Raw genomic sequence first — 144,179 nt, 5'->3', positions numbered from 1 at the left:
TCTTCAGAGTCGTGATGTCAGGAAGGAGTTTAACTGCTGAGGTGTATCTGAGCACATACACAGAGGGCAGCATATGTATACATTTCTCACCATTACCAGCTTCAAAAGAACAATAGTATTACACAGAACGTACTAGATCTCCATCAGTCTTTTGACTTGTCGCCAGGACAAAATTAAATCCCCCTTCTCCACTGTCAAGGTTAGTCTTCAGCCATGTTTCCTTCTCATAGGGGACAGACAGCCCTTCATATTGCCCATTTTAATCTCGCTGTGCTGCTATTTCATTTCCTGCCTTGCTCATTGAATCAATGTGAGCATGCTATTCAATCATCGTGGGGGGACAGCAGGCAGACACATTTTCGTGTCACCTGCAAACGTAATAATTTCTGACAGAACACCACCTGTAGTAAAAGACATGTCATCATCCACATATTCAAAAACGAAAAGAAATTCAGCCATGTTTTCTCCAAGAAACTCGTCCTGAGATACAGAATCGAGGAAAACTGGAAATTAGCTAGTGGAAATAATTGAGCAAGGTTTAGTGTGGCGGTTTTGAAATAATAGATAAGACAGGATACATTTAAAGCAGAATAACTTTGCAAGATTGTGTCTGGATCTGATAACTTTATTTAAATTAATTGAGAACAAATAGTTCCAAAAGGGAAAGAAATGCAGTCAGATTATCCACAAAAAAAATGTTCAACCTGCTGAATTCAAAAGAGCATTAAAGTCACAAATGACAACAACTTGCTCTGTAAAGATAGCAGTGTAATGTATACATGAGCTGAGAATGAAATGTGTCGTAATGAGTTTCTCTAAACTTTTTGGGTACATTGTCCGTCCGCTATTGTGTGCATTTTCTTTACCTGAGTGCAGTCATCACAGAAGAGAGTGATGCATACTTTGGAGAGTACCTTAATGGATGAACCCAATGATTGGAGCAACACAAATAAAACCTGGGGTTGTGATAACCTGTAATTTCACTTTAAGGATATATAGATTTCAAAACTTTGAGGTTTTAATGTTCTGGCCCAATAGCCCATTCATACCCTGCAAATACACTATGTGGAGGTGTACAGTGTTACTTTAATGCATGTCAAGTACATGTAAATGTATATAGAGCAACTAAAATAGGCCACAAATGGCATACAGTATGTATTTTCTTGCGCTCTGTATTTTGTGTGCAGAACAATTTGCTCAGTGACTGTGGTGTGTGCCCGAGGCTGCTATGCAGTGTTTAGTAACCATCAGATGGGGTGGCTCGTCTCCGTCAGTGCAGCTCTATGAGCCTTACATGTTGAGAGAGAAGGAAAGAAAAAGAAAGTCCCCTCTGGATAGGCTTAAGAGAAGACAACACATGGGCGAAGATGTACTGGCGTGTTCAAAATGGCCACAGGGAAGCCATTTCCCACATTGCTCCAATTCCCCTGGCTCCTTGGTGTCGATCTGTCCTTTGTGAGCCAAAGTGTCTGAGACACATTGCGGTCACCATGGGCTGGAGGAGATATGACAAATACAAAGGACGGCCCCTGCTTTGCGTCTCTCCCATGAGAGAAGACTGTGCGGCTCAATGGTAATGCATGAGCTTAGCTCTCAAAGACACTCCTGGTCTCTTTGGTGAGCTGCCAAACTCATTAGTTACACAAAACTAGCAGACATCTAATTCAACTGTATGCAAATAGTTACTGTATTTGCAGTGCGGCAAGTCTTGCTTTAATAATAAGGAACAGTGAAACAATAGCTGCCTGTGATAACAGGATACATTTAAAAGTAGTTTACATGTCAGCTAATTTAGATTAAAATGTCAACCTTAAATTAAGACTAACTCACGTACTGTGACAAAACATGAGGCCTTTATGTACATTTCAAAACGTAAAAAGATAGATGATTAATTAGAGTTATCTTGCCCCAATCCACTCTGGCACTGACATTTAACACAGATTTTTCTTTAACAGCAGCAATGTGCCTCAGTGATGGCTTTATTTCTCCCTCACAATATCTTCCAATTGAGATCATCCATTGTCACATTTACAGGTCACATTTCACCAGCAGAGATCATTTCATTGTCGAAAGGAAGAGTGTGTTTTTGGAAAATACAATGTCCCAAAAAAGCCAATTGAGCGCAGGCCGAGTTTGTCACCCCAATGTGCAGAGACATGTACCCTTTTCATCCTTGTTTTTCTCCAGCGTCTCAGCGGCTGTACACTTCACCGGGACCAAACTAGATAAAAAGGTTTGATATATCTAAAAGAAAAGCTGTTTTTTCCCCTGACACCATCCAAGGGCACCCGTTTCCTCCAGAGCCCTTTATAAAAATTGTCTTATTATAGTTATTCTTTTGTGATGAAACTTGTGACGTACATGTACACTACTTTCTTTGAGTCATACATTATGAATGTCTTCATACTGGGACCCCATTGGTAAAGCAGAGAGACTGTTTCTGCAACAATCCTCATATCTGCCCAAGAAGTTGTTTTTTTATGTCAGATTGTTTGTTTGCATGACATCTTAAAAAACGTGCCGAGACATTTATTGAAAAGTTATAATAATACCATTGTGTTGTTTTGCACCTCTGGAGTTGGCATTGATGTCCAGAGGATGCTGTGAATAGAGCAACCAATTTTCAAAAATGTGTTTAGCCATGCGGTTATAAAGAAACGACAACCCAGGGGGTCTAAGCCACAGCCACAACAAAATAACCCACATTTAAAAACTATTGTCATGTGATACCCAGCAGCTCCTTGTATTAAAAAGAAACAAAACAAACTCCCAACAATAAAATGAAGCAGCAACACGGACCAATGTTCATATACAATCATTTCTACATGATTTCCTATCTGACAAAGCACAACACAGTTGGAAAACAAACATCTGTCCAATTAAGGTGTGTCTTGTGAGCGATTGTACAAACCCTGATTTGCTTGAAATGAGCCAAACACAAAAGCTCAATCGAATATAAACTGCTGCTGAACTGCAGTGCATTCTTAATACTTGGAAAAACAAACGTATAACATAACTACTTGACGATTGAGTGCCAGATAACTTGTGAGAAGAGGGAGGAAAAAAAAAGACCCACAGCCCCAACCTACTACTGTTTGCTGGCAGGAAGATACAAACAGTCTCATGTTGCAAAGGTGACAGAGAAGATGGTAGACATCATAACAGGATCAAATCTGCCACATTGTAATATATTCCTCGCAATATATTGGACAGGCAAGCTCCTGAAACTGCTCGTAGAAGAGCTTATGGTGACTCATCGCGGTGCCCGAGCCCAGAGCACTTTCAAACCGAGTCAATGTCAATACTAAGCAGCATTTGTTTGGCGTAGCACCATCGGTAGGCTAAAACATCCGAGTTTGGGGAAATGTAATACTGTTTGAGTGGGTGGCTATGGTTTTGTGTAGGTGTGAGGTAAAAGCTGTGGGTTTAATCCCCACTTCCACTCTTCCGGGAGTGTGGGTGGTGCTTTTGTTTCCCTCTTGGGGGATTACGCTATGGTGTGGTAAATATTCAAAGACAAGAAGAAGGCCACTCTTACTACATGAAGAACAAAGATGTGGCACATTCAGAAAATTAGCACACAAAAAAAAAAACAGTCTTCCTCAAGGTATAATTTTCTTCTTCACCTAATCAACTAAGAAGCTTATGCTTGATCTAACAGTGCCAACTAAACTCTTTCAAATACAAATTGATATTGTTTTTAGCAGGCTTTTCTCATTACAGCACGAGGAGCTATACCAACAAAAATTATTGTGAATGATGTAGACCTCACACAAAATCCATTCTTATTTTACCCATGTGATTAAGAACAAGAGTTTAAAGGTTGCAGAAAAACTGTTCTTGAAATGTATTTATATAATGTAACACCCATAGTCATTTTAACCCAATCTTTTCCTAAACCCAACTAAGTAGATGTTTGGCCTTCTCCTGCCTGCTTTGGATTGGACCACGAATGGCTTGATAGGCCGATTCTGGAGCAATTTAGTTGCCTCTCATCGTCACTGCGCTCCATGCCCATCGCTCTTCCTCAGTGATATAATGACAGACGCCGAGGCTAGCGTAATTGTGCTGAATTGTGTGTTTAGCTAACTTAATCTGGCAGGGAAATATTTGAACAGACCACAGGGGTGAACTCAATCACACTGATGATGTCTGTTCAGCTCGTGACTTTGCAAACACGAGCTTGCATGGCCAAAAACTTAGTAAGACAAGTTTTAGGCATGTGTTTTCTGATTTCACCGCTTTCTCTCCATCTTATTCATGATGAGCTTCTCTTAAGTGTTTGCTTCCCACAAAAGCTGTTTCTTTTCACGCAGATGATGATAATTACTTTGATATTTTGCCAAATGGTTTAATTGATTATTTACTCAAGCACGACATTATTTAGAAAAGCACAGATAGACATGGCCTCTTATTTTTGCTCTCAAAATGCACCAGATTGATGCATTACATGTCTTAAATATGAGCTACAAAAATGTCAAAAGTAATTTAGTAGAAATGTTCTCATATTGACTAAAAGAAGCAACCCTTTGTCTGGCTAAAGGTGATGGAGCAGCATCTCACCCCAGGCCAGTGGTTCCCAACCAGTTTGTCTCATGACCACTTAAAAAGCATGGACTATTTTTCCTCCAGATATTTGAATGCTTTTCTTAAATCATGGCGATGTAAAATTAGCAATAAGTTTGGTGGTAAGGACCCAGACGCAATACGACAGAGAGGAAAGCAAGGATTTATTCTTACCTCTGAGGACACAGATGGGGAAGAAGGCAGGAATCTCGGGGTCGGGGACAGAAAACGACGATGGTTACCAGAGCAGAGACGAGGTGGAAAGGTCCAAACAGGCAGGATCGTGCCGGGGTCATAGGCAAGGGGAAACCAGTCTGAAGAGAAAAGTGCTGGATGGTCTGGCATAACACAGGGAAAAATCTGACAGTGAGTATGTGTGAAGCTACTGAAGTGAGGAGGCAGCAGGGTGAGCAGGTGAGAGTGATTGAGCTAACGAGGTGGGTGTGACCAACAGGTGCACTGAATAAACTGATTAGGTGAGCGAGTGAACGGCATGAACTGTGAGGTAAGACGTTATTTTGAGGTTTATTTGAAGGTTTCTAACAATAATCCTGAAAAACAACTGTGCAGTTTGGTGTGAATTAATTCCATTCATTCCCAATCAAAACATCTAGTGCTAGGACTTTAAATGTCAGTGTAAAATTCAACATAAAAACTATTTAATTTACTTGTTACTAAATGTTCCTAACCATTTTATTTTCATTTTAAAAAGTAACAGAAAAGCAAAAATTAGAAAAAGTTTAGGAAGGTTTTGCCTACAAGTTGTTTTTGACCTTTTATTATTCTGTTTTTTAAGAGACCGAGAACATTGAATCTTAATATCATTATAGTCTATTCTTTCCTGTACTGTATGTCTCGTTTAAAGTTCCACAACCAACACTTCAATGATTGGAAGCTATCACAGCACCATGCATTGATTGAAGTAATGAAGTTGTCCCCCAGAAAGGAATAAAGAAGTTTGATTTTACACATGAGGTCGCGTCTCTGTGCTCAGCCACAGAAAGGAAAATGAATTTCTCCGCTTAGCAGTTGGCAACCTGAGCCAAAACACCCAGATGCTTGTTTAATGCTGCTCTGGCGCACAGTCGGTTGTAAATTGAACATGGAAGTATAATTCTAGGTGTCTGTTTGTTGTGTTCAAACACCGGTAAACCGTCTGCCTGCGTGTCTTCATCAACGCTCCCCCACTTTAGAGAGCGTTTGTAATTCCTCCCTCCTGTGCCCGACGCCGTTGTTCCCGTAAAGGATGTTGTGTCGGTCTATCTTCTGTGCGCTCTCTGTTGGGACTGTGTTACTCTATTTGGTTAACGAGTAACTTCGCCGTCGGCACTGCATCAAAGTAGGCTTACGTTGGAGTTGCTAGGTAACGAAACGCCTCCCAAGACTGTGCTGTTATTTCTGAAAACCACGTCAGGTTTTTTCGCTCCTCCAAGAATAAACGCCGTGCTCACAAGCGATTTTTTTGTTAGACCGATAAAATGAGGAATGTTGCTCAAGTAAAGCAAACATATCTACACCTCCAAGTTATACAGGAAAGCAGAATTACTTTAATTGATCCTCAAACATGCTGAAGAATGTCCATCTAGAAACAAATCTTCTGTAGATTTCAGCAACAAAACGGATATGAAACTCTAAAATTGGATCCAATTCATATATTTCTCGTCTGCAGCCCTGTGAGTGTAGTAAATGTCTGCAAGATGCTAATACTTTTAACCCAAAGACTAAATGACACATGCACCGTAATTTCAAAAAAGTCACCAAAGCCGACTGTCCGATTACAGTAATCTAATCGTCACAGTGGGAGTCAACTTGACACAAGTCTTAGTGCTTTCAGACTCGCTCTTTCTGCTGATCCCAAACTTTCTTTTTCTTTTCAACCCCACTTAAGTAATCATAAAAAAAAGAAAAATTACAGCATTTACAGATTTATTTTTTTTCCCAAGTTTCCAAACACACCATGTCCCCCGTGCACTTAAAGATGAAAACGCAGCGGGCGTCTTTCAGGGCATCTACTCTTGGTAATAGCAGTGAGGCAGCAGGAGCAAATGAAAGCCCAGTTGGGCCCACAAAGGTAAGGGAGAGTAGCCGGAGTCAATGGACCCCCCTTTGCCCTTAGATTCAGGCTCTTTACAGGCCGAGACCCGCTTTGATCATCGGCTGGAAAGCCCACGCTGGAGAGGTGAATTAAAGGCACTGGGGTGGCAATCTTTTCATGATGCTGGAGCATTAGCCTTCAATTTGTGGCCTCGATGCATTAAAAAAGATGAATGGAGTCCATATTTTTGATATTTGGAGAAGCTTTCCGCATGAAATATGAGCTTTGAAAACCCTTACTGCCGGTATCTCTGTGATTTTTCTTCGGGATGATTTAATGCAACTATTCTCGCGGGTTTGTGATCATAACATACATTTTAAATACTGAAAGACAGAAAATGAAAGATGCTGTTATGACGGTGTGTAATTTATATATTTTTTTCAGCCCATGAAAATTCTGGCGACGATTACAACCCTCCATGTTTTGAAAAATAAGTATCAAAGGGAAGAAGTAGGGATAGACAGCAGTTTCGCTGAGTCAGCAAATGCATTTAGCCACCTCAGCCCCCCCCCCCTCTGTCCCAGTTTAGTTAGCCTGCCCTTCCGAGCACATAACCATGGATGCAGTTCATACAGCGCAGACACACCTGCCATCACATTAACATGCTGCTGCAGTAAAAGCGGAGGAAGGTAGTGTACATGATGACTTTGGACGGTCATCAGGACATCTTTAATCACATTAAAGCGTAGCGGGCTGCAACAGAACTCGCACTACACGGCTGTTCAGACATGATGTACAGTGTGTGTGAAGGTCAGTAAAGCTTCATTTATGCTGCGCCTTTCAGGCATTTGCAATGTAGAAGGCTTTATGTTGAAAGAGCAAAACATCCTTTTGTGTGGCTTTACATTCAGGTTATAATATTATAGTTAGGTTTTACCCATTGTTTCACTTGTTTTGCAGAAATGCCTCTTCTGAGCCTTCACCTCCGCTACTTTACTGTATGTGTATATATTTACAAATATAAATAGCTGAGAAATCAGCCTGACACTTTGGTTATAACATACGTTTTGAAAGGATGATGGTCAAGGATTTCTAACATTCTTTTGAGTGACTTCTGTTGGCAGCAAATGGTAGAAAAGTGGTACAATTATGCAACGAAACTCACTTTAAATGTAATTTCATGTACATGACATGCTTTCACTTTATTTTCCAGTTTAATCTCTGCATGTTTGATGTGGAGTTTCTCTGTATTCTTGTAGAGCCACTGCATATCTCGAGTGCAGGTCCTGTTTATCCAGGCTCTTCTTGTATTATATATATCCAGGTCTCTACTCACACACTGGCCCTTCAGGGTGACTGGCTACTGTGCAATGCTTCAAGGCATGAATAACAATCATCTCACATCCGGTAGCTGTACGAGTATGGCCTCCAGTGGATGGATAAACCATTGTGGGACATTACAGAGCTTGAGATAGGAATCAGCCATCCTCAGTCAAGATGGAGCCCACTCTCAAATGGCGGTCTGCCAACCAAGCGCACCTCTATCTCTCTTGTTCCAGCAGTCGCACAGCTGACCGGACGCATGTCAACATCCATCATGATCACACGTGACCTCGACTGGTACGGTCGATGGCCGATGCTTATTTAGAGCGAGCACTGCAGATGTAGGAACACTGTAAACATTGCTTGACCGAGCATCGGCATGTATAGTGGCATGTACATGGGAATATTCACTGGTTTGAGAAACAGGATCATTGGTGCTTTGATTATCTGTCGCAGCTTCAGACGGAAACCTTTTGAAGTTGTTGTATTGAGGATTACGAGATGTTTAGCCATATATTGTCTATTTGGAAGACACCACTTTTGCCATGCTTTCTATGTAATGTATGGTTACAGCTAGGCATGAACGTAGTTTATTTTGACTCAATCCCATACAAACCCATTGTCATAAAATCTCTATACATTGTTACGGCTGTCCTTTAGCACATGTGCATAACGTTAAGCAAAAAATATCCTCCTTGTTGCACTAATTTCAAATCTATTGCTGCACTGCGTGACCGTTAATCACCTCACTGGTGTCACGTGATACACATTGGCGTATGCTTCTAGTTGGCGGCGGGAATGATGAAGAACGAGCGACTGAAGTTAGCGCGAACCAGCGGTTTGATTATCTGCAGATTCCTATGAAGTGTAAAACAAGCAAATGTAAAACATATGCTGAAATTTTGACCCTTTGACCTTGCATACATACTTGAAAAACAACAAGAGCTTTCATCATTCTTGTTTTGGTCCAGCGCCTGTCAACAACGTCTTTCTTTTTTTACATATGCTTCTCTATTCACACATGACTGAAATTAGTTCAAAACAAAGGCACTATTTCCAGTAATTTGAGAACAGGGTGTACACAAACTCTGAATCTGATACCTGAGAGCTGCATCTCATCTCCAAACTTTCTCTTCCTCACTGACAGTGAGTCACCCCTAAAGTACCTTGACACAAGGAGTAAACAAGCCTGCCTCTGTTCATCAGCGTAATCTTGTTTGCTCAGAGGGCAGCGTCTGTGCAGGACAGCACACTGCCACAGGAATAAAGCCACACGTTGGAGATATTGTGATCCCTGTTTTCGTGTCTTTAGAGCCGGGGTGTATTGGCCCTGCTGCTGGGCATGTGTGCACACAAATCTGTGTAACATCACTGGAGATGAAGGATGACCTGGAAAGATGCAGCACAGCGAAACGGCATAGGCCGAAGCTATAAAAATAACTTCTTTTTTTTAACGTTTTCCTTCAAAGAGGCCTACAATTCAGTCTCTGGCAGCTTTAAAGTGGCCTACAGCTTGAACAGACTAAAGTTTGCGTATTTCTAAGGATTCAACTTTTGGTCAAAACTAACCCCTGCCTGCTGTAGTCTGAAACGACTGCCTCCACATGTAGGGGGTTTAACATTCAAAGTGATCTCTGGGGTTCATAATTACTCTCCCAGTGAGCAGCCATCAAAAGCAGAAGGAGAGGATTGCAATTGTGTCATGACAGAATAACTCATCCACCAACGCCACAGCTGCTACAGTCTGCCTTCTTTTACCCAGGTGCAGCCTTTCTTCCCCAAAAGACTTGATTCAAACTCTTTGGTGTGAAGAACAGCAGATGGGGTGTTGGGATGGTGGGGTAAGAGTCACAGGGAAGTTTTTCTTTCAAGAATAGAACCGTAAGAATGATTAAAACAAAATAGTCAGTGCCAGGTGACAGCTTTACTCTTTCTCGTGTTGTTTTTCATTTATTATTCGCTTCTTCCGTCGGTAACATGCTTCACTGTCCCTCAGCAAACCAAGCGTAACTTTGTTATGGATAACAGAAGAATGTTTCTTGGGCGAAGGGTGAAAGGTCGCATATGACGAAAAGACACGAGGAAGATGAAAATGGAACGACAGCATGCAGGGTGTCGGTGTCAGACGTCTCATTTCACAACATTATATCCCACCCCAACTGTGAACTTCTCTCACTGGGTTTTTGTTCCAGGTTCACTTTAAGAGAGAAGAAGGATGCAGCAAAACAGCAGTAATGATACATGGAGACATACTGTACACCAGCAGCGCTCACTGCTTGACCAGTGGAAGTGTCGTGCTTGGAGCAGATGGTAGGCCCGGTCACTTGGTGGAGGTTGACGCCGCAGATCCCGTTTTTGTTTGAGATCCCTGGGACTGCGTGTTAGGCTCTTGTTGTTTCTGAATCGGCGCTAAAACGCTTGTGTGCACGGAGATGATTTCGTTTAAGAAAGGCATCAGAGTGGATGTCGTCTCGGTCTTAGAAGTCGTTAGGCTTTAATGACCTTGGCTTTGCACAGTCTGCAATCAATGCTGCAGCCTTGCTGCAGGTTTTGAATCATGAGTAAAACAATATTTTATATATCCTTTCGATTATAGTATGCATATTCTGCCCCCCTATACAGCACAGACATATGAGACATATTGTTGAGCTGCGCATCTTAATCGGATTTCTTTCTGCCAGGAGGAAACAGAAATCTCAAAAGTTGCTGTAGACACGAAATATTGAAAATAGTTAACATATTTCTTCGCTTTATTAAAGTTTTGTCTTGTTTCTAACGTGGGAAACCCATTATAAGTAGCGTCACCTTTCAAGTCTGTTACTGCTGTTTGGCCACGCTGGCAGTGTTGTTTGGGGGTTGTGTGTTTTTTGTGTTTGAGTAACGGATTAATGTATTAAAAAGCTGATCAGATGCCCAAACATGGCACTACTGTTTGTTATACTCGCAGACCGGATTTTACAACACAGTGGCTACTATTTCATTAGCTCATGAGGTTTAGCATCGCAGCCTCCGCCATCAAACCACAGGCTGGCGCAAAGCATGCGCGCGCATTATGCAAAGCACATTTCGGTGTTCTAAATCTTGCAGAGTTCAGTGTGGAAAGTGGCGCACATATTTTTGTGTCTCCACATCATTTATACATCACGACCCAGCTGACATATCTGGGGCTTTGCGTTCTGCCTCGTTGCCTGTCAGAGAGGAGAAACACACTTTTGATTGGCAGGTTAAACTCTTCAAGGTCAGCTTGCTCCACAGCTCACCCTCTGATTGTAGATTACTGTGGTAATATCTCTCCTGTGGAGTGTCTCCAATCCCCCCATGCCCCCTTCCCCATGCCCCTCGACTGGTTCTCAGTCCACACTCGTATCTAAAGATTGTGTCCTTGCCTCCTCATCTTGTCGTTACATAAGCTACTGCACAGGTTGTTGGGCATGGAGATTGTCCTGTATGTTGCATTTACCATATCTAGAAGGCTGTGAGAGAAATTAATGTAATTTCTGCGAGTGATATGGGTTGGGGGACGGGGGAATGAGATGTGGTTGCATGATTGCAACCTGCCCAACATTTTGGTTGGGATTAATATTCTTCACTTGAAATGCATCTTTTAAGTTGTTCTTAACCCAAAATCTATTTAAATAATTCATACCTGAAGCCAATAAATGATTGAAACTACATGGAAAAATGGTAAATCTACTGAAAAAGTACGTCAGTACGACGCTATTGTTTGGGGGATGGAGACGCGAGCTATAGTTGGGTGCATCCATCCAATCAGGTAAATGTAACGGGGAGGTTGATTAATACCTTCCAAACAGAGAGATGTTACCATTATGAATCCCAGTGTTTTGTGTCATAAAGTGGTAAAAAGCGATGAGCAGAAGGATTGGAGGAGAAAATGTGAAAACACAGCAGGAAACAGGAACTGTGTTCTATGAAGCCTCACAAAAGGACTTGTGCAGATGGCTGCTCAAAGCCACAAAGGCAAATACTGAGCTGCTCGCGACTAATATCACAATGACATGCTCATTGTGTTCCGATCATGCTATTTGTTATGCATGCATATTCAGCAGCTCACTTCAAATGATGACGCATCATTGATTTGTGCACACGCTCGTAATGGAACTTGCTATCAGAGCATCCTGCACTCCCCGCATGCGATTTACATGTGAGAGCAGCTGGAAAGTGTGAAAGGGTCGAGAGCATCCATCAGTGCCCCGTGGGATACAATATACAAATAGAACTAATTCATGACATTATTAGGAAAAATAGAAAGGGCTGGCTCTTGTGGCTCTTATTCCTCTGTAAAACATTTCAATGCAACTGGAGTAATGCAGATATTAAGTGACATAGATGTATCCTAAAGTACCACATATATCATAATAATGGCAATAATTTTACACTAATATTATGACGTGACTGTCCACAATGCATTATATACACAGAAATAAATGTCTCTAGTGCTATATTAAATGGAATGTATTCACCTTTTCACTTTCCATCATAATTTGTACAATCTGATAAGGTATAAAGTGCAGTGAAATAAGAACCAATGCACTCTCTCCAAATCCTAGAGGTAATGGCTGTTATTAATCTTTGCATCAGTTGGCAGGTAAATACACTTTTCACACTATGAGGGGGAGATGAATGACAATGAACCACCTTCACACAACTTCACTGCAGAATGTAGTTGTGGGTCCATAAAAACAAGGATGTTGATAGATTTGGTTGAACATTCATGGCCCCCAGAGGATGTTTCAGAAGGACTGTGTGATTTATTGACCTTTGAACTCAAGCCACTAGTATAAGCCATAGATTACCAATGACCAACAATGGACACATTGCTATTGTTTGGGTTATTCATAAACCTTAGATGATGATCTATGGATTTTTGTACATTGTGTCGAGCGATGCATTGCGTCATAAGTTACCCAGTGCAGACATTTACATCTCTTAACAAGGTATCTTGAAAACCAACAGCCCATTTTTCAGTAAATGTGATGTGGAAATTCATTGTCTACAGTGGACGGTTGATGATAATTTGGGTCGCTTGCTAACCTTTCTCACACCACAATCAGTTCCACTTTAACAAAATACATCTAACGGACAGATTGCTATGAAATTTACTTTGCTATCCCGTCCATGCTAATTCCCTCAGGTCAAACGGTCAACTTATGACAAACTAATGGCTGGATAAGCGATGGACTTTCAGAACATGCTGTTCACCCAAACTTTCATTGTCTTTCCAGACAGAGTTGATAATGTGCTATTTCGTCTGCCCGGAGTCAGAAAGTAATTGTCCGAGTTGTATTTATTTCTTGTTTGAATCCATTTAATTGAGTACAAGTTAAAGCATTAAGTTTGTTGATCGACAATGTCTGTTTTTCAGTCCTATAATAAATCCTCACATTTGAGATGATGTCAACTCATCAATTATTTGACAACACATTTAAGCTCTAAACCTGTGAAATTTGACCCCATTTAAAAGACCCATTCTCGCTTTATCAGCCTTGTGAAAGCATTGTACAGCAGCGCTGGTGAGTAGACAGCACCCAGACCCCCAACATTACTCACCAGGGCTGTACTGGAAATCTTCCCACACCTCCACAACAGGCAGCATCTGTTGGGAGGAGATCCCCAGCTGCTCTCCGCACTGTTTTTTTTTTCCCAACACATGGCTGGACTGTCCTGGCAGTTCCCTGAATATGGCCAATTGTCTGTGAAAACAGTCCATTGATAATGGATATCTGCCACCTGACCACTGACATGCACAGATGACTGAGCTGATGGAACAATCAACAGGGGCCAAAGATGTTGGCATATTTATCGCTCTCCGGATACAGCTGGTTGAGCCCATTGTGCACTCTTGATTATTCCAACATTTCAAATGCAAAGGGAGGTGTATTGTCTTAGGACATGTATGCCCGATTTTCTTCTGAGGAATCCCTGAAAGTATCTTACTGTGCTTGCTGTGAGAGCTAGTATAAGATAGATTGTTGTTTTATATTCATATGTACAAACATTTTTCATTCATTTTTCATCTCTAGATCTAAGTGACTACCGGTGAGAGCGGAGGACGCATTTAAAGAGACAGTGCAGTTGTTAAAGGTGAGTCTCTGTTCCTTCTAACCACCAGAAACACAAAGCACTAAACATCTGTTTTTACTGAAATGTATACAGTGGTAGGACTCCCATTCAAGCGAAACAAATGAAGTAATTCGTTGTACTTTACTTTCTCATTCATACATATCTTTGCTGAAATTTTCAGTCTTTTTCGTGATAAAATGTGAGTTATAGTAATCTATTATTCAGATGATTGCAGTGGGTATGGAAGATGATCTGCCAGAATAATTTACTCACATTACACTTGGATACAAATGCAACATCATGTGTTTGGAAAAGGTGATTCGCCCCGTGTGGACTCACTTAAAGCTGCTTACTTGCATATTTTGCTGGTTAGATTAAAGCTTATTTGACTGGAACATCCTCAGCCCAAACTCCAAGTACACAGAAGGAGGCTGACGCTTTGAATATATGAATAGAAAATTAGTAAGTCTGCTTTGACCCTCGAGGACAATACTGCTGCTTGGTGGACCAATTATGGATGTGCCCACTGTTTGGATGCAGCGTGCGGAAAACCAGCGAGCTGTCTGTTATGAAGATTACTCTCTGGCAAACATAGCCGTGTCGATGGATTACTAATGGGTCCAATACTTTTGTTGAATAATATCTTATTGATTTTACCTCATCTCAGAGTTGAAAATAATCAGAAGCAGACTGTACACTCACCCACCTGTCACCGGTACGAGCCATTTTACCAGAACGTATGGAAAAACAGGAAGCATCATTTGTCGTCCGGGAATCTGATGCCAATTGTTTGTCATACTGAATGCTAAGTACAGAGGAAGACTCAGGGCTTTGTTGTTCAGATCTGCACATGCCCACATCAATATTAATATGGAAATGTGTTGAAGTCACATGTACAGTGTTGGAACAAGTGGCCCTCTTCCGTTCCTGTATTTACTGCCAATGAGTTGTATTAATGAGTGATTTATAACAGTAAAACACGTTTTTAATTATTTACCACACATTCCCAAAAGTACAAAACCACTTAAGATGCAGTACAGACTATTGTAGAGTGAGACATTTTGTGATTAATATAATTTTTTTGGTCTAGTCGGCAACGTCTCGCTCTGAAAAGTTTAGTCAATGCCGAAGTGCCTTAAACTTGCATTCACTCAAATGGCCACAAGGGCATGACTCCTCTAAGTGTAAAAAGAAGTCTGATTGTATAGAAGTGTATGAGAAAATGACCTATTCCTCATTTCATTCATTACTTACATTCATACCATCCATATGGGTTTCTATTTCACCTGATTGGTTCAGTTGTATTTGATAGAGGATTCAAATCGTTAAGACCCTTCCTGCCCTGTCAACCCCCATCCTCACACACCTCTCTTCTATGTTAAAGTCTGTATTCAACCGCGCCTATGCTGGTTCAGGCAGGGTTCAGTGGCTATTTACTGAAGCATTGTGAGTGATTCTGGCCTTGTTAAATCCTATTTTGTTTGGTGAGCGTGGAGCTCAGCCTCCTCCAGGCCCGTGAAGGTGGAGGACGAAGCCGCCATCGCCGACTGGGGACCCAAAGAACAGGCCAATTTTTCATCCTTATTGCCCGTGACATATCCAAAGTGGCGGAGTGCCGTCCACGGAGAGACAGAGGAAGGGAGAGAGAGGGAGAAAAAGTGAGAGGCATGTTTAGATGGACTGGATGGAGTGCATCTCCACTTCCGCCTTCTGTCGTCCTGAGCAGGGCCCCAATTTTCTTTGCTTAAACAACACAATTCACCAGCGTTCACCAGGGCAGTCAAGGTTAAACTTTAGAGTCCCAGGGTTTCTCTCTCTCTCTCTCTCTCTCTCTCTCTCTCTCTCTCTCTCTCTCTCTCTCTCTCTCTCTCTCTCTCTCTCTCTCTCTCTCTCTCCTCCGCCTCCAGGCTTGTTAGTTTAGCCAGAGAACAAATGCAGCTTTTGAAGAACAAAGAGTGTATTAGTGTCTGACTTACTCCATGACACGGACTAAATGAAGACGTTAAACACACCTTCCACCCCCATCTTTTACCACTAATTATTCCTGTAAATGTCATATTTGTTGAAACCATCATTTTATTAACATGTGTATCATTTATTTCAGTAGGCGTGTAGTTAAAAAAAAAAAAGTTCCAGTGCAAATTGTATTTTGATTAAGACAGATTCGTGTTGAAAGAAAATTCGCACCAATCAAGTGTCTTAATTTTAGCTTGATTTTAGTTTTTTGGTGTGATTACTTCTTCTTCTTCTTCTTCTACTCTCCTAATTTCATGCCATAATTCACATCCTGTGTGGATGTGATCAGGCGAAATCATGATTCACATCATTTCGGCAGAAGAGAAGAGTGCGTTTTCTTGCTGTGATTCTGCATTGATTAAACAAGACTGAGGTCTGTTCTGCAGTGTGTTGATGGAGGGCCATGAAGGACGATGTCAAGGTGACTCCTCTGGGTTTCAAATAGGGGGTGGGGGCTATTTTGAGGGGGTGTGACTTAAGAGAGCCTACGTAACTGGGGCATTGTCATCACAGAGATCCCCCTCCCCTCCCCCCCTTCCACACCTTTCATTCTCACGGGTTGAGATCAGGATCTCTTGTTGTAATTATAGCTGTGTGAGGCGGCCTAATTCTGCCAAGTCGATAGCATCACGCCCGACGGGTGTCGTAGAAGGTATCTGCCAGCAGCTTCTCTTGTCCTCATGTCCTCTACATGTTCCAGTGGGCTGCAGGAGACGGTAACAGCAACGACATGTGATATGTGTCTGTTGGTGGGTTTGCTTCTGGAGAGCTTCCAATCCCACCGTTTCCCTTTGCTCCTCCCTCCTGCCCGGTCATCGCAGGAAGTGGAAAAGATGATGGAAAAAATAAAAAAGGACAACCCCAGGGTGTCCGGGATCTTTAACACCTGATGTACAATAACGGCATCAATCATCCGCTGCAGTCCCAGGAAACATATGGCCGGCCGCCTGTCCCCGCCCCAAACATAGGTGCTTTGAAAGACGGCGTCAATTCTGCTTAATGAGCAATTGTTCTGCCGTGTGCTATAATATCTGGCAGGGATCTAACCACCAGACTGCTTTCAGTATGCAGAAAAGTTGGGCAAAAAGACAGTTTCTCTGTGTAACACCCAGTTAGACTTTAAGGAGCGAGAGACAGGGATTATATTAAAAAAAAAATCTATAGCAGAAAAAGATTCTTGCCTCTTAAATTTGAAGATTTGCTGGTATTACATTACAGTAACACTACACGTTACTATTCATTCTGTCTGTCTGTGGACAGATATTACCTCAATAATAGCGTCACAACTGTACAAGATGCGGTCACGACGGACGTTTTTTTTAGATCAAAATGAGGGTTGTGTTCAAAGATGGGTGTGGTCCGACCAAAGGCGCTAAAAGTAAAGGCGTAAGAAGTGAAGAAATTACATGTTGGAATGTGTTTCAGTGAGGCTGCTCTCCCCGGCTAACAATGTAGGTCTGTGTTTGAGGATGATGTGATTTAGTTGAGAGTGTGTCGGTGAATCCACAGTCACATGTCAGGATGCATTTGCATTTTGCGCGGACGCTTGTGCAGAACGTAGACTGAGCTTTGAAATGTAACGTCCCTGCTGAACTCGCAGCGATGCAACTTAACGATGGGAGACTGTCACGCTGCACGAGTTAAGAAATGAATCCATTTCAAATATCAATCCCTCACTACGCTTCCGCAGAAGAGCTTTAATGGTTATTGTAACGGGTGATTTGTATTTTCTTAACTCAGACATTATGTGCAGTGGAGGTGAGAGTACACTTGGGAGTTGTTGTTTATGTCAGATTGAGCAGAAGAGCTTGAGGCTGTCGTGACTTTCCTGCCCGTGTGGGAGCTGCTGCTCCTCCCACACATCTTTCTCTCTTTCTCTGTGCCTCTTACGTCTCTCCCTCCCAAATCAGCTGGTCTTTAACCTCGACGCTTTTCTCACTTAACCACAAATCGACTCACACGGACACATCTCGCATCCATAAAAGGGCTCGGGAGTTAGCCGCGCGATTGATCGCCAACGGAAGTTCCACGTCAGGGGACGTTCATCTTAATCGCGCCACTTCAAATCCGCGCGGCTGTCTGGGATAGCGGCATGCTAACAACCCGCTGTGACGTAATGTACGCCTTCTCCCATCATGCACTCACACAGTCATGCCATGAAGAAGGTCCAAACATGCGGTCCGATGATGTCGTGTGACTAAAGTCTCATTTTCACCTTCGAACATGATGCAATCCGTTTGATACCCGCTCAGGTGCCAAAATGATGCATATTCTGACATGTCATTCTCGCTGACCTTGGAGGCTCTGTGTGTCTGGGCAGTAACGGGGTTGCGAAGGTAATTTAATTACCACGCCCTCCACGGGGCAATGGTGATTACTGCTCCCCAAATCCCCACTAATCCTCCTTCTGAGTCGCCTACAAAGACTCGGCCGCTCTAACAGGCGGCGCCAAGTCCTCCATCCCGCCCCAAAACAGGGGCCCCTCCAAAAAACCACAACAACAACAACACACTGTCCCCTTTCTACACAAATAGCTGCTCCTTGCTGGTGATTTGCGGAAGATGTGCACCCTTCATACCGCGCTGCGAGTGTCTCTTTCAGAGCAAAAGGGCCTCTCGTCATCAGTCCCACTGAATTCCTTTCACGTTGCGTTCCCCCTCCTCGTGTGTGTGAGTCAAGGGGGACGCTCAGGTCAAAAAGGCCACTCATCTCTCCGTAAGACCGTCGTAATTATCGCTGCTGGGATGAGTAAGACGTGACCTCTGTGAGAAGCAGAAGGAGATGAAGGCTGATAGACTTTCTCCGGTGAAAAACTGGAGTGATCAGTAGACTGCTCGCTGGGTTTGTGTTCGGATGAAAGTCATAAACAGACAAATAAGCTAACTCGTGTAGTAATTTGCCACTGACTTTGCCGTGCTTCTGCGAGCGTCTCCTGTACTTTTTAAATGCTCATTGTACGACTGGGTATTATTTTACAAAATTACAATACCAGTATGAATACCAGAAGCATATAAGTGTGACCGATATCAATAGAGGACTTCATCTAATAGCAATCATGTGAATTTTTTTACCCAAAATGTCCAATGTCGGAGCATTATTTAACACGCCAGCAAGACTTTCCATGACATCAAAACCCCATTTAAATCACAAGAAGATAGTAAAACATGGAATGAAAACTCTAAAAGGATAAACATTAGTCAGGATGAAGAGTTATGAACATTCAAAACCTCTGCTATGGTCTTTTTTAAGTAACATTATAACCCAGTGGAGTAGCGAGCAGCAATTTAAAAGTGTGAAAAACAAGCAGCTCCTCCGTCGTCCTCTGCCCTTCTCGTAACCTAAGAGACCAGCGAGACATCTGCGTGACATCACTGACATTGACAAGCGTTACTGACCCCAGCAGGTGTTGCGTGTTTAACTGTGTGTACCGCACGTCCGCGTGGGAGTCTGTGTACAGTATCTGCAGCGTGCATGAGAGAGAGAGAAGCCGGGTGTTGGTGAAAGGAACACCTGTGTGTATTGAAAAGAGTTCTGTGAATAGCTCCATATTTGAAGAGCCACTTATCCACTGATAAAGCTGTAAGTGATTCGTGGCAGCTTCCTGCCTGCAGTGGAGAGAGAGGGAGAGATTAAATGAGAGGCATCAGCTGTAATTAGGGCTACTTTTCCTCCGTTTGGAAGTGCATGTCTGTGTCTTCGAAAGAATTAGCACTGGACACCCTGGGTGGGCCGAAGCAAGACAACATGAATGAATTAAAGTTTGATTTCATGCACCCCAGTACCAGCAGACGGCAAGAGCATACCTGCAGGGACTGATGTGGAGGACCAGGGGTGCTAATTTTTGGAATTGCTGCCAAAGTGCTGCCAAGCGTGCTGTTTGCAGAAGGGATGGGGTGGCAGTATTTGAATGGCAAGTAAACCAGGACTACACATGAAAAAGGATCCTCATACAACAGTTTGCATGATATCTTACCAAAAGTAACTCCTCATTTTGCATGCGTTGTCCTGCGAAAGTCAGATACAGCGACACAATATCTGCTAGTTGCGCCTTTTTAAGGTATTTTTAAAATAAACTTCCATCTCCAGAAGCCCCATGTGGTACTTTACTGTCTTCATACTCCGTCATACATGATCACATGGATTAAATATATTAATAGTCCCATCAAAACTGCGTCTAAAACCCATGTTAGCACCTAACTTCTAAAGAATTGTGACCATTTTCGACAATTCTGCGGCGAATCCCTGTGACGCATTTCTGACGGTTTGAAGGAGCCTGAAGTTCACATCCATCACATACATGCAAGTAAAGTTTAAAGTGTTTTATTAACTCCAACCAAAGTGTATTTGCTACACAAACAAATCTTCCTGATCCATCACTTAGTTTTGCATATACTGAAAAAAGCAAAAAAAACATTCTGACGCAATGTTGGCATCAGACAAACAATTAGTCTTTCTCGTCTTTGAAGAAGTCCAGTTTGCCACAAGGAAACCCATCGAGGGTAGCAAATGCCAAAAGAGGCTGTAAAGGACAGAGCATGCCTCTATTATCATAACATTTGTATAAATGCGGTCATCTTGTTCTTTTTGCATGTCAGAAATTCTAATGATTTAATTAATAATATTGTATTGTTTGAAGTCAAGGGCATGGTAGTCAGTAGTTTGTTTTGTCATAAGAGTTTCAAAAGCTTCACTTCCTCTCTCGTACTGTATGAATAAGACCCATTATGTGCAGTGTAGAAAGGTGACCATTCAAATGCTTGTGACATTTGGGAAATTGTCCTTTTTGTTCAGCCCTCTCTCCTTTATTTCACCGCCTTTTTTCCTCTAAATGCCATTTCGCCCTTTTCGTTCCTCTCTCACCCTGTTGACCCCTCTTCCTCCTCTTCCTCCTCCTCCTTCCTCTCTTGTTCCATGCAGGTTCACCGCTGCCAGGCTGCAGGTTTAAAAGATTCGCTGTTTTAAGCTCTTCTACTGCGTTTACGTGGGTGTTCTTTACTCAGAAGTGGTTCCTCCTTGGTTAACGTGAAAAAAGGTTTTGACGGCTTTATGTGCTGATGTTTTAAACTTCTTTTTGGTCATTATTTCCAGTTTTGTTTGGCTCTGTCTTTATATTACGCTGCCATGGTTTTTCTGCATTGCATTTCATAGAAATCACTTTTCAATCAAACAGCAAAGCAATTTTTTAAGTGTTCGTGGCACTTTCTATTTGAACTAAAGCAAACCCCCGTTCTTCTTTTTATTACAAATAAACTGTCAACACCTGTATCCAGCATGTATTCTCCAAAATACCAGCGATAACAAATAAAGTGAGAGTTTAATGGGTTCTGAATACAAGGTGCGCCACTCACTCACACACAAGGTTTCCATTTTATTCCAGGAGAAAACAGGATGTTTTACACAGTACAAATGTTCTTCTTTGTCTCTTAATGTCGTTCTTTCAACACACACAGATAAGAGAGGCACAATTTGAGCTTGAGGAATCCGCAGCTGCCTACGTTTTTCCTGTTCAGAGAGCCATCCATCTACAAATCAACAAACACAGACTTACTGGAGTTTCTGCTCTTCTTCAGAAAAATAGTTTGGGCAATAGTTTGGCCCACAACTTATCTGTCTTCTTGCCAGCTGTGACAGCGCATGTCTTCTGCAGAGCTGTGCTGTGTGTTCATCCAGCTTTGTTGGGCTAGACCGCTGATATTCGTCGTAGCCGGCAGCAGAGTCGCACTTCTTCTCCTGCTCATTAAAGTGGAACCACAAGAACGCGGGCCACAAATCTGCACCGGCCACGTTGCCTCAGCCTGCATCGATTCTACCCCCCCCCCCCCCCCCCCCGCGGACACACAACACAGAGACACACACATGCACACAAAGCCGGTGGACCGCGGCTTGTGAACAGAGGAGCGAGCCGTGCAGTGTCCAGGCAGGGTGTCAGTTGGTAATCATTAACACAGACTCCCTGTTTGCTCTGCCGCTGTCCCAGATGTCTGTTAGCTGTAATGCATGTGTGTTTGTTTGTGTGTGTGTGTGTGTGTGTGTGGTCAACAAGGCCGTGTGTCTCACTGCGCTTTATCAACCCGTGCACTTTATTTACACACTGGGTCTCTCCATAGACGGACACATGTGCACATACGGCACACACACGTTGAACATCTGCTCGCGCCCGCGGTCAACACATCTCCTTCAGAGCTACAGTTTGCTGCAGACTTCCTGTTTCTCCAGCAGCTCACAAATGAGAGTAGAAGAGCGATGTATTGCGGAGTAGAACTATTGGCTACCGACCTTTGACCTTCCTCATAATGAATCCATGGCCAAAACGAGCAAACGCTGTGAAAGTAAATCCAAGGTTTTCCAGAGAAGGGGATTGATTGCAAGATGACCCGTCTAGGAAATGTGTGTGTAGCTGGAAGGGCGGCAGGAGAGAGGATGAACATTCACTACCAGCACCGATTTCAATGCAGAACATTATCATTTGTTTGTGTTATTCTTTGATAATGGTAAAAGTTGAATGTTACAGGTCGCACATGGCTCAGGGTTCATCCCTCCACCAGTCAAGTATCATGTCAGTTGTGTTGTTGCAACTCTAAATTCACACTTATTGTAAGTCCCTGAAATGTAGCTTCCCCCATAATGAACCAGATAAATGATGTGCATCTTGCATGCCACAAGACATGCATCACTATACTGTCCGTGACATAAATAACCTAACGTGTATTGACCGAGGCAAAAATACTGGACAGCTACAAAGAAAAGTATCATATTGTTTTTATTTCTAATCAGTTTCTGAAATGATGCTTTTATCACACATTCAAAGTTATTGGAAGTCTGAATCTAGAGGCTGAAATTAGATTTCATTTAAAATAAAACTGTAGTGTAAAGGAAGATGATTTAAATATGTCACTGTATATTTCCAAAGATAAAAGGAGATGCCTTCAGAGGAAATTGAAAAAAAAGATTGCAATTGTCAGGATGTATTTATTTTAATAGCAATGATTTACTGCAATACAGATACATTTACTGGATACACACAAACATCAACAAAGATGCACTGGTTTAAATAGGTGGTAGTACAAATCACAGCATCGGGTTCAACCAATAACTCTGTTTTATTCTCCAATCACTATCAATGATATGTTTGATTGCGAGCTTATGATTGAATTCAAGGAATACACACCTTCACCTGATTGGAGAAACGTTGGCAGTAGACCAAAGTGCCTCAGCGTCTCATGCCAATAAAGCACCAGTTAACTCCTTCCCCTGCAGAAAAAGTTCTCCGTGTCCATTTCAGTGGTTGAAATGAGACTCGACTCCTCGGCAGATGTATTTATTCCTCCCCGCTGCTCCACCGTTGCCTTTGCCTGTCGCCCCCTCCCTGGGAGAGCCGAGCGCCGCATGTGGTCGAGCTGAGCGTCGGATGGGACGGCGGGCAGCAGCTCCTTGAGGCAGAGTCGTAGCATACGCCCACTCTGGGAATGCCCTTGACTCGCCGTCAGAGGAACGGCACGTGAGCGGCATCAAATACACCGGCGGGGGATCTGGTGGAGGGAAAAGGGGGAAAGGTGGGGTGGGTGGGAGACAGAAAGAGGAGATGGAGAGGATGAATACGGAGGAATAAGTGAGAATGAGCCGCGGTTATGGATGAATAAATGGGTCCGAAATGTAATCACATGCAGCATCAATGCCTCATTGTTCAACAATCACACCATCCGATGTCACCAGGACGACGGAGGGTCTTATACTCCAACGAGAAAATGAAACGCTCCAAGAAAACGGAGGATAAGTTTGTTGGTGGCGTGTGGAAATGCACGTCTCCAGCTGATTATTTGTTTTCACGCAGCAGAAGGTCTGAGTAGGTGGCTGGAGGGGGGAAATGTCAGAAGAAAAAAATAGAGAGCAGGAGAGATGGAGAGGGAACGGGTGTGTATGCTTTTTTGTCTGATGGAAGGAAGAGCGAGCGAAGGGAGAGATGGAGAGCGAGCGAAGTCGGGGGAGGGGGCTGGAGGAGGTGGGCGGGAGGAGAGGAGGTGAGTGTCACAGACAGAAAGAGAGAGAGAGAGAGAGATAAACGGAGAGAGGGGAGGAATAGCGAGCTGCTCGCTTGCCGGAGCTGTTGACTTGGTATTGGAGTGTGATCGAGAGTGCTGAGCCGTTGTGTGTGCAGAGAGCGAGAGAGAGAGAGAGAGAGAAAGAGGACATTGCTCTGAGCTTTTTATTTCATTTTTTTCTTTCTTCTTAAAGTGCAGCATCGAGCTCCCTCGGCGAACGCAGAACTTGTGTCTGAACCTCCCCTTCCCTCCTCCTTCCTTCCTTCCTTCCTTCCTTCCTTCCTGGGATTGTAAAGAGGACCCAGGGACAGCGTGCTAACAGGTAAGAGGAAAACACTGAATCCATGGGAAGGCAATGTGGGGATGGCGACGGCATGGTCTGACATGGTTGTGTTTCTGGACTGAATACATGCTGGTATTGATGTGTGAACGTGTGTGTGTGTGAGAGAGAGAGAGAGAGAGAGAGAGAGAGAGCATGTCAGCAAACATGGCTCGTCTGGACGCTGTACTGTAATTGTGACTGGAAGAGTCAGGTCATATAGAGCAGGAGGAGGAGGAGGAAGAGGAGGAGGAAGATGAGGACAGATAGTGTCTTTTGGACTGCAGCTCCATCCAGGATGACACATGTCAGGGCTTGTCAGATGACAGGGATTCATGCGATTTTTAAAAAAACATTTTTTTTTACAAGATTAGATGATTCGTGGAGAAACGGGGAAAGAGTGGAAAAGACTTTCCCAATCCGTCTCACTTTCTTTGTTTGGGCACCGTTCCCTTCGCCCTGGGTTACAACTCTCCTGCTGCAGATGGGAGTTGGCATCTCTACACATATATTCCACTTCTTCCTGATGAGTCTGTTTGTGGCTTCATGTTTTTTTGTCGCCGCTTGCAAAACTGGTCCCGGCAGTGGTTTGCGATCCGTGGCGGCGGTGACAGGCAGGGATAAGCAGACTGCCGCGGAGACTTAGGCTCAGCCTGACAACGCTGCCGTCGTTCTAGTACAGAGCGGAGGCAGCTGCTCCCTCACGGAAAAGGAGAAACCTGCTGGCTTTCTTGCAGTTGTATGCATATCACGGTATGGCGTGGCCCGCTCACCCAGGTCATTTAATGAGAAGTTACACTGTAATCGAATCACTGCACTGCCTTTCCTGCTATTTGTCATGCTGTTTGTTGTTTGTCATCATGGCCTATATCTCTCCCTCTCTCTCTCTCTCTACTCTCATTATCCCAGATTTAATCTGAACTAGTCGATCTCCCTTCCTTCCAACCCTTCCCTGCATTCATGCATGCTGATGTACAGTATGACTATCGAACAAAGCGAAAGGCGGAACAAAAGCGCCTCCGTTCTTAACACAAATTGCACTGTTATAGGTATTTTTCATCTTCTCTCATTTAGAAACATAAAAGAGACTCCTGTCTACTTGAATCCATTGTCTCCAGCTGGATCAATCCATGAAAGCCAAACGCAAAAACTAATTCAGTCAGATTTCAGTTCTATTTTGACTTCATCTTCCCTCCAGCTTCTAAATCCTTTATTCTCCCGCAAGGTCCATTAAACTCTCTTCACATCTACTGCCGTTTCTTCTTCTTTAATGTGAAAAAAAAGGATTTGCACATCCCATAGTGGACCCCAACAATCTGCTGCTCGCCTTTCATATTGTTGCCATTGTCACCTGCACATTTATGCTATCTCGAAAACAACAGCAACAATGCAATCCTTTTCTCGTGCCCACTGGCATTGTCATGTGGTTCAACAACTACTGAGTGTGTGTCTGCGTGTGTGGCGTCTGGTGTGTATCCAGCTGCGAGATCTCCCGTTGCATCAATAGTTGATGAGCATCTCGAGCGCTCGTTCACGCGGCCCATCCGCTCGGTGCTTTTGTTTATCTAGCGGCTGCAAAGCTTTGAATAACACGCGCTGGACTTTGAGCTTAAACACAGCTGGGCTCCGCTGGATTTGGATCCGGGCCAAATGTTGACCTTCACACAACCTTGTGTTTCAGTGAGTGTTTACTTAGTTATTAAGAGGGTGGTGACGTTTCGAGAGTGCTGACTTGTCTCATACATTTTATGGATGAGAGAGAGAGAGAGAGAAAAAAAACATCAAAGTGTGATAGCGATGACACTTTTGGCGTTAAATCTGTTACACTTTAGCCCCCCCAAAAAAAGTATTTATGATGCAACATGCTTCTCCTGAACGTGTGTGTTGCTGTGTGCGAGGTTTCTGAGCGGATCACTCCCTCCGTGGACGTTACAGTTTCCCCGCCCGGAGCGGCGGGCGGCTCCTCTCGGTCCACTGGATGCCGTCCGCTCCCTCCGTGACTCATTGCCTCCAGTCCTCTGATTGGCCGGCTTTTCTACTCCGGGGGAAAGTCGGGACCAGGAGAGGGGCGCCGGCCTCTCGTGAGCAGGGATCAGCCGTTCTTTTCACACCACATCCCGCCTTCACGATGCGTTGGACTGCGTGTTAAAACACAGGCTTGGAGTAGTGATGGAGAGGACAGAGAATGTCTTTGATTGCTGAAATATATAGCACTTCTTTTTTTCTTTTTTTTTTTCCCTTCACACATTTTCGCAAAAATAAGTATTGCCCAGATCCTTCTCCTCGAAACACGCAATACTCCAAGCGGCCCGCTACTTCTCTCATGTTTTCACTTCCATCTAAGAGATGTATTCAGGCCTCCCATCCCTTTGTAGATGACACCCTCACATGTGACAGCTCTGAAGCAAACAGGGCGTGGAGCTCCCCGCCTGCTGAGACTCCGGCTTGTTTGCCTCGTTCAGACAGACCCGGCTGTGACGAAGTCCAATCTGCTCCACCCAGTAACCCAGCCGGCGACAACAATCCCCCCCCCCCCCCTCCTCCTGTGGGCACAGCTTCTGCGCTCAGGTCGTGCAGCGCTGATTCAGAACCGTGCACAGCGGCTCGCGGTCAGGTGGAAGAGAGGTGGACACGGGCAGAGGAGGGTGACATTTCAGCACCACCTCCTGTGGACAGCGCCGATGGACCGTGAAAAAGACAGCGTCCGGACAGGAATGGAGACTTTAGGAATGACAGCAAATATAATGAGACTTGCTCGCGAGCTGCGAGCGTGAAAGGAGGCGCGAGCTGGAGGATATTGCCTTGTTTGTAAAGATTATTCATCTGGTGATTAAATATGCTGTGGGGACAGGCAGGTTTTACGTTCTGGTTGCTGAGAGGGCTGTCACAGCGGAGCTTTAATATGCATTAGCTTTAATCGATTTGCGTTTACGAACCAACACTCGCTGCGCTCAGTACTCACCCAGGTAGCCCGGCTAAATATTTACAACAGTTGCCAAATTATTTTTTTTGTGTGTTTTTTTTTTTTTTTTGCCACAATGCATGCGGTTCACTGGAGCATTTCATCTTTGTTTGCTTGCAGTCAGGGATACGCATCATGCACTTTCATATGGCTCCGTAGCCTCATGCCCACAACATGCATGTCAGGAAACAAGCAGCTTGAATTTGAGTTTGTGAAGACTGTCAGCTTGTTTCGATGTGTTGGTTAGGTTTGGCCAACATTCTTATATATTTATGAAAGTACGACATATCAGACTTTAATGAGGCGGAGAACACAGTTGAAGACACACGGCTGTGTTTGTGTGTGTGTGTGTGTGCTACAGCTGGTTGCAAATCAGCCAGTTTCATAAATGAATTAGATGTATCTTACATCTTGTGTGTGATAACAGTTAACACAGTAAGTGGGTGCCAAATCCGACGTGAGGAAGAGTTGTTTGGATGAAAGCTGACTGGAGTTTGCTCTCTGAGCTTTTGGTGACGGCGCTCACGGGAAACGTTGGACGCAGCCTCTCAGCACACTACGACAAGTTGGAAAGATAAGAGCTGCTTCTGTTCATGCATTCACCCTGTCACACACACACACACACACACGCACGCACACGCACGCACAAATATGCAAATGCAGGCTCGGCATGACATTGATTTCGTGCCTCGTTGCATGTCCTCAAAGTACAGAGGATCTGCAGCCCGCTGACAGAAACAATACAAGTCTGGCCCCTAAGGCTTCTGTTATCACTCGCGGTCAGTAAACTACCCATCAGTCCTCTCTCTGTCTCTCTCTCTTGAATGAACCCCTATACGCATGTCCCCCTAATTGAGACAGCTAATAACTAAGCCGGGTCATTTGTATATGTATGCATTAGCATAATTGAATAGGCACGAGTTAAGTGTTTTCCGCTGGTGCGTTAATAACACGGTCGGGGGGGAAAAAAGAGGCGAACACGTGCGCCGCTGTTTTCGTTCCTTCGTGAACTGGCAGGCATGCATCCGTTCGCCCCCCCCCCCCCTCCCTCCCCTCCTCTCTGCCCTCCGTCAACCGTCGGGAACCATAAAAGCTAAGCTGAGGTCCTTTTTTCCTCCCCCTCGCGGTTGAGACGTCCTTGTCTCTTCAGGCTGTGTGTTAAACTGGAGCTAATAAACTGGACAGAAGTCAGACTGCCGGTCGAGTTAATGTTCTTGCGTCAAACCGGCGGCGCTGCTGAGAGGTCACACATGTGCTTTGGCCCTGACGTAGTCGGGTTCCTCCTCCATCGATACGACCCAGCTTCCGAGCAGAGGAGCCGCGATGTCGGGCAAGAGGAACGCTGACGGCGGGAGGCGCGGCGCATGAAGAGAGCGTTGATGTGAATTGAGCTTAAAGTGATGAAAAAGGAGCGAGGATCTATTTTTCCATCTGGGCGCGCCGCCGCCCGTCGTCCTCCTCGCTGCGCCGTGTAAATCGACACGCTGTCGTTTGCGATCTGAGCGGGAAAATGTGAGCTGCTTTTTTTTTATCACTACATCTCTGACTCCACAGAAGACTGCGTATTCACCAGAGACTGATGTTTACTGAGAGGAAAGGAGGAGGGGGCAAAGCTCACAGCTCACAAGAAAGTGCAAATTCTTTCAGCGCAGGTTACTGAGAGGCAAAAAGAAACCTGACAGTAGCACACCTCAAACATATTTAATTGTTGCATAGCAACAACCTTCTGGTTTTCAGTAATAGAAGCACAGAGAAAAGGAAAAAATACTGATAAAAGGAAATATCCTTTTTTTTAGAACTGTGCCGTGGTCAGAAAAAATGAAATTATCCGACCTCCTTGCTTTTGATGGTCCACAACGATGGAAAAGTTTTGTCCGTAAACCATATTAAAGCTCAAACTAAGAGAAAGATGATGCTTAGAAAAGATCGTACATTTCTTTTTTTACGATCATGGGAGTGCATCTGCTCAACAAAACCTTCGCCGAATGAAATGTGTGGAGCGTAAATAAAATAAACTACATGAAAACCATAATAACAACTACATTAATTATGCAACAGACACTCTTCTGTTGCTTGTTGTGGATCAAAGCCTTAATTTTCCACTAAAACAACTAAAAAATTGGATTTCCAGCAGCTCCGTTTTTTTTTTCCCATTTACCAGGGTCAGTGGCTGCAACCTTCCAGTCAATCCCGGTTTACTGCAATTAGGCGGTCGCAGGAAGGAAAAAGCCGGAAGGTTATCTTCAAAATCTGACATTTTCACCAACCTCTGTCCTTTGATGCATCGACATGTCCTGAAGGAGAGCAGGCCGCAGTAAATGGAGAGTAATCGCTGATCTTAAATGTCCACTTTGGAGTACATTATCAGGGACCACCATCGAGCAGGTCCACTATGGTTGACACAGACGCCATTACTGTGTGTCCCTTAGGGCCGACGGTCGCGGCGACCACGCACGGAGACAGACCCGCGCAAATAAACGCCGCATTCATGCGCAAAACCCAGAGGTATGCCGTGGTGATCGAGGAGCTGAAGGGAAGAAAGGAGCCGCATCGCTCCATACATTTCGCGGCTTTACATTTCACGGCTTTCCTAGTTCCTCCCTCTTCCTGCTGCTGCGCAGGGGAGGAGTAAGAGGCAAGTGAAGGTCACCGCAAAGGGCTTCTGTGTGAGCGCGAATGCACCTTTTTCCCAGATTTGCACAGAAAGGTGTGAAAAGCCTGTTCAAATACAATCAGTGCATTTGCATTTCCCTCCTTAGTACACTAGTACTTCCTTATTTCCTTCTTCACTTCTTTATCTCTTTGTCTCTTAACATCGCCACACAGTTTCACATCCCCCTGCTCTCGGATCAGAGGGAAAAAAGGTGTAGATATAGCGAGGTGTGAGATCACCGTGATTAACGGCAGCTCGTGCATTTTTCATCCGTCGGCGCCTTCGCCTGCTGCCAAAAGTCGTGACTGAATTTTTTGGGGGGAGGGAGGGAACGAGTTCCTGGAATTTTGAAGCCAAAATGAACAAAATCCTCTCTTCCTCACCGCAGTCGGGTACCTGAACGCGCCGCTGACATATCCTGTTAAACAGCCTCCATCGTCTCCCGCAAGGCTGCTTGCTCGCGAAAGGAAAGGAAAGTTGAGATGGAAGGAAGTTCAGAGGACAAGCTGTGGGCGGCTTTGTCGACGAGGTTTCTGTTAAAGTAGAAATGATGTTACTTATATATTCTAAACATATCCTACACACGTTTAAGTGAAGTCTTCCTCGCTGTCTTTTCCTCTCTTCCCCATTACTGTCAGTATAAATCACCTCGCTGGCGCCTGATAAACCGCCGGAGGAACAAATTACCCAGGATGAAGTGAGAGGGAGAGAGAGAGAGATATTCATGAAAGAACTTTCGGATTATTGTGGCTTCAGTTTAACATTCACTGAATACTCGATGCGCTAATATACAGTTTCCACCAGTAGTCATTGCAAGGTCCAAGTTCAGCCTCAGTCCCTCCGCCAACTAGCTGGTGTTTTGCAGTTTGTTCCATAAGAAACCTTTCTGTTCGTCCCGGGTCCGATAACTGTTAGAACGGAAACTTATTTTCTTACAGAGATCCTGGTGATGCCGTGAGTCCTTCCTCTCACGAATGCTCATTCAGGATTTTAATATAGAGCTCCTCCATTTTGAACTGTAACTAAATGATTATGAAACAGTTTCGCAAACATTTTCCTGCTTCCAGCTTCTCAAATATGAGTTTTTTTTTTCCCTCGGTTTTGTTTGATTTTTTTAATTGAATATCGCCGGGTCACCTCGCTCTCCGGAGCATTTGATTGACTAAATGATTACAGAGTGACATTTACCTTCATCACGGTGAACATGGGCACCGTCGTTTTTTGTTTGCATCCCACGTACACCTCCCTGCTGCCAGAAGATGTGCCCGTGCCCAGCTGTTGGCGATAACCACTGAGCCCTTTTTTCTTCAAATGAAAGTCTGTATCTTCGCGATGGGTTTTTGAAAGATGTCGTCGGGAGGGAGGAATGGGGTTCAGACTGAGAGTCGAGGGAGTCAAAAAGTAGAGAGTTTGACAAACACATTGTCGGATTTGGTCTTTTCGTGGGATTTTTTGACAGCCAGTCTCCAGAAGTCACTGTTGCATATCAAACCCCTCTACTCACAGATGATTTTCTTCTAGTTTTAATTGCCGCTCATCGCTACAGCACAAATTATCGTGTCCAACGTGTCCGGGAGGCGTCAGTCAGTCAGTCCGGTAGATGGAAATCTCTCCACTGCATCCAGAATCAAACCTCATTACATGCTTTAAATCTGTTTGGCAAACAATCACGGCAAAATCTGCATGTATCGCCAGTGACCAAAAATGAATACAACGCCGACGCTGACGAGAGGGTCAGCGTCAACAACGGCTCGTGTAATTGGAAACCAAAAAGTGATGTCGATCATATTATTCTCTCCGTGTGCCTTCCGTCTGGACAAGAAGGTGTTGCCCGTACCGCAGCTGAAGGTTTAAGAGCTTTTACTGAGCTCTTTTTTTTTTTTTCTTCCTTCTCTCCCCTGAATGCACCAGTCAGATCAGTGACAGTGTCTAACCTGCAGGTTCTCTACTGTGCACTTCCTCTTTCCCCAGCTGCCTTTTCCCCTCCCGTCATCAATCAATCCAACCCGCATCACGCTCTGGTAAGCTTGACTGGCACCGAGGGAGGGAGTCTCACCTTGCAGCGCAGTGTGTGGCGCCAGCTAGTTCATATACATATATATATAATATATATATATATATATCCTCACATTTCTGCTTTCTTTCATGTGTCTCAACAACAAAATGTCGCTCTAACTGGTCAGAATCACACAACGAGATGCTGGCTGATCTGGCGGTTCCACGAGATTAATTACTTCCTCCTATCAGCTCCAGCTCCTTCACAATTAAGGCCACGCGGCCGCCGAAGGACCTTCTCTTGTCAGGTAATTTGTTTTTTTTCTAAACGCCCACCTCTCCCGTGCCTCCAATGCTCGCCAGGCGACCCGGGACTGATCACATTCAACCGGGCCCTATCCGTTTGTGTCCCCGAGCATCCAGAGGATATCCTATCACGTCTCTGTGCGCGTCATTATACCGCTCGCGCGCGGCGTCTGAGCCGCATCCTCTTTTGTGTCGGCGTGACGAGCGGTGACGGCGCTCAGAGTTGCGTCTTTTTGTTTTTTCGCGCGGGCGCCGCTGTGTTTACCGCAGTGAGCTTGTTTGCGGCCCCCGAGGCGGCGCCGTGCGGGCGGTTTCAGGGTCGAGGGCTCGGGGTCGACCCCGAGTCGACCGATTTGGACATTCATTTTCCGGATTGCTGGATCTCTGCCAGTGTTGTGCATGCTTTTCCAATTCCAGACCCTGCTCGTTGCTCATGGGTGACAAGGTAACGTTCGACGGCTCCGCTTTCCAACCTGACAACACAGTGGAAATGGACGCTACATCATTCTGCGGCGTCGCCTGTACGTTTCATTGTGTGAGTGAACCAGAAATGTCTTTAAGAGGGTAAAGAAGATTCATGAACTGCTGTAAATTGGAGCTGCGACGGGCTCTAATTCAGTCTCGAGCCACAGCGGTTTTAATGCGACACCTGCGTTGGGAAGCGAATGCAGACGGCAGGCGCAGAAAGGAGGAGCAGATGACGCGCGACAGCAAGAAGACAAAGAGCGAGACGGAGAGGTGTGAAACAAACTTTTCAGGACGGGCGGCGATAAGAGACGCTTTGTGCAGCGCGAGCTGGCAGATGGCTGTCCTCTCCTGGCGGGGAGGCCCTCTGGCTTCTCCTCTTTGCAGCATTGTTTATGTCTTCTTCCACAATATTCGCCGATCCCATCGTGTGCGCAATGTTTCACTTAACCAAACTCCTGATGCTTCAGATGCTTTTTCCCCCCCTCCAGTGTTATTCGGCAGTATTGTTCAAATGAATACCACAACATGGATGAAAAAAATATACCATTGTATTGTTCATTGCAACTAATAGTTATGATTTTTTTTGGACACTTTGACTTTAAAGACGTCGTAAATCATTAACGGATCATTTTAATAATCGACTCATTGTACACCAGACTTCCAAAATCTCTTAGTTTTTAAGCAAAATATGCTTGAAATTTTTAATAATGTGGACACAAGCTTCATAAAAAAAGGATGAACCAAGAAAGATACAACACCAATAAAAGTTGACATATGATACTGAACTGTTACCAAGCTCAGCATCTATAGTCATTAATCTTAAATGATGAGGCAATAACAAAAAGAAATTCCATTTAATTGGCAAACAATTAGCTTTTGTTCCCGCATGCATGTGTTGTCTTAGCCGTGCTGTGTTTGCAGATGTCTATATTTTCACTAATTTGGCCAAAATCTGCTTAATTGTGAGCAGACTCTCTCTGTTTTGTGTACTAAGGAACATGTGGCATTCATTGGTGATAAGAGCTTGACAAAGGTTCCCGTCCCACATGAATCTGTTTGGAGTCTGTCCTACAGTATGTCCTCGCTGCGACAGCTGTTCCTGCCTGTTCTTACATTAATAGGCGAAGAGCAATGCACACACATACACACACACACACACACACACACACTCACACACACACACACACACACACAAAACGATCAGAAAATGTCTGGCAAGCTGTTACTTTCACCTCCAGGCGGCTCGAAAAGGATCAGAATTTTTAATTGTATCAACATTTTTGAATAGGAGGTTCATCTATTTATATTATTTATAGTACCTGAGCTCATTTAAAGCTCATGAACGTCAAACAATGGCACTCAATCACTTTCAATACTCTTTAAAATAGATTTATCCTCAGTGTGTCAGCAGCCAGGGCACCTTTTCAATGAGACGTGATGCTTTGTGTGAAAGATCATCATACACTGTGTGACAAAGTACTGCTTCTGAAAGGACAGGTTGCTATGAAAACAAAAGTCAGATGCTTGAGAATGTGTCCGATATGAAAGACAGAATTTGTCACGTCTTTATTTTTAAGGGAGCAGAAATTTCACACTAATTCCCAATGTCCTCGGACGTGTAAGGGGCGGGCTTAGCACCGTGCGCCATCCTCGGTTTCCATGACGACTGTGATCCCTGTATGATAATCGGATTCCCACTATAGCTGTGAAAACACTCGTTCCTGCCCGATCCAAGAAAAATTATAACACTGAAACCGCGGCGAAGGAATTTGACCGCGTGGCGACAAAGACCCGGCGAGGCGAAGAGGAAATGGAAATGCCCGCCTCCCGCCGGTGAGTCGAGTCATAGCTATGACAGCAAGCGAAGGTATGGACGTTATGGGATGGTGGAGGAGCTGAGCCACCGGGGGAGGAGGAGGCGTTAGCTGAACAACCCGATTTTGTTTTTAACATTTAGCACTTTGGTGTTCGAGGAAGAAGAGCATTTAAAAGAGTTGGACTACGAAGAAGCACAGGAAGCCATTTGTCTGTGGTTTTGTGTGGACAGCAGGCATTTCTTTCTTCTTTTTTTAGGTCCTGTTTTGGACATTTTGAATGCCTTTATTGAATCGTAGAGGTAATATGTTGTATATGTTCTCTTCAGTCAATCAGTACAATGCAATAAGTAAAGCCACACTCTAATATACAAAACAGAAAGACTGAGAAGGTAAAGGTAGAAGCATCATGTTATGTATTCCTACCCTAAATTCTTACCAATTAAATCATATACATTCATTCGATATGAATACATTTATATATATTTATATACAAACATTTCATTCACACTTGTAACCCTCAAAATTAGTTTTATAAACCTTTTGAAAACCAAAAATGAGTTGACTGTTTTACATCCATGTAGTTGTTCCATAATTCAACTTCTACAATAGAAATACATCTTCTTTTAATCCCAAGTTCAGCTTTTTGTACAGTAAACTCACAAACATCTCTCAGAGATAGAAGATGGATGGAAAGGTTGTTGCTGTAACATCAGCGTGTGAACTGCATAAATGCATGAAAACACATGATGAAAGCGACTCCACCACACACAATCTAAAGAAGGCAGATTGCGCTTAACAAAAACAGTATACAGTAAAATCAGACGTGCATTTGATTCTATTTTTTACCATCAGCGCTGTCACCCAGACGGTGAATAAGTAACAGACGCCTGCTCTCAATCCTGCGGTTTTAATTGCACCCTTTTGTTTCCAGACGCTGAGTTTCTTTTGTGCGGTTTTTTTTTTTTTTTTCGCACCTGAGAGAAGGGAAAAGCTTGACTGCATAAATTCTTTTCACTGGCACAGTCTTAGCCTTTCACATTTATCTCCAGCTCAGAGTATGACAACTATAGATCTCCTCTCCTTTGCACAAGACAAATGACCTTATTACCGCCGAGGACCATTCAAAATAGGATCACGTCAGCCGTGGAGAGAAAATACAGGCCGCTGCTTCGCAGGGAAAACCATCAAAAGCACATTTCAGAGACCAAACGAGTGTTCGAGCTTGTTTGGGCCTTTCAACACACATCAAGGGGCTCATCCAGAACCACTGGTGGACTAAGCAGCGGTGTCAGTTTCAGTGTAATTTAATACTGTCCAGACGTTTATAGAAGAGCGCCTTCTGCCGGGGCTGATTCGCTGCCGAGGACACATTTGTTTCGCCATAATGAAGTTTTTCTGTGTACTGACGGAGACGAGCCTGGAGGGCAGCACTTATTCTGTGGTTTATACAGTGTGTGTGTGTGTGTGTGTGTCTGTGCGCGTGTGTGTGTTGTCATAACACAAAGGGGGCAACAGAGATAGACAAGCACACAATGTTCTCCCTTGTGGGAAATTAGTATCCGCATGCATAATTACAGGACAGGGGTCATTTTTTTCCCTCGGCCTGAGGCCCTCTGCGTTATCTACAGGTCGCTATAACTCGCCTTGTGAAATAATTCACGTCGACGGCGATTCGGCGCCGAACCGTTCGGTGCCGGGTGAAGCAGCCGCCGCGGTTCTGTTAGCCAATCAATCTTTTGAGGTAATGTTGAGAGGAACGGTGGCGTCACGTTGACCTCGCTGCTCCAAAAGGTCACAGATGATATAGTTCTTTTTTAAAAAAAAAAAAAAGCTCATTGATTTGGATGTGGACAGACCTGCTGAGAACCGTCGGGGCTAATGAGCTTCAATATGCTCCAGTGTCCAATCACAAAGCGTCAAGCCTGATTCATAATGGCAGAGCTTAATAGCATGACTGATAGGCTAATAGACCAATCACATTCGTGTCAGTCATCCACCGTAAGCTTGGCCTTTACAGTGGATTCAATTGATTTGCATAAGGCATAACACAGTCGCTCTGTTATTGCTGTATTGTTGCAAACTGGATCAAAGCGGTTTTGTATTTATACATTTTCTACCACGAAAACTCAACAGGATATGTTCGGTTTCACTCGATAAAAAAGGGGGGAACAAAGCATTTCATCAAATCACAAAATGGATTTGCTACAAAGGGAGAAATAAAACACAGTAATTGATAATTGAGTCACGAGATCCAAGGAAAAGGAGAAAACAATTTCTGCTACAGAAGTTCCGGAAACTGGATGAATAAAATGGTGAAAAAAATCACTTTTTGCTCACCGCACAGCTGCTTCATTTTATGGATTCCAGTGAAACATGGATTACTGAAGTGCATGCGGTGTCTCTCCCGGGGGAACGCTCTCTCTCAGCCTCCTCATCATTTCTTGTGACGCTCAAATCAAGGAGAAGCCACACGCCTTTCTCTCCCTTTATGAAATGGGCGAGGCGGCATCGCTCGCCACTCACATCCTCTCTCTACTCTAAATATTCAGTCTTTCTCCTGAATGCTAATTCCCCGTGCTATAGCTTAGCGATCACAGCTGTCCAATACAAATATCTATAAAAAACAAACAAACACAGGTAGTGAACATCCTGGATGTCCTCAACCGTCACTTCCATAGCACAGATTTAGCCCCGTCAAACTTGTTCTCATCTGAGTGACTCTTCAGATTACTCACGCCGGATTTTGTCCCTCAGGTGAGCCGCGCTTCTCACTCGATGTTTATGCAGGTTGTCAACACCTGACGGTGGACGAAGTAGTGCTGGCAGTTGGTTTCCCCTTTGCGTGATCAGTCTGGACTGTTGGCCCACAGCTGAAGGTCAGACCAGGACACACACACACACACACACACGCATGAAAAATCAGGCCAATTTAAAGGGAGATTCATGATGCGACCGGCAGACATCTGGAGCGCGCTCGGAGTCGTCCAATTAGATATAAATTAAGAACATTTGAGTTTGTGTGAAAGTTATCACAAAGCTCATCATAAAAGCTGAAGATGAAAGCTTGTGATGATGCTGGATGTGTTTGGTTTGCCTTCAAGCAGCCGTCCAGCCGGCTGTCCGTTCCAATCCGGTGAACACGATATCTAAGAGGAGGCCTTCGGGGCACTTCAAAAAAAAAACACCACCGGGACTCTCGGTTGAGCTAATTCAATCGTGATGGTCAGAGGTCACTGTGACCTCACAGAACACCTTTTTTGACTATGACAATTTCACTCTGGTGTTATAAAGTGGAGACATGTTGGACGGACGTAAACTGATACTTGACTAATGCAACTGAGTTATTGTCGATGTTAAATACCATTGATTCAGGATAGTAATAAGTTCTGGTTGCACGTCCGTACGTAGGAACGCCTGAAGGGAGTTTTTATCAAATTTGGAAGAGTGTACTGATTATAGGTGAAGCCTGCTTTGAACACACGTCCATTTCATTTTCGTGATATCTCGTAAACTCTTCGAGCAAGTTGCTTCCCGTTTGGCTCAAATGTCCACATGAAGATGAGCCCATTTGATTTTGGTGGTCAAAGGTCAAAGGCCATAACTCGACACTATCCACATGCTCATGACATGGATGACATGGGTGTAACCTGGAACCTGGCACGTGAGCTTTTCTCCTGAAATTTCAAAGGTGATTTTTCAGCGATCATCTCATAACGACAAGTAAAGTTTGTTCCTTTTCGCGGTACTTTTGTTTAAAAATTCCAGCATCACATCTCAAAGGCACGGCAGCGAGAGCGATATGAAATCGCCTCTCGGCCAAGCTCTTTAACAGAGACAAAGTGGTTGTCATTTTTCCTAACACCACCTAATTCCCTTAAATGTCACACGAAACACATTCAGCTGGAGCTGAATGGAAGCGACCTGCTGCTGCTGCTTTATATATATATATATATTTATTTTTTTGTACATTTAATTGACCCTCTTTGGCTTGGCTTCTGTATATTTTCCCTCACGTGATAAAATCACAACGGTTAGATTCAGTTGCACAAGTTCATACATTGACTGTTTTTCCCTTTTCGGCAAAGTCTGATCAACCACAGCATTGAGTCACAGAGCAACTGCACCTCGGGAGCAATGTCGCCTCACAAGTTGCCCCTGCTTCTATTTTAAATCCAAAAATCCAGATACCGTCTGTGACCTCTTGTAGTTTTTGGATGTTCCTCACCTTCTGCTGTGTTTTCGTGGATCGCCCGCAGTAGTGCCTTCTCGCAGGAAAGTCATTTCTGAACATGCGCCGATATTCCTCCGCACTCCCTGATGGGATAACTAACAGCTTGTTCAGTCAAGGGTCATCAGCCGCAGATGGCCGAAGACAATAAACACGATCAAACATGGGGGTGGGTATTTTGAGGCATAGTATGATGCAGCGCTGGCATTTTTGCGATACTTCCCTCCAAAAGATCTGTTTGTGGGTTTTTTTGTTTTTTTTAATGTTTGCATCAGTTTGACCTATTTCCACACTTAAGATTGAATACCCTCGTTCGGGCACGGCGTCTCCACAAACTATAAACAATCTAACTTGTGTAATGAGATGTGCGGCGCTGCCTCTCACGATTAATGGCTCCTATAAATCACCTATTTATCTGCGCTCACGACGAGCGCTGAGTACCGGCCTCTTCTCTCTCACGACAGCGAGCCGACCGCGAGCGACGCCGTTCTGTAATCTTGATTAATTCTGTTTACCTCGGGGCAGTCATTATCCAGAATGGCCCCTATAATTTTAGCGGACAATGTCTCGGAGTTGGGCGCTCGACCTCCATCTTGCTCTTTCTTCTCAAGGTCACTGAGGTTTTGTGTTTCCGCAAGCGGGAGCATGAAAACACAGCAACACATTGCTTCTTGCTGGTTGAACACTCCGGATAAACCTGGTCTCCTCATGTATTGAGCAGCATTACAATGAGTAAATTATCTGTGATGTTGTAGAGTGAAATCTGCATTTCAACCATGATTACACAGCAGCAAAGCTATGATAGCGTGTCACTCCTTCTGAACCTTTTCCCGGCGCTGCACATGCGTTTCCTGAGTGATCATGCAGAAGAGGGTCCCACTCCAACTACAATGCTGCCTGATTGTTCGGTCCTCAGCGTTACTAGAGATAGCTTGTGCCGGGCTTTACTTCACATGCGTTGAAAGTCTTTTGTCCATCGATAATAACACAGCATTTATCCTCATTTAATCGTCCACTTAGGTGCCAGTGTCGAGCTAATAGCTAAAGGTTGTTTGATGTTTCTGATTAGGCATTCTGGCGGTTTCTCTGTTGTAGTTTCTTTAAGTGTAAAGATCTGCTTTTACACAGCATCTGCAAAGCGTATAGCGCAGTATTAAAATACTTTTTTGCTCGATGCGAGGAGTGATTCATCTCTATAATCACGGCCAGTTAGAAGTAAATGCAGCAGTTTCATAGATTCAATTTAGCTAATCATGCTAGCTCCGTTCCTATTTTCTATTTAAGATATCAAACCAAATTAAAGTGATATTTTCCTATATGGTAGAATGGAATTCTATATTCTATAAACTATGTAATATACAGTCAAATCTCTCCTTATTCAACAGCTAGAGACGTTTCATAATTTTACTTTAAGCCTGAAGCTCACAATATTTTCTCTACTACAAACTACAAAGGAAAGAGAAAGAAGTGAGCAGAAAAAAATCGGAAAAAAAGCCTCAAATCTCAAATGGAGCCCAGTAATAGACCAATTTCAGCTCTGCCTGAAGCAAACCAGCGCCTTTATTCATGTACTCTGGTCTCTTCCTCTTTGGCCAGATTGCACAGAGAGAGACCCTCCCTCCCCTCCTCCCCTGGCTGGATGAAATGAAAGAAGATAGTCGAGGTTTCTGGATAGGCACAGCACAGAGAGCCCGCATTACGGCTGCTAATGGACTGTTTGTGTGCCTGGCTCCCTCCCTGCTCACTCGGCGGGTTCCCAGGTCACCGCACCCCACTCCAAGGTCACGAGGGAAGGGCCGGGGCCTCGCTTACAGTATTTGGGTCCCTCTGGTGGAGCAGGGCAGGTCCAATCACGGGGAGATCGGAGATAATAAGCGCCGAACACACGCGGAGAGTCGAGAGGAGGACGAAAGAGAGCTGGGATTCAGAGCGTGGCAAGGTTATACATTATGTGTTGTTGAAGAATAAAACGCTGGGAGAAATACCTGTAATGAATCAGAGAAACCATGAAGGGGTTGAATAAAATACATACGCACGCTGTAGAATCGACGTGTAACCAAACGTAAAAGGTTTTTATTCCAACAAGCACCGATGTGTAATTTGGCACTCAATGTTAATGTTGCCACCTTTCAGTAACGACATTTCTCAGCAGAGACTTTTTGTCCTCATAATTATTGTTACCATGATTCAATAAGTCGTCTGCATGTTTCTGTGCAGCTACAGTGCTCGGTGGGAAGGTGCCGTAAAGCCCGGTCTCTCGCTGCTTAATGCGGTTGTATGCGTTAGTGCCTGCAAAGATGCATTTTTCATGGCTCTCCCATTTCAAAGCATGTAGTCAAACTCTCCTATTCATTCCATGTTGACTAAAGTCAACAAAACATATGAAAGGACACTGGTCCTGTTTTATTTTTTGTGAGTTTCGTTGCATCCCCAGTGAGTGCAGAAAACTCAGGGAGTCTCAGCTCAATAATCCCCAAAGCTTTTTATAGGCTGAAAAATCCAATGGAAGGATGTCAACTGTAAGAAATATGAAATCCACAAAATGCAGAAGGCAACAGATGCCACGGGCAAGCGTGGTCCCGAAGAAACCCGAGCAGGATGAGCTGTTGTGGTTGGAAATCGATTGACGCGGCGGCAGCGTGCAGCGGGCAGAAGCAGTGAGCGCATACGCAGCGCTGCTGGTATGATGAGTCAGAATTTGTTCATTGACTTTATTTAAGCAGGTACTCCAACATGAGAACACGCACAGTCAGTTCACAACGAGGACATGTAGCGCAATACAACACCACCGAAATAGTACAAAACACATGAGATCCTCGCTTGTTTCAAACAATTACAGGTAGATTTGACATTTTGAATCCAGTGTTTGAATCCGAGTGTCATTCAATGACGTCTATATTGTGGATTATTCCAAGATGGGGGTGTTTTGTATAAAAAAAAGACAGTTTTTGCTTTAAGAATAGACTCTAGGGACATTAAAACAGACGAGATGACTAATTAAGAATGCCTCATTGTCTTCATTTAATGACAAGATGCTCGTCTAAGTCTGCTAACGCTACACAATGATTTATTGCAAGACTTCAACGTGTATAAGTGTGTGTGTGAAAGTACTGCCACATGAGTCCTGTGAGTCGGGGAGCAGCAGGAAGGTTTTGGACAGCGTGCTTCTGTGTGCCTTGACCTCCGCTGGGCCTCGGAGCTTGGCTCTGTGTGCCGGCGGTCTGATCGGATTGGGCCGCAATTGAATGACACAACTGTTTGCCGGTGCCCAGTGGAGGCCGACTGGCATTAAGCTGGTGCCAAACTGGCACTCTGCAGAGACGTCTCACTGGGAAAATGTCCCTCCAATCCAGCCCCACCTCTCAAATCCCCTGCTGTTTACCAAAAATAAGAATTATCACAGCAGCACATCCTGCCTCAAACTGTCACCTCTCGTAATTTGAATTATCAAACGGCACTCATGCTTAGTTAATTCAATTTGAATTTCCCCAAGTCCTGATTTTAATAAGACATTTAGTAAAAATCAGGCCGAAACTGACAGGGTGGTTAACAGCTACACCCGTTTGACTGCTTTTGCTTACGCTTCATTTGCTCACAACAGATCTCTTCTGCGCCTCGTGGTGTCGGGAACTGCAAAACAAGCGTTTGTGGATTTGCAGCCCCTCTGGATCTCTCTTTTTGTGTTGTTTTTTGTGTGCGTTTTTTTTCTTCCCCTTCTGGCCAGCTGCAGCGCTTTCCAACCAGAATTTCGAGAAAGGAAAAGCATCAGCACCGGGGGCTGTTGCTGGGGACGGATGTCAGGGAAGGATCGCACACTGGAGCTGGCAAGCCCTGACATGCCATCCTCTATAAGAAGAAAGTAATTGGCCTCCTAATTGCTCTCAGAGGCATGTTTCACCGACCGAGCCAGTTCCCGGGCCTGCCTTCGGCTTCAGTACAAGTCCAGTGTCAGCCCGGTGTGATCTGACCTGAACACGAGGCAGACGAGAGAGAGAAAGCAGCTCTTTCTTCTTTCCTCTGGCTTCCTCCTTCCTCTTTTTCCCCCCATTATACTCCACCGGCGTCTGCAGCTCTGTTATTCTCCCTCAGGGGGCACTCTCTTCTCCAGACAAACACCCGAGTCAGTGAGCTGCTAAATCGGACTTCAATCAATAAGAGTTACGCTTATACCGACGTTTCAAGCGTCGCCACCGGAGACACACCTGCAGGATCTGGCCGTCAGTCTTCCTGTCTCCTTAAACTTAAAAATACACGAAATAATCGGATACGACTTTCAATAGGGCTTCTCTTGTCATCGTCTAATTAGAGCTGAAATCCAACAGAAACACGACAAGGATATGTATCTCATGTGTCTCTCATTACGCAGAGCACAGTGATGGCGATATCTCTGTCCAGGCTCAAAAATATATGTTTTTGTGCCTGAATTTCTTTGGATTCATGGGTAATGGTTAGGAAGATGAGGCGTTCAAGTGGGAATGGGTGAAGTTTCGCTTCGGAGCGTAAAAAAAAAGGTAAGTGTGAAAAGCCGCCGTTGACTTTCACAATGCGCTTGATAATTGTGTTCTGGATTTGAAAATGCCGACAAAAGGCTCAAGTGTTCGCAGCATCTGTTAGTCGTCTCATAGCTTTAGCCGTAGTCATCCGTGAAAAGCCTTTCCGCTGCATCTGAATGAGCAAAACCTCTCTCTTTGGAATCCAATGTGGAATCTTCATGCTTGTTCCTTGTGAAAAGAGGAAAAAAAAGTGTTGATGGAGTGGCTATAAATGGGGGGATGAGGCTCAGTGACTCATGAGAAGCCATGACAGAGAGCTTTATACGGGTCGGAGGGGGGGAGAGAGATTTCAACAGCACCCTTGGAATTAAGACATGCAGTGAAATTGGATGTGTACGGGGTTTTGGTCCTGGGCCTGATCCACTCTGACAGGGTGGTGTGTCAGATGGAGTTCTCTGCAAAGTTGCGCCGGCAGATTGGAGTTTACTTACTCACGAATTCTGTGGCAGCGCTTCTCTGGAGGCAGGAATAATCTCAAGCGTTGTGTAACTGAGCTGGCAGAGCTAACAACAAAAAAACACACGCGCGCGCGCACACAACTTGGTACAAGGTGGCAGCTGAAACGTTCCCTTTCGAATGTTCATTCATTGTGTCCAAGAATGCCTTGAAAACTGGCCCGCTCATACATTATGGGATAATTAATGCATTTATTGAAAGATAGTGTGGGTGATTTGGATTTTGCGGAACGTCAAACTAGCGGGTAATGTAGATTACTTAATAAACGTGAAACTAGAAGTGTGTAGGCAAGGGTGTAATCAGATTTGATTGACAGTGGCATATCGACGTGAGTGCAGAATCGGTTTTACCGTGATTGGAGCAGAAAAGTAATTGATCAACTTCAAACCAGTGAGAAAAGTAAAAAAAAAAAAGGTGAGGCAAACCAGTAGAGCTAAGACAAAACTGTGCAGATTAATCCAGATGAATGCAGATAAACTGCTCATGGTTAGTTCAGGACATTAACCATACCTTCTTACCGCTCACCATGTAATTCAGTCCCAGTCTGCATTAGTTCACCCACTACGTCTGAGTAGCTCTTCCTGCTTCATATAAAGTACCGCGTGCCTCTTCAGCACCACGGACAGCTCCCATCACGACGCTCACAGTATCCAACGTATACAAACATGTTCAGACTAATCAATGAAATCAAATGTACCCAAATGAACGAGAGGAGCTCAGTGGAGCGTTGACTGGACACGGCAGCGTGAATGTCTTGGCCCTGTCTGCCAATACTGGACATGATTATGATTACCTTGTAATGTATTTTGGATTGTTGTGAACGCGATACAGCAGGAACACCATCAGGATGCTTCTTCAAATTTGGCACAAAACGTCCACTTGGACTCGAGGGTGAACTGATCGGATTCGTCAAAGGCCGCTGTGACCTCATAAAACACCTTTTTGGGCCATAACTCAAGAATGAATATGCTAATTGTGATGAAGTGGGGACATTTTCGACAGACACGGGTGTGAACTTTAACAGCAAAGGCTTTTGAATGTAAAATCACGGGCGATTAATCGATTGATTGATCAACGACAATTTGTAATGGTCGCTCAGTGATTGCCTTAAGTCATTTCTGGAGCCAAAAATTTGTGTTTGAGCTTTTGAAATGTCAGGATTTGCTGGTTTCATGTGTGTTAAGACACTAAATTGGCTTCGCCGGTTCAAAACAAGCTATTTAAAAATATCAATGTGGACTGTTTTGACATTTTATAGCCCAAATAATAACTGGTTATTAAAAAAGATTCATTGGTGCCAGCCGTCGCTGTCTTCTCCTGTCTGCCTGGAGAAAGCAAAGAGCAGTAACACAGGGCCGTACAGGGCCAACTGCAAGAGACACCTCGGTAAGCATGGAGGCAGCGAGCATATTGTCCAATTTCTCCCCTCCGTATACCGCCAAACATCCATCTCGGTGCTCCATCTCTCTATTGCACAGCAGACTGTAGTGTCTAAGAGCAATTTCAACCCAATTTCGTGGCTTGTCATGATATTGCTGCATCTGATCCCAATCTACAGACTTGACGCTCACAGGAACAGGGATCTCTTTGATGATATCGAGTTTGCCTGTCAAGTGTGCGCCATATGTAGGTTTCTGTAGCTCTGAAAGCCAACATCCCCCGTGCTCATGCCCCTCATCTGAGCTACGAGGACGAGATGTATCAAAGCACTAGACAGAAATATGCAAGAAACACATCTGTCTCTTCTCTCGTTTCCCCTCCCGCTCTGTCTCTCTGTGCCACTGGAGCTGTTCTCAACCTGAGGTCACGGCGATAACGGCAACATGCAAATGAGAGGCGCTCCCAAAACGGGAAAATCAGAACTCACGGCGAGACGCCTGATGGCAAACACGATAAGCTGCAAGATTGTTGGTCAAAATGCCTGTTTATTTCAATGTCACCCTCACAATGTTATCTATCGAGCTGCCACCACTGTCAATGAGTTCAGTCTTCTCCGTGCCACCCTGGCACTGTGCAGGATGGTTTAGGGCGGCTGTTGTGTTGAATGACAGTTCCAGTGAGATCCCATCTGACAGCTCACTCTATAGTTCAATGATGGAAAACGATAGCATCTTTTTATTTTTGCTGCCTCTCCAAAAGGTCAAATTTCTATTCACTAGATATTCATCAGGTACGTTTGCTGTACTTTTTCTTTTTGGACTTGCTTGCTGGGAGGAAAACTGAGCAGAGCTGTATCATCGTGTGTGACAGTTATCGAGCTAGTTGGACATTTGGCAGGCATGCTGCTTTCCAAACAAAGTGCGTGGGTGGAAACGTTGTGAGAGGCCGCAGGCGCATAAAAAGGATGCCCGGTGGGGGGGGAAAGGCTGTCTAATGGACGTACGAGGAGGAAAGGGAAAGCGTCAAAGTGTGCGATGGAAACGGACACAATGAGGAGATGCGTGACTTTAGAGAAAAGTTCGGATGCCGATGTAAAAGCGTAACAACATGTGAAGTATCGTTGTATCCTGATCGTCTCCACCGCGCTCGATTGTTATTTTTGAAGCTGGGTTTTTTTTTTTTGTCACCTTCCGATCACGCGCTCGCATCGCACCTTTATGGGATTAGGAACCTGTCAGCTTTGTGTGTAAGTGTGATTGTGTGTGTGTGTGTGCGTGTGTTAAAACAAAATAAGGGGTTTAGAGATCCTGTGACTCAAACGTGAAATCAGACCCCCGAGCTGTTGCAAGTGTCAATTTGATTCAGGAAGTGGGTGTTTGTGGCGAAGAATTCCTAAACGAGCTGATTTATGCCGTCGCTCAGTCGAATGCGGATGTTCGGTGACCTGAAAATTCACACAGTCCGTCCAACTATTTTAAGTGGCAAGTCGAACAAGGCAGTGCAAGTTAGTGTAATACTGGAATATCGCTGAGCAGGTGGATGAGAACTGCCTCGTCTTAAAACAAACTACTTCGCCAAAAAAACCCCTCCTCTTTGCATTTTTAATCACTCTTTCAAGTGACAAATATGACGAGACGGCGCATATTCATCGACTTAGTCACCGGGTGCGTAACCGTTCCTCGTCGGAGCCCGTCCATGGCGACATCATCAGTAAACTGCACACACTCCACTCTCTAAACAGAATGAAAAGGTCAGCTGCCAAGAGTCTGGAAAAGAGCACTTGAAGGTCCGTATGTTTGAGAACATCACCAGCTGTGGGGGCGTGTCTTTTTCACATGGACGGCACAGGAAATGAAAAACAAAAAAAAGGCCAAGACGACAGACAGGGATGTGCAGCGGCTCAATCTGCGCCGTCATCTCTGTCGCCACAAGAAACGACAAACGGGGAACAAGAAAGAACAAATCATGTATTTACCACATTTCCAATTTATTTGTATTGACATGCAAAAGAGCCTTTAAAGTATTTTTAAAGATGTGGAGACCTCCACTGGAGGTGATGACGACGCCTTGGTTTGCATTGCAATGAGTCGCCGCCTTTTAAAGTCCCAACTTCACGCAATAATTATCTTCCTTGCCTTGATAAACCGTGTCAGTTGTGATATCTGTGGCTGAGGCCAGCGGGAGAAGGAGGCGTGAAGCAGTGGGCGGGAAAAAGAAGAAGAAGAAGAAGAAGCTGGAGGGTGGAAGCTAAATAAAATCAAAGCAGCAAGGCATTTATTTCATTTTGTTCCCGAGATAAAGCCTTCAAAAACATTCATGTCATTATAATCCCAATTTGATATAAAGATGAGAGTATTGTAGGTAAGCAGCAGAGTCCTTAAAGTTTATTGAAGTACTCTCTTTGCCTCTGTGGAGTATATCTATTGCCCCGCTTCAGGGTTAGTTTCCCTCCTTGACCACTAAAACCTCGTCTCTCACGTTGTGCCTCTCCCCGTTTGTCGCAGAGCCAGTGGTTGCCGGGCAGATTTGCCTGGAGGGTGACCCTGCAGGCAGGTAAGTGGTTGAGCTACTATAGCCTCCCTTTATCTGCGTGACTCACCTACCCGGTAGTGCCACCATGGCCCCTGGCATGGCCTCCCACATCAGCCTGATGCCAACAGACAGGACCCCCCCCCCTCCTCAGACAACCACCTCCCCGCGGCGCCCTCCAGCCTCGCCGCCAACTAAGCACGCAACCGGGGCTACGGGTCGCTAAATGTGGGTTTTAAAAAGTCCTCTAAACTGTAACTGCTGACTTTGTAGAAAACAGAGCAAGTTAGCCGACCAACTGAAGTGTTTGATCCTTGTTGGATAAAGGCTGGGGCCGAGAAACAGCGGACCATTACAGAAAGCCCAGCAGTTACCGGGTGAGTCGTTTGTGAGTAATGGATCTTTGAGCGGCACTGCGAAGCTAAATGCTCAAATAGAAAGAGAGCGAGAGAGAGAGCACTACAATGTTTTCCAGACACTTTTCTGGTATTGATTTGTAAACTTCTCTGATGATCGTTGAAGTTTTGGATCAGACTGATTCCCTTAAGTGTTTTTCCGATGTGATTTTTAAACTCAAAGTGACACATCCTCCTTACATATGTCCCTGTGCCTTTTCCCTCGATTGAACGTTTGTGGGTTGTTTTTTTTGTCCTTTAATACCCTGAAGAAGAGTAAATGTCTAAACGTTGGAAAACCATTTAATGATATGCTTCGTGCATCGTGGCTACGAGTGTGTGCGACTACTCTCCTTTACACTTATATATGTCCTCATAACCGCCATCTGTTAACACCAAAGTGCTGTATTAAATATTTAGCTCATGATACTCACGGTATCAGTAATTTGCCGGCGATAAACACATTTCACTCTTTGTGAATTCTTCACAATAAAAGTGTCCCTTCTTATTGTTGCTGCTTACTTTCCGTTCCCGCAGTATACAGAGACTTGTTTTTATTGAATAGCTTCGAACAAAGCTTTTTTTCTTTGTGAACACATTGTACTATAAATTCTTCACAAGTCCCTCATTTTGTGACCTAAAAGCTTTTTATTTTGAGGCATTTTGAGGCATTTTTCGCCCAAACAGCGAGTCGACAATGTGCTCCAGCTCATGCGTTCTTGTTCCTGAGAGGGGGGAAAAAATAGGGGAAGATGATGCAAGATGTCAAATTGAACTAATTCCCTGGCTTGTGCCCCAATGCCAAAAGTAGAGTGGTGTAACCTTGACCATTGACGCTCAAATAAAATAGTTATCCTCTAATAAAGTCCACAATTGTCGTCAAATCACAGCGTCTCTTCACCCTCCTCTCCCCGCCTGACACACCCATTTTCCAGTGGTCGTGCCTCCTCGCGATGTCCGTCATATAAATAGACTGAACGTATCCGGCATGAGCTCAGGCAGTGTGTCAGGCCATCGCCGTGTGAGGAACAAGAGAAGCTGATACGAGCTGCAGAGATCTGGGGCCCCTGAGTCTTCCTCTCCGAACAACAAGGCCGCTTTCTCTAACTTTCCTCACTGCTTGGGAAGCAGTAATTGAAAACGGGGTAATCTTTGTGCACTGGCTTAATAGAGCTGTCCTGCCCTTGCTGCAAAGCGGGGTTAATAACTTTTTCCAGTTCCATTACCCCGTGGGATTGGCTTCAGGTGAGTAAAGAGGCTGCGCTGGACAAGGGGAAGCGGCCACGGGGGCCTCCTCCGCCTCCTCTTATCGCTGCTCACCGCAGGCAGCTCACCTAACACTCATTTACCTGACTTATTATATACAACGAACACTCCCCCCTTGTGCGTATGTGTGTGTGACCGCACTGTCAGGAAATACTGGCCGACAGACTGCGGCGAAGGCTTGACGGACAGCCAGTAATTAACGAACCAGTTCACTAACTTCTCCTCAAACACTTTAACACCGTTCAGGCGCCCGGTGAAGCGTTCTGCCCGCAGCAGTGCTTCAGTAGTTTATTGGGCTGAATTGGTTTGATATTTGACCTGCATCGATGCCCGTTGACTTCATGAATTTGAGTTTCTCCCGGTGAAGCAGGAGTCACACAGGAAGTGGTTTGACGATGGCTGAATGGTGACTTTTGTGAGAAATGGGGCTTTGATCCAAGGTGCAGGTTGTGGCTTGTCCGCAGACTGTATGTTAGACGTGTACATGGTCACTCCGACGTCTCCCATCGGTTCGTGGACTACGGTTTTGAAGCCTCGATCTCGGCACCGTGACCCTCCTAATCTTTTTTTTTGCAACCAGGAGTGACACGAGAGCTGTTGCGTAAAAAACAAATGCTGATTAAGACATTTTTTAGGCGATGACAATTGTTACAATGACCTGAATGCACACTGTGAGAGGGTTAGTTTTAAGACGACAACACTAACAATTTTCATGATCGCACAATGTTACGTTAGCGACTTGTCAATCACTTTATGGCCACGCCCTAAAGCGTACCCTGCTTTACGGTCTATTTGACTCTAAATGGGACCATAATTCACCAAATGAACATCATGCTGTGTTGAAAAATACTTGAAACTAAAGATTGAGACCATAAACTAATATTTACAATGTTTACTGGTTTAATACTTCAAGTGAGAATTTGGGCATTTCCTCATAGACTTCTATACAAAGCAAACAGACCCTTCAGTTACATTTAAAAGCACAAGTAAAGCAGCTTTCGGCTCATTCTGTGCTGAAGGTCTTTTCTTCCTTACATTAATGGCATAGTTGCCATTAAGAAACCTTTTGCAAATAACTGACCAGTCGTAAATGAAGAGACTCAAACCCTTTTTTTATTATTATTGAACTATTTCAAAAGTAGAGTGAAGGGATTCTTTTGTTGTTTTTAAATTCTCTCCATCTCGTTGAAGTGGAAACGTGTGCAGAATATAAAAAACAGCAGTGAAAAGATTAAATGCAAAAGCTGCCACCAAATAGATGGCATTGATGACGAAGACCAGACCTGAATGGCTCTTGTTCTTCTACGTGTTATATTGATCCCACAAGAAATACATTTCCTTTAATAGAGATCACATGAATCATAACTGTTGGATAATGAAATGCTCTATAAAGCATTTACTTTCTTATTCGATTCATCTCAATTCATGAAATATCTCCCAAGTTCAATAAATAATGGTAATTATTTGATGCCGCACTTTATTATGCATGCACGAGCCTTAATCCGAAGCCTTCCATTTTATTTTGTGTAATTTATTGTAATTACACAGTCCGCGTTCCCTTCGGATGAAAAAAGTCTCCTCGCTATGATTATTAGTGTTTAAATGTTTTCCCGACGATTACTTTAAACATCGGGAATTCCCGTCCGTTCCACCTGCGAATGCTTTAACATCTCTTAGCAACTGTTCACCAGTAACTAGTTAAAACACATAATATGACTTCATTAGCATATAATTGTTACGGAGGGAATCTGAGCCACTGCTTCTGGATTCAAATCAAATGTGTGCACTTCATATTCTCGCTCCGGAGACTAAAGAGCAGAGTCTTTGTTTACTTGTTTAATCAAAGCACTTCTCAATTGATCCGGACTATTGATCCCCGCACACATTTGCGCGTCTCACGTCGCCTTTGATTCGTCTTTTATGAAACAATTACGCCACTATTAATCTTCACCTGTTTAAAAAATATTCAAAAAATTCAAGTCCCTTTTGAGAATCTCTTTGAATTAATCGCTGTCTCTAAATGAGTTTTCAAGGTTAGCGTTTGAATATGGACCTCACCTTTGAATTAAAAACATTATATTTTAACTCTAGCATCACTCAAGCAGGTACATTTTTCCTTCATTGACAGGAACAATTAACCAAACTTTGATTCTGATTCAATGATTCAACAGTAGATGTTTCAGCTCATCTATTCAGGGTTAGTTTCTTTTCTCAGTTTGGACATAATATTCATCCTGAGCTAAAGTCTCCATAAAAACACAGACTCTTTCCCTCAGGAAGTGTTAGAAAACATTGCTGTACAGGCAGATAATGGTTTTAAACACATCCTATCCTGATAAGCTTCAGGCTAAAACATGATGACGGAACAATCTTAACTATTTTCTACATGTAGATGATACGCTTTCTCATATTTACTCTAACGCTCTTTACTCTGCACACGTGTGTTGGATTGGTTAAAATGAAGTTGACGTCCAACAACTGTCACATCGTTTTGTTATAATGAGCAGACCATTCTTGATACCATTAGTTTAATTTGTCATTTACTGGCTGATTAAACCCAATAAAGTGACAAGCGGGTTGTGTTATTGGCAAAAGGCCACCTATGTGTCTCTCTTTACTGTACCGCACGGCCGAGCTGCGGCCTCTGAAATATATTAAATTTGATGATGCGATGGCAGCGTCACTCCTGGGTGGAGCTGACTTTTTGGCAGCTTTATCACTTCGTCTAACAGCGTGAACCCGGCGCACTGAGAAAGCCGGCCAAAACCTGAACCAGTGGGGAGCAGAGCGATCCACATGGATCCAACATGGCGGCCCAATCTGGACTCAAGAAATGTTTTTCTAGGTCTCCGTGTTAGCTCTTAATCTCGCCGTCGTAATGGTCATGTTATTCATACTACAAATGCCCAGATTGGGAAGACAACTGAATCTATTTGTTTGGGAGTGGACGCGGGGGGGGGGAAACATGAAAGGATGACAGAGGAGAAAGCAGGAAGGATAGAAGGAGGTAGAGAGCGAGGGAGCTGACCCAGTTAGAGGGGGAGAGAAAAGACGGAGAGAGAGAGAGAGAGAGGTGATTGGAGGGAGCTGAGTGCCAGCCTTGCTACTGCATTGGGGACCTGCTGGGCCATCTGGCGGCCCTGTAATTGGGTTGGGGTTTTGCACCTGAGCGGCACACCTCCAAAGAGATGGTTGGAGCAACAACAAAAAAAAAGAAAAAAGGAAGAAAAAGGCAAACAAGCGGCGTATTGCATTCTGCGGCGTCGCGAAGGTGGGAATGACTGTGAAAGTGGACAAACATGTAGATCAATTCATACCCTAGTTTACTCCTCAATTTACATTCGTCTTCTGTATCCAATTAGCTCGCATTGCTCAAAGGTTACACTACGGGGAGACACAACGTCTTCAGCTTGGAGAAGACAGCGGAGAGTGCAGCCATTTTGTGCACTATTAAAAGCTCCCAAGTGGGTCATGCTAGTGACAGGGGCAGATATTAACACCTGTGTTGCAGTGGATACAGAGAATGATTACAGACTGTAGCGAAAGAAAGGTAAAAAGGTCAACAAGGCTGTCGGGTTTTCCATAAACTCTTCAAGCGGGCCGCCCGCTGCGAGCTCGCGCAGACAACTGAGATCATACGGAAGTTGTCATCTCCTCCTTGAAGGGGGCAAGTAGTCATTAAGGTGCAAATATGAGCTGAATTAATGTTTCATTTTTTGCCAGTGATGTGAGGCCCGTCGAGAGAGGCATAACACGCTCCACGGGCGGTCCTCCCCACACATACGGCTCACATTTGATAGTCTCCCGTTTGACATTTGGATTCGGAGATTGAGAAGCATCCGCCTCGCACGATCCAAAGGGAAAAAAAACCACGCGATTCGAAAGCTCGGAGACCTTATTTCATTCCGGATGCGTGTCTGAATTTGAAAGGGCTCTAATTCACAGGAATGCAGCCATTTGCATAGCACATTAGCATCCACTGCCTGCTGAATTCTTCAGGGTGATTATTGTCTCGTCCAAATGGTGCGCGTCACACGTCCTCTCGAACAAGAAGCACGGGAGGAAACCGTCACGTTTACATTTTTGTCCCTCAAAACCGCAGCGCTCGCTTCGGAGATATTGAGTGCAAGCCTACGTGCGAGCCCGGCATGATCAATTCTTTTTCTATAGAGGAAGCCTCCCACATGCACTCTGCAGAGCTTCATTGTGCTCCCTAAAAGTCCTCGCCTGTGTTGAAGTATCTCTGTCATTGCCTCTCAATGGCTCAGCCCCCACACTAACCTTGTAGCATTTCAAAGGGAGGCCAAGGGGAGGCTGAGTGAACACGGACATGCGTAGGTGTCCACGCAACAAAAGGGGTTGAGAGGGCCGGGAGAACCAATGGCTGCTGCCATTCACTGCACCTCTGTTACAAGTTTCCTTTAAGGAGTTTTTCTTGCTTGGATTATAGTTATTTTTAAACTAGTCGCGTCATTGTTTTTCTCTCCTTGGAAGTATTTTTGCAGCAGCAGCTAACCGCATGACAACTTTCAACAAAAAAAAAAGAAGCCTGTCGCCGACAAAGATGATGTGAAACAAGTGTTAGCTACGTGTTAAAGTCACAGCTGGAGGATATCATGCGTTTGCAGTACGTAGAGAAGTGGCAGCCGGTTAACGTGACATGATCGCGAAGACCGTCTCGTGATGAGAACTCACAGTGAGAAAATGCTTTTGTTCGCAAAGGTGAGCGTCACTACAAGAGATTTACACTTTGAATAATCGAGCTGAAACCCTCGGATCAGGATGAGAAGCGTCTTGATTATTCTGTAAGACAAAATAAGCATCATATTTACGACATAAGGTAAGACATATATATATATATATATATATATATATATATATATATATATATATATATATATATATATATATGTACACAATTGAACTAATTGGGAAAATGAAGCGCATGAAAACTGATTCATGTCAATTATCGAGCATTACTTACACGTAGGATAATTAAGCGAGGTCATGGATCACTGTCATTCTCCACTGGTTCATTAATGCGGCTGTATGGTTTGGAATTAACATCACAGATGATGAAATAGGACAAATAGTTAATGTATATAGTTAATTAATGGTTAACATGTTGAGCCTCAGGGAATATTTTGGTGCTAATTACATGAAATTACATCTTGGTAATTAAGATTACAAGCACAATATCTACACGTGTCAGATATCTTCAAGGCAAAGCAAACTAGTCCTTTTGAGGGATTGATTGTTTACCTGGTTGTCAGCATATAAGCTTCTTATCACGTCAGTTGTGTAAATACCGTTGCCGTTACATGTGGTCTCTCAACACGGAACAATTAGCAATTAAGTGTGCTCGCGACGGTGCAGGCAAAACAATGAACTTTCATCCCGAACCAGTAATTCATATCCGCTTTGCTCCCTGGCTACTGTTACTAAGATCTAAACGGTGCAAATGATTTACAGCGTTACGACGTCACCGATCACACAACAACGTATTTTATCTTGGCAACAGCCTCCAACCGTCCTTCTCGTTGCCAATTGTATATCGTATACACGTTTATTCATTCAGGAAGTGTATGTACAAATGATTTTATGTCTCTTAATGTTCAATCATTCTGTTAAAACCAACGTGTGCGTGATCCAAACATTTCCAACAACTCGTTGTGAAAGTCCAAAAGTCAGCATTTGTTGACGCCATTGCAGTATGTTTGTATGACGCTCACGTCCACGCTGCTGACTGGGAGCTTTTTGTGTGATATTTACAGCTCTGAAGTCCATCTGCTCTTTGATAGATATGCAGGATTACAGATAGAGGAAATGTGGGTGTGCATTAGTGTCCATTAATGTCATTCATGTCATGTTGCTACACGCCCGCTAATGCACATCCCCAAAAAGAAACCACTAACATCTATTAATACCACTTTCCTCGTTTTGCGTCGATGTAGTTGGACTCCTCTTGTAACGCACACATAGTGGTTGTTGGCACGAGTCCCAACAGTAGCGGAGATAACCTAGATTTCAGGAAAACGGGGTTGTGGGCTGGTTGTCAGGCTGCATTCCCCCAAATGGCTGGGAAATCAGGAAGAGCAGAGAGAATGAGAAATGATCCTCCCTCCCACATCAACTCCAGTCAGCGCTAAGTAAACAAGGGAATATGCTACGGTTCAGGTCCGTCTGATTTATAATACGCCTGAAACCAAAGTGCTTCCCAAAGACTGATTCATGGAGTACATGCGTATGCATACAAGCACAAAGAAAAATATGTGCATGAATGTGTAAATCAAGCAAGATTGGAGGATTTTGAAGTTGCTCTTGAAATAAACGGGAAGCCGCTACGAGGTTCCACGTCAGGGGTGAGGTGGTCTCGTGTTAATAACCGCAACAGCTTTTTGTATTGGTTGTCAGCAGGAAATGGTAGCCTGCGATATATGGAGGTGGAGGGAGATATTAGTGCATGAATGACGGACGCTGCACAGCGGCAACATTAGATCATAGTTAGTTGCTTTGACGTCTACATCAGCGTTGTCTAGATGAATTCAGGAGAATGAAACCATGTCCAGATGCAGCTAAGTTGTGAGAAGCACATATGGGAAAGACACTTCACATCGCTGCTGTAATTCAGACAAAATTGCCTCGCCGCTATTCGGAAACCTCATTTTATACATTGGGAGAAACGTGAATTGGATTTCCGCTCTCCGAAGCTGTCTTTTCTTTGGTGTTTTGAAAGATAATGTGAGGATAATTTGCCACCGCGTTTTGAGCTCAGCTCTTTGAAGGTTTAGAAACAGATATCATTAGAGGCCTTTCTGAGAATAACATTTAGATTTTTCAATCACATAGAACCCTTCAAATTTGTCGGCGCCAGTGAAATGCCTCTTCATGAAACAATACTGTGATTGGAAAATGCAAGTTTAATGATCAGTGTACGGTGGCAAAGTAGGAGAATTAGGCTGTCAACCTCCACTGTGTGTACCGGTGGAAAGACTCGACAACTTTAGTATGCCATTATCCTGTTTGATTGCGATCAAACAGGATAATGGCAAATTACAACCTGCACAGAAAGAGTGGACAATAAATAGTTCCTGGTTGCAGTAGATGTGTCGCGGGGATTCAACAGTTGTGTAGCATGATACTGAGAAGTACACAACGCTGGAAAAACAAAGAAAGATGCCAGTGTTTTCCTGGAAAACACTTCATTTTGATAGAAATGACATATTTTAATTATATTTATGAAAGGCGTCAGTAATACAAAGACTGTCAACAACGGATAAAACCTTTGCTTATGAAGTTAAAACAACATTTTGATAATCCATTAAGCCTTTCTATAATTTTATCAAGCACAAATACCAAACATGTGCTGGTTCCAGATTCTCAAGTGTGAAGTTTTGCTGCTTTTTTAGTCACATATAATAAAATTAATTAAATCAAATTCAGAAACTTAAAGCTGGATATGGACATGTTACACACAAAAAAATACTTTAAAAACACACACAGACACTTTTGAAATTCATTGTTTAAAAAACAAACTTTGTTGCAGGCCAAATGGATTCTAACTGTATGAGTTTGTGCAACAACAAACAATTATTTCCTGTATAGAGTTCACACTGGTGGTACTTCTATCACCTTAAAGCCATCAAGTTACTGTCATAGTAAGATATTATATGTGCCTCCTTTTTACATAAAATACTACTGAAGCTATGTAAACCAAGTAAAGTGACAACCAACATGCTGCTGTGTAATGGACATTAAAGCTTTGCACATGCATGGACACATGACGATCCACACACACACACACACACACACACACACACACACACACACACACACACACACACACACACACACACACTCTGGTTAACATGAGTGACACATTGTTTCCTTCTCCTCGCTCACAAAAGACCTAACTGCTGAGTAAACACACCTGTTGTGTACAAAGAGCCCGGTGTGATAAGATAGTGTGCTCCTCTGTGCTGCGCGACATTATTTGCTGTACTTGTTTCGCTTGACTTCCAAAAGACCCGACTTTTAAATTAAGCCGGTTGCGGTGCTGAGATTCACTGCCTGTGTTGTACGAGAGTAATAAATAATCATTTGTATCTCTGCTCTGTGATGCTAATCTGGAGTTTAAGCAATGAGTGAGTGGCTTTGTTCTGAATTCGGCGCGCCGGCCAATTCATCCTGGACCCCAGCTGATGTTTACCCGGGCCGAGCCAGCAGCTGCTCTCACGGTCTGCGTCGACGAGGCGAGCGCTGCCTCCTGACATGCATCTGTCACAGCAGGGGTGGAAAACACACACACACACACACACACACACACACACACAAAAAGACAATCTAACCCACTCTGTTTTGTCTTTCTCTCCTCCCGCTTGTCCAGCATCCGCCTGGCCGCCCAGCGATCGTCACGATGAGCGAGAGTCGAAGGGAAGCGTTGGCGGCGCCGGCGCCCGAGCCCACCACCTCCTCCTCCTCCACGGCCGGCTCCAACACCACCAACATGGCCGGCCCGGGCACCGGCGAGAAGGACGAGGCCTTTTCCAAGCTGAAGGACAAGTTCATGAACGAGCTGAACAAAATCCAGTGTGAGTAGGTTCGCGGTGCTTTCTCACGGGGATATTGTTTAAGAGATGAAAACATGAAGAACAAGGAATCATTTTCATTATTTATTTTCAGCTAAAATGTTCTTGCTCAAGTCTTTCAAAATTCAATATTTTTGAGACTGAAGATTATGCTGATCCATTTTCTAAATCTGATTTTGATTGTTTTCTCTCCTGTGTTCGTGACTTTTGACTGGAAAGCTGAAAAGGATTTGCGAGTATAATCGCGCTAACTTCCTTCATTATAATTGTTTGCCTCCATGAAACAGGTGGAGGAAAAAAAGTTTTTCACAAGGTCTTTTTGGAAAAAAGGAGGTTTTCATTTTTCATATCTGTAAAAAACGGTTTTAATCTCACTGTGCACATTTATAAAAGGTACATGTATTTAGTGTTAGTAATGTATGTAAATTAGAAGTCACCCGGAAGAAAACCTTCATGCTTTCAGTTCCATTTATGACGTGTTGTCGTGGTGCACTTCAGCCTCTTGTGGCCAAAACTATAATTACAAACAAACACAAGAATCTTGACAGTAAAAAAAAACCCACCTGTTTTCATCAGATGAGAAATAGAAAATCAACTTAAACGATAAGGAACTAAGAGAGATTATCCCGGCAAAACGTTTTTATTTTGTTCAACTGATGACAGTCGTTATGAAAATGGATCAATGGATTTTAAATAAGCTACATCTAAACAGGTTTAATCAATGTCGGGCCAAAAATGTTTAAAAGCGTTACTATGCACCTGTAATGTATAAACCAATAGACTGATAGTCTAGTCGTCCATCTAGGTGTTCTGATTTCTCCTTATCAATAAGATACAGAGTACCGATATGATACCAACGCATACACTCTCGGCTACACGCTCGGTCCTGCACATGTGCTCCTTCCTACAGAGACGGCTCAATCTTTAGCTCCTCCCATCATCGATGTTGGCTGCAACGAGGCGGCCATCTTGCTTCTTTCTCTTCGCTTCAAAAGTAGTAGTGAGTGACACATAGTGTTGTGCAACCCGTGCAGCTGAAATGAGCCGGTGAATGATGTGATAGCGTGATCTCAGATCGGTGCATAGACTCACGTACCCGCTCAAGTATTTTAGGTTTCATCTGAGGCACTCACACGACTGGTATTGGAAGAACTCCAGCAAATAAGCTCTAAGATTACAGGCATGGTTAACCATCCCAGAAAAAAAAAAAAAGGCCCAGAAAGTGAAAAGCACATTTATCTCAAACAGAAAAACATGATTGCGTTGAATATTTCAAAAAATATCTTTTCAGAAAGAAGAAGAAAAAAAGCACAAGCTTGCAGGCTTTACACCTTTTCATAAAGGCTGTTTTTCAGTCGCTGTGCAACATGTGATGTGTCCGTAATTACACTCCCCCCGATTCCAAACCATTCAATCCATTCAGCGGGACGCTCGTGTAGCACAGGACTCCAAAATGTTCAGATGCGCGCGAACTTTTGCCGATGACGCACGAGAACGCGTCAGCCGTCCTCATCTTTGAGAAGAAATTATTTATTCACTCGCATCTTTCATTTTGTTTTGCGTGAGTCAACGACCATTTGAAGTGTTTGGCGCACTGAACGGTTTCGATGGAATTGTCTCAATTAATTACTCGAAGCGGAGGATAAACATCTGGCAACGATACGTCAAGTGTTTGACATGAGGAATTGCTAAATGATGCAGAAGTGGCTTTATTATTTGCTGTTACATTTTCAGTTTTTCGATCTTACTTGATCTTTCAGCCAAAACGGTGTCTTCATTTCCATTTAACAACACACATCCTCCTCTTTTATCACCAAAACTTTGACCAATGTGCATTTTACGCCTGGAGGATGTTACTGCGCTGTAGCACAGAACACAATGTGGTCGTCAGTGTGTCATTCGGGATGAAACCAAACAACCGCCAGGAGATCCAAAAGGTATCCGCATTTAGCAGAAATCTGACAAAAAACACATCAGCGAGCTCCTGTGGAAGTCATTCTTACACGTTGAAAAGGAGAGGCAGTATTTCAGAGGTGTGCTGGTGCACAGAGCAGCAGCATGAACAGAATCCTCCTTCAACAGAGGACGATTTCTTTGGACGAGCGTTCGTATTTACAAAATAAAGCCCCTCATTTATATTCCGATGACTCGCGGTTTCAACCGGTGAGCTTTATTGTCCGCGCGGGCTTGAACGGCACATTTTCTTTGATGGGAAGTAAGAAAAAGCCTTTTGATTTGGAAAGCGCGCGCTGCTGGAGAGGTTCGCGTCCCCTCTGGGTCAGTATTGCGAACGCATTGCTATTCCTACTCCATTTAACCCGAGCCTGACAACTTCTTCACATCACCTTGAGAAGAAGAAGTCATTACTTCTGCCACATTTTGACATCGTAATCTCGGGAAAAATAATACAATGTGGGTTTCTTTTTTGTTTGTATACCCTGGGCAGAAAACCTTTCTGAGAGGTTCTCAAAGAAATGGTCCGGTATACAGTTTTAAATTACTGTTTTCGCACCTCATCCCCTCAATCAGAAGCAGTGTTTACTCCCCGGTGCTGCCAAGCTGATGATGAATGCCTCGAGCCTTGGTTACACTGTGGAATATCGATACGGTCTGGAGTCGGTCAACAAGGAATATGCAAGAGGAGAAGCTGCGGGCTCAGCTCCTGCTGGTGCAGAAGGTTTTCTTATGGGGCTTATATCCCAGTTTAAGCCCCGCAGGCTTTGAGGCCCGGTCCCTTGAGGCCGTGAGACCGGCCAAACTAGTTGCAGAGTTTCTGTCCATCAGGATCTGCAGGGCATATATATCTCTGAGCAGGGGATTTGGCCTCAGCTGCCGGCTGATGGCTCAAGCATCCCAAAAAAAAAAACGGCCGCCTTTATCGCAGTCTTTCTACATTTACTGTGCACGCTTTTTTTTTTTCCATTCCAATTTTTCAAGGAGAAAGTCACAAAAATGTGTTTGCATGCATATTTTATCTAGTTTTCTGGATGCTGCGTTCCAGTTTGGGGAGGGCTGTTGCTCACCAGAAAGTTTTGTCCAGCTAACTTTTTTTTTTTTTTTTACATTTATTATAGGACAGCAGTTCAAACTGTGACACATAGAGGAGGGAAATAGCTGCTTTATTTCCTCTGGCTCTCTTCAGGAGGAATACTAGAGATACAATACAATAAACTTACAAGGTTTGCTAAACTACGACCACATTGCAGGGTCATTCAATCAATAAACACACAAAATCTAATATATTTGACCCACTTGGTCCAGAATATAATAACCAAGGACAGCACCAAATCCTCACAAACGATGTTTTTTTTTTGGCTTAATATACAAACTAAATGAAATAACGTTTGAAGAAGTAGAGAAAAGCCCCGACGACAACGATGGAAATCAAAGGCAATACATGCAAATTAAAATACATTCAACATGATTGTGTGTACAATAATTCCTTGAACACAAAAGAAGCAATCTAATCCATTTGTGAATGATCCCTCCAGGTTCACAGAAACATGAACACACACACACACACACACACTGAGGTCTGACTTTGTAATCACACTAAACCATATTGTGACTTTCGAGCAAAGAGGTTGCCTCAAAGGAAACCAGCGTATTGAATTTCTCGGTACGTTATTTAAACACCCAAAGCTTTACTTCCCGATAACAATTAACCTCTGAGCGCAGAAGCTGTTTGATCCATGACTGCTGGTTCCTCCAGCCGTTACTCCAAATAACAGACAAGCGATTGACATTTCAGGAAAATAAATCTGAATTTTTTTTGCAGCGACGTTCTGCTTTTTGGCAGCCGAAGGCACTCGCAAACACTTTCATACTTTGAAAGAGGTTTAATTAAAAGATATATTTTCCCTTTAGTTGAGCAATCTGTCATAATTCATCAATTAAAATGTTTTTTATTTGACGAAATGCAACATTTCAGCTTTATTTGCTGTGTCCCACAAGCGCACGTACACAACAAAGCATTTTCTTATCCACTCTGGGACTGATCGTTCTGACTTTTTCTTAATCCAAAATATTAAGGATACAAAGTTCAAATGGTTTCCGCTAAAAATCTACAACAAATATATTAGAAATATACAACAAAAAAAAATACTAAAATCAGACTTAGTGGTGTAACTCTGGACAAAGAAAAAGAAAGCGCCTAAAGAAAAACACGGAAAGATGGATCAGAGCTTGAATGTGTCTCAGCTTGACTTTGTGGCTGCTCACAGTCAACAGACAGCAGAGTTTGGGGGAAAGAGGGATTATGGAGGTGGATCAGCAGAGCCACTCGTCTCCGTCTGCCTGCTGCTGCTGGCGACCAGCCAGCGGCTGTTCGGTCTCTGCCCCCGTTTTGTTTTTTTTGCAGAAGTTTCCCCGCCGCTAGCTGCCGCTAGCTGCCGCTAGCTGCCGGTCAAAACCCGAGCCAGATCGGTCTCGCCCCGCAACCCAGCTTCCCTCCGTCGACAGATGGGGAACGGATCCTCCATCTTCTCTGGGATTTTGTCAGCACTCGAGGGTCCCGTCTACGTTACGGTTCTCTGTTGCTGGAGCTTTTGCAAACACGACGCCTTGTTTGTGCTCAGAAATAGCTGGAAATGACCAACAGTGTGTGTTGTTTTTGTTGTACATTGCTTTTTTGGGCTTAAATGATGGAGGCTGTTGGATATCAACGTCTGTATTATGATAGAGAGATGAAGCCTCCAAAGCAAACTATTGAACACATTTAAATTCATCCAATAGTTCAACAGAGATATTTCAGTCTGGTGTGGCTTGAAACAATCCCTCTTCCCTCGTTTTCAGGACATAGCGGTGCACCACATTAAACTGCGTTTCTTGGTGCCCCAAAATTATTAGAATTCTCTCTGGTGCCATCCATTGCTGAAAATCCACCTCCTGCAACACATTAATGTGAATGTAGTGTCACTTTAACTCAACATTTTCGAGCCGATGCATCAACATTGTCATACATTCTGATAATAATCTCAATAATGGGCCACACAGGATAGCCAAGACTACACAAAATCACCAAGAAATCCTTTTTTTGGTAATCAAACGCACATGGAGGACGGTTTTCATGAGCATCAGCTTCCGTTTGTGCGGATACTTACAAGAGGCTGCCTGCTGCGGACGTTTTGTTTGCTTAAACAAGCCGCAGCGGGGAAAGGCCGCGGACAGAGTGTTGCTCTCGTAAGCGTAACGAGATTTAATGTCAAGGTTAATTGACCAACAGGGTCCTGCCACATTGGATTAGCGTGGGCTGCTGGAAGTGGATATAACCCAGATGCAATATTACACACACACGTAAATGCATCTATTGAACTCCATCCGGTTCATAAAAGCTTTTTGTCAAACGTAAAGTGCTCTATATTATAGAGGAACTCTTTTGAAAGACAGAGCGGAGTCAGAGCAGAGACGTCTTACGACGCTGGCGTCAATCTTCATGGGATTCATTTAAAAAGTAGCCGTCAGTGTAAGTGACAAGCAAACTCTGATCCCAGTGGATATAAATGAATACTTTAAAAGATGCAGAAGCACAAGCTTTATTCAGTAGCTTTTGACTAGATCTTTCTCTGTAGTAGATGTTCATTTATGTTTAATCCTCTTGATGTCGGATTAGCTAAATTCACACCCAACACAATGCAGAGACTTCATTAATTTGACTGTAATGCAGTGAAATAGTTGTTTTCCAAGTTAAATCGTCTTCATCCAAAAAATAAAAGAGGATAATTTAGGTTTGAGTTGTTGCCATCATTTCTGTTAGTAACACTTTGCTCTACACTACTATGGGTGAAATGCATTTTACTTATTGAATGGTCTGCATATGTCTCACTTACTATGGCACAGTTCCAAATATTGCAGGAGTGACTCACAGACCTCCATGTTTATGAATCATTTCCTTTCTCTTACTGGATGTACATGGAGGGCAGGAAACGTCGAGCAAAACGTGTTGTTTTTGCCTCATGATGATGACCATCTGATAAAAACTAGATTTAAAAGTTATTTTTAGGGTTAGCAAACTCAGAACTGTGGCGCATCAAAGCCAAAATCAGTTGTGCCCGACCTTTCGTGGCAAATTGTATTTTCTACTCTACTGGCTGAATGTAGAGCCGGGACTTAAACTTCTTCTAGTAGACCAGGAACCACTCAAATATTCTGTAAGGTAACATATATATTTATATATAAATATATACTCACCTTGTCTAAAGTGCTTTTAAGGTTCCTCATTGGTTCCTGCTCCTACACCATTTCAATGACAGTGCTGAAAAAAACCACGTTGCGCTTTGAGGAACAGCAAACATGGATTTCATCATGCGCGGCCCTGCCATTACACAAAACTCCATTTTCCTTGACATGCCGCGCAGCGGAACAAGAGATAAGTGCTGGGAGTTGAAGTGCGGCACGCACGCTGCCAGTACTCCCTCTCTCTCACTTTCTCTCTCTTTTTTCCCTCTCTTGCTCCCTCTCTCTCATTTAAGAGAAGACACTCACACAATGCAGCTAATCAGGATATGCTTTTATTGCTTTTCGGGACTTCGGTTTCTTAAATGAAGGAGCGCAGAAGTGCCTTTCGCTGGAAGACGCACGCCTGACGAGGAAGATGAAGGTTCATGCCCTGATTTCTAGTGTTACTGGCTAAAGGGCATTCCATCAGACCGCGTGAGCTTCGATGAAATGCCAGGATGAGCGCGGAGTGACGTCAGCGCTTTAGGGGGTTATTCAAGATTTACGTTAATCGAGGCTTCTATTTGCACAAAAAAAAAAAAAAAAAAGTCAGTTTCAGGTGATTGCCATCGCTGTGATTTTGTCGAGACACTTCCATTAAAGGACCGTCTGCTCACGTCGCCTCGCGTTTGCATTTGTATATGCGGCGTAAAAGTGAAAAAACAACGTGCAGCAGTCTGCTCGGAGGCATCAGACACACAAACGCTGCTGTGTCGTACCAGGTTAGAGGTGTCGGGTGGGCCTTCCTTCACTTTCAGCGGGATTTTGAGACAAAACTAAGTGACTTTTAAGAGAAGTTCTGGCTTCATCTCCGGTCATGCAAGCTCTCAGCACAGACATATCTGTTCCAAGGGTTTATAAGTTGTAACAATAGCTTTGTTAATCGTTAGTACATCATTTAGTTCAGCTTTATGAGTCAGTTATAAGCATTTAAAAAAAGAGGTTGTGAACAAATCTAATTATCTAGAAAACATCCAACCAGTCCCCCTGAATATTTCACCATTTCAAACCCAAAATGATCCCTTATTAATGGCTTTCAACTGATCTATGAAACATTGGTTAACCATGAACAGAGCCATTATGGATAGTTACTTCTGAACCCTTTATATATTGTGTCTAAGTGGCACCACAAATCTGTTTGACAAATCTATATTTAAGTGCAACAACTTAGCTTTGACTTGTCTCTAAAGGCGAAAAAAAAACCTCTCCCGGACTGGCAGTTTATTCTCAGTATAGCTTCAAGTTTTAAAGGAAATGCTGTCAGTTTTGGATGGCTCATTGTAAACAAGTCCCATCCAGTGTCACCTCCATCAGCACCCTGCTCCGGGGCGAGGCCAAAGCTGGAGATCCTTAAGTTATTTTAGAGCATCACTCACTGTTTTTTCCTTGGAGGAGAGTGCTTATTGATTTTGTCAACAGAGCATCGATTTCCCTCTTCCCTCTCTCTCCCCTCGGACCCCGGAGGAGAAACCACAGCTGAATGCTGGCGAGCAAAACCCCAGAGTGATAGACTGTAATTGTACTTTTCTGTTTTGACGGGTCTTTTTGGAGTTTTTTTTTTTCTTTGTAGATAGTCTTCAAAGGACTTATTTTATCTATTGGTGTGTTGGATGTGTGACCACTATGGGGCTGCTTCCTTAAATGCACCTTGGTGAGAACTACATGTTGTCTTCCTCAAGAAGAAGATGGATATTTTATATTGTATATTGTATGGCGGCCTTGAGGCCGGTGAGAAGGGAAAAATATACCTATTTTCCAAGTCTGATCTTTTTAGTTCTTTTTTCAACTGAATTCAACTGAATGCACTCTTAATGTAAGTTTATATATATATATATATATATATATATATATATATATATATATATATATATATATTTAGTGTTAGCAAGTAACACTAAAACTAAAGATTTAAGACTTAAGACTTAAGAAAAAAACATTCATTCTTTTAGTCTTATTTAGTGAATAATGTAGCGATGCACTTTCGCCTCCTGTGGCGGAAATGAGTATTACAATACGCCTCCATCAAAAACAAAATATGCCCAAAAAATTGCACAATGACAATGAAACAGCAAGAAAAAACTAACTGAGAAACAAAGTAAACTTTTCCCACCTATTTCACAGATGGAGAAAAACTGTGATTCTGAAAATGATTCTGGCAAATCCATTTTCCACCATTTCTTACAGCAGATAAAAGATTATTGATAATACTATTTAGAAATTGTCTCCCCAGAAGTTCTTTCTCCCGTTTGCCTCTCTGTAAAACCGCCGTACTTCCTTTCAGAGTCGTAAGCGCCGAGAAAAAAATAATATAATAATTTTTCCCCCAAAATTGGTTCATTTGTCTGTTATTCCTCTCCATTAAAATGAAGGGTGGGCTGCCAGGTGTTTGGTGTCTGCTGAGTAGAATAAAGGAGCAGCGATTACGACTGCTGAAGGGAGAAGTCTGTTGCGAGGTCTCATTATTTTCAGCCCATCTGGACTGTGTGTCGTCTTTCCGCTACTTAAAGAAACCCACTCCTTCATCCGTCGTGGCGTGTGCTGTGTTTACTGTAGCTGCACGCATCGGGGAGCACTAACTGTCTGCCGGTTGTAGTCGAGAAAGGTGTCGCCGTGTTACAGCCGCCACTGCGTTGTCCGGCCGAGCGTCTGACCGTCTGTAGCTGACGGAGTAACTTGCCGGTTGTCCGCTTTCCTCAGTCAGGTCCACACAGTACAGTGCAACATCATTTAGTGGAGGAAACAAGAAGACATGCAGCCTCCTTTGAATTATAACTATTTAGCGGAGCTGCGTATCTCCAAGTCTTTAAAAGCTTTGTTTTTTTTAGTTTCCTACTTAAAAGATCTTCAAATATCGTCAGCGTGACTTGAAAACGCTGTCAAGCTCAAGGGAAAAAATGGAGCCTGGATTAAAAATTGCGTGAATTATCTATTTTGTTTTTAGAATAAAGGCATCAAAGCCTCCAGCATTTCCTTTCACAATAAAAGCCCGAGACCTTCGTAATGCAATCTGTTCATCACTCAGAGACTTTTTTCTAAAAGTTAACTCATATTAATACCTACAATATCTTAGGAGTTAAGCTCAGACAGTTTTCTCTCTCTAATGAAAATTGCCGTTTATTTTTTTCTCAAATTTGCATCCCTGTCAGTATGAATAGTTTTGAAAAGTATTTTGCCTTTCAGTGTTTATTCATCTTAGGCTAACTCCTACTTTTAAAACTTATCCAACTATTGTGTCTAGTGTGTGGACTGTTGTGTACGTTAATACACACAAGTGTGCTGGATATGAAGTGAGAGTATTGGGGTGTACTAGTGTGCTTTATAACCTGCATTTGGTTGCTGTGATGAAGTTAAATGTTCGAAAAAAGCCCAGACTTTGTGTCCAATCATAACTTTAGTAAAAAAAAACACACATCATAGATTAATGAACGTGTCTCTTCGACCTTCCAGCGTTGGCCCTCGGCAGAAACACGTCACAATGAAGTGACATCGTCCAAAGTAAAAGAAGACGTCTGAGACTCGTTGATTTGTATGCTGTGTTGAAGGTTAAAAAGAAATCAGACAGAAATGCAAATGAAAACGTCGTCACACAAAAACAACATGTCTCAGCCGGAGGGCACAACGTATACTTTTTGACAGGACATGATGACTGGGAAATTGATTATATGACTGTGGGGGGTTACAACATTTGAAATGAAAGAAAAACCATCTTGCTCTTGTTCTCGAACCTCCTCTGAAAATGAACTATACATATCCAGGTTTAATTCAACCGATGAGATTAGACACGTTTCTTTTTTTGGCTCTTTTTTCTTTCTGCAGCTCTGCCTTTCAGAAAAGGTTTTTCTGTAATCTGTAAGAAATGCAAAGCCTTCAATCTCAACACAAAGGGCTAATTTCATCCTGTTCCTAAAGGTAATGCAGCAGCAGAAGAGCATGTGACCGATGTGTGTCAAACCCCCGTGAATCTGTTTGATTTCACTGCATCATCGGCTTGTCACGGTGGCACCGTCGCTAATGCCTCTCAAGCCCACCCGGCACCGCCGGCTCTCGGTCCCGGCTCAGGTTCTGTGTTGCCGGTGATTGCCGTGAAGGTGTCAGCTGTCGGAGGATCTTTTGTTTAAATGGCAAGTGGAAAATGCCAACATCTGTCACCTCCACTAAATTGGCTGAAGCCGCTCAGCCGGATGTCGTCCCGCCGGTCGGGACCGATCGTTAAAGAGTCTGCCACCTCTTGATGGACCCAGACGCCGCCTCAGGTGCTGCTCCAGTGTCCCGACTCTGCCGCCACACACCTTTTATCTCACCTCAGTCAGTCGCTATAGAACCACTTGTTTTCACAGAGATGTTGTTTTTCTTCTATTTCTTCCCCAAAAGTTCTAATCCAAACTCTTTCTCCCCCTTTTCCATCCCCCCTCACAGTGCCGTCATGGGCCATCGTCTCCATCGCCTTCGTGGCCATCATCCTGGTGTTAGCGTGCTGCTTCTGCGTCTGCAAAAAATGGATATTCAAGAAGAAAAACAAAAAGAAGGGCAAAGACAAGGGCAAAAATGCCATCAACATGATGGACGTCAAGGACGGAGCCAAAACCGAGGTAAAGACTTTGAACTTTTGTCGCTTAGAATCCAGAAACATTTCCTCTCGTAAAGCTCTTACCGGCAAAATATTGAGTTTTTTTTGCACAATGTGACGCTAAGTAGTAAAACATATCTTTGCACAGAAATATATCAAAAATATATCCGATAATGTTTAGTGTTTCAAGTTCCTTTTGCTGCGTTCAACATTATATATTCTTTTCATATTTTTAGTGTCTCTAATTATGACCCATTTGATTGATCACATTTGCAGTTGCATCAACACACGTGGCTGTTTTCAGCAATAATGTTGCTGCAAATGTCGCAATCAAAAACGTCCCTATTTTTTCATGCAATTGCTGTTACTGTATGTATTGTGTATGTCTTACGTATTCATGGTTGCCAAAGATATACATACAGTATATTCCACCACTCACTTACAAGTATAATTCAGCATAACAACAGGAGAGTTACTTTGAAGCCATTTAAATGGCTTCAGATTGAAAAGAGAGCGTTTCAATCTCTCTCTTTTTCTCCTACTTTTCGTTCCTGTGAGTGTTCCTTTTGGTCACATGAGGACCTGCTCACATGTTGAAGAGTGTGAGTAACGTTTGCCGTGTAATGAAGTGGTATCTACCCAGAGAAATGACATCACCGAACCACAAACAACTGGGAGGGAAGAGTAATTAAACCCTTTACCTTTCACCAGTACAGAACGGGGAGCAATGAAAAAACCCTTGAAATGGCGAGTGAGTGTTACATTTGCACACCTCTGCTATTAGAGGTGCATCCGAATCATAGATGTAAAAAAAAAAAAAAACACTAACATTGTTTTATTACTTCACTACTTATTGTGGAATAATCATGAATTAAGACGGGAACGTTAAAGATTAATTTATGTTCTAATGTGACAGAGAGCAGCTTTAACGGCACGCAGTGTCTCCCAAATAGCTGCGCCAAAGCACATCACTTGTGCTTGTTAGAGGAAAAGATTTCCCATTAATTTTCCAATATTCTCGGCGCCTGAGAAGCCTCCATTTTTTATGTTTCCAAATAGCCATTAATCAAAATAAAAGACCCCATTTATCCGTCGCCCCCTCATAACTAATCTCTTGAGATCGGTGAATCTGCCGCTTCCGAGGCGAGCGGTCATTTCTCCTGGTGTGCCCAAGACTCTGGTGTGTTAACTCCTGTGTGTGGTTGTTTTAATTTGTGTTTCTTCCTTCTATGTCCTCCTTATCTGTGTTGTGTCTGATGACTGTTCGGGATGGTCACTGGCGGTAGGTTCCAAATTGCTGTTGGATCTTCTTAAGCCTGCTGCTCTGATGTTTTTTTTTATAGCCTCTTGACAACAACTTACTCCCATAGAACCAAATATATGTAACTATGCACACAGTACATGTATATCTGCTGTATATATGTGCGTAAAACCTGCATACGCACATATATATGTATGAAAGAAACACTGGGTGCGCATTGACGAGGTTGAACCATGCTGATTTTTGGAGCGGAGCTAAAGTCTCCTGCCTTTTTGAATCTTTAATTTACATTTAAAACAAGTGGCGGCGAGCGGATGTAGAATGATTGAGAGGCTCCACAAGTAAATGCCCTTTTGAAACTGGGGATGAAAAAAGGAAGCTCTTGACGTGCAGGAGGATTTGCATTCACATCTGTCAACCCAGGTGAAACAGATCGTAGCTTTTTCCTGGAGCGCTGGACGCGCAGAAATTGGATTAAACCTAAAAAAAAATCATATAAATTCACACGTTTGATAAACCAGGTGATTTTCTTTCCTCAATCATTTTAACCTGCTCTGCTTTTACCTTTTTTTATGTGCCAAAAAAACCCGAAAAAAACCCCACTCAATTTAGACTTCCTCCCGAAAGGCAGAGACCAAAGTGGCTCAGCGTAAAGTAAAAAACAATCAGTGTTGTTCAGCCTTTTTGCTTTTCACATGAGCAACTTGACAAACTAATAGGAGCAGCCCCCTCCCCTCCTCCCACCACCACCACCACCCCCACCCCCTCGATGTCCATTACAACCCCTTTTACCAACACCTACCCACCCACTGCTGGCATGATGCTTCTAGCTACCATCGGCGTAGGGGATCACGTAGGCGCATTTCGGGGTTGCGGTGACAATGCGACTGTCTGTCTTGAGGGCGATACCAGACTCGGGGGGGGAATGAAGAAGCACTTGGTTTGAACGACAGAGAATGCTCTGCATGCCTGACGAAAACAAAAGAGACATCTTGGAAGGCATCTTTTGACGCTGAATGAATGACCTTGAGAAGCTAGTCTTTTTGCCTCTTCAATCGCATGTTGGTCTTATAAGAAACTCCCCCACCAGCACCCCTCCTCTGCTCCCCCTGCTCCGCCCCCCTCAGTGCCAGGCCAGCGATAGGGCAACTTCACTTCTCTCTCTCTCTCTCTCTCTCTCTCTCTTGCCACTGCAGACTCTTCCCAATTGATGTGTTTCTGCCAGAGACTTTATCTGCCCGAAATAACATCAAGGGAATTGTCTGACTGTGATCTTTTCTGGAAGCATCGCTCCTCTCTCTATCCTCTTCCCCTCTCTTTTTCAACTTTCCTCTCTCCATGTCTCTTCACGTGGGCTGTACCCGAGTCGGAATTTATTGAACTTGCTGTTAGCTATTCGTTCACTTTCTTTTCCTCCCGTATAGACAATCTGGCAACCCGTGACAGGAGTTTCAGTCTCTGACGTGTCAGAGTGTCATACTGAACATGTTAACATTTCTCAATGGGCTGGGTCCGTGCTGTCTGTTCGAGGGATTCACTCGTTCATTCAGCAGCTCGGGGAAGAGATCCCATCATGGGACGTCTGGACCTGGCCGTGGGCCTTTACTATGTGGGTCGTGCGCCACGACTGGCTTCTGGGTCAGCTTCTTGGAAATACCTGAGCTGAACATGGCTCTATGTTTTGAACATATCCCTAGAATGTGTTCACGATTAGATTGTTCACAAGACCACAAAGTTCTTCATAAATATATATATTTTGAAGATGGCTCCACTCACATGTAAAGACACCTGAGGCTTCACCTCCGGTTGATTCGACTCCTCGGCCTTAAGGGGTGCAGCTCTTCTCTTCTCCCTCTTCCCCCTCTTCACCCTCTTCCTCCTCTAACGCCTGCCCATTGCTCTCATCTCTGACGACACCCTCTGATCTTTCCTCCCATTGAGACAGAAACACCCAGAGATTGATAGAAAAGCATCTTCAGGGGACCAGGCCCGGCGCTTTAGTGCATCACAGAGCATGTCCTGGTGTTAACTGCTATGGTGTTTTAGTGCTTGCTTCCCCCGTTTCCTCTCCCCCTCCTCCCTTCCTCTTATTGCACCGTAAAACAAGTGGCAGCTTTTACAGGAGTAGGTCAACTGGCAGGACCCGGGCGGGGGAACGGCTGGCTGGGTGCTAGCACCAGCGACAAACGGGCGACACTGACTCTTGGTGGGTGTCTCCTTCAGGCCTTGAAGGATGAGGAGGATGCGGAGACAGGGCTGACTGAAACGGAGAAAGAGGAAGAGCCCAAGGAGGACCAGAAACTGGGCAAATTACAATACTCCCTGGATTACAATTTCACCGAGAATACGGTAAGGCTCTGTTCTCCGAATCGCTCTGTGTGTGTCGTGGTTGCCAAAAGGTCCTCCTTCGTAAGTATGGTCACACCCAACTTCCGCGGGGGTCCAACTTTTCATCTCTCCAGAGATTAAACAGGACCCAACCCAGGTTTTGCACAACATTTCTTCCCTTTGCTGCGTCGTTTTGTGTCCTGAAGCTCGAGGAGCCGTCTCACAGGGGACAGCACGGTGGTCGAGTTTGTTCATTCGCTACTGAGCCTTGTGAAAGATACAGTGGGCTATTGGGATTTACTTAGTCTCTGAATTTGTTTCCTTCTTTCTACTTGATTGAAAACAGACCCCGCAGAACCCCATCTGCTTTATTTTGTGTTTCCAGCAGGCTGAGTTTAAAAAGAAAGAAGCAGAACGAGGACGCACAGATGTTGTGTGACAGATAATAGACACGGTGCGTGAACACAGCGCTGTCCCTCACTGGGCTAGCTAACTCCCCATTATGAACAGGACAGACAGCCAGAGATTAGACAGTTAAACTGCCGCCGTACCCACACCGAGTCACACACCGGCGTAGGTACAGCTCCCTTAAAATAACAAAAAGACTGTGATCGGTACACACGTTTCCTCATGTTTGTGTCGCCTTCAATCATCAATAATTATCAGCATTTGACTGTTGAGTCAGTAATTAGTGTTCAGTCACCCAAGCCCTGGTTATTATTATTTTTTTTGGAGGGAAAAGTATTGAATCATTTCATAAAAAGGGATATTATGTGGCCAATATTACATTTCACGGAGGGATCTGTCATCTCGTGGGAGGCAATGACAGGTCGCTCTACAAGGTTCTTGATTACTCCGGTAATGGGCTCCACCGTGGAGCTAACGTGTAATGAATGGGTGACAGTTTTCCCACTTTGTGACAGTGTGACATGACTCATTGCCGCTCCGAAGCCGAGGACGCTCACAACAGAGGGAGGCGGCCGCTCATCTGACCCACTTTCAGCTCCGTGACGGACACAGTGGCCTCCAGGAGATGTTTATTTTTCATCCGCGGGCTTTGAGGCTACGTGCGATCAAAGTGAGCGCCACAGAACTGCTGCAGGAGAACCGACACGGGGAGCTAGAGAGGTTTTTACGGCCGCGGTTTCCTTTGCGAAGTAGGAATCTGCGTGTGAATGACTGAATACGCGGCAGCTGTTAAAGAGAGGATACAGAGAACAGGCTCGTCTCGGGATAATTTGCAGTCAAGAGATGCTATTCGATCACAACTGGAGCATGGGGATGGCACTTTTCAGAGCATCCCTTACTTTTTTGACGAGATTAAATTACATTGTTCAAAGACTAGTGTCTCTAGAAATTACATTCGCATCGGCCGATTCTGCAGCACGCGGTTTAAGGACAGAGTAAAATACTCAATGTGACGTCTGACCACATCAAAAGGAAAAAGTGTGTATTTTTTTGCCCTGAAAGGATAGACTCAAAGAGACATCATTAGTGCACGACGTTGCAGCACAATGCAGAAAGTAGTCTTCACTTTAGGTGGTGAAGTTGGGTTGAGTGTTACAGTTGACGTCCCATCACAGACCAATACTTTATGCTTTTTTTGCCCTGTGACTATGATATTTCAATAAATGTCAGCAAGAGTTTTACTTACTTAACTCAAACTTCATGTGGATGGTAATTAGCCTCGTCTATTCTGTGGATGCAGAACTAAATCAGATATTAACAGGTAACAGAAAGTCAAACATGTTAACGTGATCTGCAGGAATTTGGAGGATCCTCAAGTTTAAATATGATATTTAAGTGATGTTCGGTATCGAACTTCTAATTTAAGGTCTGATCCAGATTTGTATCTAGCTTAAGATATGATATGTCAACACGCATATATTTTGTCATACCAATTTGTCTCAAAAATTTGAAAAGCTCGCCTCGTTTATTAACGAGCACTATTAACTTTCCCTTGATGGCTGAAGAGAACTGTCGCTAAATGTCCCTTCCTGCCAAGAAAATGGGGAAACACTGTGTGTGTGTGTGTGTGTGTGTGTGTGTGTGTGTGTGTGTGTGTGTGTGTGTGTGTGTGTGTGAGTTTGGCAAGATCAGACTTGAGTGTGAAGAGATGTGCAGATTAATGTCAGGTCCTCATGCAAAGGGCTCCAGCTTTGTTTCTGTCTGTTCACCACCACGAGCGGCTGCTTCCGCTTGGTGTTGATGACTCTGAGTTCTTACACTAATGAGACAAAAGCTTCTTGTAAAAGATTCAAATCACTCGGCGACGTCAGGCAAATGCACAGCAAATGAACCTCAAAGAGCCGCCAAACAGCACAGCAGGAAGGGACTCATGATGTCATTCCTACTTATAAAACATCATCACCACATTCATGTGCAGGTCAAGGCCTATCGTAGTGTCAGAGTATGTTGAATTTTGAACGGGAATGCATCGCAAAACCCTTTTTTTAAATCATTTTTTTCAGACTACCTCATGACGGTTCAGTTCTAAATTACAACTCAAAGCTGCTTCCTTAAATATCAGTCATGAAACAGACTATTGGTCCTCTTTTTGATCGTCCGAGGTGAGCTGCCAAGAGGGCTGAATCACCGTCCTGGAGCGTCTGTGGTCGGCGTGCCGCTCACTGAACTGAAGAGTAACAGACAAACACAGACGGGTTAATACCGGCGAACCTCTGCCTGTCGGCCGTGATAGGGACTAAGTCTCTAGCTAAACAGATGCACCCACACAGATGTGCAAACATTGTATTTATTCAGTCTTCCTCTCAAAGGAGGAATGGTCATTAGTCAGGTGTTAGGAATAAATCCTGCGATAATTAGTGCTGGAATAGAGGGTTGGTTGAACTACAGAGTTGGGAAGCGAGAGAAGTTATTCAGGAAGTGTTTTTGTGTCCCAAAGTGCACCAAATGCATCATTAATTTCAATTAGACAACATGTTCAAGCCTCCGTGTGGGGATTTCTTCAAAAGTCTGTCGCAGTACATTTTCATATATTGAGAAAGCAACAAAAAAAAAGTCGTAGGCAAAAAGAAGTGGAGTTGACATGGATAACATTGCACTTGTGTGACGGTTCACAGCTTACGGGCACATTTGTCAATTTTATTTGCATATTTATAAGTTTGAATTCATTGTAAACTGTATATTTTGGGGGTTTTGCAGAAGAAGAAAAACAGTCGATGTCACCTTGGGCTCAGAGGATGTTTGATGAATATTTGTCACTTTTATTTCCACCAATGATTTATTGGGAAAATAATTGATAATTCAATGGATGTAAAAAGCTCTGAGCAGATTATGTAAATGACACACGGTGCATACAAGAAATAAAACACCCCAGCACATTACTTTGTTATCTTAATTGAATTCCAACAAGTCTTTCCCTTCGCTCATTTTCTTAAAGATAATTAGGACGTGTGAGGGAATATATGAAAAGCTCCAAAGACTCACAGCGGGACGCAAAATTTGAGAAAAGAAGATAATGGCTCACGCATAATTTAACTCTCAGAAGTAGCGCTCTCTGCTCGATGTGTTTTTGATTCGAAGGTTCGCGAGTCACACAACAGGAGGGAAGACATCCACAGCCCTGCTCTTATCGCTCGTCTGAAGCACCAGTGCCTCTCCCAGTAAAGAGGACGTGGCTCGCTGTGTCTGCCACCGTTGGCTGAGGGATGGGAGGAAAATCACAAGGACAGCACACAAGGATGAAATTGCTACCCTCAAAATCAAAGTGCCACTTCACAGCATTTCAGCGCAAAACATGTTTACCTTTTAAGTTTGTGTAAACGACGGCTGGAATAATTGTGAGTCTTTGATTTCCCCTCCGAGGAAGGGGACCGTTTGGCAGTGAGCGATCACGATGAGCCTCACGCAGACGCGCAATCACGGACGTTATATTTATGTGGAAGGGGTCCACTGGCTTCATTTCAGAGTGTTTTCCAAGGTAATGTCAAGAAAATGTTGTGCATAACCTGGGGAGCAGGAAACAAATCGAGGAGACTCCATACTTTCCATGATGATCTCGTCTCGTGTTAGTATTGTCATGTGTGACGTGTGTGTGTGATTACGGTATGTGTGTGTGTGTGTGTGTGTGTGTATACAAACATTTACAGAATGTGGAATCCATCTTATAAAGACCTCTCCTTACTGGAATCTTGCCACCATCCAATGCAGATCACTAGTACTGAGACAAATACTGTGTATTAAGGAAAAGATGTAACATTAAACCTATTTTTAATGACGGCATTGAAACTGTGGGAGTTGATATTTAAACACAGAGATAAAGAGCGAGGTCACGCAAGGTACATTTAGCTCTCTGGCGGTTCAGTTACGTAAACAAAAGCATGTGTCAGGGGAAGTGTGTCTGCTCCGAAGGCAGAAATAATCTCATTAGTCAAATTAAACAGTAATGTGTGGAAGCAAATTGCGAGGGCTTTTTTTTTTTGAATTCCACGGTGGTTTTCAGGTTGTCCGTCCCATTCTCGTGAACGCGATATCTCAGGAACGCCCGCAGGGTATTTCATTACATCTTGTCCAAACATCCACTCGGATCCACGGACGAACTGATTAGGATTTGGTGGTCGAAGGTCACCGTGACCTCCCGAAATACGTTTCATGAATACGTCAATAATTCATATGCTAATCCTGAGAATGGAATACAATGAGGAAATGAGGACATTTTAGACGTGTAGCTTTGACTAAACCACCAGAACTCAAGGTCCTCTGACACGTCGCATGATCTTTATCGTTTATTTTGTCAAACTGCTATTTAACTGCTGAGCTCAGCTTCAAAAAAACATATGAAACGATATTTGGTTTCTTTACAACCTCATACACAAAAACAATCGAAGCACATAAATCTTTGGTTTTCATTCCGTTAACACTGTTTTTACTTCACAGCGTTGGTTAGCGTTTACCAACTGCATCCAGTTGTCTTTGTTTCCTCCTTTCTTTTCTATTTACCACCGTGTCTGATGCGGCTGCCGACAGCTGTAGAGCTCCATGCCCGAATGCCCTGGTCAGCCTCCAGATTGCTGCTTGATGGCCGCTTGATAGGAAGTTGATTGACTGACTCGCTGGGCCTCCTGAGAGGACTTTGAGTTTCAGACTCTGACTGGCAGGTCAATCAGCCTCCCGGGCCCTCCGTTGTGGTTATCAATTATCCGCCTTATGTGAAGAGAAACATTCCTCTCATTCCCGCTCTGACACATCCTGACCTTTGCGAACTCCTCAGCGAGCTGTCAGGCTCCGCCGACATAACCTTCTAATAATGCTGCCATAACCCGGGAATAAAATGACGGCGTCATCCTAAAGCCCGCCCGTTATGGAAGATTGATTGGTAGTGATTTTAAAAGACAAGAAACACCTCATGTTCCTCAAGTCACTCAGGGATATTCCTCCACATTTCTTTCACGACGCGCGGTCTCTCTGTGAGGATGTTGGCGGGATGAAGGTGGACGTCTCGTAATGTGGATGAAGTGGACGGCTTGACATGCCGTCCCTCACTTTATTTTACCCCCTTCGTGTTCCCCTTGTAGCTCATGGTGGGGATCATCCAGGCCGCGGAGCTGCCTGCTATGGACATGGGTGGCACGTCCGACCCGTACGTGAAGGTCTACCTGCTGCCGGACAAGAAGAAGAAGTTTGAGACCAAAGTGCACAGGAAGACCCTCAACCCTGTCTTCAATGAGCAGTTCACTTTCAAGGTACGCTTCGGAGGCCCGGCTGCACATTTGCTCCATTCAAGCCGCTTTTTTGTCGTCGTTTTAGTAGCTGGAGAACCTTTCTGGTTCCACTGACAATCTGATTTGCATGCAGCCGTGAATGCTGGAAAGGTGTGCAGACAGTAACCAGCTGGCACATTAACAAGCTCCTGACAGAATATCTCTCACACACACACTGTTACACTCATTTACACACACACACACACACACACACACACACAGAGGGGCTCAATGTGATCGGGATTAACACAGGCAGATGCACCGCTACACCGCGGACTCGCCTCGGCCAGAATGGATGCATGGGTGCAGCTCAGAGGCGGGGAAAGTTGTGTTATTCACCCGACAGTGAAGAGCGCAGGTGTTTGGTGTTCAGTCAAGCGTAAAGTTATGTGATATCCATCTCAACGCTGAGTTTAGTTATGTGTTTTCTGTTGTACTTCTTTCCAAAGCTCGGAGGGAAAACAGGACAGGTTATTAGAAGCGCTGTCAAAAGAAAGAGATGTTTTTTTATCAGGTAACGTCAAGGACGGTCCCATCTGTCCCCCCCGCGCTCTGTTTCTGTGCTAACAGGGCGTTTCCATTGAATACGTTTTGTCCCAAAATGAGAAGCAGTCAAGCCTCACGAGTACGCACGTGTCTTTTACCCATCTGAGGTTGCACATGCGATACTATCTGTCAGAATGGTGTCACAGAAACAGAGTCACCCACAACATTACCATCTACATGCTCCACAAACACACACACACACACACACACACACACACACACACACATAGACACAGCTGACTCAGCAACCTGACTTGGCATTTAATTAATGGAAGAAACAATTCAGGGCTGACAATGTCTAATTAAATGTAGGAAACTGAAGGTTTTTGAGTGTATATATATATATATATATATACCACAATACTGTTGAATCTCCTGTTTTATATATTACAGTCCTATATAACAAGCCAACACCTCTTCCAAGGTCAGTCACACACTGGACATAATGAGGTTAACAATAGATACGAGCTACTGCAGGTGTAACGACGTGAAAACTTTCTCCCACAGTATAAGTTTGCTCACTCAAAGCTCAGAGATTCGGTGGGAAGATCAGCAGAAGAAACAGATTAATTTCCTCAACTCAGTGGTTAGAAGCCCCTCATGATAACATGTTTACTTTAATGAACAACTTTAATGTCGTGTTGATTTTGGCGGTCCCTAAAGCGCTAGTGTTGGTAGTGTTTCCGTGCACCAGGGTCCCTTTAGAAAACCTCTCATTTTACTGCAGCGGGGTCTGACAGTCGGCCCCGTGTCGTCTCGGTCCTGGTTCTCCCTCTGCCACCCTTCCCCCTCAGGGGACCCGGCGATACTGCCTGCGTCCCCGTTAGAGAGGTGTCCCTCCGGAGCCTCGGCTGCATTTTGAAGGCTGCAGGGAAGCCGGATCTGCCTCTGCCTGCAGCCGGCTGCTCACTGCTGGAGGTCACTGCTGGAGGTCACTGCTGGAGGTCACTGCTGGAGTCGGAGCTGAAGGAGTTCCTGGTGACACAAATTGTTTGGTCTTACTTTGCGGGGAAGCGAACCAAATGAGACGCATTAAGAATAACTGTAGAAACATCCAGTATTCTTGCTCAGGGTGTTGTTTGCTTATATAGGTCATATCACAGCATCACTATTTCCATGTAGTAACTTTGAATGTTTTCTTATGTCAGAGCTCCCTTTTTCTCCCATTTCTTTCCATCATAACACACATAGGAGCCAGAGGAAGCAGCAGGGGAGTACGCTCTCATTTCTACTATGCACAACATGTCTCTTTGGAAAAGCTCCAACTCTCTCCGCCCGTGTTAAAACGGCTCATATTTGACAGTCCGTCCGTCTGTTTTCTTTTTTATTTAACCCGTTCCTCTCTCCTCAGGTCCCCTACGTGGAGCTGGGTGGGAAGACGCTGATCATGACGGTGTACGACTTTGACCGCTTCTCCAAACACGACGCCATCGGCGACATCAAGGTGCCCATGAACAAGGTGGACTTCAGCCACGTGACAGAGGAGTGGCGGGATCTGATGAGCGCCGAGAAGGAGGAGGTAAGACTTATGAAACCTCCGCAGGCGGACACACACACACACACACCAAAAGTTCAATCACTCCTGAGAAAATGTGAAATGAGAAGGTTCGGAAATCATTTTCTAGCACCTGTCTGGTGTTTCTCGGCTCGGATTTGGACATCTGGTAGCTGCTATTTTTAATAATAAGAGCATTTTTTCTGCATAAGTGATATCAAAACGATTGTTTTTGCTGCGAGTTGTGCTCCAAAACACAAATGTGGTGCCGCGGCTGAAGTAATCCATCCTTCCTGGAAATGTCACTTAATCAGATGTCCACGCTTCCCCTTCAATTAATAGAAGTGTGACTTCCCAGCCAGCAGTTCAGGAAATTCAATTTTCATGGTAAATGTCATGGCATATAGCATGTGTTGCCAGGGGAACCTCATTTTTAGGATTACGTGGGTTTGATTTAAAGGTTAATTATAGCAGCGTTGAGTGGCTGCTGATGTTGTTTGAGTTGAAGGGCATCACGATACTTATTAGCGTTTGGTCTCACCGCTCTACTTGACAATTGCACGTAAGGTTTGAGCCACATGGAGCGACACGTTGCTGTAGTCCTGATTAAAAAGTATTGAAATGTTCTACTATTGCCTGTAATGTTCAAATCATGGGAGGTATTGATCCATTTGTCAACACCTTAACTGTATGTTGTGCCTCTGTCGGCCTCTGAGCTTGTGAATGGAGGTCACACGTTAGTTTTAGGAGATAATAAGTCTGGTTTAAGATGTATAAAATAAAGCTCTGAAAAGAGGATACCAGTCCAAACACACAAAGAGACTCTACTTCAGGTTGAAATCATTAAAGATTTAATACACAAGGTCACTCAAGCCCCCTCACTTCGAAGGTCATCTATGAGGTCGCAAGTTCCCAAAATGCCCTTTGAAGTTGAAAGGCAGAGGTTGACCTTCTTCAGTTCATAGAAATACATTTCGTCACACTGACCCTGCACGAGGGAACAGCTCCTGATTGCATATTCAGGCTCAATCTGCCTCTGGATTAAATCCTCCGTTTAAGTGGCCAACACGTGACGCAGGTGTGACGTGAGGGAGAGCGATGGATAAGAGATACGGCGAGAACGAGACTCACACAATGAGACAATGAGACGGTGTGTGTGTGTGTGTGTGTGTGTGTTACTTGTGTGAACCAGTGAAGTGATTGCAGTGAGGACTCCTCCAGCGGGGTGATGTAATAATAGAAAGCATTCAAATCCACAACATGAGACACAATCCATCGCAAAAGATTTAAAACATGTCGGGACGTATTGCGTAATGGATCGGCGATGACTCAGAGAGGCAGAGCGTCATGTGACTCATCGCCTTATATTGTAAACACTTTGCTATTCTTCCATTTACAGTTTATTCCACTTGCAGAGTTGAGTTCGATGAATGAAAGCAGATGAATTGTTAAAGTCCAGTTTTCACTAGATTATCTTAGAGTATAACTACGGAGTACATTTTTTATCTAATTTCTCGAGGTTGTCACGAAATACATTATTTGATATTATAAACCTTCTACAGCTGAGTTTCTCAGTTTAGAAAAAAATGGCTAAAAGTGTGTTTGTTGTGATTGTTGTTGTTTTTTTTGGACTATATTATTTTGAAATGTGTATAATATTTGATGTTATTTATATTTACACATCAGGACGGCAGACAGCTGGCTCACATGCTGATTAACCTTGTTACCAGCTCGTCCTGCAGACTGTTTTCAAATATAATAATAAGATATATTTATCCCCCAAAAGAAAAGAAAAATCTTCATTTTTTATGTTTATTATGATCTGCATGTTCTTTGACTGTTATGCAAATAAAACAAAATAATAATTACTGCTTATATTAGACATGCACTGCTAACGATTTGTTAATGGTATTATGACAATAGTACAGAAGAGTTTCTATTTAATATATTGTAGCTAAAGTCATCTCTCCAGTAGAGTTCATGCCAATTAAAATCAGAAATTGAAATGTTTCTGCCTGAATAAACATTTATTGCGCTCCAGATTACCTGATAATTTATGTCACAACTCAACGACAATAAAGAAAAGTCTTTCATGCTTTCTTTAAATATCGCTTACTCGTGTTGCATACTGAAGTGTTTTTGTTGAACAGCGCTCCATAACACTGAATAATGTATGCTTTCTGTGCATATTCTACACTAGGAAGCATAGCATGTTTGCACTTAAAGCAATTACAAGAACAGATTTCTGTCATTTATGTAAATGCTCTGCATACACGCAGCCTTATTCAAAGTGGACTCTGGGTCATTGAGTTGTTTCAGTAATTACAGTGTCAGCGTACTCGACTTCAACCTTTCATACCGTCACGTTTCACATTGAAACCTCTCGCACTTACAGCTCTAAATGTTCATTAAAATATCATCAAAAGTTCTCCTCTCTGTTTGTGGAGAGCAGAACAAAATAAACAACACGCCTCGCATGGAATAAAAAAAACAATGGCAAAGTACAGCTTCAGATTTGGTTGACTGAACATCTTTTAAATGTGCTTCGGAGGGAAAATTTACGACCTATTTATAGTGCGAGCATCTGCTGTGAGCGTGCGACGCAGTCAATGTGGATTCATTAGTTGCTGTTAAAAGTCACCTCTGCTTCCCCGTTTGTCCGACAGCAAGAGAAGCTGGGCGATATCTGCTTCTCCCTGCGATACGTTCCCACCGCCGGCAAGTTGACCGTGGTCATCCTGGAGGCCAAAAACCTGAAGAAAATGGACGTGGGAGGCTTGTCAGGTGAGAACAATTACAACGGGGTGTGCGTGTTCCCACTGACTTTCCCTCTGACAGGCCCTTTGTCTGTAATTACACATGCACTGCAGCACACACTCTCCCTCCTCTTAACAACCGCCCAAACACATCACTGGTCACGATGACACGTGTGTCAAAGAAAAGCATGACTTTAACTGGAAAGAATGAAACCGAAGAAATTCTGGAATACTTGAGATGCAAGTGACAAACAACATCTGCAGAGACATTTATTAATGCTGATTTAAATACTGTCCTGTGCAGTGTTTATGGCTGTCGGGATCGTTTCAAGTGTTTGTTGTTGTTCTACTTGTTTCAGGCACAAGAAAGTGAAGTGAAGTGTCCTAATAGGACTGAAAGCATTCATGTGTTTAATGTTTCATTTACATAACCTGCAAACACATAATATATATATATATATACATATATATATATATATATATATATATACATATATATATATATATATATACATTGTGTTTTGAGTGCATGGATGGATTTGACTGGAAGACAATGGGAATGTTTTTAGTGCTATTTAGAAGATATAAAAATCTAAAATGAGTATTTTAGCAACAAATCATTCTGGAAAATGTATTTTTACAACCCATTATTAAGTCATAAACAACATAATTAAGATCAGACAGAAAATTGACCACCAAAATATTTGTGTGCGGAGGATCTTCTTTTGATCCCGGCAAACAAAATCTTTAAGGAAGTTAAACAGATATTCCACAAGGACAAAAAAACAGTTTATTCCACAAGGACAGAAAAACAGTTCACGTCAGACTTTGAAAAATGAATCGCCAGAATTGTTATCTTCTCGCTTCCCTCTCCGGGTTTTCCGGAAGATGTTCAGATGGAGGAAGAAGCCGCTCTGCTCCGACTTCATGTTGTGTGAAACGAGCAGGAATGATGGTGGCGCGCAGAAAGCAACGAACCCTCCTCCTGCTGTGATGCCGCTTCAACAGTGAACCAGTTCAGCATTAAGATCAATAGATGACATTTATCACAATACAGTCGAGTCTGAATAGCGGGTCTGATGTCATGGAAACAGAATGTGCCGCTCGTGTGGGCCGGAGAGGGGTGGGAAATCATTGCACATGCAAACACCCACGGGTTCAGACACACACTCAGTTTCCATCAATCAAAGCGGGAGCGATGTTTCATAAAGGGACACAGAAAAGGTTGTTAGGCGTCCGTCACGGTCCCAGGACGATCACAAATTCACCTCCTGGAGGTTTAAATGTTGTTTAAAGAGCAAATTAAGGAATCTCAATGTGTAAAACTGTTTTTTTTTTTGCAGTGGCGGACAGTCTGCAATGTGTGTGAATGTTCATATATTTCATTTTTACAGGACAAACCAAAAACAAGCTCTTTCTCTGAACCTAACCAAGTAGTTTTGTTGCGTCAAAGTAAACCGACGTTGGAAGTTTATTTTGAAAGGAGACTGTATCCATGTACCGAGCAGACACTATGTTTCCAGTGAACGCGGAGCTTTATTTTGAAAAGACACCATGCATGTAATGGGAAGCGCATAGGGACACTGACAAAGCTGTCATATAAGTGAAGAACTTGTTGGATGGTTATATTTTCTCTAAATATAAGTGTTTCTGTGGAAAAGCTTCTCTTTTCTGTCTTTTCTGTCCACAATAATTAAATATAATCTTTTTGCACAAGACCCATTTCATGTGACAGGCAATGAAATTGTAAGATTGTTGTCATCACACAATCTATGGGCGCCTTAACTAAGATTCACCACAAAAAAATCCAGCATTATAACTAGAGATTTGGGTGTAATATTGATTCCTTACAGAATTATGTGTTTTTTTATTTGATTGTAATAATCTCTTTATGGCACTCTATCAGCATTGTAAAAAAAAAATACATTAATTTGCCTTATGAAAACACATCTTCTGGAGATGGATCGGCATCGACTGACCGGCCCCTTTTTTCGACAACAGGACACACGCTCACATGAACACGCAGAGCGCCGCATGCACACACACTCGAGCGCACAAATCACACAATCAGCCGGACTCTGCCGCCTCCACCTTGACTTTCTGCGGCGGTTTCATTTTAAAGTCCCCGGAGTGCACTTCCCTCCCGCCTTCTCTCTTTTCCGCCTCAATTACCATACACCTGTGTCCACTCGCTTTCCGCCTGACAGCCCGGCCTCTCCACATACGGCCAAACATCCTGCAGTACAGTAACGCGGCACCCATTAAAAGCCCACCGTTCCCTTTCATCTATCGCAGCACAAGCAGCCATTTGGCGGAAATAAAACCCCTCCTGCGCTGCCATTTTACGCTCCTGGCATTAACTCTCACCTGTAACCATTTGCTTCGGGGGGGATTGTCCGCCACGTCGACTCGCCAGGAGGAAAAAGGTGTTAATCTGTTCACTTTGAAAGGCCAGGTTGTCTCTTTTTTTTTACAGAGAAACCAAATCGCTGGGAAGCCATGACAGTTTGACACCACGTACTGTATGCCACATTTAATTGGAGCAGGTTTTTATCTCTGTGCACCAGTCTGTGGGTTTCCGGCTGATCTATTAGTATACAGTAAGAGCACGGTGCATGCTTTCTAATTACACACAACCAGAATAAATAGTCGAAATTGCAGTTTGTGTTTTGATTTTTTCGTTAATCGCGACCGCTTTCTCTGCTTAGATGGACTTAAAAGTGTGGCAGTTGGATGAAATAATGGGCAGGTCTGTAATGACAATAATTAGCCTCCATCCACAGGGCGTCTCAGCCAGAGTTTAAGGAGGAGGACAAGTAATTGATGGCCTGGGATCAGCCTTCTCCTCTATTGTCATCCTGTTTACCACGGCTAATTATGGCTCACAGAGGAAGATGTGGGTATTATCGCTAACCAATGTATAATCTGAAATAATTCTTTTGATTGGCTCCTCGTGAATCATCCCTCCACGCCGCGTCCCTCACAAAAACTTTTGAAATGGCGCTTTTAAAATGAAAAAAAAGCACTCTCGATTTCTTTGGCGCTCCCGGTGATTGTTGCTTCAGTGCGATGGAGCACCATGCTCTTTAGCTGTCGTCTCAAAATAATCCCAGTCACAAGTTGATTTCCTCTTTCTGCCGCTCCTCTCTCTCTCTTTCTCTCTCTCTCTTTCTCTCTCTCTCTCTCTCTCTCTCTCTCTCTCTCTCTCTCTCTCTCTGTGTGTGCAACAGCAATGCCGACTTACAATACAGACGAACAGATGTAACGTGCCGCTTTGTCACTATTTCAGTTCTGGTCTGTTTTGAAACGGTTCATTGACAGTACTTCAAGCTTCTGTAGCAAAGGTGAGCCGGACACGAAAAGGCTAAGTGTCTGGATGCGGGATCATAGAGGCAGTGGCAGCAAAATAGTCTTCCTAGACATCCCAGAGGACTGTGAGGCCGGCACATGACCAGGTAATGGCCCCCAGTGGGAGGGTCGGGAGGAGGAGGGGAGGGGCTGTCAGAGCACACAGGCGCCGGCGTTGGCGGTTAATGGAGCCGCTTCTGCCCCGACCCGGCGCCCCCGTTCACCATCAAGCCTCTCGGCTGGAGGGTTTATTTGTTTTGTTTCCTCTGGCTGGTCAGACTGAGAGGTTTTCTTCTCCCAGTCGGTGAAACAATGGACCAACGGGATCATCAGAAGATGATGGAGCGAGAGAAGCAAGCGATTTGAAAGTGATTCGGGAAACGCAAAAGTTATTTTATTATCCACGTCTATTTATTTCACAGTTTTGTGGACGGATGGATGGACGGACGGATGGATGGATGGACGGACGGATACTTTATTCATCAATTAGTTTGTCACAGTAGCAGCAATTTACACAGAAGACATAACAAATATCAGGAATGCAAAATACTCAACATGCACAACAAAAGTAGAGTGTATTAATTTCAAAATAAAGAAAAAAATGTGCAAAAATGCAAAGCGTGTAAATCACGAGGAGCCCATGAGTTACGGGACGATGTCAATGCTTTCAGATAATTCAGATTCTCACGGTACAAGTGTACTTTGTCCTCGTGGGTCTGAACCTCAGAGAAGAGCTGCACTGTACACGCGTGTGTGTCTGTGCAGTGTGTGTGTGTGTGTGTGTGTGTGCGCCATTCACCGCTGAGTTGAGTGTGTAAAACTAAACCGACAGTTACCCCTGGATTCACCCACCGTGGCAAATCCAAAATGATGGGAGGAAAGCTAAGATGACAGCCGGGCTATATTTAACCCGGCGTGTATTGGTGTTCATTTGGCACGACTCTGCCAGCGCCCGCAGCGGCCAGACTCAGAGAAAAAAAACTGAAATATTTGTTGGAGAAACAACTTCTTTGTTTGGTGTTGTGTGTCTGTGCACATGAGAGACACTACCCTCACTACAATACTCCACATGAGTCACAGCTGGAAGTTATTCACAGCTTGAAACACAAACTATGTAAGTAAGCTCTTCAGAATTACGCAGCTTTAGTAGCTCAGCGCTCATCGCTGCTTCTAGCCTCTAATGTATGGACCATAAAACCATGGTTGAGATCCAGGACTCCGATGAAATAACTCAGGATTGCGTCGTCGAGTCTCTTCGCTGTACACATTATGTGAGGAAGCGCTGTTGTATCAGGAGCGCTGCCATTCATCCATGAAATGGGACAGATTACATCCGTCTGGGATAAGGCGGTAAAAGGGGGCCGGATATGAGGCACAGCGAGTCTCCCAAAACTCAATAATGCCAAACTCTCATCTGCTGGCCAGGAAGATAAGAGCCGTCTGGATAGCGGTGATGTGGCGCCACAGGTGCGCTTTCTTTTTATTTCATCTTGCGTAATCCCATTCGGCTGTTGTATTGTGTTCGTTCGGGCGCAGTTGCCAATACGAGAGGATGCATGACATGTACTGAACATCAGTGCCATGATTGCCGGAGCAGTCTTCAGTAAAGACGCTTTTCTAAACCCCTCCCTGGTTCGCTTAAATTATGGATCCAACTATGGCGAAGGCACGACCCGCCCTGCTTTGCCTCTGATTGGCCGGTGCTCTGTGCCTCTGTTTGTTGGACTGGTTCGATGAAGGCAGGAGGACTGAGCTTGGTTAAGGTTAAGTAAGTAAAAGGTAATTAAAATGTCTGAATCAGCAGGTTAGGGTAAGACCTTTACCATTTCTCAGCTTTGCTGCTTGACTTCCTTTAGACCTTTGTGGATTTGATGAGACAGAGGTCTGCCTACGCAAGATTACTTTGAATTAAGCAGAAAAAGAAGCAAGGAGTCGCTATTGGCAATGAAAAGCCGAGCGTGGCTGAGCAGACAAAGGAAACCTGCAGAAACTTCACTCACAATGTGACAGTGATGACAGGTGAATTGTAGTGAAGAAACACGACAGAATAACACTGAGAATTGTACGATTGTAACTTGAGTCCGCAAGGTTCACAAAGGTCAGGCTTTTTGGTTTAAATTTTGATTACAGATAAAATAAATGACTGATGTGCTGCTTGAAACGTGCCAGTCGAGGCCGGAGAAATTCCTCAAGGAGATGTTGTTGGACAATCAAAAGTATCAAAGCGTTTTTCAATATTTCCACATCGCAGATTATACAGTATCCCACCCACCGTCCTGGAAGAATGGCCAACACACCCTCTAAAAAATAAATAAGCTCTATAAAAATAATAATGAATAATAGTTATATCATAAACAAAACAGATAAATGGAAGAAAAAAAAACGACAAACACAGGGTAGAATACATTTAATAAAGTTTCTCCAACGATATCAGTTATTCTTGTTGTGTGGAGATCATGTATCATAATACACCAGAATAGTTGCCCAACTTTGAAAAAAAAGTCAAAGTTAACCGAGCCCGGTATGTGTAGCCGAGCTTTTCCAACTTCGAGAGAACCAGTACCTCCTCAACGCAGCGGCTGCTAAAGGGAGAGAGACAGACCTCCAATTATCTGGAACGAGATGCCTCGGTAAAAGCCAGAGCGTTGAGAGACACTTGACTTGGTTTTGGGTCTTTGGGCGTATCACAAGAGAGTTTAAAAGACGATTGCACCGTTGAGAGATTGCAGGAGATGTTTGGACGGAGGTGGGCAAATTAGCTCAAACAATGTCTGACACATACGGAGGCTGTGCGGATGACTGCAACGGACGATTCTCTCTCCAAAGTCCTCCTCCCTTTTTTGAAGTTGAGACGCTCCTAGAAAGGCAAGACCATCAATCTGAGATCGAGAGCGTTGTAGCTGAGTGCAAACTAAGATACTATTGGCTGTATTTTGACAACACACTGTTTTAGTCCTCCCAGCTCTCCATCTCTTCTCAGCAGGAGAGTAGTAATGGACTCCCACTCTGTTACCTTTTCCCCGGTGTCTCTGTCATCTATTTAGTCTCCCTGCTTCTCTCCCTCTTACTCTGTTTGTTTTTCTCCATGCGTACCCGTCTCCAATCAGGTCCTCATCCCCCTGAATTGGATCAAAGATTAAGGTTGCTAAGCTTCAGTATTTGCCGTAGCTAGCAATCCCACAATCTAGCAGCTAAATACATAGATTTATTCAAGTGCAGCTCTTACATCAGAAAAGCATCGAACGTGGTAAAGTCTTTGTGCATATGGGATCCAGAGATAAATGCAGATGATCAGAGCGAGCAGCCTTTCAACAACTAATTATAAGCTCTGGTTTCAAAGTCTCCGTCCGTAATCCCCCTGCTGCACAGCTCCGAGCTTCAGCGGAGAGAGATAATAATGCTAGCCTCAGGCGCGAGGCTACCTCATTAGCATCTCCGAGATTGTTGTTGTTTGCGTTTGTTTGTCTGGAGCAGCGTGTCGTCCTAAATGATAAATGACACAAAGTGGTTTTGCAACAATTTCCCCCCTATAGCTCGTCGAGTCGTCGCGATGGCGGACCGAGATCAGAGATCATTAAGCGCCATTACGCCGTCTTCGCATGCGGAGACAGAATTTCCCATCAATCCGGTGTCGACATCTTTCGCACTGCAAAGCACCGCCTGTGTTCCTCGTGTTTATGTATTTTGCTCTGATTCATTCATTTAGAATGATCGATTGTCTGTTTGTGTCGTTTTGAAGAGTTCCGTCACATTTATAGTAAATGTTGGAAAAAGCCATGGCTTATAGTCGTGCCACTCTACCACACGCCCAACACGTTAAGTATACGCACATCCGTCGTGGAACAATAATCATAAAAAGATGGCCACTGCTACATTATTTGTTCCTGCTGAAATTAGTGAAAATAACTATTTGGGACTAGCATTTATTCTCAGAAGTGAATATAAACACTGTGTTGGAGAAGGGGAGTGTACTATTCTACATTTTAATAGTACACCTAAGAGACCAGGTCGGTCCTAAACCAGGTAACTCAGGAAGTAAGACTCACTATAGGACTCACTTGTAAACGTGTTACTCAAAATATTAAGCCAGATAACTTGTATACATGGCCAAGAAATGGTCCATCTTTCTCTGAGAATGGCTCAGTTATAGAAACCTGTTTTTCTTTGTCAGCAGATTTCTGCATAATGTCGACTGTAACCTAGTTTCACGTCGGACACGAGAAGGTAAAGTCGGCTTTCACATGGAATCTGACAGACGGCAAACTGGATATCATTTTAGTGGAAGAGAGTAAGACAGTAAAATGAGGTTAAAAGTTAAAACAGTTTTTACTTTGGACGGCTGGGAAAAAGTTATTTAAGTTTGCAATGGAATAATAAGAGAAAGCTGTACTTTTTTCCCCGGCCCTCGTCAGTGATGTCCATTCCCTCTCTGTAACGTGTAAATGATTGTAACACTGTTCATTTATCACTTGCAAAATGAATAAGTCCCAACCAACTGCAGCCATAGATTGTATTTAGTGAGGAGAGCGAATAAGAAGATTGCCTATTCTTTGAGCTGCAGTTATTATTGAATCCTCATTCTTCATGTTCCGGATCCTTTTTGTAAGCCCGCAGTGGAAGTTATTACATTCTTCGGCTGCTCATACTTTGGACTGATTAGCATCTCATTGTGCAAATTGAACAGCCTCACCTTGTCCCCTTACCATGGCCCAATTAAATCCCAAAAGACACGGCATTTCTTTCACAATTCTTTTGAAAAGGCGACGGCGGCCGGCCCCGCTTTCCCACTTTCCCTCCGAGACCCAAACAAAGACACTAACCCTCCTCCCCTCCAATTTATTCTTGATGACAATTTGTCGAATGTAAACAAATCGAGGAGGAGTCGCGTCGAGTCATAAACGAAAGCGATGGGCGGTTTGCTGATTTTCCGACACACGCTGATTGCCAGAGAGTGGATGAGGGTGGATGAAGCGGACCACTTGGTTTCCACTTGAGCTTGAGCATTCGGACCGACGCAAATGAGGCTCTTGAGTTGCGAAGGTTAATGGAGTGACGTAAACAAACAGGACTGTCATCGCCGAGCTTTATTCATGAGCATTCATAGCCTCGTTTGGGAGGTGTCAGTCGATCAAAGATGTCGTTACTGTACGTTTGAAGATTGTTTTTATCTTTTGAAGCTGCTGTAATCAATATCTTTTGACTGACAGCTCCCAGATGTGGGTGTGTAACTGTGTGAAACTCCACCATGAATAATATAAAAGTGAAACACATGAATATTTTTATTTTAACAATGTATAAACTCGTCACGATGAGATCGCAGAGAATAATCACCCCTCAGCTCTGGGGAGATTTCTTTTTTTGGGCATTTTCCAGCTCATTGTATGGTTTTACGGCCTGCAGCAGGCTGCAGAACCATCTGATAAACACACTACTACACTTCCCGAGCACCAAATGGCAGTGATACAAATTTAACAACTGGCTGGGGAACGTAGTTGAGCATTTGGCGGAAAAGAGCCGGAGATTTCCCTCAGGGGTTGGTGGAGAACATAAAACAGAGCTGAAAGGAGAGCGTGTTGGACCTCCGTGCATCAGGAGACCAGAAAATACGACTTCAAATGAATGTTAATGTTGCTAGATGTGTAAATAAGCAACCGTTTGCTTGCATGTTGACCATATCAAAGTCCTACAATGCCAATGTTTAGTGTTACAGATTGTTCCACTGTGCAAGGATGGCAAAAAAAAAGAAGGTTAATGCAGGATGGACAGATAGAGGATGTTGGTAGCCGAGTGGTCACAGCACATGCCAAATAACTGCAGTATCCTGGGGTATGTTCCGACCTTGCGACCCTCGTTTCATGTCATAGCTCTCTCCCCCCCCCCCCCCTCTCTCCTTTCCACACTGTCCTCTGTCAAGTAAACAAAACGATGATCCAAAATGTAAAATCGCATGCTTTGCTTTGTCACCGCAGATCCATATGCGAAGCTCCACCTGGTGCAAAACGGCAAGAGGCTGAAGAAGAAGAAGACGACAATCAAGAAGAACACCCTCAACCCTTACTACAACGAGTCCTTTAGCTTCGAAGTCCCGTTTGAACAAATCCAGGTACGTCCTCATCCATTCACAGAGCAGGTTTTGTGCAACATTCATGCTCACAACGCTGAGATCTCCGAACGCTTCTGTGCTTCGCTGCAGAGACAAATTGTGCTGTAAGGACCCACAAAACATTTGGTTACATCGAAATAATTGATAAGTGGGAGCTCATTTTCCCAAATAATCACTTTAGAGGCTTTTCATCACAACAATATAATCACCTCATTTTAAATCAGCCTTGGTTTCGCAATTTGACAAGCCGATTGCTCGCTGGATGTTATTCTCTGCTCTAGTTTTTGCCTGTTGCATGTACCTCAGTGCTAGTTCTTGCATGTCTTACCATCGTTACTATGCTTAAAGTAACCTCCTGTATCAGAAGTAACGCGTTTATCTTTTTCCAGAACATTACGAAGGAATGGATAATGAATGCACACACTTTGCCAGAAAGGAAAAGCAACAAACTACATTATCTCTTTATGCAAGACAGTAATTGAGTCAAATTGATGAAGCCTGTCACAGCTCACAAATCACTGGGTTTGGGTCTATGAGGCTCAATTTTAATTGAAACTGTGTTGATCCCAATCAAACTCATCCAATCCAAGCCCTTATTTACTGGTGCTGATGCCAGTACTACGGCTCCATGTACATGTATTATCTCATCATTGAGAGGCAGGTTAAATAATGATGAGTGCCATTGATTAAATCATAAACTTGCCATTGATTCGGTGTATTGACTGCTCTCCTGAAGGCCAGGCGAACAGTACCTAAGTTTAAAACATACTCGATTAACCTAATTGGATTGTGACCAATCAGTCCAACTTCTTCAAGACTTTGTAGTAAATGTTACGCTGATTGCCTCTCAGCTCGGTAGGCCTCTGGCTACGCTGCGTCTGGTTTTAAATAAAGACACTTAAAGCTGTGGTGACCTTTCATGACAGACATACTCCCGCAAAATCGCCTCCAATGTTGTCTGATGTTGAAGGGAAAACAAATACAGTGCAATTACATTTTTTTCCATCATTCCCATCACAAATTACTGCTTCTAGAAAGCTGCAAATTAACCGCTTTTATCTGCAGAGGCGTTTTGGGGATTTGAGTTAAACCTGACCTCAGGACTATTCGTGCAATTAATTACAAATAAATTAAACGAATAAAATATAAACTTTTGAGTTGTTACAAGATGACATAGCTGTGAAACTTAAAATGTACCCAAAAAATATAAATTGACATAGCAGATTGTATACCCAAAGCCAATTCACAGTGTTTAGATGATGTATAAAATAGATTAAACTACAAGTACAGTATCAGGATGCTATGTGAGTGCATTAAATACAGAGCCTTGTTTAGCATAGCTTAGCATAAAGACTAGAAGCAGGGGGATAAACCCTGGCGTGGATAAACCCTTGTTCATAAGACTGGTATCAATTCAATAAGCTCATATCCTAAAATATCCAGGTGTTGGCAAAGTCATTGATAATCCATAATGCTATCATTATTGGTAAACTCCTCACAGCCTGAAGAATTGAATCAGCAAAGCAACACTGATGGTCATTGATGACTAACAACATCGTGTGCTAATTTTGAATATAAGAAAGCCGTGATTCAATTAGCAAATTGAAGGTGAGCTGGCCCTTTAAAGACCAACTAACCCCAACCAGCCATCTGGGAGCCATGTTCAGTATTTCATTACATGGTGTATTAGGCATGCTCTTTTACAGCGGAGGCTCTGAGCTCATGCAGAATCCCCGTCTCAGTGTGCCAGTGGATCGAAACTTAATCAGGGCTCTTTGTTCACTAATTCATATTCTCTGCCAGAGATTAATGTCCAGGTTACTCCTCTTTGTAGTGTCCCTTTGAATGAATACATGCCGGGGCTGAGACTCAGACCTCTGAGTAATCAAACATTCTGCTGTGTTCGGCTCTGGAAATAACCGAGGCCTGCTCAGTTACTGTTAATCAACATTAATGTCTGGAGGAGCACATCTTTGCATTACTGGGCGAACCAGCGGAGCTTCATGTCGTTATTTTTCTGTGCTATCGTAACATGGCAAAGTTTATCAGGACTTTTAAATAATCTGTTCTAACCTCTCAGGATCTAGTAGATCTTCTTTAGCGCTTACAGTTCAACACACACAGGAACTTAACGTAAAAAATAAAAAGAACATTAACAAACAATAACTGTTGTGAGAAATGCAGTGCAGAAACAATGTGACAGTGAGCATACAAGAAGAAGAAATTGCACAGATTGTCATTTATATTGTCTTTTAGAGCGCAGAGCCCAGCCCGTGTGATGTATGACAGTGATATCTTTTTACTACAGTTTATCAGATCTTGTGATATTTGAGTCAGGGACCTTAAAATGTCTGTTGTGCTGGACGTGCTGCTCTCTTGATTTTATTTCCCTGGGTTTCTCTGCTCTGATGCAGCGCAGCATCCGTCGAGACAAATCTAATACAAATAATAATAAACCAACAATAAACCACTGTTCTAAACAAAACTTGGGAAGGGCTTTTAACCGTATAAAGAGAAATATGAGAAAACAGAATAAAGACATTTATGTGAGTTCTTCTGAGTCTATCTAACCAGAAGGTCTCTTCAGTGGCTGTCTGCTTATCACATAGACTTCCCCAGCAGACACTGACTGAACAAAGTGGAGTTTCTTTGTTTGACAAAAGTTAACACAGCTAGTGCAGCCATCAGCATTAACCGCCCATATGCAGACGACACCTGGACTTACACTCACGCTCTTCATTTGTCTCCTGCTTTCCCCTTTCTATAGAAAGTGCAAGTTGTTATAACTGTTCTGGACTATGACAAGATTGGCAAGAACGATGCCATTGGCAAGGTCTTTGTGGGCCTCAACAGCTCGGGGACGGAGCTCCGCCACTGGTCCGACATGCTGGCCAACCCCAGAAGACCCATCGCGCAGTGGCACGTGCTGAAGCCCGAGGAAGAGGTGGACTCTCAGCTCTCCACCAAGAAATAGGCAGGGCCCTTTCAGCACCTGCCTTGTAGTACTCTTTAGCCAGTATGTGTAAATACCTCAGTGATATATGGGTCCATCCATGTTAACCCCTCTTTACCCCGTCTCACCCAGCTTTACCGCTCCTAATATCACAAACAATCCTAATTGTTCAAACGTCCTGCCATCTCCCACCTTCTGCTTTTTTTTCATATTCTCTTCTATTCTTGCTTTCTCGATTGTTTGTTTGTTCCTCTCTGATTCAGCAGTTTTTGTTTTCCATGTCTGTGCCCTTCACCGCCCCAACCAAATGCCCCCTTCTTTTAAGCAATATGATCTGTATAGATAGCGCATGTCTGAAAGAATTTATTGTACCACAGTTGTATATATAAGTATGCAGACAAAAATGATTTCTAGTTTATGTGTTTGTATGTTGTTACCCGTTTCCTAATCCGTGTATATCTTGATGTTTTTAATAAGATGTTCTATTTTAAATTATGTAAATGGAGATATAGAGGAAAGCCAATATTATATATCCCAGGATTTAAAAATTCTACCTTATTACCTTATTGCATTCCAGAAAAAAGGAGAATTCCAACCTGCAAGACACTAGTGGAAATATATTTACATTATAAAGGACAATGTCTGGCTTTAAGTTCAGCAGAGTATCATTGCAGAAAAGACAGATGAATATATATACACTAAAAACTCCAAAATACAAGGCCATTAACTACTATGGTTCTGAGGGGAAAATGATGCTGCTGGAAATTATACAAGCACATGATTTCTTACAACTTTTTTGTACTTATTTCTCAATCAGAGGACCTATATGTTCAGCTTGATGCACAGTTACCAGAAACAATACCCAGTTTGCATTTATTTCATCCATATTTGGCAGGATAAGTGATAAAGGTCCTCGTTTTAAAGGCCGTTGTTCACTTAAACTGGCTTGTTTTCTTTTTCCAAAAAAGAAAATATTGTCCCAACAAAGACTCATTTCTTAACTTTTCAAAAACCAACCCCTTGTGAAAAAAAGCACCAATCTGTAGCCATTGTGTCCTTAAGCTCGTTTAACAATATTTTGTTAACTGTTTACTTTGAACAGCCTTGTCGTTGTTGGAAGTATAGCGCATTTAGGCCAGGGTCCGATCTTCAAGAGGAAGTAAAGACGGAGAAAAAAAGAGTCGGCGCTCTGGTTTTAAGAGGACTATTTTTTAGAGCAATTCAACGTCTTGACTATTTTTCGTAAACTGCATGATTTTTTTTACAATCTTTACTAAAGGCCGGGACGCGGGGGAGATCTACTGACACCAGGGGCTGTCTCTTCTGATACAATCCCCTTGCCTTCAATCAGAGGAGAAAAAAAAAAAAAAAAACAGAGTGACGTCTAAACGTTGGGTCAATGTATGTCTTTACATTGACGGAGGCGAAGCGACTTCTAAACACTGCCATTTTCAGAGGTGACTTATGTAAAGATCCTCTCTTCATGCACACTCCCACTTGCTAGTGGTTGTAGCTTTGGTTTATTGGGAACAATGTCTTTGGCTGCAATGGTGCCCTGAATCGCAGTCTTTGCTTTGCGTTGCCTTCTCACAGTGACAATAGAGCTAGCCATGTTTTACTGCCAATTTTAACTTTTTATGTGGCTGCCGTTTTGCACTGGATGTCTTTGAACTAGCTTGTTGACGTCTTTTAAAAACAGTTTTTGGGATAATTGTTGAGCCGGCTTTATTTCAGGACACCTGCAGGCGGAGCCAGAAATCCACCTGTTGGATCGGCTTTACGCAAAGAAAAAGGAAAAGAAAAGAAAGCAATGATGACAAATCACATTTCAGCCAACAGCAGTTGCATCAGTTTTGTTTTCTTGTTGGCACAGGACTACACCAAGAGATTGCGAAATAACCGTAAAGTTAATGGTCTGCGGAGGCTCCATCACGTCCTTTACTACGGGTCCAATTAGCGAAGGAATAAGTCTCCATGAAGTCTCTTATCTCGGAGGAACCTCTTGCGTATACTCGATGCTAGCTTCAGGAGGACTTTCTAAATGTTTTCAATGTTATTGTGTAGTTGATAGCACTATTATAAAAAAGCTACTTGTCATTCCATAGGAGTCTCTGAGGACTGCTTTGTGTATCACTGTGACTGCCGTGTGTGCTTAGAGATGTAGACTTATCAGTAGGTAGCGAAACCAGTCTGTTCTGTAGTGATGTTGTAGCGTTTACTGCCATTTTCCCTTCCACACGCAGAGGAAGAGAGCGAGAGAGATGCGGGGAGAGAGAAAAAAAAGGCAGAAAGACATTTTATCTGAGCGCGAGTGGGTCGTTTCACACAGCATTTTGTTGAGCACTGTGCAATACTTGTATGTTCATCCCATAGTGTTAACGTGGGTGGTGTTGCCCGAGGAAAAAAAACAGAAAAACAGATTCTAACCCTTGTTGATGATTCCAGTCCAGAGAGATGTTTCTCCTTTCCAGTGAAATGGTTAGGACGCAGCACACTAGCAGATTCAGCTTACAGGTTGGAGCTTTGACACCTTTCGGCCCTTTTTTGGCAGGTTTGGGTTGTTTTTTTTTCTTCTTGCACACAGTTCCAGCATCAGAAGTTTCAGGGAGTATTAGTGAAATACCAAACAAGACTCTACATTTAAATATCCCCTAAAAATGCTGTGTAAATATTTACATATTTGTGTCCAGAAATGTATATCTAGAATAAATATAAAGTGATTATTCAGCTGCAAATATCATTTCATCCATCTATCGTCCACATCCTATATCTCGTCATCATGATTCCATTTTCATTAAGGACTTATTTTTGTTCATTTGTTAACTGCCCCTTTGATTCAAAACCCCCTTTTATATTTGAGATGAAAACTCTGAATGTACAGTACGGACTGTGTTGGTGTTGATTACTTTCACCGTGAGATTAGATGTACTTTTGCACTTTTTGTTGGAAACAAAATGTCCCTTTTTTAAACTATTTTTCTCAACTAGGAATTTATTTCATAACCCTTTGGGGTAAAATCACCCCTGACTGATTGCATTCCAAAATCACTGAACATACTTAAAAACAGCTGCACTCATAGCCCCTCTCCAGCCGGGGGATGATTTTATTTGATATGTTTTACATATGTAGATTTGTGATTTCCAGTACAGCTTCAGATTTAAATGAAAACAATAGATTAAAATACAAGACAAAGGCTTTATTTTAAAAAAGAAATAGCCTCAGCAATTTGATATTCATTATCCGATCAAAGCTGAAAGAAAATCCCAACAGAAATAAATACGTATGGGGAATTCAGTGACAGGCAGCATTGCGAAACCCATTGAATTGTGATGTGTGTGTGTGTGGGGGGGGGCGGAAACCCACAAAGCCTTTACCTGCAACGCAATGCTCCTGTTGTGATTATCAAAGTATGCATTTATAATCAAACCCCCAAATTCTCCTCTTGTAAAAACCAAGCTCTCTGTGTGACAAGGAACTAAAGATTCCCTCCAGTGGCTCTGACCAAACGCCACACTGACCTTTCGGAAACAAAAGCTGTGTAAAGTATTAGAATCTGATGCTGTAGAAAGATCCTAGTTGCCTTTGTGTAAATCAACTGCCTGCTTGAGTATTTTGTGTGTGGAAATTTTCTCTGTAATCTCGTAGAACTGTTTGGGGTGTTTTTTCCTGCCATATTGCTCGCGGCGACGGCGAGCCGCTGACAGTTATATTTGCTGTGTATACCTTCATTTTTGACGAGGTGTTTTACAGTTTTGTTTCACTTTTGTGTAGTGATTCACTCTGTGGAGTTTTCTGACTGTTGTTATATAACTTCATATACACAAATGATCAATAAAAATGTTTTATTTCCTGTTGATACAGAAGCTTATCATGTCGTACTTTCAGTTACGTGTCACCAAAGCGTTCATTTAAGTAGCCGTGACTGCCTCTAATAGAAGCTTTAATAACAAAATCAACCTTTATTACGTTCACTACAGTGCTCATATTGATTGAGGAAGAATGAGTCACTGCTCCTGCACGCACCTCTCTTCACATCCAGAAGTGTCCGTGTGACAAATTCCACTTTTAATGGTGTTAGCTTCTGAACACTTTTGGCGTGGCTGTGAATCATCCACCACGGTCTGTTCACAAGGTCACTACTGCCACCTAGAGGACACAAAGAAGCATGGCACCGTGTGTGAGCACAACAATGTCACAAATATACCCCCCTCCCCCCCAAAAAAGATGATGTTTTCCATTTTGATTTATGCACAGATCAATATTCACTGATGTCTACCAGAGACAGAAAACAGGGACAGGTTTGTCCTGCCATGATGTCACATTGATTTGAGCCTCAGTGAATTTAATGAGAGCCCTCTGGGGTTGTAGATTTATAGATTTTAGGCTGCTGTGTTTATACGAAAGCACATTTGACAACCCATCAGTAAATAATGTCATTAAACCCCTTAAAGTTTACGTTAATGTACCCTTCATGTAGCCTAAAATGTATGTATGCATCTGCTTCTTTATTGAAGCTAAATTGTGTTTGGTTTACACTGAGTGAAATATTCTAACTGTGTTCTTATTTGTCATCACCATTCTATGAAATGGAAATATAAGCTATATTACATCATTATGAACTTTTTTTTTTTTTAAATAGCCTGACTAATTCAGTTTCTCTATAATTAATGTGAATGAAATTCTGTTTGAACAATATTTGGCTGCATAGAATGAGTTCATACCAATTGTCCTGCTAGTGGGAGGAGCAATACTTCTGTAATAGAGAGAAAACTATGCCTTAAGTAAGCTGTAAATAAAGTTCTGTAGACAATCATATATTTTGTCATATCATTCATATCGAAAAAAGGCCAAACTGTATTATCAAAATAACTTTCAGATTTGTTTGCCTATGAGAGATATTATTTTAAACATATATTGCTTGAATTGTAGAGGGAATGTTTCAAGATTCATGACAAACCTGTTTGACCTTGTACAGGCAGTGTCTCAGTCATTAAAGAAATAACATGAACAGATGCACAGAACAGGTAGGTAATTATAATAATTATTGTAAAAGCTGTGACAAACTTTAATGGAAATAAAATTTTTGAGTACTACATTGCTATGATTAAATATAATCGTGTAATACTCCTCATGCACTTAAGCAAACTGTAAATTGTGGACTTTTATTCAAAGTCCAAACGTCTCCTTTATTATTAGTTTTATTCTGAAAATCCAGAAGGAAGTGACGACTGAGCTTCCGCTTCGACAAGATAGCGGGAACTAGCGGGTATCATTCCGGAAGTTGTGTTTATCAGATGAAAACATGTCACGCCCGTCTAGTTTCAGGGTATATAAACTAATTCAAAATGTATTTTCTTTGTCATAAAACCATAGTACTTGGCATACGTGGTTTAGTTGGTTTAATTAGAACCGCATTTGTCTTTCACGAATTAATGCTTTTGTTTCTTAGAACAATGACCGGATGCGTATATATGCGCTAGTTAGCCTTAACTTGACAGCCTTGCATGACTGTGACAGCTCTGGTACCACCTTCACAGTTGCAGTAAACTCATCTGGCGCTGCCTCCTGCCTTGTCAAACAACCTTCACAGTTAAAAGACTGACAGGAAAATGCTGTCCTACATCATTGGTGTAAGTACAACTTAACGGGAAGTGTCCCTGTTTGTTTAGTTTAAGCTAAACCCACTGCGCTAGCTTAGACTAACATTAGCTTGCATGTTTTGCTAAGTTAGTTTCCCTAACCAAAGTGTTCGGGCCCTTGGCCACAGGCATGGCTGTGACTCATTTCTCCTGTTGAGGATTAAACTAAAATGGGTCGACGAGAGCGAGACAACGCCCCTCGGAGGTCTCAAACGTTTGATAGCTAATGCTAACTGGTGGTCTGACTCATTCTCTCGTGTGTTTTTAGTTTTGACCTTTTTATGGTTGCAGTTGATCCGAGGCGGCGTCGACAGCATCATCAACTTGATCTTCAGACTTCTCTTCGGAAAGAAGAAGCTGGCTTTGACCTTAGAGGATCCCAACATCAAGTATGCACTGCGGCTGTTGGACAAGCAGGTAACCACGTTGAATATCATTGTATAAAACCTGTAAAACTTTTTTTTTTTCTTTGCAAAAATAAAGTCGGTCTTAATCAACTCAGTGGCAACAAGTTCAGAAATCGCACTGCTTGCTGCGGCAAATCGCCTGTTTGCAAACGCAGCAGGTGCGTTCAGGTGCCGCGTTTGCTCTGCGTGACGTTTGCTTTTCCAATGCAGCTTTTTTCGATTTGTTTGTTCTCTGATGAACTCCTGTTTATTTTGTGCAGATTGTCAGCCATGACACGAGGAAGTTCCGCTTCGCCCTGCCTTCCCCTGAACACATCCTTGGTCTCCCTATTGGTTAGTATGTGCACTCATTCAATCAATAATTAGCATATTGAGACAAGCAGGAAGTCATCACGACAAGTGTTTGTTGAAAACAAAACTCAAAATAAAGCAGCTTGTATAAGAAGACAAAACATAGGAATTAAACAGTTAAACTAGGAAGGTAATATAGTGACTGGAACCATCACCTCGTTTGTTGTCTTTCTCTGAGCTCAATGTCTGCCAATGACTTTTTTTTAAACATTGTATCGTTGCTGTTACTAATGATCAAACAAGAAGCTACTGATATGAAAAGTAAACTGAGGGCACATATTGTTCTGTGCTTTCTTCTCCAGGGCAGCACATCTATTTGTCTGCGAGAATCGACGGCAAGCTGGTCGTCCGTCCGTACACGCCGGTGTCCAGTGACGACGACAAAGGCTACGTGGACTTGGTGGTGAAGGTACAGCCACCAGAAAAGTTGTTTCTATTAAGTAGAGGTGTTGGTTTTATTTTCCTAAACCACTTTATTTTGTCGTCCCATGTCAACAGATTTACTTTAAAGATGTCAATCCTAAATTCCCCGAGGGAGGCAAGATGAGTCAGTACCTGGAGAGCCTCAGGGTCAACGACACTATTGATTTCAGAGGACCCAGCGGTCTGCTCGTTTACAAGGGCAAAGGTGAGCGCCTTGACCTCATTCAGTGGGTAAAAAGATGCTTCTGGATCTGATATTGTAACTTTTTATCCTTCGCAGGTGTTTTTGCCATTCAATCGGATAAGAAGACCCCGGCTGAAACCAAGACGGCTAAACACGTCGGCATGATTGCTGGAGGGACTGGTGAGGAGAACTTCTAAACTCATCTCTAAAAGTATCACGATCAAGTCAGGCGACCTCAGCTTCTCTTCGTCCTTGAATCTCAATCTCGTCTGTCGAACCTTGTTCATTGTTTGCGTGACTCGATTGCCACGTTGGATGTTTTAAATTCTCTCCATCCGGTTCTCATTTGAAATGTCCTCCGCTGTATTACTATATAAGTACTTTGTTGTATTATAATCTCGCTGGAAATGTCGCCCGAATAAGGATTTTCTTTTTTTTTGGGGGGGGCCTTGTGTATTCCTTTTTAACTCACAATACTTTTCATTATCTACTTTACGCACTCTTATGACCTTGTATTCTATTGAATTTTTTTTGAATGTCTTATCTTATTTCTACTGGTTTGAAGTGCTAGTGGTTTAGCGATGTTTTTCGCTCAGTCATATCTGATCAAACTGCCACACAGACCTTGTAGAACATGCTTATTGTTGGCACGAATGTATGTGTTGTAGAGAAATACTACTTTGCTGTAACACTTTGCTTTGTTGGAACCAAGGCACACACACACGGGTGACCACATACTGTTATTTATTTTTGTATATTGAAGGTAATTTGTATGTCTGAAGCCTCTTCTGTTTTTCTTCCAGGCATCACTCCCATGTTGCAGCTCATCACAGCTGTGATGAAGGATCCCCAGGACCAGACGGTGTGTTACCTGCTGTTTGCAAACCAGGTCAGTTTCACAGGATGAAGTATTGTGAAAAGGGTATTTGTTTTCCTTTTAAAATTGGGGAGAGCGTGGTTGATACTAAAGCAGAAGTGGAACTTTGCTCTTCCTGTCCTATCGCAGACTGAGAAAGACATCTTGTTGCGACCGGAGTTGGAAGAGATCCAGGTCAACCACCCGGACCGGTTCAAGCTGTGGTTCACCGTGGACAGAGCACCCGAAGGTGAGCGTTCTCTTCGTGAAGTCTGAAAACGGCTTTTGTCCCCCTGATATTGTGTATTAAATGCTGTCGTACATATTGGTTAACAGGAAGTTGAGTTTCTCTAGTTTTGTAAGAACTTGTCCTCACAATCGGGTCATTTATACCTCTGATTATGTTATTTCTCTTGTATTTAGGTAACTAACACACCAATGTATTGATTTCAGCTATAAAATGTATACATCAAAAGTTCTAAGAACTCCAAGATGTCTTCAAACTGCTTTGCCAGAATAAATAGAAACTGACATTTTTGTTCACCACGGTGCGCCGTGCTGCTCTCGGCCATTTTGGACACTGCCATAAACACAATGGGTGTGATTTATTAAAAGATCTAATTGGATGCCAGTTTACAGTGTCTTATGTACACATCTGAAAAAATGGTTACACTGTCTTATTGAAACTCCTTTTCTCTGTCAGACTGGGAGTACAGCCAAGGCTTCATCAATGAAGACATGGTGAGGGAACACCTGCCGCCTCCCGGTGAAGACAGCCTCATCCTGATGTGCGGCCCTCCTCCCATGATCCAGTTCGCCTGCAACCCCAACCTGGACAAAGTCGACCACTCCAGCGACCGCAGGTTCACCTTCTAGACGTCCGTCCACGTCAACAAGAGGAGATTCGGGGGCGCACGAGGGCGTTCTGTTATATTCACTACTCCGAAAAGCATTACAGTTGCAGTGGGTATTGCACTTTGTGTACAATATTTAGGCTACAATATATTCATGCAACACTCACCACAGCGCGGACCAAAATTCAAGTACTCTGTGTCACTGAAGGGAAAGAGTTAAGGGAATAAAGAAGAGTATGGAATCAAGGATGTGATTACGAATCTGTTTGCAACAATATCAGACGTGTTGAGGTTTGTCAGCTGTTTGAGTGCCTTAACACATGCAAAGCTTTTTTTATGCATTGCAACCACATGCTTCGTTTATACATAATTGTATTTAATCCATTGTTGCTGTTGTGAATGCGTTTGTTATACCGGCCCCTCTACCTATCGTCACGTCAAAGATGTCAATATTTTGCTACAACATGTTGTGATGTGGTTGCTAACATGACATGTTTGCTGCAAGTCTGACAACAGCAGCTCCTTGTGCTGGGTATGCAAAATAAAATTAAAAAAAACATTGCTCCTGATTTTGTTGTTTTGTTCTTTACATCTCCCTGTTTTGCAAGTGCTTGATCTACTGAAAATGAAGACAAGGAAAATGCATTTTCCACTTTATTACCAAAAATTTAAAAAAAAAACAGACTTTGGTTTCCTGGTTTTCAGTCACGCTGTTTCTTTAAAAGTAAGAGTGACATTTGGAGAGAAAAGCTTTCACGCCAAGAGGATCAATACCACTCGTTAAGTAATACTTAGCGTTTATTAGCTTAGCATGAAGACTAGAAGCGGAGGTAAAAGTTTAAGGATGCACCTTAACGCTCACTCATTATCATGTTACTTTGGTCCATTTGTAGTTTTATAAGAGTTTTGAATTTCATTGAAAAAAGGTGTTACTGGAGCTTTGGAGAGCCAGACATCCAGGTTTAATGCTAAGCTAATCACTCCATCAAGGGTTGTAGCTTCTAACGACTGGTATCAATCGCCTCACCGAATTCTCAGAAACTAAAGATATTATCATATTACTCACTTCCTCTAGCGGTATCGAGCTCTGCAGATCATTCTGGTTGAATTCACTGTTTTGAGATTTGTCTCGACCCAACACTATGCAGGTTAACGGTAGAACGTGTGCGGCCCTCAAAGCATTGAAAACAGTAACAATGTTTTCTGAGTGATGCAGGGAAAACTTTAGTGCCAATGGAAACTGTCTATAATCCACAGACCTCAGTCTGAGCAGCGTAAGGACACTTTGTGGAGGGATACGCTGCCATTAAACAATTAAAGTACTTTTTCAATGCTGCGAGCGCCACACACACACACGCACACACGAGAGAGAAGTTAAGTGTTCGGGGCAGAAACCTTCGCTCTCAAAACGTGGTCAAATAAAACCCAAACTATGTGGCTAGATACCACAAGAAGTAAATGTGAGGATGGTTGCTGTCATTTTAAGGAAACTATCTTAAAGCAGCTTCACGTACCACATTCACAAATGAATCTGACCGCAGCCGAGGACATGAACACTTAATACACTCAAAACATTCTAAAAATAGGTATGATTACCTCGCCAATTACTCAAAACAAAATATAAAGGTTTCAATAAAGAAGTACATTAATGCAATAAAACATTGCATTTTCAGTTCATGCATTATATTTTGGACAGCTTTAATAAATATATATATATATATGTATATATATGGTCATGAAAGCTATGGCTGTAAAACACATGTTCCACTACAAAGGTTGGTGGAAGGTGGAGGGATTTGGATTGTGGTTGGCACAGTTTTTCTTTTTCTTTCCTTCACAAAGCGAAGTGTCAATCAAACACCAGAGTTGTGGTCGGTTTCTGCCGCGTCGACGGAAATCTCCTGAAAAGACTCATCTTCCGTCAGCATGCTCTGAAACAAAGAGAACCGGAGAGCATGAAGGAAACTTTTAAACGCAGCCATCGTCGGCCATTCTTCTACCCCATGCGTCAGGTGTCATGTCCGGTCGTGCAGGAGAAGGTCAGTGTGTCACCGTTAGATTGTTGATTTCCTCCGAAAACGCTCCGATCTGTCTCACGGTCCCTTCGGAGTCTTCCATCTGCCAGAAGACAACACACAAACAGAGAGTCGAGCAGCAGACGACACAAAAGGAAACGCATGCAGAGGACTCAGATCCCTGATGTTTCGTGAGGGGAGTCCCTCCGCACCTGCTCCAGGTGGTCGAGGTGCTCCTCGTAGATCCGGGCGCCCGTCTGGAAGCTGCTGCTCTTGGGCATTTCCACGTTCATGGGGCAGACGTACTCGTCGCCGTCGTCGTGGCGTTTCTTCCTCAAAGTGCCAAAACCCCCGAATGACAGGCGCCTCGGCTGCAGGAGGAGGAAGAGGAGACGATCAGCAGCGGAACGTCGTGGGTTTGTGTTCAGTATCTGGCACGAAGGTCGCGTTCGATAAGAAAGCCGAGACTCGCATGTGTTTGTTTGTTGCAGGAGCCGTTAGCTTAGCATAAAGGGAGAAACAGCTCGCTTTGTTCTTTCTGAGATATATAGAGAGTCTCTTTTGTTTTTAACATCTTGTTTGTACAGATTAACCAAACAGGAAGTTAAATAAAGAGCTTGAGAGGTGCTGGTAGGAAGATACTGTTCCCTTTGGACAGAGTCAGGGCAGCTGCTTCCCCAAAGATGTTGAACTACTTTCTGATATTTTTAAAACAATTTTAAATACATTAAGTAATTGGCAGATTGATCTTTAGTAAACAATACTTTTTAAATTTTTTTAAGAAAAGAAGATTATTTATTAGCATGAAACTGGTCAAGATTTGTTGCATTTAATGATATTTTTTTTTTGTTAAAATTGTATTTTAATTCAAAGAGGATTCAATTTAAATAATAATAATAATAATAATACATATATTTAAATTAAACTTTTTTTAATGTGAAGCTTTTAGGATAATTTAAAATGTTGTGTAAAGTGTCTTTAAGTACCATAAAAAGCACTAAATAAATGAAATGCATTATTATTATTATTATTATTATTATTATTATGACATGAAGCGGCTCCTGATGTGGGCTGTAAGATATTAAAAGAACAAGCCAACGCTCATCAGTAAAAGAACAAAATCATAATTTGAGTGTTTTTAAAATGGCCAAAAGAAAAAACCCGTTGGACTCAGCTTCGCTCGCGAGAGCTGATCCCACCAGACGGGTTTGTTCTGCGTCGGGTGCAGAGGTCAGTCACCTTGACCTTGGCGGTGGCGCTGAGCACGATGTAGTCGGGGTTTTCCAGACAGTCCTGCTTGAGCCGCTGCGCCTCGGAGCCGATGAGCAGGTGGAAGTGTGTGGCCAGGTGGCGCCTCAGCAGGGTTTTGCTGGGAGGGATGTTGAGCAGGAGGGCGAGCGCTTCCACGTTGAAGCGCGGCTCCAACACCTTCAGACACGGGAGAGAAAACATAAAGCCAGACTGCCTGCAGCATACTGAGGAGAACAAAAGCATCACTGCAATTTCACAATTATTTCAAGAGGATCTTTCATCTAATCCTGATCCGCTTCCTCTCACCATCAGCCCTCCGTGAACGCCGCTGCCCCTCAGATTGGGAGCGTATTCTGCCAAATCCACAGAGCGCAGCCACTCCATCACTCGGTGGTTGGTCCACTGGGAGATCTCCGCTGGTGTCATGTTGTTCTGGACAACAAGAGAGTTTTAAATGAAGAGAAAATCCAAAAGCTTTCGGGAGGCAGAAACAGCCAAAGCGGCTTTAAAACAAACAAAAAAAAGGAAGGAAAGGGTTGTGACTTCCTGTGTGATACCTCATCAGAGGGTCGTCGTCGGAGGCAGTTGGGTTCGTAGCAGTTGAGGCGGAGGACCTGAATGGCCCTCTTGATGCTGAGGTGATGGAGAACACTGCCCACCTTCAGAGAGAGCAAGTCCTCCTGGGAAAACCACCACGGGATCAGACAATGAGAAAAAAAAGATGATTTAGTCTGAAGGAAAGTTCAGCCAGAATATTAAAGAAGTATTAGGAAAGTCACATGAATGTTTAAAGCCTCCACAGAGGTTTTTTTCCACTCACCACCGTCATGTAGTGCAGCATGCATCCATCAACACGAGCCTCGTCAAAGTGGCTTTTGTACTGCGGGAGGCCGATGTCATCCAGCCACCCTGAAACATGTATTCATGAATTACAAAGCCGACGTGGGGGGAAGATACAGACCTTTTTATTTAGACAGGTGATGTCGTAACTCACGGGTCACCCAGTTGTGGTCCAGTCTGCCCTTCAGGTCGTCCTCATCCGAGCCGAGAGCCTGCAGAGCCAGCTGCAGCTTCTTCCTGTGGAGAGGGTGCTTCATGCACAACTCCTGGTCGGGTGCACAGGAGGGAAACCACAACGTCATGTAGTGTAGGGCTGCTATTAAAAGATTAGTTTCACTGTGGATTATTTTCTTGATTAATCTGTTTGTTGTTTGGTCTTTGAAATGTGAGAAAATAGTGGAACATGTCCATTATCGTTTCCGAAAAGCCCAAAATGTCACATAAAAACACATTTAAGAAGCTGGAATCAGAGATTTTTGCCTTTCTGTCTCCAAAAATGACAAAAATCAATTAACAAAACAAAACAAAACATCCTTGCAGCTCTAATACAGTGTCGCCTAAATGTCAGTAAGTTCACAGTGAGCTTTGGACGTCTAAACTTGGGCATGGAAAGCTAAAAACAATGTGATCTCAATGGTAAAAAAAAACAACACTGTGTGTCTTTCATAACTTCTTTCTACTCATAATGTTTGCAGTGTAACAATCATTTGAATGCAGAGTTTTGTGATCAACAAAAATCTCTCGCTGTGACAAAAGCGCCCTGAAACAAAAACACCGCTACCTTCTCCAGATCATGCTGCGATGCCCTCAGTAGCGTCTGCCCCGATTTGATCCAGCTCTGCCCCTGAGGGATGTACAGCCCGAGGCCCTGCTGGTGCAGCCACGCGCAGACTTCATCTCTACTCCACCGCGAGAAGGGAACTTCGACCACGCTGCCGGAGACGGGAGAGGGGAGCGTTCACAATGAATCAACTGGTGCAACCCTGACAGGAGCAGCCAGTTAAGAACCGCGTCGACGCCTACTTGTGTTTGGATTCCCGCGACCAGCCGAGGCGCGGCCCGGCCGTGGCTCTGACTCCTCCCCTCCTGAACTCCACGTCCGCTTCATCGTTGAAGGAGCTGGAGTGGCTCCTCTTGAGTCTGCGGGAGCGTCACAGTCTAAATCGGCAAGCAAATCCTCGTCTTGTATTGCTCTGAAGTACCGCCGACGCAACCCCCCTGATCGTTACCTGCCAAAGAATTTCCTGAAGCCTTTGGACTTCTTTTTGGTTTCGGGCGAGGACGGCAGAAGAGATCCGTCGTGAGATTTTCGCGGAGGAGCACCGGCCAAGTCCAGGTGATCTGTGCCTTTACGTTCCATCTCAGCTGTAAAGGTTATTGCATTACCGTGACAAGCCTCGACACAGACTACAGACGCAGCACTACGACCCAATGAAAGAATAAGGAATTTAACAAGAGTTTTACAGCAGCTGCCACCCATGCAAAAGAGTATTAAACTCCTACGACACAACAGATTCTCATTTACAGCGAATGAGAAACGCTTCACTACTAAACTGGAAAGTACCAACAGAACGTTTTCATTGCAGATGGTTTAAAGTCATGGATGAGAGACAGCTGGATGATTTAGTGAGATCACGGACAGAAATACCTCAAACCAGAGCAAGAAACTCGAGAAACAACGAGTCAGAGCAGCTGTTCCCGACTTCTCTTATTAAATAGTGTATAGTTTTAACTATGCAAGCCTTTAAATTAGTGAAATTAAATAGAAAATCGTTATTTTTTTTGCGACTGTGAGAAGGTGGTCACGAGTCAGAGAGGATGGGAACCACGGATTTAAAGAAAAGTGATCGTCAGTATGACGGTACGTGACCATCAGACTGTCTTTATTCACATCCAGCTGTATAATCCAGAGCGGCCATACTGCAGGCCAACACGGCCACTCTGCTCTACTGTACCTAACGCAGGTGCACTGGTACTCCGGGTGCGGTCTTCACAATTTACAAAGAAAGAAACAACGAGGATCAGGAACAAAACATTCAAGACGCGTCTCAAGATATGGGAATATGGGATGTGTTTTCTAGCACAGCCCCAGCGAGTAGGAGCTCAGAATCACCCAGGTTCGGAGAGCTGGTTGTCTGCTTGCCTCCACGCAGCTTGAAGAAGCCTCGGCCGAAGGAGGAACGGGCCTTCTTGGTCCCAAAGCTCCCTTCATTTGCTCTGGAAGGAGACAATGATCCGGGTCCTGCTTTATTGTTGGACTGTGGAAAAAAAGAGGGAAATACAGGAGAAACTGAGGATTTGGCCAAAGACGAAGAATTTCGCCTTCAAATACATTGAAGTACAAGAGAGAGAAAAGTGTAGTTGCACTATTCAACCACTTGGTGTCAGAGCAGGACAATCTCACACAGCGAGTCCTGCAGGTCTCTGTGGTCAACATGTTGTCATCAGAGGCGGTCTGCTCTTACCTGGTCGGTGCTGCCCGGCTGTGGGACGTCAAACGAACTGAAATAAAACACAAGCTCATTTCAGTGCATTTAGTTTCAAATAAAGCAGAGAGGAAGAGGGTTTAATAACACGTGGGAACCATAATTCGATCCGTTTTACCTTCCGGCCGCCTGTAACTGCTGTTCTCTGTCCAGCTCGTTCATTTCAGAGAGCACCGCTATACATGGAATAGACTGACAGGACAGAGGAAAACACGGTTAATTGAGCATGTTTACAGAAGCTCTGCACGGAGGCTGAAATTGGGCTTTTAAAAGAAGAAAAAAAGGGAAGTCTCCAGTCTGGGTTTCATCCTGTGTGCGATGTGTTTAGACAGAGGTTGTGTTTACCTCGCCAGAGCTTCTTCCTGCCTCCCCTTCCAGCGCCGGTGTGACCGGATCCACCTCCATGGACACGGAGACCGAGGGATCATCTGGGATGTCTTCATAGTCGTCTTCGTTAAACTTCTCTGAGGGGAGGACAGTTGGGACACTCATTAGAGATGGGCAGTGCATATTTTGGAGTTTTATGCTGCCATAAACCGTCATGATTTAGACTAAAAGTATATTTAAAGTACAGGAACGGGAGAGTCGATATATAAATAAATATAACAATTTTACATAAAATACTCTCGTCGTTCCAGCTCATAAACTGACGTAGTGGAGTCAGTTTCTTGACTTCATAATTTGTTTACACTAATACAGCTTATTATGAATAAAATGATGCTCTGCACTTTTTGTTTCCGAGGGAATGAGAGCTGCAGACTTTATTTTCAGGAGAATTAGTCGCTGCCTGGCAGCATTTAATTGATAATAAACAGTTGAACAGAAAAATGCAACGCTTATTACAATTCAGTGATGATGATGTTCAATGTTGCGATAAAGTTACTGTGTGATGTGTCAGCAAACTAAGAGATTTTTAGGCCAAAGCAATTGCAAAATAAATAAATAAATAAAGAGGAACATGAAACTGACTGACTGACCTTTGACCTGCTCCGGCCCTTTCTTGCACTTAGTGAGCGACTCCTCCAGCTCCTTTATCCGTCGTTCCTGTGGATAAACACGCAGGATGATCCAGTTACGACCGCGTTCAACGAATCAAAGCTGCTGCCGACGACCAGCGCGTCTCATCACACCGTACCTTCACGTCGTTGGCCGACGCCAGTGACTCCAACACCATCTTCATCTTCAACACTTCTGTATCTGGAGGGGAAAAAGACAAACAAACACTTTATACTTTCCCCCCTGGCTCTGAAACCAGCAGACATAATGAACCCACTGCGCAGCTCTTGCGCAGCTCTTGTTTCAGATTGTTGCCGTAATGAACTCTTGTTTCAACTATAAGCACAAATCATCAACTTTCTGTATGTTTTACCAAAAATGCTGCACAAGTAAACACACCCTCACCACTTGGTAATCTAATCCAAACCACGTTTATCTGCAGAAAACCCTGTGTGAGGCGTGAAGTGTGTGAACTCGTGATTACATTGAGGTAGACGAGTAGCGTTGGGTTGGACACCAAATGTAAGAAGACTGGGGACGGGGATGATATTCCAAGGAAAAAAAGATTTGAGACGAATGTATCAGAGAAAAAAAAAGATTCATCTCTAAATTAAAGTGTGAATACAATAAAAATGTACAAATTTACGAGAAATAAACTCAAATACTCTATAAGATTATAAAAATAATCGGAATTTAGTGTTCTTAAAGTAAGGATGGCCTCTGAGAGAGACGAAGAAGTGAAGATATATATACAGTAGATGAAGATATATGTGCATTTTCTTTCATATTGTTTTCTATATGTTCTCTCAATGTTCTCTTTCAGTGCTGCAGAGTATTTAAGTCATGGTGGCTTGATGAACTTATTTTAACTTCAGTGCTAATGAATGTCTCACAAATCCTCCAGAAAACAACAAATTTATGAGACAAAGTCATTTAAAAAATCCTAATTTGTAGTCGAGTTGCTTTTTTCTTCTCTTAACCGCAGACATCTGACCCAGTCAGGGGCGTAGCTTTGCAGATTTGTTCTTGTTAGTGAACACACAACCCGTGTCTGTACACTGAGCTGGAAGACAAAACAAAGCCGATCAGATTATCCTGTCGAACACGTGTTTACAGCAGACATGCGGAGGAGACTCCCCTTCATTTAACTGATGGCATTCCTCTTCCATCACAGTGGATTAGATAAGGCCAGCGGTGGGAGGAAGGAGTAAAACAGTATGTTTGGTATGGAGCCGACAGACGGACGGATAAGGAGTCAAGTAAAAACAAAAAAAGGGCCTCAAATCACCTCGTTATGAATCAGACTGTCCGTGAAATGCAAGATAGTGAAAAAATAATTAATGGGGGAAATCCAGATGAAAGCAAAGCAGCCGCTATTTTCTCAGCGAGGATGCTGGAGGGGAATCTGGTGTCGCTGGAATGTGAAACGTCTATTTGTCTAATCCCTGCGAACCCTTTTTGTAATATCAGACTTCCGTGAAATAGTACAAAGAAGCTCCCGGACGTTCATCCAAACCGCCCCCACCTCTCTCTCCTCCCTCGGCTCTGCTGTGGCTCTCCACCCTCAGCCTGCTGTCGTCCTTCAGCCTCCTCAGGTCCTCCTCCCGCTCCTCCAGCTGCCTCTGCAGAAGCTGCAGCTCCTCCTACAACGAGAGAAGATGGAAAAGTGGTCAATCTGGGATTCTCATCAGGCTGCGTGTGAATGAAACTTGGGGAGACGGACACAGACACACGTAGCTTTTGAATAACAAGATGAACAGGGAAATAGGGACGAGACCAACACTTATAAAACAATACATCATCGACACTAACGACTATTCTTAGATTGTTCATTCTTTCGTTCATGAAATGTCTGGAAATAGTAAAAAATAAATGCAGATCATAAGTTCAGTGAGATGGTTACATGACATTCAACAGACAAATGCAGCAAATCGTTAGATTTGAGAAGGTAAACGAGATGCTTCTTGTCAGTTTTGAACCTTAAAATCCACAGAAGACACATTATATATGTTTACATAAAACAGCAGTACTCCAGATAATTGAACTGGATTTAGTGTGATGCCTCTTCAACACACAATAATAAGAATAAGTCAGTAGATCTGTTAGTCTCTGTGCTCTATTTAACACACTGTTATTGGTTGTAACACGATTGGAGGCTCATACTATTCACTAAAGTGTGGACACACAAAGAAACCGGACATGCATCTAAAACTACCACAACAAGTCTCATCACTTCAAATAACCACCTGATTGAAAACCGATTAACAAGACATGTAGCATGGAAAAATATACAATTAAAAAAAAGACTTTGTACTTTTAGTCATTGGTAAATATGCTGTTTTAGTCTACAAGTGTTGAGAGGATTTGAACCAGGTACAAATCCTGTAAACCGGTACGGATGAAAGCACTTACAGCGAGCGTGGTGAAAGTCAGGAAAAGCAGTGTGCGGCAGTGGAGAAGCAGCAGGTTTTTTTTAGAGGATCTTAAGGGCCATAAAGGAAGGAGAGGACAGGCTGGAGATCAAACCTCGTTCACCTCGTCTCCAGTGAAGCGCTCACTGTTCCGCTTCGGACGCTTGACAGGTTAGCGTGTGTTGCAGAGAGATGTTAAAATCACAGAAGAAAAAGGGGGTAAGGAAAAGGAGCAGGGAAAAGAGGTCACGAGGGGGAAATCACAGGGTTTTAAACATGTAATGAAGCGTTGTAAAAAGGATCATTCTGACCTGCTGCCACAGCCAAATGTAAAAGAATAAAGCGTCGGCTATCTGGAGCTTCACACACTCACTTTGGTAGCTTTGAGTTTCTTCTCACACTGCAGTCTTTCATTCTCTATGTCAGTCACCCTGAACCGCAGGTCTGTTACTTCCTGGTGCAAGCCCTGGGGAGGAGATGGAGAACTCCTATTAGCCATTAAACTCGAGGAGAAACCTGTACTGGGGAGGTTTATGGAGCCCGTGAGGGAGAGAGGTCAGAGGGAGAATTCCTGCCAAAAGCACCAAACGTTATTTTCAGACTGAAGTCCCATCGGAGAGAATTTGAGAAGATAAATCCTGTCGTAAAAGTGAAACGTCACGCTCATCTATTGTCAAACGGTCCTCTTTATTGAGGAGAGCAGTCGCGTCATCTCTACTGGCCCCATGCACCAATATCTTTTGAAGGCTTTTTCATGTATTTTTTCAGAAATTTGCCGTTGAGAAAGGTGCTGAGGAAAGTCTACGTCAGAATCACGACCTGTTCCCATTGTCTTTTGTGAACTAAAAGTGTGTCAGTTGATCCTAATGAGCATTTGTAGACGCCCTCGTGAAAGAGCGTGAGAATGCAGGGCCGTTAACACACACACAGGAAGTGGAAAGACAAGTTGGAAAAAATATAAGTCATACCCAAACTAAGTTCTGAGGAGGGTTCTGATGGGAGGGCATGCCAAATAGGTTTTAATATGATGCGTCAGTAATGGATATAAAACTGTAAAATGCACTTTTTCTGGTAAAATAAAATGCATTTTTTACAGTTTGGGCTTCTTGTCTGTATGTCTAAATGTTTTCAACACAGCAAACGATTGTATAATAATGAATAGAGAGGCCGATAACGCGCACAGGGACGACTTGTGTGTGAAACCAGATATCATGCTTATAAAATCTCAGACACACAAAAGGATGAAGGCAAAAGTTCTGACAGTATATATGTGTGATGTCTGGCTTGACCGAGAAGATTTTTTTCCCACAAAAGACCTAAATCAGGTGTTGCAGATTGAACAAATAACCGCTGGATTGAAAGCTTAAATGGGGAAAATGGAAACAAAAACATGCAGTTGCATTCAAGTCAGCCAACTCCCTTCAGAGGTCAACTGTCTGGAAACATAATATTCCCTCAAATATATGTCCCAGCTAGTGGACAGAGGGTATGGTAAACTATAAATCCCACAACCTTTCAGCCCCTTGGAGAGCGCAGAGGGGGAGGGGCGGCGGTGTGGGTGTGGGCGGGCTCTGGCAGGAAACAGCTGCTGGCTGGAGCACAAGTGGTGTTTAAGCCTCTTTCTGTAACCCTAAACGAAGTTCACCCTGCACCACATGACGCAGCCAGTCGAGTGAGACGGACCTTTGTGACTTTAAAAACATCGACTGGCTGGCTTCCAGGATTCAGAGTCACGCGTCGCATGAAACGAGCTGCAGGTGCAGCGGAGAAACTTCTATCCCTCTGCTCCACTACTCGTACCTCACTGTCTCGGTGGTCTCTGTCCACGGCCGTCAGCTTCAGCCTCAGACTGGACACCTCGGCCAGCAGCTCCAGCTTCTGGGTCTCCAGTGTGCTCCGGTTCAACAGCTCCTGTGGAGCCAGGAGCACACTTGGCAAAAGCTGCGTTCGAGTATTCGGTGGAGAGCTGAACACTTTGAAAAATGAGTTATGGTAACTTTTAGAGGCCTTACCTGTTGCAGCAACTCCTCAGTAGCATTTAGTTTCTGCTGATGGAGATCCAGGCAGTTGTCCAGGTCCCGAATCTTTTCACCTTGCACCTCTACCTGGTCTGTGAGAACGCTTACCTGGACAACAGAGAGACATTGATATGAATCACACAAAGTACTTTGAGGGTCTGACGGTCCTTCAAGGATACATAATCCTCTACAATATATGAGAACTGTTGTGTGAAAACAGTCTTAAGACATCTGATCTGTACACCAATATACATACTGAAAAGAATGGCTGATGGCAGACATTTTTCTTTTCTTTTCTTTAAAGATTTGTACTAATATGGATTGAGACGGTCAGAACCACTAAAAACTGTGATTTCAAGGTTTCAACTAATATCATTAAAAAGTCCAAATCAACTACTACATTTTTTCTACTAAATAAGTACATGTGTGTAACCAGAGCCTAATAAATCTCAGTGTCGGAGCTCCTTTGTTGTTAAAAACTATTAAAAACACACTAAAGAGCCACACTATTACAGATGTTTCCTTTTCACCAATGACATGCACACTCATGAGTAAAGTTTGCTAAAAACTACAGTTCCCAGCTGTTTTTGTAACATAAGTGTACTTGTTGTGACCTCTGTTTTGAGATTCACATCTTCAGGATGAATGAATGGCTGCGGGGCTGAGAGCCACAGACGGGTCAGGGGGTTGTTTTCATGGGATTTCTTCACACAAAGAGACCTTTACTTTGATCAAATTGCTGTAGAGCCATCTTTAGGTGGAATGTCACCCTTTAATTCATCTTGCGACTAGTTTGAGAAAGGAAAACAGTAGAACTAACCTAAAATAATAATAATAATAAGCTTTTCTCTGCTCCTTAAAATGGTTACACATCAGTGAAGACTGGACCTAATTTGGAGTTTCTAAATGATCACCAAACATTCAAACTATCAGAAAATGTTCGGTCTTCATCGATTTGTTTTCAGGAGCTTATGCTTTATTTTCAAAAGGTCACATGGTGATGATACGGATCATTTGCTCCCAGCCACCAAACTCTCGAGCGAATCTCTCTAAAAAAGGAAATACAACTTAACGGCCTCTTCAAGAGCAATTGTTCTGCTGCGCTGACGCTCCGATAAAGAGTTGTGCTCACAAACCTGCAGAACAAGACACTCTTTGTCGCTCTCCAGCCGCGACAGGCGTTCTTGGTAGACTGCTTCTGGGCCGTGGCCGTTAGTCTGAAATGAGAAACAATGTTTGTCGATTTGGGACGTCTGAACAAATTGCTGAATTAGTTGCACGACTTAAATAAGAGGAGGAGATGAGGAGGAGGGTGGAGGGGGACTTTGGCCGTCATGTTGAAATACAGTCCAAATGAAAATACACACCAGCCTTGAGCCACATGGAGTTTCTTATGGGTGCATATCTCTTAAGTGGATAACTATATAAACTCTCCGACAATGAACTCACATGGTTTTCACTCCAAGAAAAAAACAAACAGATCTGCGGAGTGAGTTTTCAGAGAAACATGTGAGGGTCAACAGCGTTCCCAGATCAAAAAGATTTGAAAATTGAATCAAAAGCAAAGCGGCCTGGTCTCTCCAGCTCACACATGGAGACACGAGGCCGCGAGGGAAGAAAAACAAGAGTGCCGGCCAACGAGCCAACGGGAGTTTGGAAGATGGAAACTATTTGCAGCATTGAACCCCTATAGAAACTCCATCATCCATGAAGCATGTCATAACAGCACTTTTACAATAAACACAGTCACGGTATGGATGACGGAGCGTGATCAAAAGAGACGCAAAGCAGTTCAGAGGATGAATCATAGCAGGCTCTCAAACACACAGACATTATTATACTCCATGCTGCTGCAACAAACAACAACAGTTTGAAATAACTGCTAAACAACTTTGTGATAGCTGCATCTGAGACCACGATCACACACACACACATTGAAAATTGAATCATTAGCTGCTATTAGTAAAATATAGTTTTTATGCAATGGAATAAAAGCTACAGACGGCTTGCTTTAAATGTCTACATGTCATTATTTATTATGATTGACACTGAGGAGCTGCATAAGCCTCCCGAGCAATGTGCGCTTATTATTTTGCCTGTAGATATTAAACAAGATCTTTTTAGACAAGTTAGTTTCACCAGTTATGTCATATGCATGTGAAGTGTGCGCTAAATTATAAAACTACACGTAGGTATACCCTAAAAGGTAAAATGCCAACCTGCTCACCACAAAAGCCGAACAACAACACTTGGTTTAAAATAACTTTTCAACAGATGTTTAAAAGTAGCATCGTTAGCTCCAGAGCATGACATCATGTGATATTTATGTCGAATATAAAAAAATAACTTTTGAAAAGCACCTGTTGTTCGTCTATTTGTGAGAGTGAACAACACCAGAAGTCCTCCGGCCAGAGATATAAAAGGTTGGATAGAAACCAGAGGATCTGCAGACTTTGTAATGACAATGGAGACGAGTATATTTAGTTTGAATGGAAGAATGTAAGCATAACGAGTTATAGAGAATTGCCAAAACATAATTTGGACCACCCGCCGCTTTGAATTAATTGCCATTACAATCAGATAAGCAAAAAGTTATTTGTATACTAAGTTCCTTTTGGGATAGAATGTCCTTTTGTTTAATTTCATTGTGCTTGTGTATGAAATGCTGTAAATCTGCCTTACCTTGTGATGCTTTAATATGATTCATGCATGTGTTTGTGTTAGTTTATGGATAGTCCTTCGCTTGTGAGCAGAAGTGTTATTGTTGTAGCTAAGATGCTGAAGTCTTTTGCCGGAATAAATCACATCTGGCTCTCAAGTGGACCCTTGAAATGACAAGTGCTGATGGTCCCAGAGTGAGAAACCCTCATATACACAAATATCTTCTGTTTCAAACGCACGCAACAAACACCACATGCTGAGGGTTAAATGGACTTGTTACCAATCGCCCCTGCAGCCACTCTGCCAGCCCGTCTGCAGTGGAATCGGGGATCTGGCACCGCAGGTTGTCCCTCTCCTCGATGTCCATGAGCTCCAGCACGCCCCGAAGGTCCTCCAGCAGGTGCAGCACCCGGAGGCCCCCCAAGAAAGGAGAGGTGGGCGACTGGCAGTCAAACAGCCCGTTGGAGTAGTCCATGGCCTTGGAGCCTGCAGAGACAATGAGAATAAGGAAGGAGAAGAAGAAGAAGAAGGAGAAGAAGAAGTAGAAGAAGAAGAAGAAGAAGAAGTAATAGGAGAAGAAGAAGAAGAAGAAGAAGAAGAAGAAGAAGAAGAAGAAGAAGAAGAAGAAGAAGAAGAAGAAATAGAAGAAGAAAAAGAAGAAGAAGAGTTTTTTTACACAAATCTATTATCAAAGTAATCAAAACGGTTTTCATCCAAACAGACTAACAGGTAGAAAACTTATAGACAGACGATTGATCGCACAGAGAAGAAGATGTCAAACTTCTTAAACGTCGTCAAACATTTGCTAATTATTTCTGTTTACCCACTGTATTATAAAAAAAAAGTGTTTTACTAAAACATTTGAATCATACTTAACTTCCTCTGAGAACACTCAGTTCTTCACCGAGGACATTGACTATAATTTGCCTGCTACACAAGTGTTTTCTTTTTTCCAATTAAACAGCATAAATAACTGTATTCACTACACACACACACACACACACACACACACACACACACACACACACGAGGGCTTTTGTCCAACATCATGTGACACAACATAACTGATTAAATCTCCTCCCGTATCTGTGGAAACCACATTTTCAGATTTTTCAAACGCAGCACAGTGTTGACTGAACTCAGGTGCGTGGTGTTCCCACCGTGTGCTGCCTCCTCCTCCTTCTCCTCTTCCTCCTCACCCATCTGTCATCCGTCTTAAATGTCAGCCGTAACGAAGAGGGACAACGGCGACAAAAGAGGGGGCTTCATAAGCAAATATACAAAAAGATTAAAAAGCACGGCTTCCCCCCGCGGTAACGAGGGAGCGGGGGCTCGATGGCGGCTGTGGTTTCTGAGGAAACAGTGGGGACCGGGGGTGGAGGGATGTCATGTGATCGGCCGCCTCGCTCCCATTGGAAAGGTCGGCGCTATAATTACACACATCAGCGGAAAAGTGGGGACTCTGGGGGAAAAAAAAAAAAAAAAGCGAAGGCCTGCTCTGCTCATCTGCAGCGGCACCAGTGCAGAGAGACGCCACAAAAAAAAAAAGTTCCCGAGCAGAAGTTTGTATTCCAAACTCGCAGAGCTTGAATAATCATTAGTTTCCGTCACTGCGGGGACAATGGAAACTTTCTTTCACTTCTCACAGCGGAGGAATGCAGTGAAAGCAGAAAGAGCCAGTGATCCAGCAGCACACATTCAGCATTATTCCAAACTTTTATACATTCAGGGGGGGATTACATTAAACTGCAGGTAGACGTGCAAGGAGAAGGGCACATTGTGTTACCCGCTCCACTGGATGTAGAATATTCCCAGCTGTAAACTCAATGGTTTCCAGATGTGGCCGGACCCCGAAGTATACGCCATGCCCACTTAAAGAAGTGCTAAGGTCTTAGAGTCCAAGTCTACAATGTGGTTACCTGCTATGATGCCATCCATTTGCTCCAAGGCTGCTGCTAACATATCGCTGGCGTCGGACATCATCTTGTGCTCAATTAATCTGAAAAAAAAAAGAATTTTAAGTGAAGGACAGAAGGAACAAAAGCCATCTGCTGAAGCAGATTGTGTGATTGGACCAAAACTTCATAACAACCACTAAAAAATGACCTTGTGATGAGATTATCTCATAAATTAAATTACATGGAAGGCAAAGACCACAACAGCTCACGATAGTAAACATCCTCACAGTCGTTAACCACTTCAGACGGAAATCCAATTACGGCTGAAAATGACAGTAATCATGTCATCATGATCATGTAATTCCAGATCCTCAACAGCGAGGGTTGTCTTCTTTTCTTTGTTTTTTGTTTTAAATAGTAAGCTAAATATTCTTGTCCTGTTTATTGGACAAAACAATAAAGTTTAAGGACGCAAACGTGGGGTTTGAGGAGATTGTGACCGACAGTGTTTGCAGATATTTAAGAGATCAGACAGTTTACAGATTCAACAAGAAAACACAGATTTATCAGTATTTAATGTAATCATTTGCTTATGCCCTAATCCCCTTTAGATGTAAAGTTCAAAGCATTGCTTTTATTCTGCACAAGCATTAGTTGTAATCCTAAAAACCTTGACACAACCATTTGAAAAGCAAAACAAGTGTCATCACTCATCCTGTTATGGTTCAACTCTGATTCTTCCTTTTCCAACAGCTGCTGCATGAAATTAACCCTGCAAGTCTGTACGAAAAAAACAAAGCGATCTCTGGGACTTATTACCCAGCAAGCCGTGTTTCCGGCGGTCGGGCCGTCACGGGGGGCTCGTGGGCGGGCTCCTATCTGGAAGAGTGGCACCATTCTCCCAGGGGTCTCGGGCCTCGTAGCGTCGGCATGCTCGGCATCTCAAGCATCCATAACAACGCGGGACCGTATCCCCCCCCTGACCGCTGCGTTCAAAAACTAAACCTGATTCAAGACGGTGTACAGCGTCGAACTTGAGCACAGACCTTTCGACGTTAAAACAGTGGCTCTACTTGTTCAGAAGTCTCGTTGGGCTGCAGGGTTGACTTCATTTCCTCCTTCATAGCGGTCACAGTGTCACACCCAGCAGGGTGACACACGGGCATTAAGAGCGTAATTAAACCGATGGCCTCACTATGAGCTGAGAGCCGTTGTTAGAACAAGAGGCCTTAAGTGCTTCATCTCACGTGCAAGCCCCACAGAAAGGAAAGCCAGTTCGTTCCAAATCATCATACACAGTGCTTTGTATTTGTTTGAGTCTATAAATGTTGCATTCAGATTCATTATGAACCAAATTTACAGGACGTATATGAACACATGAAGCCTTTCAAGACACATCATTTTTTTTGTCTCAACAACAAATGGCATGAAGAGAGAAACACCAGTGTGTGCTATCTTACGCTCGACTCTGCTATCTCCTCTGGTCATGGTGCAACCCACGGGCGGAGAGAAAAAGTAGGATGAAAACATTTTGAAGAGTAAAAACTCATCCCAGTGTGCTGCCGTCTTGTGATTAAAGCCACGTCAAAACTAGCATCGCGGGTTTCACGACAAATTAAATTCAGTGGAAAACAGAGTTTGAATCAAACCCGGAATTACATTTGCTCCTGTGGCAAAAAAAATGGCGCTGAAATGTGCCACATGAACAACTTTGTCCATTCTTCAGACTCTTTAGCCCTTTAAAAATGCCAGGCTGAGATATTTTCCGCTTATTTTTGCATCAGTGATGAGCAGGTCATCACTGAAGAATCTTCTGAACCCAAACCCTCAAGAGCAAAGCCCACAGAGGCGGCTCCATCTCCCGATAGCCTGTAATGATGATTGATAACGCAACCGTGTAGGAGTGAGCGCTACACACATTCCTGAGCAGGTTAGTTATCCCAAAAGCCAAACACTAACGCCTGGTACTGACATCCCCGCTGACCTCTCTTGACCTCCCCTGCATCCTTTAGACAAAACCCTCAAGGACTTGATTCAAGCTGGTGGTGGTAACCGTTGAAAAAGAAAGACTGAAACTGTCTATGAATCGACCGTATCTGCAAGTATCGCCTGAGTAGCCAAAGCCTGATGCATCCTTTTGTTCTGTGCCATAGAGATCCATTCATTGTTGTCCAAAAACTATTAAAACAATCAGAGACACACTGTTGCACAGGGTGACATGTTGCTTCATAACCATGGACACATGGTTCCTTTTGTTTTGACTCAATACTACAACATGCTGCTGTTAATTATCCACCAAAGCACAACATGTGTATTAATCCACCGCAGAAAATAGTCCCCAATAAATGCATTATTTGCTCCTGTTCGAGTAAGGTTTCATAAGCTTTCTTTAAATGAAGCGATCAATTTGTGACCCGTTTTGAAGGAGAAAATTAATGGGATTGTGGAAGTGTGGAGAGATAAAAGGACAACACTCTGTTGGTTTTTGTCTTTTTGTGAGATGTGTTGACATTAAGAGAACAGATAAAACAGAATATCATTAAAAAATATCCTTTAACTGGTACTATACAGGCGTTGTAGACATATGCTTTAGGGAAACGGATCATATATTCAGAAAAGGACCAGTGACAGCTTTCTCAAATTTACTTCTCTGTCCAAGATATTGCACTTATTGCATGTTCTGAATTGCTGCTCACATTTCACTTATCCTTCACACAGACATGTTTAAAAAGGATCAAATGCAATCAATCTAAAAGTAACATGTCCAAGTCTATTTTTATAGAAATACAAATGTGACTATGCCGTAAGGTGGTTTTAACATCAACCAGATGTAGACGGGGCGGTATGGAGGGGGAGGGGCATTGCATCTGCAAAGAAAATAGGCTGAGATTACTTGACCCTCGGCTGAGTGGTCGGGCCCGCACACACACACACACACACACACACACACACACACACACACACACACACACAAACGGATAAATACACAAACACACGCCTCCGCTGGTGCCTCACACAATCCAATAGCTTCCTCCCAGCTGTGGTACAGATGTGCATTTCAGAATTGAACTGGCTCAGAATAGTAACGGGAGCAGAATTAGTTGTTGGAGTACAGTAACTGGTCACAGTACAGTAACTGGTCACAGTACAGTAACTTGTTGCATTGTTTGGGAATCGGTCTGAGGCTTTAAACCACAAGTGTCAATCAAAAGCAGTTTAAATAATTAGCATTCTACCAATTACGAGTATTCTACTTTCAGCTGGCTTAAGCCGTAAGAACTCAAACTCTTCTTTTCAAATGTAATCTGTCTTGAAATGTTAATCCAAGTGTCACACTTACATATAATCTTGTATGCCAGCAGCAGCTCTAACAAGCCATAAGAGTGGCAAGTGAGGATTATTTTCATTTTAAATGAATCTGCAAATTGTTTTGAGTTTTGATTTCAGCTGCTGGGTTATGAAATATACTGCGTGCTTTTGTTGCTGCCACTACTCTTAAGCCATTGGCCTCCATTGGCATTTGATTAAACTCATATTTCATCCTTTACTCAGAGCAGTTGTCACACTTATTATCAAGAGAACTATAACAAAGTCTGATTTCATTACTGCATCGAGAAGCCACAGTTGTGTTTTAATATAGATCTCATTGCTACTCGAGTTGCTAAGATATTGACCATCCTTAGCTGGACAATAACAACACATAACACCAAACGTGCAGTTTTCCCTAAACTCGCATAGCCTCATACACCATGCTCTTTTTAGCAAAAGACATTTTGACCCGAAAGAACTGTTTCTGAATGAATAAACCAACTAATTAACTTTAATTTGTGGCAGTCAGGTTTGGGAGCCGTTGGCGCCGCCCACTCTGAGTCGATTACCGGTTGTCTTATTGGTCGTCTGGTCTTAAAACTAGCAAGATTTATTGCGTTGATTAGTCTAGTTTGTATGCTAAAAAAAACAATCAAATATATTCATTGTGCTATCATACAAGACCCAAAAAACAACAGAGAAGGTTTGATAATTCGTATTAAAAACCAGTCGTCAACCAATTAATCCAATTAGTTGCAGTACAACAGTAATAGTCGAAGTGGTAGTTGAAGCGGCAACGTGACCTGTGGGAGTCTGTGCCGTGAAAGCCAGCCACCAGTCAAACACCCTGCGTTTGTTTACAGTTGCCCCTGAGAGATGGTTCAGTGGACTTTAAGTTTGGGCTGCTGTGAGGTCAGACTGTTTGACAGAAACGAGCGGCCATTTCACCGCACAAACAACTCTTTGTCTTTCACGGACTCACATGATAGCGCTGCGACGCCGACCTCAAGTTGGAGCAGGGGTTGTGTGTTTTTTCCATGTGGCCCTCAACTCGCCTACATCACTGTCACAAATCACATCAGAGATTGGGGGGGAAATAATAAAAGACAATTGTGGAAAGTGCCAGGGGCAAGAGGAACCGAGTAAGACATCGCAGCAAGCCAAGAAAAACTTGGACTTTCGCTGCTTTTGTTATCAAGGACTGAGCACAGACGAAGCCCTTCCTGAGTTTGAAGTCTTATTTAGGGCATAATGTCGCAGCTGCTGCTGTAAAAGGAGACTCACAAGAGAAGTAAACGACTGCAAAGCTAAGTGAGGAGGACCTGCAGCGGACAACCATAAACACAGAGGCATGCCGGCACTCAGGAAGACCGTCACTCGGCCTTCTCAGGAAGCGTTTCCTGGCACACACTGGAGAGATGTCTTCCTCTTCCCTGTCTAAAAAAGAAAAAAAAGGCACTTTTCTACTGTACACAAGACTGGGCCCTTTAATTCTATTCATGTGGGACAAAGTGTTTCAGCTTAAGTTAATATTTTAATTGAATTTTCAGAAGTGTGTACACATCTCGATACATCATGTGACTTTAGAGTGACACCTCCCTTCTTTCAGAATACACCACCCACAGGAGAAAAGTACTAAGAATGCAAGGAATGCAAATTTCTAGGCATGTGGCTTAAAGAAAAATTAAAATCTAAAAAGGACTAGAGCACTTTTCAGTCTTTGCCATGCTGATCTTTGCTGCCAATGTAAACTAGGGCCAGTAGTGGACTTTGCCTCCTCTTTACCGAGCAACAAATACATGCCTGTTGCCTGAGAAAACAAGATGACCGGTGCCAGGATTTGTGTTTTAAATGATCACCGAGCCAATGTGAAATTTGGATGGGGGGTTTTAAATATGCCAACACGTCCAGTTGCATATAAAATATGGCGGTGCAAAGCAGGCGTGCAACAGCACGGATATTCTGGGGAGCCAAGCACTCGCCATGAGAGTGTGCCGGCAATACAAATATGGTTATTGTCAGAGAGGGAAATAAAATCCTTTGTTATGCTTTTCAGTCCTCTTGCCCGGAAGCCAAGACGTCATCAGACGTAGAGAGGAGGGCTGCCAGCAGGTCATGCAGCGCCTCAGGAGGGAGGTTTTTCCTCAACAACTTTATACTGCAAAGGTTTACACAAACAAAGGCTGCAGAAGTCTGAGATTGATACTGAAAGAAGCTGACGCTGGACCAGAGGCGGCTCTGAAGTGTGTTGGCTGCTGCTGCTTTTTATACAGTAGATGTGTGTGGGAGCCAGACTGTGATTCATGATTTGGCATGCACATTAAAATGGACATGTGATGTATGAATTAGATGTGGTTCAGTCAAACAATTTAAAAAGTTAGCACAATTTGACTTAGCGGTAGAAACTATAAATGCACCAAAATCTAAAGATGTATTATTTTCTCTGTGCACACTTTTTTTCTTTCTTTGTTCTTCTCTGTGGATGCTAATTATCATGATGTATACAATGGGTTGTTTGTAATTTGTGTTCATGTGAAAGCAATAGTGATGCAGCTGTTTGCCTTTATTGACTTGTGTACAGATTCTGCTGTGAAAAAATTAAAAATAAAAGTCCCGCAGGATTTAAGCGTATTTCTTTTGATATCAAAGCAAGAACATTCAATTAAAAGACTAATAGAAATAACGCTTAACAACCGACCACAACAACTACACTCGTGTCTCTTTTAAGTCACTACAAATAGCGGTAATAGTGTGAGCAACGTTAGCGTTACCCACAGAAATAAATGAAATATTGGAAAACGTTAACGTAACAGAAGTACTACTAACAAGGACACATGAACTGTGCTAAACTCGGCGTAACTTACGACAATTAAAAGGAGTTTAAACCCCAAACTAAACGGTGTAAACTTCGGTTTAACTTACAGTTGTCGACCAATAAATGAAAGAGAAGGGCTCCTGCAGTCTGCGGCTTTACTCCCAAACACTTTTCACAGGAGCTTCATGGTTTCGGCTTTTCAGAGTCCCATTTCTCTGAGAACTGACGTTTTTCATCCAGACCGTGGGGACCCAAACTAAAATAGACATTTCGAGCGGCGTCAAGCTAAACAGACGACAGGGACACGAGCGGAAGTGAGGCCTTCAAAATAAAAGCGTAAAGCAGTGAAAAGGTGAAGCAGAAGAATAACTCTGGATTGTTACACTGACTTTCACTTGAGTAAATTATCTGAATATTTTTTCTCGCCACCGGTAAAAATAAAACAAATATTCTCAATAATCCCTCCACCGTGACAGGCTTTCTTGGGGTGCTGTTCTCTGCCTGTTAATCATGCTCCCACATCATGAGAGTATGATTTTCTTTTTGATAGAAAGTGGTATCGTTCTCACTTGGCGTACATTTACCTCCATGTTCACTTGTAGTCGCTGGATTTTTGTTTCCATGATTGCAATCTTAAAAGTTTGTGTGTCATCCGTGGAGAAGAGAGGCATCTTTCTGCTACTTTGCTTTATTTTAGCTGCCAAGTAGCCTATGTATCTTTAAAGCAGTGGAATTATGGCAATATCCTGTTAACTCTACAAATAAATACAGTCCCAGGGAAATTTCAAATAATGGCAAATCTTTTCAAAGAGTTTGAAATGTATCTAAAAACTCTTAAATGCTGTTCCTACAAAAAGGCCATGAGTACAGTAACGGCATGCATTGCCTATGGTATATGTTTGTAATAATACAATCAGTTTGTGAGTTAGTGTTTTTATTTTATGCTTTTCTTCCTGTTTATTTTTTTTTTAATTTAATCAACTCTTTCACAAAGGGTTAGTATGTGATTTACAAATGCAAGTTGTGGATTTCTTGAGAAAATGACCTCTTATATTATTAGGAAAATCATTATTCTACACTTGGTATTAAAACCTAATTTCGTTATATAATAATCAGGGTTTTTACACAGCTTAAGGCCCTAAAACTCTCTCAGACTCTTATTCACTAAGTACTGCAGGTGGTGGAGGTGCTGGGCCAGCTGGTTGTTGTACTGCAGGCTGGTCAGCAGGAGGCGACAGCGCTGGAAGAGCAGAGCGCACTGAAGTGGAGGCAGAAAGGACTCCTGCAGGTCTGACAGAACCAGCACCACCTGCTGCAAAGTCCTGGTTCAAACTATGAAGTTGATCTTCTTAAAACTTGTAAACTTCTTAAAAGATGTCCCACTCAAACAGAGTGAGACATCTTTGTAACTGAATCCGTATATATATATATATATATATATATATATATATATATATATATATATATATATATATATATATATATATATACTCTGTTTTAGTGAGACATCTTGAGACATCCAACAGACAGGAAGTTGTCAGCAGGGGAACATCTGCTGGCCTAAAGTTTCAATGAAGTGTAACGTGAACTGAAGAAGATTTGAAACTATATATTGAGATCATAAACTCAAGTTTACAATGTTTACTGCGGGAATTGATCAAGAGAGAATACGGATGATACAGAGTTCAAATGTTTCCCTAAATGTAGTCTCTTGTTGTTTTAGATTTTACCTTATTTTTTACAATCCACTTTCACAAATTGATTCAAGAAATAACTATGTTAAAGAAATGTCAAATTTTATTTAGTCATTTTTCATTGTCTGAAGAGATTAATAGATATTTCAAATATGCATGATATGCATATGTAATAGATTTCCAGTCATATTTACGGTGTAAATTTACATTTAAAAGGTGTAAATTAGCCTGATTTCGATCACCAGAGGTATATATATATATATATATATATATATATATATATATATATATATATATATATATATATATATATATATATATCAAACTGACTCCTTGTTCTTTATCCACTTTAAAAAAAAAATAGGATTAATTGATTGAGAAACGAGAGCCAAACTTATTCAACAGAAAAAATACAAAGTTATTGAAATTTAAGGTCAGATCATTATGGCCACAATAATAAAGAAAATATCATATAGTCACAGAAGATTTTATTTTTAGTACAGATTTTGTTAAAATGTCTTGCAAGTGTTATTGGAAAATTAGAGCAATTCATCATTCAAACAAAATGAATGATTTGATAATGTTTAACAATATTAATTAATAAATAACTGTAATAGAAAATTAAATATTCAGTTTACTATTAACGCAATAAATATCTAAAATGTTTAGTCAATAATCAAAATAGTTGCTAGTTAATGAACAGAAAAATATATTTTGTACATTTAATAGTCCAAATATACATTTTAAATCCAGATTAATGGACAGTCAGTGAACTGTAGTTACATGTGTGTGCACGGCGGGTTCACGTGTACACACATGTAACTGCAGTTCACTGAAGGTCTCCGATATGTCCACGGCTCGTGTGCCGGATATCCGCTCGTACACCGCTCGCTCCGTGTTCCGCTTCAGGAAGAAATCCAGTTTCATGTCTCGGCGGAAAAACAGGGAACGCTCGGTAGTTTTACTTTTCTGTATGAACTGAATATTAACTGAATTTAAGAGGAATTCCCGGAAGTTTCCGTGTTCATGAACGCGCACTGAGCAAGCAAACTGCAGCGGTCGCGCGCTGTCAATGTGACGTCACAATCGTGCCTTTGATCATGTTACGGGTTTGTCTATAGGTAGAGCGCAAACTGGCTTCAAGAATTTTTTGGAAGTAACGATGAACAATACAGCAGAAGAGATCATGGATGAGTCTTCCGCTGACGACTCCCTGCCTGAATTTGGTAAAGAAATGGATGAAGAGCAGGACATATGGTTTAACTCTAAATTCCCCTCTGTCACACTAAGCGATTGGTCTGAAGTTCTGTCAGGAGTTGTCCCCCCTTACAACACTCCAGTTTCCCAAACTGAAGATGGTGAGTGTGTCATTGACTACGAGAACCTACCAAAACCCAATGCTAAACCTGATCCTATCATCGAAAAACTTGATGAGATGACAAAGCACTTGGCGGAGCTCAAGGGTCAAGTGTCAGAGTTTCAATATGACCTGGAGCGGTACGAACATATACGAGACTTGGCCTTCGAAAATCAAAATTTCCATGAATTGAAAAGACTTTGCTCAAACACCACTGTAAAACATAAAATGAAACCATACTTGGCTGAAATGTACCATGATCTGATGACCATATTGAATATGCCTAATTTTAGAGAAATTGAGATGTATGCTGATTTGATCAACAAATGTTGTGCTTTCGGATCAATTATGGAGACATGGTTGGACAGCATATTTGAGCCATGGTTTGATGGGAACGCTGAAATCATTGCTGGACCAATCACAAATACCAATCTGTTGTCACCACGCATGGAATGGGAGATGGATAAAATTAACGTTGTCCTCGAAAGAGTTAAGGGAATGATTACCTGTACAATTAGTGAAGTAACGGGTGTTGAGGTTGAGATAGTAGAAAGCGAAATATCTCAGGAGGTTGAACCTCTCGCCAAAACATTTCTTTGGCTGACTCTCAAAGACCAGAAGCGGTATGAGAAGTTCACCGTGGAATTTAACATTGATGAAAAAATCCATTCAATGTCATATATTGACCAGCATCCATCTTCATTAGAGTACTGCATAAATGTTATCAGATGTGTAATCCCGGTAGAAATCGAGACGTACCTCTCCTGTCACTTTGAAGACGGGATGGCGCCTGAGATTGACCAGGCAGCAATACAATCCAGAGCGTCTTGCAGTGAGTCACGTGCTGCCAAGTACACCACGGCTCTGAACCAAATATGGACTTTTTTGGAAGAGTCGAGCGTGAAGATCGACGCACACAAAATTAACTCTGACTATGCGCTACCAACTCAGGCGTCGGCCTTTGTCGACGAGAACAGTGAATGTACAACAAGTACAACAAGTTCTGAGTGTATGTGTGAGACAGAGGAATCGGACTCGGTTTCATTAACTGAAACGCCGGTTATACCAATTAAATTGTCGGAAAACGTTGAGGACACACATGTTGAACCTGTGTGTGATGCAAAGGAAGATAGCATCCCGACACCACCCAAAAAGCACGGCCCTATCTGCAAGTTCTTCCTGTCAATAGGCAGAGCCATCTCCAACATCTTCAGGCGTAGAAACAGAGTCGATGTTCAGCCTTAATGTAGTGTTTAAGCCTTTGTGAGTCTGTGTGTTGTCTGTGGTGATCATAGACAACACACAGAGTCCTACCCCACTTTTTGTGAGTCTGTGTGTTGCCCCACCTTTGTGATTTTGTGTGTTGTCTATGGTGATCATAGACAACACGCAGACTCACAAAGTCTGTGTGTTTTCTATGGTGATCATAGACAACACACAGACTTCTGCCCCACCTTTGTGAGTCTGTGTGTTGTCTATGGTGATCATAGACAACACGCAGACTCACAAAGTCTGTGTGTTTTCTATGGTGATCATAGACAACACACAGACTTCTGCCCCACCTTTGTGAGTCTGTGTGTTGTCTATGGTGATCATACACAACACACAGACTCACAAAGGTGGGGCAGGACTCTGTGTGTTGTCTATGGTGATCATAGACAACACACAGAGTCCTACCCCACTTTTTGTGAGTCTGTGTGTTGTCTGTGGTGATCATAGACAACACACAGAGTTCTACCCCACTTTTTGTGAGTCTGTGTGTTGCCCCACCTTTGTGAGTTTGTGTGTTGTCTATGGTGATCATAGACAACACACAGAGTCCTGCCCCATCTTTGTGAGTCTGTGTGTTGTCTATGGTGATCATAGACAACACGCAGACTCACAAAGTCTGTGTGTTTTCTATGGTGATCATAGACAACACACAGACTTCTGCCCCACCTTTGTGAGTCTGTGTGTTGTCTATGGTGATCATACACAACACACAGACTCACAAAGGTGGGGCAGGACTCTGTGTGTTGTCTATGGTGATCATAGACAACACACAGAGTCCTACCCCACTTTTAGTGAGTCTGTGTGTTGCCCCACCTTTGTGAGTCTGTGTGTTGCCCCACCTTTGTGAGTCTGTGTGTTGCCCCACCTTTGTGAGTCTGTGTGTTGTCTACGGTGATCATAGACAACACACAGACTCACAAAGGTGGGTCACACACAGAGTCCTGCCCCACCTTTGTGAGTCTGTGTGTTGTCTATGGTGATCATAGACAACACGCAGACTCACAAAGGTGGGGCAGGACTCTGTGTGTTGTCTATGGTAATGACAACACATTCTGTGTGAGTCTGTGTGTTGTCTATGATCACCGTAGACAACACACAGAGTCCTGCCCCACCTTTGTGAGTCTGTGTGTTGTCTATGGTGATCATAATAATAATAATAATAATAATAATAATAATAATAATACATTTTGTTTGTAAGGCACTCACACAGACTCACAAAGGTGGGGTAGGACTCTGTGTGTTGTCTATGGTGAGCATAGACAACACACAGAGTCCTACCCCACTTTTTGTGAGTCTGTGTGTTGCCCCACCTTTGTGAGTCTGTGTGTTGTCTATGGTGATCATAGAAAACACGCAGACTCACAAAGTCTGTGTGTTTTCTATGGTGATCATAGACAACACACAGACTTCTTCCCCACCTTTGTGAGTCTGTGTGTTGTCTATGGTGATCATACACAACACACAGACTCACAAAGGTGGGGCAGGACTCTGTGTGTTGTCTATGGTGATCATAGACAACACACAGTCCTACCCCACCTTTTGTGAGTCTGTGTGTTGCCCCACCTTTGTGAGTCTGCGTGTTGCCCCACCTTTGTGAGTCTGTGTGTTGTCTATGGTGATCATAGACAACACGCAGACTCACAAAGGTGGGGCAGGACTCTGTGTGTTGTCTATGGTAATGACAACACATTCTGTGTGAGTCTGTGTGTTGTCTATGATCACCGTAGACAACACACAGAGTCCTGCCCCACCTTTGTGAGTCTGTGTGTTGTCTATGGCGATCATAATAATAATAATAATAATAATAATAATAATAATAATCATAATAATAATAATAATAATAATAATACATTTTATTTGTAAGGCACTGACGCAGACTCACAAAGGTGGGGTAGGACTCTGTGTGTTGTCTATGGTGATCATAGACAACACACAGAGTGCTGCCCCACCTTTGTGGGTCTGTGTGTTGTCTATGGTAATGACAACACATTCTGTGTGAGTCTGTGTGTTGTCTGTGATCACCGTAGACAACACACAGAGTCCTGATCATAGACAACACACAAAGTCCTGCCCCACCTTTGTGAGTCTGTGTGTTGTCTATGGTGATCATAGACAACACACAGACTCACAAAGGTGGGGCAGGACTCTGTGTGTTATCTATGGTAATGACAACACATTCTGTGTGAGTCTGTGTGTTGTCTACGATGATCATAGACAACACACAGAGTCCTGCCCCACCTTTGTGAGTCTGTGTGTTGCCCCACCTTTGTGAGTCTGTGTGTTGCCCCAACTTTGTGAGTCTGTGTTGCTTATGGTAATCGTAGACAACACACAAAGTCCTGCCCCACCTTTGTGAGTCTGTGTGTTGTCTATGGCGATCATAATAATAATACTAATAATAATACATTTTATTTATAAGGCACTCACACAGACTCACAAAGGTGGGGCAGGACTCTGTGTGTTATCTATGGTAATGACAACACATTCTGTGTGAGTCTGTGTGTTGTCTATGATCACCATAGACAACACACAGAGTCCTGCCCCACCTTTGTGAGTCTCTGTGTTGTCAGTGTGACCTCACAGCTTGGAGGCTTGAGCTTTTCTAAGTCTGTGTGTTGTCTACGATGATCGTAGACAACATAGTGGAACACTGTTGACCTAGAGCAGGGGTCGGCAACCCAAAATGTTGAAAGAGCCATATTGGACCAAAAAAACTAAAAACAAATCTGTCTGGAGCCGCAAAACATTAAAAGCCATATATAAGCCTCATAATGAAGGCAACACATGCTATGTGAATATAGTGTCTATATTAGCCTACTATCAAAATAATTAAGTAGGCAACAAATACATAATGAGCGTTCATGATTAAAATGTTTATTTTCCCTGCAGCGCTTCCTGGAGCAACTCTGTCTCCTACAAATTACGTTCCCACAGAACACATCTTCAATTACTTAGACTAGAAACGTATTTTCTCCCTGATTACGTCTGTCTTTGACGTATTACAAATACGTTGGTTATACATCTGTGATTGATGTACAAAAATATGTGTATAAGCAACATATTTGTAATACGTATTAGAAATATGTTGCTTGTCTGTCAAAACCAGTAAGAAGCCCAGCTACATTATCTCTTAATTTGAAGAAAATAAATTGACGGTTTTTTAGAAAACAAATGGAATTAGAGGGGGATATTGAATTAAAATTTTGGGATGATAAAATTATTATGTCAAATCTCTTATTCAACAGAATACAAACATCAAGACCACCAAATTGTCAGTGCTGTTCTCTGGTTATACAAGACAACATTTTGAGACTCCTGATTCCTCAGGGTCATTATTGATCATAAAGTAACATGGAGACAATATATTAATTATATAAATGTTAAAATTTCCAAGTCAATAGCAATACTGTACAAATATAGAGATATTCTCACTTCTAAGGCCTTGTATATAATTTATTTCTCACTTTTACTTCCTTATTTATCTTATTGCGTGGAGGTGTGAGGGTCAACCTATACAACATTCATAAATTCAACGAGCAATACGCATAATAAATAATGTTGGCTATTATGAGCACACAAAACCATTGTTTTTCAAATCACATGTTATAAAATTTAATGATTTGGTTTATTATAAAATAAAGCAGACAATGTACAGAGCTCAGGCAGGGTCACTGCCAGACTGTGTACAGGGGCGGGCTTGCCAGCCCAAACATCAGCGTGGGTCCGCTGCCACCGCCCTACTGCTCCTACAAAAGTCCTAACCAGGGTCACTGCCAGACTGTGTACAGGGGTTGTTTTCAGTAAAGCAAGGCAATTTGTATAGCACATTTCAACAACAAGGCGATTGAAAGTGCTTCACATGAAACCAATAAAAGCTAAACATGATGCAGATTAAAAAATGTTTTAATAATAATAATAGTATGCGTTTATTCGGGAAGAGATAGTTATTTTTTGTAATTGTGGTATTTTTTTTTTACGTGTGATAAGTGACTGACAGGCTCGTCCAGTACAGGTCCAACCGAGTCCCACGGCGGGCCCTGCTCCCTAAGGCCCGCCCATAGCGCCAGGCTTGGTTTGCCCAGCGGCTGAGGGACACCGTCACCAGATGGCTACAAACTGGGGCAGCGGTAGTGGTGCAAGAAGTGGTGAAGGTGGTCCTTGAACAGTTCGTGGGCGGGCTTGCCAGCCGAAACATCGGCGCGGGTCCGCTGCCACCGCCCTACAGCTCCTACAAAAGTCCTAATGAGGGTCGAGGACCAGATGGGTGAAAATCGTGGACTTCGGATTGTTTTTGAACCTCCGCCAGAGACCCGCGAACATCTCCGTAGGTTCCAGTCCCGCACCAGTCATCAGCCTCAGATCGAGATCCTCGCTTCGGCACTCTCCCGCCTGGTCGAGATCCAGCCGCCGGAGCCATGGCCAAAGCGACCGAGACCGCTTCACCAGGCCCCACCCGGCCAGTAGCTGGACGATCCACCCAGAACGCGGTCACCCAGCGCAAAATCCCCTTCCGTCAATCTGACAGGAAGGCGAAACTGTTTGCACTTCTGTCGGCCGCCCGTAGGGCCACAACTTTAACGCCACGGCCCCAGCGCCACGCCAGCCACATTTCTTTAGCTCACTCATAAGACCAGAAGAGGTACGAGACAATCGCAAAGGAATTCGATATTGATGAGAAAATGAATTCCATGTTCAGCATCCGACTTCGTTCAGATGTGTAATTGGAAAATTTGAGCAATTCATCATTCAAACAAAATTAATAATTTGATGTTTAACAATAATAATTAATAAATACATTTTATAGAAAATGAAATATTCTGTTTACTATCAACACTATAAGTATATAAAGTGTTTAGTCAATAATCAAAATACTTGCTAGTTAATGAACAGAAAAATATATATTGTACATTTAATAGTCCAAATATACATTTTAAATCCAGATTAATGGAGAATTAAGTGTATCTAACAGCACAGTTTAATAGACGATGTTATCTGTCAATCCCCAAATCCATTCATTGATTTGGTGAGCGTGCGCGTGCACGGCGGGTTCACGTGTACACACATGTAACTGCAGTTCACTGAAGGTCTCCGATATGTTCACGGCTCGTGTGCCGGATATCCGCTCGTACACCGCTCGCTCTGTGCTCCGCTTCAGGAAGAAATCCAGTTTCATGTCTCGGCGGAAAAGCAGGGACCGCTCGGTAGTTTTACTTTTCTGTATGAACTGAATATTAACTGAATTTAAGAGGAATTCCCGGTAGTTTCCGTGTTCATGAACGCGCACTGAGCAAGCAAACTGCAGCGGTCGCGCGCTGTCAATGTGACGTCACAATCGTGCCTTTGATCATGATGCGACGTTACGGGTTTGTCTATAGGTAGAGAGCAAACTGGCTTCAAGAATTTTTTGGCAGTAACGATGAACAATACAGCAGAAGAGATCATGGATGAGTCTTCCGCTAACGACTTCCCGCCTGAATTTTGTAAAGAAATGGATCAAGAGCAGGACATATGGTTTAACGCCAAATTCCCCTCTATCACACTGAGCGATTGGTCGGACATTGTGCCGGCCGTTGTCCCCCCTTTCAACACTCCAGTTTCCCAAACTGAAGATGGTGAGTGTGTCATTGACTACGAGAACCTACCAAAACCCAATGCTAAACCTGATCCTATCATCGAAAAACTTGATGAGATAACAAAGCACTTGGCGGAGCTCAAGGGTCAAGTGTCAGAGTTTCAATATGACCTGGAACGGTACGAACATATACGAGACTTGTCTTTCGAGGATCAAAATTTCCATGAATTGAAAAGACTTTGCTCAAACACCACTGTAAAACCTACAATGAAACCATACTTGGCTGAAATGTACCGTGAACTGATGACCATATTCAGTATGCCTAATTTTAGTGAAATTGAGATGTATGCTGATTTGATCAACAAATGTTGTGCTTTCGGATCAATTATGGAGACATGGTTGGACAGCATATTTGAGCCATGGTTTGATGGGAACGCTGAAATCATTGCTGGACCAATCACAAATACCAATCTGTTGTCACCACGCATGGAATGGGAGATGGATAAAATTAACGTTGTCCTCGAAAGAGTTAAGGGAATGATTACCTGTACAATTAGTGAAGTAACGGGTGTTGAGGTTGAGATAGTAGAAAGCGAAATATCTCAGGAGGTTGAACCTCTCGCCAAAACATTTCTTTGGCTGACTCTCAAAGACCAGAAGCGGTATGAGAAGTTCACCATGGAATTTAACATTGATGAAAAAATCCATTCAATGTCATATATTGACCAGCATCCATCTTCATTAGAGTACTGCATAAATGTTATCAGATGTGTAATCCCGGTAGAAATCGAGACGTACCTCTCCTGTCACTTTGAAGACGGGATGGCGCCTGAGATTGACCAGGCAGCAATACAATCCAGAGCGTCTTGCAGTCGGTCACGTGCTGCCAAGTACACCACGGCTCTGAACCAAATATGGACTTTTTTGGAAGAGTCGAGCGTGAAGATCGACGCACACAAAATTAACTCTGACTATGCGCTACCAACTCAGGCGTCGGCCTTTGTCGACGAGGACAGTGAATCTACAACAAGTACAACAAGTCTTGAGTTCATATGTGAGGCAGAGGAATCGGACTCGGTTTCATTAACTGAAACGCCGGTTACACCAATTAAATTGTCGGAAAACGTTGAGGACACACATGTTGAACCTGTGTGTGATGCAAAGGAAGATAGCATCCCGACACCACCCAAAAAGCAAAACCCTATCTGCAAGTTCTTCCTGTCAATAGGCAGAGCCATCTCCAACATCTTCAGGTGTAGAAACAGAGTCGATGTTCAGCCTTAATGTAGTGTTTAAGCCTTTGTGAGTCTGTGTGTTGTCTGTGGTGATCATAGACAACACACAGAGTCCTACCCCACTTTTTGTGAGTCTGTGTGTTGCCCCACCTTTGTGAGTCTGTGTGTTGTCTATGGTGATCATAGACAACACACAGAGTCCTGCCCCATCTTTGTGAGTCTGTGTGTTGTCTATGGTGATCATAGACAACACACAGACTCACAAAGTCTGTGTGTTTTCTATGGTGATCATAGACAACACACAGACTTCTGCCCCACCTTTGTGAGTCTGTGTGTTGTCTATGGTGATCATACACAACACACAGACTCACAAAGGTGGGGCAGGACTCTGTGTGTTGTCTATGGTGATCATAGACAACACACAGTCCGACCCCACCTTTTGTGAGTCTGTGTGTTGCCCCACCTTTGTGAGTCTGCGTGTTGCCCCACCTTTGTGAGTCTGTGTGTTGTCTACGGTGATCATAGACAACACAGACTCACAAGGGTGGGGCAGCACTCTGTGTGTTGTCTATGATGACCATAGACAACACACAGAGTGCTGCCCCACCTTTGTGAGTCTGTGTGTTGCCCCACCTTTGTGAGTCAGTGTGTTGTCTATGGTGATCATAGACAACACACAGACTCACAAAGGTGGGGCACACACAGAGTCCTGCCCCACCTTTGTGAGTCTGTGTGTTGTCTATGGTGATCATAGACAACACGCAGACTCACAAAGGTGGGGCAGGACTCTGTGTGTCGTCTATGGTAATGACAACACATTCTGTGTGAGTCTGTGTGTTGTCTATGATCACCGTAGACAACACAGAGTCGTGCCCCACCTTTGTGAGTCTGTGTGTTGTCTATGGTGATCATAATAATAATAATAATAATAATACATTTTGTTTGTAAGGCACTCACACAGACTCACAAAGGTGGGGTAGGACTCTGTGTGTTGTCTATGGTGATCATAGACAACACACAGAGTCCTACCCCACCTTTGTGAGTCTGTGTGTTGCCCCACTTTTGTGAGTCTGTATGTTGCGCCACCTTTGTGAGTCTGTGTGTTGTCTACGGTGATCATAGACAACACACAAAGTCCTACCCCACTTTTTGTGAGTCTGTGTGTTGCCCCACCTTTGTGAGTCTGTGTGTTGTCTATGGTAATCATACACAACACACAGACTCACAAACGTGGGGCAGGACTCTGTGTGTTGTCTATGGTAATCATACACAACACACTGAGTCCTGCCCCACCTTTGTGAGTCTGTGTGTTGTCTACGGTGATCATAGACAACACACAGAGTGCTGCCCCACTTTTGTGAGTCTGTGTGTTGTCTATGGTGATCATAGAAAACACCCAGACTCACAAAGGTGGGGCAGCACTCTGTGTGTTGTGTATGGTAATGACAACACATTCTGTGTGAGTCTGTGTGTTGTCTATGATCACCGTAGACAACACACAGAGTCCTGATCATAGACAACACACAAAGTCCTGCCCCACCTTTGTGAGTCTGTGTGTTGTCTATGGTGATCATAATAATAATACTAATAATAATACATTTTATTTGTAAGGCACTCACGCAGACTCACAAAGGTGGGGCAGGACTCTGTGTGTTGTCTATGGTGATCATAGACAACACACAGACTCACAAAGGTGGGGCAGGACTCTGTGTGTTATCTATGGTAATGACAACACATTCTGTGTGAGTCTGTGTGTTGTCTATGGTGATCATAGACAACACACAGAGTCCTGCCCCACCTTTGTGAGTCTCTGTGTTGTCAGTGTGACCTCACAGCTTGGAGGCTTGAGCTTTTCTAAGTCTGTGTGTTGTCTACGATGATCGTAGACAACATAGTGGAACACTGTTGACCTAGAGCAGGGGTCGGCAACCCAAAATGTTGAAAGAGCCATATTGGACCAAAAAAACTAAAAACAAATCTGTCTGGAGCCGCAAAACATTAAAAGCCATATATAAGCCTCATAATGAAGGCAACACATGCTATGTGAATATAGTGTCTATATTAGCCTACTATCAAAATAATTAAGTAGGCAACAAATACATAATGAGCGTTCATGATTAAAATGTTTATTTTCCCTGCAGCGCTTCCTGGAGCAACTCTGTCTCCTACAAATTACGTTCCCACAGAACACATCTTCAATTACTTAGACTAGAAACGTATTTTCCCCCTGATTACGTCTGTCTTTGACGTATTACAAATACGTTGGTTATACATCTGTGATTGATGTACAAAAATATGTGTATAAGCAACATATTTGTAATACGTATTAGAAATATGTTGCTTGTCTGTCAAAACCAGTAAGAAGCCCAGCTACATTATCTCTTAATTTGAAGAAAATAAATTCATGGTTTTTAAAAAACAAATGGAATTAGAGGGGGATATTGAATTAAAATTTTGGGATGATAAAATTATTATGTCAAATCTCTTATTCAACAGAATACAAACATCAAGACCACCAAATTGTCAGTGCTGTTCTCTGGTTATACAAGACAACATTTTGAGACTCCTGATTCCTCAGGGTCATTATTGATCATAAAGTAACATGGAGACAATATATTAATTATATAAATGTTAAAATTTCCAAGTCAATAGCAATACTGTACAAATATAGAGATATTCTCACTTCTAAGGCCTTGTATATAATTTATATCTCACTTTTACTTCCTTATTTATCTTATTGCGTGGAGGTGTGAGGGTCAACCTATACAACATTCATAAATTCAACGAGCAATACGCATAATAAATAATGTTGGCTATTATGAGCACACAAAACCATTGTTTTTCAAATCACATGTTATAAAATTTAATGATTTGGTTTATTATAAAATAAAGCAGACAATGTACAGAGCTCAGGCAGGGTCACTGCCAGACTGTGTACAGGGGCGGGCTTGCCAGCCCAAACATCGGCGTGGGTCCGCTGCCACCGCCCTACAGCTCCTACAAAAGTCCTAACGAGGGTCAAGGACCAGATGGGTGAAAATTGTTGATTTCGGATTATTTTTTAACTCCCGCCAGAGACCCGCGGACATCTCCGTAGGTTCCAGTCCCGCACCAGTCATCAGCCTCAGATCGAGATCCTCGCTTCGGCACTCTCCCGCCTGGTCGAGATCCAGCCACCGGAGCCATGGCCAAAGCGACCGAGACCGCTTCACCAGGCCCCACCCGGCCAGTAGCTGGACGATCCACCCAGAACGCGGTCACCCAGCGCAAAATCCCCTTGCGCCAGTCTGACAGGATGGCAAAACTGTTTGCACTTCTGTCGGCCGCCTGGAGCGACACTACTTTAACGCCACAGCGCCACGCCAGCCACATTTCTTTGGCTCACTCTTAAGACCAGAAGAGGTATGAGACGATCACAAGGAATTTGACATTGATGAGAAAATGAATTCCATGTCAAACATTGATCAGCATCCGACTTCGTTCAGATGTGTAATCCCAGAGGAAATTCAGGCGTACCTCTCCTGTTACTTTGCAGATGGGACTGTGCCTGAGATTAACCCAAAAGCAATAAGATCCAAAACATCTTGCAGTCATGCTGAACCAAATATGGTTTCACACAATTTCATACAAGATCAACATCTGACGTCTTTGGAGTATGGCGCAAACGTGGTCAGATGTATGAAAAGACATATACATCAGAAGAGGAATTTGATTGAGTAAACTCAGGTAAAAAAGTGCTGCGAAAAATCGCTGTGAGGGCTTGAAATGGTGTAAATACAGAAATCATTGCTAGACCTATTTTAAACAAAAATCTGTAGTCACCACCACGCATGATATGGGAGATGGACAAAATCAACATTGTCCTTGAAATATTTTAGGTATTTATTATCTGTACCATTAGGGAGATGACCGGTGTTAAGTTTGAGCTGATAAAAAATACTATCTCAGGAGGTTGAACCTCATTGGCTGACTCTTAAGACCAGAAGAGGTATGAGAAGTTCGCAATGGAATTTGCTATTGATGAGATTCTTAAAGATGGATCAAAATCTACATTGTCATTGACAGAACTCAGGAAATCATTATTTGTATCATTAGGGAGATGACCGGCGTTGAGTTTGAGCTGATAAAAAATAAATAAAAAAAATCATTCAAAACATTTTAATGTTCTTTTCAGCCCTTGAGGGAACTGAGGATATGATTATCTGTAACATTGAGTAGATGACAGGCTTTAGTTTGAACCCCAGTTCCTCAAAACCCATTCTACCCGAGTCCCGGTTCTCGGCTAGGGGAGACGACGCCCTGTTGCCACGAGCCCTTCTTCTCGACTCAGGGGTCTCTGTTTTCCCAAACCCTGTTGCCCCCTTAGTTTTTTCTTGCCCTTGAATTGAGAGGACTAAGGATACGATTATCAGTACTATTGAGTAGATGACAGGCTTTGAGTTTGACTATCAGTTTACCGAAAGCGAGGACAGCCCAGAACCGTACGATGAACCTGATCCTACGATTGAAAAACTTGATCAGATGAGGGAGCGCTTCAAAAATCTTCAGGCAAGTATCAGAGTTTCAATATGAACTGGAACACTACGAAGATTTAATAGACATGGCCTACGAGGATCAAAATTTAACAGGAACATTAAATAAAATAATTATATTCACTATGAAATACAGCTTGATTTATTTACTCTGTAGTAATAGCTTTTAGACATTTTCCCTGAGCCCCTGTTCTTTCCGAACCCCAGTTCTCGGCTCGGGAGGGCACTTGTTCCCCCGAGCCCTTGTTCCCCCTCGAGCTCCTGAAATGAAATCATATTAGATCATGTTGACGTAACCAAAGTATTACTAACATGGAAAAATGAGGTCCGCTAAACTCGACGTACCTTAAGTGGTGAGTTCAAAGAGGAGTTAGCGTAGCTCGACCAAAGTGGACAGTGCGTGGGCAGGTGGCTCGGCACCAACTGACAGAAAATCACATTACTCAGGCTGTAAATTAAAAGCACTATACTTAGCCAGAAAGGTCATAGTCATCTTGGGTCCATTTGATACAAAATACCTGTTGCTTTTTTTTTTTTTTTTACAAACAAATCACAGAGCCACCAACTCTCACGGTTTCGCCGTGTGACACACGCTTTTTCATGTTTTCACACGCTCACACGCCACACAACCAATATCTCACGGCAAAAAAAAAAAAGGCTGCGGCGCGTTTGTACCTTTTTAAACTCCGACGATAGATGGCGCTAAGGAGCGCATCTGTAAACCTATTCGCTGCATTGACATCCTATTTACCCCCAAACAGACAAAGTCGCGGGAGAAACCGGGGGACCGCCGGTAGAGAGGAGCAGAGACACTGAGGTATCGGGGCTCTCAAGTGTCACGAATTGAACGTGACTGTCACTCATACTCATTTTGGTCTTAAGTCACGCCCTCCCGGCGCACAGCTGTCCGGTGGCGCGAAAAATCACAACATCTCATGGCAAGGTTTTTTTTTGAAAAGTTGGCAGCTCTGAAATCACTGGGACTCTTGTGATTAATATTTTCTCTCAGAGTCTCTCTGCTCTCCAACAGTTGGAGGTTAATGTTGGTGGGGGGGGGGATATAAAAAGACAGACCAGCAGGTGGAGTAAGAGGTGTGCTCATGATCTCTGGAGGAACTCAACCTTATGAAGGAGTCTTGACATCTTATGATCAACAAGTGTGTGTGTGTGTGTGTGTGTGTGTGTGTGTGTGTGTGTGTGTGTGTGTGTGCGTGTGTGTGTGTGCCATAGGCATGATGTAAGCAGAACAACTGAAGGGATTGTGTCTATGACTGCAGTCTGGAGAAAACGCCTCTGTCTTGCTCTTAATCCACTTAATAATGTCAGCTTGGGTCCCAATAACTGTAAAAAAAAAAAGAAAAAAAAAAAGAAGTGAGTGAATATCACATCTGGCTGGTTGAGAGACCCAGTCTACTAATAATTATATTAAAGGGAAAGTTCATCCCAAAACCAAAAATGTTTTTCTACTTACCTATACATATTCTATTATTCTCTTTGAGAAAATCATAAATCCACAAAATGTACATTTTTTATGAGCCGACAAAAACGAGAAGGCTGAATGTCTCGAACCCAAAACCCAAATAGAAATTCAACCTAGTTTTGACTCTACATATTCCTTATAAACAATATGTTTGCCTCTAATATCAGCTTCTGCCTCTGTGGAAACGCCTTAATCAATATGTCTGATGGATGTAAATTGATCTCACACATTCCTCTGAGCCTCAGTCAGAGGAGAAAGCATCCCTCTGCACCTCATCATATATATCAATCATTTACAACCGCCTCTCATCTTTTTTCTTTTCTGAGTACAGCACTTACTGCTGATGAAATCC

General features: G+C 43.1%; 3 protein-coding genes across 9 annotated transcripts; 2 read left to right on the top strand and 1 right to left on the bottom strand.

Moving 5' to 3' along the window:
• The first annotated feature begins 24,071 nt into the window (after positions 1–24,071).
• On the top strand, positions 24,072–99,125 carry syt1a (synaptotagmin Ia). 4 transcript variants are annotated; one of them, XM_068586630.1, is made up of 10 exons: positions 24,119–24,133; positions 24,254–24,382; positions 57,774–57,978; positions 68,608–68,780; positions 72,243–72,368; positions 77,885–78,052; positions 79,968–80,135; positions 82,778–82,895; positions 92,185–92,318; positions 95,086–99,125. In XM_068586630.1, exons 3-10 carry the CDS (start codon positions 57,804–57,806, stop codon positions 95,290–95,292), a joined length of 1,269 nt encoding a protein of 422 aa, XP_068442731.1. In that variant the 5' UTR covers positions 24,119–24,133; positions 24,254–24,382; positions 57,774–57,803; the 3' UTR covers positions 95,293–99,125. The 4 variants fall into 4 exon arrangements, with proteins under 4 accessions (XP_068442730.1, XP_068442731.1, XP_068442727.1 ...); XM_068586629.1 differs by having other exon boundaries at positions 24,072–24,382; XM_068586626.1 differs by lacking the exons at positions 24,119–24,133; positions 24,254–24,382 and adding an exon at positions 25,037–25,132.
• A 1,431-nt stretch (positions 99,126–100,556) lies between these two features.
• Positions 100,557–104,544, top strand: cyb5r3 (cytochrome b5 reductase 3). 2 transcript variants are annotated; one of them, XM_068586632.1, is made up of 10 exons: positions 100,557–100,597; positions 100,809–100,901; positions 101,202–101,327; positions 101,578–101,650; positions 101,971–102,077; positions 102,167–102,296; positions 102,372–102,455; positions 103,079–103,164; positions 103,282–103,381; positions 103,835–104,544. In XM_068586632.1, the coding sequence occupies exons 2-10, from the start codon at positions 100,881–100,883 to the stop codon at positions 104,005–104,007; spliced, it is 900 nt and encodes a 299-aa protein (XP_068442733.1). In that variant the 5' UTR covers positions 100,557–100,597; positions 100,809–100,880; the 3' UTR covers positions 104,008–104,544. The 2 variants fall into 2 exon arrangements, with proteins under 2 accessions (XP_068442733.1, XP_068442732.1); XM_068586631.1 differs by lacking the exon at positions 100,557–100,597 and having other exon boundaries at positions 100,633–100,901.
• Positions 104,545–104,638: 94 nt separating this feature from the next.
• On the bottom strand, positions 104,639–126,952 carry ppfibp1a (PPFIA binding protein 1a). Of its 3 annotated transcripts, XM_068586687.1 has the most exons (26): positions 126,793–126,952; positions 120,583–120,662; positions 118,944–119,149; positions 117,139–117,219; positions 115,997–116,110; positions 115,785–115,895; positions 114,358–114,450; positions 113,099–113,216; positions 111,713–111,774; positions 111,555–111,621; positions 110,923–111,041; positions 110,696–110,769; positions 110,557–110,593; positions 110,205–110,349; positions 110,047–110,079; positions 109,321–109,456; positions 109,115–109,231; positions 108,873–109,023; positions 108,246–108,357; positions 108,072–108,160; positions 107,809–107,931; positions 107,558–107,683; positions 107,240–107,428; positions 106,213–106,371; positions 106,038–106,103; positions 104,639–105,916 (listed from the first exon to the last, which is right to left on the bottom strand). In XM_068586687.1, exons 2-26 carry the CDS (start codon positions 120,644–120,646, stop codon positions 105,839–105,841), a joined length of 2,670 nt encoding a protein of 889 aa, XP_068442788.1. In that variant the 5' UTR covers positions 120,647–120,662; positions 126,793–126,952; the 3' UTR covers positions 104,639–105,838. The 3 variants fall into 3 exon arrangements, with proteins under 3 accessions (XP_068442788.1, XP_068442790.1, XP_068442789.1); XM_068586689.1 differs by lacking the exon at positions 110,047–110,079; XM_068586688.1 differs by lacking the exons at positions 120,583–120,662; positions 126,793–126,952 and adding an exon at positions 119,824–119,885.
• Positions 126,953–144,179: the final 17,227 nt, after the last annotated feature.

The sequence above is a fragment of the Clinocottus analis genome, unplaced genomic scaffold (genome assembly GCF_023055335.1).
Source record: "Clinocottus analis isolate CAN_PGR_092001 unplaced genomic scaffold, fCliAna1.0.p SCAF_20, whole genome shotgun sequence".
Lineage (NCBI taxonomy): Eukaryota > Metazoa > Chordata > Actinopteri > Perciformes > Cottidae > Clinocottus > Clinocottus analis.
This window is presented reverse-complemented; position numbering and strand designations above follow the sequence as displayed.

Excerpts from the sequence above, each read along its gene's own strand:
- ppfibp1a (XM_068586687.1), bottom strand. The coding sequence starts at position 120,646 with ATGATGTCCGACGCCAGCGATATGTTAGCAGCAGCCTTGGAGCAAATG. Across the intron at positions 119,150-120,582 it reads AATGGATGGCATCATAGCAG|GCTCCAAGGCCATGGACTAC; the intron begins GTAACCACATTG and ends TTGTCTCTGCAG. Across the intron at positions 114,451-115,784 it reads GAGACCACCGAGACAGTGAG|GGCTTGCACCAGGAAGTAAC; the intron begins GTACGAGTAGTG and ends TCTCCTCCCCAG.
- cyb5r3 (XM_068586632.1), top strand. The coding sequence starts at position 100,881 with ATGCTGTCCTACATCATTGGT. Across the intron at positions 102,297-102,371 it reads GCTCGTTTACAAGGGCAAAG|GTGTTTTTGCCATTCAATCG; the intron begins GTGAGCGCCTTG and ends TATCCTTCGCAG. Across the intron at positions 102,456-103,078 it reads CATGATTGCTGGAGGGACTG|GCATCACTCCCATGTTGCAG; the intron begins GTGAGGAGAACT and ends TTTTTCTTCCAG.
- syt1a (XM_068586626.1), top strand. Across the intron at positions 68,781-72,242 it reads AGGACGGAGCCAAAACCGAG|GCCTTGAAGGATGAGGAGGA; the intron begins GTAAAGACTTTG and ends TGTCTCCTTCAG. Across the intron at positions 72,369-77,884 it reads ACAATTTCACCGAGAATACG|CTCATGGTGGGGATCATCCA; the intron begins GTAAGGCTCTGT and ends TTCCCCTTGTAG.